A 144179-nucleotide genomic window follows, 5' to 3' on the forward strand; every position below is an offset into this window, starting at 1 on the left:
TCTAATATTATGATGCCTACTGGTGCTTGAGTTAGGCGCCGGTAGGCACCATCCTGACACTTCTACTTACTCTGGCCCAATCTATAGGCTTCACTGTTTTTACATATGCCGATGGCATTCAACTGCTCCACCCCTAAATCCTACATCACCTGATGAAATAACTGAAATCAATCAAAAACTTAATAAAATCAGTTCCTGGCTCCGGCATAACAAATTCTCATTGAACATCCTTAAAACTACCAGTGTCCTTTTCTCACTCTCCCCAGATGAACAACCATGTTTACCCATTTGCACTGATTCTTCCCCAATTCAAATGGACAGCAAAGTCAAACTTCTTGGGGTCATCCTTGACAAGGACCTCACCTTCCATCAACAAATTAGTGCAGTTATACAGAAATATTTTCATAAGCTTAGGTTCACCCGCTCTATCTCATCTTTTCTTGACCCCCCCCCCCCATCAATATCCTGATTCACTCTCTTGTAATTTCAACCACAGACTACTGTAATGCTCTTTAACAAGGTATAACCCAGAAAGAAATCCGTCGCTTACAACTATTGCAAAATACTGCTGTTAAATTAATCTATCATGCAAAAAAATTTGACCATGTTATTCCTCTCCTCCGTACAGCACATTGGTTACCCATCACTCATCGCCTTACCTATAAAATACTCCTCCTCACCTTTAAAACAAAAACCTCTAATCAACCGGCGTTTATAGATAAATTATTGATCGCATACTCATCATCCAGGGCTCTCTGATCTAACAATCAAAACCTACTTTCCATTCCATCAATATACAAACTTTTATGATACCACTCGCAAATCCATTTTTTCAGTCACCGCCCCCTCTTTGTGGAATGCCCTTCCATTAGATTTTTGGTTTGAGAACTCTCTTGAAAAATTTAAAGCTAAACTTAAAACTTTTCTCTTTAAAGATGCCTATACTCTTTAGTACCAGCTCTCACTTCTCAAACCCTCAACTATCGTGAAGCTTTAGCTTCTTCCAAAGCGATCCCCACCCTAATGTATCACCACTCCCCATTTACCTCCCTCTTTTATTAATTTTATTTCAATGTATTTAAAAACTTCCCCTTCCCAACTTCCCTTTTGTTCCATGTACGTCAATGTGAATCCGTTTAGTATTTTTCATATTTGATAAGATATTGCTTTTATTCCCCTTTTTATCTCTTTTTTAACCTCATTATATTAAACACCGTTTAGACACTTGTTTTGATAGATGGTGTATCAAAAATAAAGAAACTTGAAACAACTGTGCCGAGTGGCTTCTAGGAGACAGAATCAGCCCCTAAGTGCTATGCAGTCCATAGGTATACAATGGGCTGCGAGAGTGAGTGCTAACTCCATCAGTGCAGTTTAATAGAAGGACCCCTACATGAGTTAGTCTGAGGCACTGTCTCTCAAACTTTTTTTTTTTTTTTAGCTCTGAGCAAAAGTTTTTCACGGCGCATTATAATTGAAATTATAAAATTGTAAAACTAACAAAAAATTAAATGAGTTATTTATTTAAAGTTCTTTAATCTAATCTAATCCTTAGGTTTGTATACCGCATTATCTCCACATTCGTAGAGCTCGACGCGGTTTACAGTAGGTTTACTTTAAGCTAAGTATGGGTAATTGTAACAACGGTAAAACTAAAGTAGATAGAATTGCTAATCAATGTGATGGATGTGCTTGTTTTGAGTTCAAATTAACATGTGGCTCAATAGTTGACAAGCAAACATACATTTCATCATCCACCATCTGCAGTCATTCTCTTTATTTCAATTTCATTTGTCATATTGAAAATCCAAGTTCACAAAGATAAGATCCAAACGGTAACAAAGCCTTGATTGCTTTGTTGATCAAGTTAGGATAACTACTACATAAAAAAATAAAATTAAAACGAAAATTACTTGTCAGTTTTCAAGGACCAATCACATCAAAGAATGATGCTTATCTGGGCGGTTGTATCCTTACGCACACAGATGCTCAATAACATTGACAAACTCTTGCATACATGATGTACATGTCATTTGTTCTAGTGTATGAAGGGAATTTTAAAAAATAAAGTAAAATTCTGGAATCTCTTTGTGGCACACAGTTTGAGAGATACTAAGGTGCAGTCAACCACTTTCTCATTTGTACTGCAGACCAGAATATTTTTGGATGTTCTTGAAAAGACTGCAGCTCAATTGGTGCTGATGCTTCTCCACTGTTACAATTACCCATATATAGCTTAAAGAACTTTAAACAAATAACTGAAGGATAGGGGGATTGAGAGATACAGATAAGGGTAGATAAGAGTATGGAAAGAGTATAGATAAAAACAAGGGGGCTATAGGGCTAAATCAAGATAACAGGACACGTCATGGACCTGATGGGCCGCCACGGATGCGGACTGCTGGGCACGATGGACCTCTGGTCTGACCCAGCGGAGGCAAATTCTTATGTTCTTATGTAACTCTAATTTAATTTTTTGTTGGTTTTGCAATTTTATAATTTCAATTATAATAGTCCATAAAAAATATTTGCTCCGTTTAGTGTACCAGAGCTTTTTAAAATAAGAAACTATAGACATTGCGCTACAAAATACAAAAAAAACCTTACATATCACGATCTTTGCATCTATATTAAACTAAATAAAAAGCACTATCCCACTTGAAAAAAAACCCAAGTCCAGATCGTAAAGTACACAAAAACACAGAAAATATCAGGAAAATAAAACAACATATAAATCTAAATTAATAAATTTAAATATGCACATTTTTTTCTTTTACAAAATATCTCGGTCTCCTTCAGTTTAGAATCAGAAGGGTAATGTGCCGTGTCGTAACAATATTTGGGGATGGCACATTTCTTGCATGCGCAAGATTATCCCATTCATCACGTTTCTGAACCTGAAGGATCAACCAGCGTTAGCTAAGAACGCGTTTGCCATGCCGCATCATCAACTTTTTAGTTACAGTGACCAGTTACAGTGACCAATAGTGTATCCTGCTATCGCACTTGATAAGCGGACCATCTTAGTGCAGCTTTTATTCCATGAGCTGGAGATTTTTCCCAAGGTTTCCTAAAATCTTTCATCAATTTAGCTTATTACATATGTAAATTTATTTAGGGCGCTAGGGAGCCGGGAATGCGTCAGGAAGAAAATTCTCGCGCGATTACGCCATCTTTGATCAGCGTACGTTCTGCACGTGCTAAAAAAGGCCCTCCCCCGGTCCATCGTGAGATCCAAGCCTCTCTTTTGGAATATCTCCCGTTTTCTGCCATATTTCCACCCAATGAAGTGGCTTGATTTTGTCTCGGGTCGACGGAAGTAGTTAAACCGGAACGAGGCTAGGAACGCCTGGGGCATGAGTGTATGCATGGTGGGAAGCTGAGGTTCTGTAGGCTGGTTTCGTGGAGGGGAGCAAAGCAAAAGCCTGAGAAGAGGGAGTCTGAAGTCCAGAGCCAAGACACAGGATGCAGCACGACGATGTGAGTGTGTCCCTGTCTTTTTCTTATGAGTTGGAGATGGGGAAGGAATGAGGGAATATCACCTTGGAGATACACATACGGGTGTCTTCTGGTTGTGTGCCATTGTCCATCATTTGGGTTTATACAAGCTTTTTAAAAAACGGTCAAGTAGATTGAGATCGCCACCTTTTCTGGGAGTAAGGAGGGAATAAATGTCGACCTTGAATTCTACAACGTGCTCCCAAGTAATGCATACTAAACACGGTTGGAGACAGCATGTTGGGGTCAGTGGATCTTAGGTCTCACCTAGTATATACTGTATGTTAAAATTAGGCATGCTTTATTAAAAACAATAATGCTGTCCTTTAATTTGTAAACAGTAATACATATTCTTTAATTTGTATTCTTTTTCAAATTGTATTGCTAACTAAGAAAAACATCCACAGACTCCAACGGATTCAGAATGCCGCGGCCAAGCTCATCTTCGCTAAAAGTATATTTGACCATGTCTCCCTGCTCCTGGCCTAGCTCCACTGGCTTCCGATAATCGCCAGGGTCCACTATAAATGCACCTGTTTAACTTTCAAAATCCTATATGGTATCCTCCCTCCCTTTATCCCTCTTTCTTGGAATTCCTCAAACCCTAATATCACCAGATCCTCCCACAAATTAAAACTATCCTTCCCCTCGCTAAAAGGCATTTCCCACACAGGAAAGCTCTCTCCACTTCAAAATCACAGAGCTTTGGAACAACCTTACCTCCCCTCTTCGGAACTTGAGCTCTCTCCAAGTTTTCCGCAAACATCTGAAAACCTGGCTTTTCTCAAAAAATGTAAGTCTCCCTCCAACTTAGGAATCAAGGAAACTCTTATATCTTGGCATCCCAAATCCTCTAAATTTTCTTCACACTTCTACCTCTAACCCTCTGTTGTAGTTCCTTCCTATTTCTCCTACTGTAAACCGCGTCGAGCTCTACGAACGTGGAGATGATGCGGTATACAAACCTAAGGATTAGATTAGATTATCTTTTCATTCTTTAATTTGTTTAGGGCTGCATGTGGATTAATTTTTAAAAAAATTGTGATTGCATGCTTATTTTTTTCGACTGCAACTGGAAATGGAACTTGTTCAAAGAGATGTGTTGGGGAAAAGTAAATAAATAGCATACCTTTAATCACAATTAATTGAAATGCAGCCCTAGTTATAATCTTGTTTGATACAGTTTCTAAGAATTGGGCTAATTAGTATGGTTTGGTTATTCTAAAGGATGTTACGAGTGGGGTGCTTTTTTCTTCCAGTTGCCGATTTCTGTTTTTTTTTTTCTCTTTTAGGTGATTTGGGATATTATTGGGAACAAACAGTTCTGCTCTTGTAAAATAAAGTAAGTGTTGTATTTTAATTTTTAAAGCCCTGTATATTTAACAAGCACATGTAACCCAGCTGGTGTGTAAATTATTAAAGCGGAACATTTTATACTATTGTAAGCAGAATTAATAAAACTTGTTAGTGATGGCATGTTTCATTTCATCTTTTATTTCAGGACAAAGACTCAGAACTTTTGCCGGAATGAGTATAACTTGACTGGTCAGTGTAACCGCTCTTCTTGTCCTCTGGCAAACAGTCAATATGCTACTATCAAAGAGGAGAAAGGTAGGAGCAATGGGGAGCCCAAAATAAGCCTTTAGAAATTTAAAACTGCATTCTGTATTGCCACTGTTGTAAAAGCCAGCCCTGCTTCTTGGAAAGCCAGAGTACCTTAAGTCTGTTCTCTAGCCCTCTAAGGCTAAGTATCTGAAGGCTTTTAGACTAATAAACCTATATAGTTTGGTGTGAATACTAGTCAGAAAGAATGATACTCTTTCTTTTTTAGGACTGTGCTTCCTTTATATGAAGACCATAGAGAGAGCTGCTTTCCCATCACGCATGTGGGAAAGGGTGAGTTGTTTTTATTTTCTCTTAAATAAACATAACCATACATATCCTGTCTCTCTGTATAGTGAGTGGCTTTTGATTTCTCTTTATAACTTTGTAATAGATTAACAGGGAACTTCTAAAACCAGCACATACAGAGAAGAGCGACAAAAATGGTTAAGGGACTGGAGGAGTTGCCGTACAATGAGAGGCTAGAGAAACTGGGCCTCTTCTCCCTTGAAAAGAGTAGACTGAGAGGGGACATGATCGAAACATTCAAGATATTGAAGGGAATAGACTTAGTAGAGAAAGAGAGATTGTTCACCCTCTCCAAGGTGGAGAGTAACATACATAGTAACATAGTAGATGACGGCAGATAAAGACCCAAATGGTCCATCCAGTCTGCCCAACCTGATTCAATTAAAAATTTTTTTTTTTACATTTTTTCTTCTTAACTATTTCTGGGCAAGAATCCAAAGCTCTACCCAGTACTGTGCTTGGGTTCCAACTACCGAAATCTCTTGTCAAAACCTACTCTAGCCCATCTAGCCTGACCCTTACTTCCCATGTTCTCTTATGCCTTACCCCTGTTTCTTGCCCACCTTACTCATGGCCCCTTATATTGTACCTGTCTCCTGCTACCTACATTATTGTACCTGTATTCGCTGATTGCACCTTTTCGCTGATTGTATCTGTATTCGCTGATTGTCTAGCCCTTCTTTGTTGTAAACCGCCTCGAACTAATACGGCTTTGGCGGTATATAAGAAATAAAATTATTATTATTATCTACACCCTCCCAGCCATTGAAGCCCTCTCCAGCCTATCCTCCCCCAAACGGCCTAATGCAGAGAACGAGAGGCACTCTTTAAAGTTAAAAGGGGATAGATTCCGTACAAACGTAAGGAAGTTCTTCACCCAGAGAGTGGTAGAAATCTGGAACGCTCTTCCAGAAGCTGTTATAGGTGAAAGCACCCTCCAGGGATTCAAGAAAAGGTTAGAGAAGTTCCTGCTGAACCAGAACATACGCAGGTAAGGCTAGACTCAAATAAGGCACTGGTCTTTGACCTAAGGGCCGCCGCGTGAGCGAACTGTGGGGCACGATGGACCATTGGTCTAACCCAGCAGCAGCAATTCTTATGTTCTAAGAACACCATTAGAAACAGCAAAAAATGGCGAGGTTGAAGTGCCTACCGACACCTAAATTAAAAGACGTCAGAATCGCACCTTTATCCCAGGACAAGCAGGCAGCATATTCTTGACTGATGGGTGACGGCACCAACGGAGCCCCGGTACGGACAATTTTAGAGTGATTGCACTCTAAGAACTTGGAAAGTTCTAGCAGGCCGCACATCGCACGCGCGAGTGCCTTCCCGCCCGACGCGCGCGGTCCCCAGTTTCTTAGTTTCCACGGAGCTAAGAAGACGCACTTTTCAACGGCTGTTGAAAACTTTTTTCTCTTTCGCCTTCCCGCTCGCGTAAACTCGTTGGGAAATATTGTTTCCCTCATTTTATTTTCTTTTCTTTGTTAAAAAAAAACAAACAAAACTTAATTCGTTTTTCTTTCATTTTTTCGGTTTCGCCCCAGCGGGGCCTGTTGCTACCATCGAGGCCTCGGCCTTCGATTTGGCTGAAGCCGTTTTTACCTTCATGCCCCCTCAACCCGGGTTTAAGAAGTGCCAGCGGTGCGCTCGACCAATTTCACTCACAGACCCGCACAACTGGTGTCTACAGTGTCTTGGTCCTGACCATCGAGCGTCCACCTGCACCCGCTGTGCCACTCTTAAAAAGAGAACTTTAAAAAATCGCCAAATCCAACAGCGATTATTGTTTGGTACCGAGATGTCGGATTCGGCGGCACCAGTCCCCACTTAGACCCCGACGCAGTCGGCACCTGCCTCGTCGACACCGCGCCGGCGTCGCACCCATCAGGTAAGCCGGCTAAGAAGCCTTCCCCGCTGGAGCGCCCTCTGGTCTCAGTGGCAGCGAGCCCAATCCTGCCGACCTCGAGGCGCCCGCGGAAGCGCTCCGCTCCGATTGAGGTAAGCCCCTCGATATCGGGTTCCTCTTCGGAGTGTAGAGCGGCACCCAAGGTACCGCAGAAGAAAAAAGCGGTACCGGTGCCTTCACTGGACGAGCGCATTGCCGCCGTCCTGCAGGTACAGCTCAAAGAACAACTACAGCAGCTGCTACCTGCTCTTCTGACACCGAGCCTTCCAGTCCCGGTCCGGTCTGAGCCTCCGGTACCGGCAGTGGAGCAGCCTCCTTTGTTGGCATCCACCTTGTCGGTACCGATGCATACTACTTCCTCGGTATCTATGCCGGTCTTAGCGCCGGAACCGAGATCCTTACACCAGGCTGTTCAAACTTTGGCGCCGACACAGCCTATAACATCTCCCGGTGCCGTTTCACAGAGGTCTGGGAAGTCAATGCATAAAACTCGACACCTAGAACCCTCCACACCGGAATCCCGGGACCGCAGTTTTCAAGTACGGGACCCTGATCTGTGGGGCGATTCGGAGGACCCTCTTCTCTCAGAGGGAGAGTGTTCATCAGGGGAAGAGGATCCTTCTGTTTTAGATCCGTCCTCTAAACCTGATGCAACTTCTTTTACCTCTTTTCTCAAAGAGATGTGTGACTCTCTCTCTATTCCCTTGGAGGCTGAATCCAAAAAATCCAAGGCATTTCTCGATGCTCTGGACTTTGACCAGCCTCCAAGGGAATTTCTCAAACTGCCTCTCCATGACATATATTAAGAGAGACATTTTACAAAAATCTAGAGACACCCTTGACCATCCCAGGAGCTCCCCGCAAACTGGAATCCTTATATAAGGTCATACCTATTCCAGGCTTTGACAAGCCGCAACTCCCCCATGAGTCTTTACTGGTGGAATCTACTTTAAAGAAATCCACGGGGGCTAGTGTATACGCTTCTGTCCCTCCTGGCAGAGAAGGTAAGGCCATGGATAAGTTTAGCAAGAGGTTGTATCAAAATGCGATGCTAGCAAATAGATTTGGGAACTATGCTTTCCATTTTTCTTTTTACCTTAAGCATCTCATTCAGACTTTGTCATCTTTTGAGAAATACCTCCCTGACCGTAAAAGATCCGCCTTTCGCCAAACTTCTTCATTGCTCTTACAACTGCGCAAGTTCATGGTCAGATCAATCTATGACACCTTTGAGCTGACCTCTAGGGCCACGGCTATGTCGGTGGCTATGCGGCGACTGGCCTGGCTCAGAGTTTCAGAACTCGATGTCAATCATCAAGATCGACTGGCCAATGCACCTTGTTTGGGGGATGAGCTGTTTGGAGAATCCATGGACTCCACTACTCAGAAACTCTCAGCTCATGAGACTCGATGGGACACTCTCCTTAAGACAAAGAAGAAGACCCCACCTACTAGGCCTTTTCGCCAGCAATCGGCCTATCAACGTAGATTTGTGGCTCGTCCTTTACCTCAGGCCCAGCAACAACCCAGGCGTCAGAGGCAAGCTGCTAGACCAGCACAGCAGCAACAGCAGGTGAAACCTCCCCCTTCACATAAATCAACTCAACCCTTTTGACTTGGTTCTCCAGGACATAGCCAGTCTCCCTCCTTCTGCCCATCTTCCGCAGCCCATAGGAGGACGCCTTACTCATTTCATAAGCCGTTGGGAAATCATCACCTCGGATCAGTGGGTCCTCAACATCATCCGCCACGGCTATTCTCTCAATTTCCAGACTCTTCCTGCCCAAAGTCTGCCAAGAGAGTCTGCTTTGAACACTCCTCAGTCTTCCCTCCTTCTTCAAGAGGTTCAATCCCTCCTTCTTCTGAACGCCATAGAGGAAGTTTCTCTAGATCAAAAGGGGCAGGGATTTTACTCCTGTTACTTTCTAGTCCCCAAGAAAACAGGAGATCTCAGACCCATCCTAGATCTTCGCAATCTCAACAAATACTTGGTCAAAGAGAAATTCAAGATGCTTTCTCTGGCTACTCTTTATCCTCTTCTCAATCAAGGCGACTGGCTATGTTCCCTAGATCTCAAAGAAGCATACACTCACATACCAGTCAATCTGGCCTCCAGACAGTACCTCCGCTTCATGATCAACCATTGTCATTACCAATACAAGGTGCTACCCTTCGGTCTTGCCTCCTCTCCAAGAGTGTTCATCAAATGTCTGATTGTGGTGGCCGCCTTTCTACGTTCCCACCACCTTCAGGTGTTTCCTTACCTGGACGATTGGTTGATAAAGGCCAATTCTTCTCAGATAGTACTCCAGGCCACCAACCAGACCATCCTGTTTCTACAACTTCTGGGGTTCGAGATCAATCTATCCAAATCTCATATTTTCCCCACTCAGAGACTTCAATTCATTGGAGCGGTGCTGGACACAGTCCTCATGAGAGCATTTCTGCCGTCCAACCGTCTTCACACTCTCCAATCTCTGTGTCAGCAGGTGCTTCATCAATGCTCCATCTCTGCCAAGCAAATGATGATACTCTTGGGTCACATGGCCTCCACAGTTCATGTCACACCCTTCGCACGTCTCCACATGCGCACTCCTCAATGGACCCTAGCGACCCAGTGGTCCCAAGCGACGGATCCTTGCTCACGACACATATCTGTGACATCATCTCTTCGTCAGTCTCTACAATGGTGGTTGATATCCTCAAATCTCTCCAGAGGTCTTTTGTTCCATCTACCTCCTCATCAACTTGTCATCACCATCGACGCCTCCCCTTATGCCTGGGGAGCTCATTTGAACGAATTCCAAACTCAAGGACTTTGGACAGCCCAGGAAATGAAACATCACATCAACTTCCTGGAACTCAGAGCGATGTTTTATGCCCTCAAGGCCTTCCAACATCTTCTCTTTCCTCAGGTCCTCCTGCTGTGCACAGACAATCAAGCTGCGATGTACTACATCAACAAGCAGGGTGGGACAGGCTCTCGCCTCTTGTGCCAGGAAGCCCAGAAGATTTGGGCTTGGGCCACAGATCACCATCTATTCCTGAAAGCTATCTACATTCAGGGAGCACAGAATTCCTTAGCGGACAAGCTCAGCAGAATTCTCCAGCCTCACGAGTGGACACTCGATCCTTTTACTCTACAGTCCATCTTCGCTCAGTGGGGCACTGCTCAGATAGACCTCTTTGCAGCTCCTCACAATCATCAGCTGCCCCACTTCTGCTCCAGACTCTACTCTCCTCACCGTCTGGCAGCAGATGCATTTCTCCTGAATTGGTCCAATCTCTTCCTGTATGCTTTCCCTCCTCTGCCTCTCATGCTCCGGACCTTGTTCAAGCTCAAGAGGGAACAGGCCACCATGATTCTGATTGCGCCACGGTGGCCCAAGCAACATTGGTTCTCCCTTCTACTTCAACTCAGTTCCAGGGAACCTATTCTACTTCCACAATTTCCTTCTCTGCTTACGCAGCATCAGGAGACCCTTCTGCATCCCAACCTCCAGTCTCTGCACCTGACAGCCTGGTATCTCTCGGGCTGACTTCGAATGATACTCTTTTGTCTCAGTCCGTTCGTTCTGTTCTGGATGCCTCCAGGAAACCTGCCACTCTGCAATGTTACCATCAGAAGTGGACCCGGTTTTCTTCCTGGTGTCTTCTTCATCATCATAATCCTACGTCCCTTGCTGTGGAGACCTTGTTGGATTACCTTCTTTCTTTGTCTGACTCTGGTCTCAAGTCTACTTCCATCAGTGCTATTGCTGCTTTTCATGAGCCAGTCCATGAGAAACTCCTTTCAGCTCATCCCTTGGTCTCCAGATTCATGTGAGGTCTTTTCAATGTGAAACCACCTCTTAAAGCACCTCCTGTGATCTGGGATCTTAATGTGGTTCTCTCAGCCTTAATGAAGCCTCCGTTTGAACCTTTGGCCACAGCTTCTTTCAAATTTCTCACTTGGAAGGTTCTCTTCCTGATTGCTCTCACCTCTGCCAGGAGGGTCAGTGAGCTCCATGCACTAGTAGCAGACCCACCTTTTACCGTCTTTCATCATGACAAGGTGGTTCTGCGTACACATCCAAAGTTTCTCCCTAAGGTTGTCTCTGAATTCCATCTCAACCAATCCATTGTTCTGCCTGTCTTCTTTCCGAAACCTCACTCTCATTCTGGAGAACAGGCTCTGCATACTTTGGACTGTAAGCGGGCTTTAGCTTACTATTTAGACCGTACTAAGCCCCACAGATCATTCCCTCAACTCTTTCTGTCCTTTGATCCGAATAAATTGGGACATCCTGTTTCTAAACGTACGCTGTCCAATTGGCTCGCAGCGTGCATTTCTTTCTGTTATGCTCAGACCGGACTGACACTGGAAGGTTCTGTCACAGCCCATAGAGTTCGAGCCATGGCAGCATCTGTGGCTTTCCTCCGTTCCACACCTATTGAGGAAATCTGCAAGGCTGCTACTTGGTCCTCAGTTCATACTTTTACATCTCACTATTGTCTGGACGCATTCTCCAGACGGGATGGTCACTTCGGCCAATCTGTTTTGGAAAATTTGTTTTCCTAATGGCCAACCTTCCCACCATCCCTCTTTTTGTTAGCTTGGAGGTCACCCATCAGTCAAGAATATGCTGCCTGCTTGTCCTGGGATAAAGCACAGTTACTTACCATAACAGGTGTTATCCAGGGACAGCAGGCAGATATTCTTGCGTCCCACCCACCTCCCCGGGTTGGCTTCTTAGCTGGCTTATCCTAACTGGGGACTGCGCGCCTCCGTCGGGCGGGAAGGCACTCGCGCGTGCGCGGTGCGGCCTGCTAGAACTTTCCAAGTTCTTAGAGTGCAATCACTCTAAAATTGTCCGTACCGGGGCTCCGTCGGTGCCGTCACCCATCAGTCAAGAATATCTGCCTGCTGTCCCTGGATAACACCTGTTACGGTAAGTAACTGTGCTATATGGACTCTTTAGGCCACCGAATGCCAAAATAGGAGTGGCTAATGCAGGAAGTGGCATTAGGCAGCCTAAATCACCTATGTAGGTGCAATCCACACAAAGATAGGCGCTTGAAATATAGGCCCAAAAAACCCTGGCCTACATTTCCAGTGCCTGTCTTTGCCAGGGATCCTGAAAATAATCCACATCAACTCCCCCCCTCCAAAGAGAGCCCTTCCCGCTGAGCCTGACACCCTCCACACCTCTTCCACTCTTTCCTGCCGGCAGGCCTTCCTCTTCCAGGTGCATTCTAGCCCAGGCACTTTTTGGAGGGGCCTTAGATGCCTGGGCCAATCAGAATCTTAGACCCCTCCCAGTGCATCCCAGGGTGTACCGGGAAAGGGAAGGCCCGCCATTTTGAAGAGGCGGGCCTGCTGGCAGGAGGGAGTGGGCATCCCTCCTGATGTTTTTCCATCCAAAGGTGTAAGGAGGGTGTAGAAGGGTTTGTGAGGATGTTGGGCTCAGCCAGAGAGGGCTCTTTTTGGAGGGGGGGAGATCAGTAGGTGAGTATGAGGGAAAGGAATTGTGGATCTCCGTGCTGGTTTAGCTAGTCATGGCAGGGGAATCCCCAATCAGCTGAGCTAGCAGAACTCCCCAAAGCCACAGTTTCAGGGAGTCTTGCCAGCACAGCTGATCAGGGATTCCCCTGCCGCTATTAGCTGATGGCAAGCTGTGGACTATTTTCAGGATCCCCAGCAAAGATAGGCACCGGAAACGTAGGCCAGAGTTTTCCAGGCCTACATTTCTAGTGTCTATATTTGTGTGAATAGCGCCTTCGTAGGCGCTTGAGGCATGATTCTCTAACCAGAGCTGTCACATGATTGACATACGATCGGCAGCCACTTTTAAGCCAACATGGGCATCGGTTAGAGAATCCGGGCGTTAGTGTACACAGCTCAAAAACATGTGAGAGATTCTGTAGAGTACTTCTGAAAAACATACAATCTGTTTGGCAGAAGTGAACAAAAGTGGCGCAGTGGTTAAAGCTACAGCCTCAGCACCCTGAGGTTGTGGGTTCAAGCCCACGCTGCTCCTTGTGACCCTGGGCAAGTCACTTAATCCCCCCATTGCCCCAGGTACGTTAGATAGATTGTGAGCCCACCGGGACAGAAAGGGAAAAATGCTTGAGTACCTGAATAAGTTTATGTAAACCGTTTTGAGCTCCCCTGGGAGAACGGTATAGAAAATTGAATAAATAAATAAAAATGTTGATCTATGTGATACAGAACATTTGATGTGCATATACTGGATTTCTGGGTTTCATCTGTTGCAGGTGTGTTCTTTAGAATGAATAAGTCGGTTCCAATTTTAAAGACATAATGAATATAGAAACCTGGTGTTGAAATAAAGTCCCTTGAGGTCTGCAACATGGAGGAGCACAGCACAGGCTGTAAATCTGGAAGTCTGTACAGTTTAATGCCAACTCAGGCAAAAATCAATGTTTGAAACTTGAAAGCAAATGCTGTATCTAAAGTTTGTCACCCTCTTTTAGGTCCAGTTGAGCAAGAACTATGAAAAGGCTCTGGAGCAGATAGATGAAAACCTCATTTACTGGCCACGCTTTATTCGTCACAAATGCAAGCAGAGGTTCACCAAGATTACACAGTACCTGATCAGAATTCGCAAACTCACTCTCAAGCGACAGTAAGTGAAGATTGTGGATTGCAATGTTTTCCCTGTAGTTAGATTCATTAATTTTTATTGTTGATAATTTTAGTATGTTTTATTTGGTTATAATTTTTTATATATATGTATAGTTTATTGTACGATTTTATCAAATAGCACTGCTTAGGTTCACAGAGGTGTAAACAGTTTATAAATGCTATATTTAAGTTAAATCTACAATAAAATGGAAGTATATCACAGTTGGTGATAGTAGCTAAAAATTGCTAATTTAGTATATGAATGTTACTCAAAAGCCCCTCATTTTTGTACAATCCTTCTGGAGGCTCTGTGAGGTCATCTGTGCTGACACTTCCCTTGAAGCTCAGTTTGTTTCTGCAGCTTTGCTGAGAACTTCTAGTTTCTTCTGCTCGTGATTTTATTTCTCAATTCCTAGTCTTTTGTTTTTGTCGGTGCCGCAGGTATTGCCCAGGTGCTGTGGATTCACTCTGAGAGTGTTCCTTCGGCGGGAGATCACAGACTTTTCCGTAAAGATTGTCTGCTTCTGGAGGGTGCTCTGTAAGCTTAAACTACAGTAAGCCCTCTAGACAGCCTGCAGATTGGATCTCAAAAGCCCCTCATTTAGGCCTAAAAATAAATGGTATCAGTGTGCTAAGATTATAGAATACTAGCACTTACATGCATGTGGCATGGTCCACTAAGTAGTACGGGAGATCACAGACTTTTCCGTAAAGATTGTCTGCTTCTGGAGGGTGCTCTGTAAGCTTAAACTACAGTAAGCCCTCTAGACAGCCTGCAGATTGGATCTCAAAAGCCCCTCATTTAGGCCTAAAAATAAATGGTATCAGTGTGCTAAGATTATAGAATACTAGCATTTACATGCATGTGGCATGGTCCACTAAGTAGTACTGTATGCTCTTGTTGTTGCATGCTAAGTTTATACATGTATAAGTTGCACACCTAAGTGTGCTTTGAGCCAAGTGCAGCACAACAAAGAAAAATGGGGAGACCCAATGATCCACAGTGAAAACAATCCACCGATGAAAACAAAAACTGTGGATACAGATGTTCTGGAGATAATTTATTAAACACTGACATATAAAACCATGAAAATTCAATTAAAAAAGTACAATGATAAAAAAATACTGTGATAGAAATCCAACCGGACCCTACATGGTCCGTGTTTCGGCATACACGCCTTCCTCAGGAGTCCAATAGTTTGCAAACACATATAAAGAATTGGACTGAAAACAGTCTATTGTCTTTAAACCTGTGAGCAAAGAACACCGCAGACAAGCTGAAGTAGCAAAAAAATGCAAAGTGCAACATTTTACACCTTCACATTTATGCCCAGCTTATAAAAACATGGTGTGAAAGTGCCTAAATGTTGGTGTACATTTGCAAACTTGCACTCTGTTCTGTAAAAGAATCTGATCATCCATATGCCATTATAGAATTTGAGCTTGGTGACCTTTTTATAGAATTGCCTCCAAAACATATATTTCATACGTTGTGTTAATCCTAAATTGAAGAGCCCTTTTCCAAAACTTAGTCTGTCCAGCAGCAGGTTTGAGAATAACAGATTGTGTTCAATATTCTATGCAATATTCACTCAGTCCAAAAACCACTAAGGCAGTGTTCTTCAATGCAAGGCTCAGGAACCAGTGGCGGCCCCCAGAGACTTCTGAAGGTGGCCCTCATTATCAGTCTAGCTTTTTTTTTTTCTCTCTGCCTTTCTAACCAGGTTCATGACAGAAAGAGATAAGTGGATGGGAGGAAGAAGCTCATACTGGAAGGGCAAGGAATTTCTCAGTAGTTGGAAAGAATTCATTTGGAAATGCCCAACTCCTTAAGGATATACCCAATAAACTGTTTGAAGGCAGGATGATGGGGTGAATGTTGTCATCATCTTGCAAGGAAAAATATTTGGCGGCTCTCCATCAGCTTATTGGCTTCAAAGTGGCCCTGACTTAGAAATTAGTGAAGACCACACACTAAGGGGCTCATTTTCAAAAGACAAACGTGTCCAAAAAAACAGCACAAAGTGGCACGTGGACGTTTTATTTGCCAAAACATCCAAATCCTCATTTTTAAAACCTATTTTCTAGACTGTTTTCTATGCCAATTGTCATTAGTTTGTCTAAATTCCAAGGGTGTGTATTAAGAGGTGTGTTTTGGGCGGGACTAGGGTGGGCTTATGATCTGTACATTTTGCAGCAATAATCAAACATTTTCCAAAACGTCCAGGGCAGTTTGGACGTTTGGGACTAGACCTGTTTTAATAGCAAATAAGTACCAACAAGGTGTCCAAACTGAGCAGATGACCACTAAACGGATGAAGGCTTAACCCCATACACTCCCCTGGTGGTCACTGACCCCCCCCCCAAAAAAAAAAAAAAAAAAAGAAAAAAAGATGTGATTGAAACAGTATTTCCAATTCAATAGGTGAGACATTCTAGACAAGTGGGTTGTATCCCAATGGTTGCGTGTCATATTCAGAGGGAATCCACTCTGGATTTTTTCTATGACTCTCCTGTACGTCACTGGGAGTTATAGCACCACCTTCAGGTTTTTTTTCCTTCTGCACACATGCCTGAAGGAGTGTTTCTGTTCTGCTCTCCCTTTTTCTTATTTTATTTTTATGTTTTTGTCCCTTTTCGGGATTTCTTTGTGCTCCAAGTATTTCTTCAGCTCTAGACACAGACAGGACAATTACCTGTTGGCCAGCCTGCATTCGTTTCTTTAGAGGTCGGGACCGTCCCTGCTTTTATCTCACCCTCTATTAAGTAGGGGTTCAAGTGCAGACTATTGGGTGTCCTTTGGGGGCTCAGCGGTGTCTCACAGGGCTCCAGCTGTGTTTACCTCCACCCATCCAAGTAGCACGTCCGTTGGTTCACAGGGGTGTAGGTAAGGTCAGGCACCACATTTGACAGAGCCCAAAGATCAGCGTAGAGAAGGCATTCCCAGCATGAGGCTTGTTTTTCTGTTTCAGAAATGGTCATGTTCGTTACTGGATTTTCGTTTGTGTTCCACAAAGTGTCCAGATTTGGATAGCATATCGAAAATGCCCCTTTCACATCACTTTCTATCCCATCGCCTCATAGTATAGACTTTTCTTTATCTACTGTCCAACCTGCTTTATCTAATTTCAGTCCACCAAATTGGTTGGAATCGTCTAAATGCAGATTGAATAATTAATTCTTCTATAGCAATTATAGACCCCCCTTTCCTATGTCCGTTTTCTCTACTTGATATTTGGATGCACTTCTGAAATTGTCTAAACCTGAACTTAGATGTCATATCAAAAATGCCGCCAAGTAATTTAAATACCATGAATATAAAGACAACACAAGGGGAATCCACACCTATAGAAACCCCAGTGGATAAAGTAGTGGATATGAATTTGTCTTCATTTCTGGAAAATTCCCTTGAGGTTGTCACTCAAAGAACTACCATGTTGTTGACCCTAGCCTTGGAGAGTGATAGGGAATTTATTCTTCGTATGTATTTTCGTCATATAAATGATAAGTTTTTGGGCTCTAATGTTCAAGTTTTTCCAGATTTAGCTCAGAGGACCCAGAGACGTAGGAAGGAGTTCTTGTCCCTGAGGTCAAGAACCCTGGCTCTGGGGGCTACATTTCTTGTTAAATTTCCTGCAAAGTGTTATGTATCTTTTCAAGATAAGAATTTTCTTTTTTTTGAGCCCAAACAACTTTTGGAATTTATTGGATCAAAAGAGAAATTGGTAACCATGTCTATAATGCATGACCTGCCAGCTGGCTGTAATTTGGGAATCTAATGCCGTGACCTTGATTAGTTGATTTGTTACTACTATTTAGAAGTTTATTTCTTTTCTTGGACTAAATAAGACATTATTATTTTCTTTACAAGTTTTATTGAATATCATTACTGGATCTCTTGCAGTGTATAAAAGTAATGCTTGTATTTAAAATGGAAAATCTTATAAATAAATAAATAAAAATACCATGAACTTAGTTTTGGAACAGGAATAAGCTACACTAGATGACTCTTGATGAACAAAATTAAAATTGCATAACTTAAAACTGACAAAAATAGACCGAGTGAGTTTTGGAAAAATGTGCTTCAGTTTCCTCAATCCTGTTTATCGTGTGTCTTCAAATACTCCTTCCCAGAAGGCAAACGGGGGCCCTTTCCAGCATGAAAGCTGTCATAATAGTGACAGCTTTTTTTCTTGTCCTTCCAGGCTTAAACATTAGTCTTTGTGCCACAGCTCTAGTGACTTCACCTTAGGTTGAGGATCACCTATTTGTTGCCTCGTATTTTTCTTTTTAGGAGAAAACTGGTTCCTTTAAGCAGAAAGGTGGAACGGAGAGAAAAGCGGAGGGAGGTAAGCTAAAATTCATAGAGACCCACATACAATATAGCTCCAATTAATTTGTTTATATCTTTCACATAATCAACTTAGCAGAATTTAAAAAGGATTTGGATTAGAGAATGATACTGGGACAAATTTGTCCCCATCCAGTCGAGTTTTGACACTGTCCCTGTCCCTGTCCCATTCCTATAAGCTCTGCCTTAACCACACAAGCCTCAAACACTTATGATTTTAAAGTGTTTGAGGCTTGTGCAGATAATGACAGAGCTTGCAGGAATGGGGCAGGGACAGGAAAAGAACTCGCTCGGATGGAAAAATTAGTTCCGGCGGGGATGGGGAAAATTTTGTCCCCGTGTCATTCTCTAGTTTAGATAATTTCTTAAAAGTCCATAAGCTGTTATAAGATGGGCTTGAGAAAATCCACTACTTATTTCTAGAATAAGCAGCATAAAACATGTTTTACGCTTTTAGGATCTTGCAAGGTACTTGTGACTTGAATTGACCATTGCTGGAAACAGGATACTGGGCTTGATAGACCTTTGGTCAGTCCCAGTATGGCAAAGCTTCTGTTCTTTTGTTCATTGTGCTTCATGTAAATGTAGCTGGGAAGCTTCTCCTGCACTTCTGAAGTGGTCGATGTACTCAGCCTCACAGGAGCTCAGGTTTGAGACTGAGTATGCAAGATGCAGTGGAGGGGAGGCAGCCTTCCAGCTTGGCAAAATGATCATATTCAGCATGTTGTGGAGAGAGAACTCTCTCAAGCAGATAACTGGTATTTTGAGCAACAATATTGCCTTTCTTATAAGATTAATACTGATTGTTTCTTGCTTGCAGGAAAAGGCTCTTGTTGCAGCTCAGCTGGATAATGCAATAGAGAAAGAACTGCTGGAGAGACTGAAACAAGGAGCGGTAAGAACTGTATTAAGGAGACCGTGATCGTAGCGGTATTCAGAATGTTCCCACTGATCTTTTCCTCAAAGGATGATCTATTTTCATATGCACTATGTGCAACCAAAACCCTTTTATAATTTGCTCATGCATTCTAATAAATTTATGTACAAGGTTTTGGTTTTTTTGCTGTCATATTTTTAGTTGTATATTTTGCTTGCTGATCTATTTATTCCCAGCTTTGTAGATGCTGCTTTGGTGTACTATTTTTTTGATGTGGGGGGTGGAGGTGGGCTGTGAAGGTTGTTAATGTTCATCTTTGTCTCTGCTGATTATGTTTGAAGAGCACAGAGCCTGCTGCTAGCTCTAGTGTGAGTAGAAACTAAAGGGTTAAGCTCCTTTGCACCTTTGTATATTTTGCTTAACATTTGTGATATTTATAATTCCTTCTTTAGTATGGAGATATTTATAACTTCCCCATCCATGCCTTTGACAAAGCCCTGCAACAGCAAGATCAGGAGAGTGAAACAGACTCCTCAGAAGCTGAAGAGGAGAATGATGTAAGTATGTTTTAATTCTTTTCCTCTCCATTGCATTTCCCTATCCCCCAAATACATTAAAAAATAATTAAACTTTAGCTTTTTTTTTGTGCCTAGTACCATATAGTTTCGTTATAAGGAAAGAAGATTGCCTCCCAGGTTCCCTCCAGGCAGCTGGAGGAGCTTGGTACCTCTTACTTCGATTTGTGACATAGACACGAGACAACAGATAAAGATCATATGGCTTATCCAGTCTGCCTGGCTTCTCCCAAAAGTTGACACCAGCTGTTAACCTGTACAATCCCTTCCTCTCCCTCAGTGATCCTCTGTATTTGTCCAGTGCGTTCTTGAATTCAGATACTGTCCTCCACTACTTCCACTGGAGAGATGTTACATACCTGCCTCCAGTTATGTAAATATTTCCTTAGATTACTCCAGAGTCTACCATCTTTTTAACCTCATTCTGTGCCTCCTTGTTTCAAAGCTTCCTTTCAGTTGCAAGGCCTGTCTCGTGTTCCTTTATACCAGTGTTCTCAAACCCTTTGCAGGGCCACATTTTAGATTTGTAGGTACATGAAGGGCCTCAGAAAAAATAGTTAATGTCTTATTAAAGAAATGACAATTTTGCATGAGGTAAAACTCTTTATAGTTTATAAATCTTTCCTTTTGGCTAAGTCTTAATAATAATAAGGAGAAATTAGGTTCTTACCTGCTAATTTACTTTCTTTTAGCTTCTCCAGACCAGTAGAGGTTAATCTTTACGAATGGGTATATATCCAATCATGACCAGCAGGTGGAGACTGAAAACAAAACTGTGGGACAGTATATAATATACTCCCTTCTCTATTTACATCAGTCTGCCGAATAGCCAAGCAGAACTAAGAACTGGAAAACAGAAAGAAAACAATACTCCGAACAGGAGTAACAAATAACATACCCAAATGCTGTTGGAAAATGCAGAGGAGAAATACCAGAAGGAAAATGTCCCCACAGCTCGCCAGCTAAGCCAGCCGAGCCACAGCCGCTGTTCTTTAATTCTCCCCGGCCCTAGAAAAATACTAGAACACGCAGCAAAAAACAAAAACTGCCCGCGAAACAGCCCCAACAACAACAACAACAGACAGGGTGGGGACCTCTACTGGTCTGGAGAAGCTAAAAGAAAGTAAATTAGCAGGTAAGAACCTAATTTCTCCTTCTTTAGCACTCTCCAGACCAGTAGAGGTTAATCTTTACGAATGGGACGTACCAAAGCAGTCCCTCACACGTGCGGGACCCCCGAAGGGCTGACACCAGAACACACACACCGAACACCGCGGTCTGACGCGCCAGAACATCTACCCAAAAGAGACCGACAAAGGAATACAAGGAAGACCAAACCGCAGCCTTACAAATGTCCACTGGAGGCACGAGCGACGACTCAGCCCAAGAAGCCGCCTGACCCCGAGTAGAATGAGCTTTGAGAAACTCCGGAACGGGCTGCTGCCCCAGAAGAGAAGCGGAAGCAATAGTCTCCTTGATCTAGCATGCAATAGTAGCTCTAGAAGCGCCAGCCCCCCTAAGAGGACCAGTCAGAAGGACAAAGAGATGATTTTATTTCCTGATCTCCTGGGTCCGTTGCACATAAGAGCGAAGGACCCGACCAACATCCAACTTGCTCAGCTGTCTTTGCTCAGAAGAGCCCCCCCAACTACCCAAGACCGGGAGGACCACAGATTGATTGACATGAAAAGGAAAAACTACTTTCGGCAGAAAAGGAAGGAACAGGCCTCAAGACAACCTGCTCCCTAGAAAACTCCAAGAAGGGAGCCCTACAAGAGAAAACCTGTAGCTCAGAAACACGCCTAGCGGAAGAAATGTCCACCAAAAAGACCGTCTTCAGAGTAAGGTCCTTCAAAGAGCAGCCGCCCAACGGTTCGAAGGGCGGGTGCATCAGAATAGAGAGAACCAGACTGAGATTCCAAGAGGGAATAGAGGACCGCACAGGAGGCCTGAACACCTTGGCCGCCCGCAAAAAGCGAATCACATCAGGAATGGCTGTCAAACGCTGACCCGTCACAAACCCCCGAAAGGGTGACAAGGCCACAAGCTGAACCCGGAGAGAAGCCGAAGCCAGGCCTCTATCCAGGCCATCTTGCAAGAACTCTAGGATGTTAGGCACAGAAACGCGAAGAGAGACCACTCCCCGCACCTGGCACCACCCATCAAAGAAGTGCCAAATCCACACAGAAGCCTGAGAGGTAGAAAGCCTCCAGGACCCCAAGAGTGTAGAAATCACCCTATCTGAATACCTCTTCTTACCAAGGCGACCCCTTTCAAAAGCCAAGCCGTAAGACAGAAGGGAGACGGGTCGAACATGGGAATGGAACCCTGCGTCAGAAGGTCGTCCAAGGGAGGCAGAGGAAGAGGATCCGCCACCAGAGTGTCACCAGATCTGCATATCACGGATGTCGAGGCCATCTGGAGCCACCAGAACCACCAGACCCGGATGGCGAACAATGCGGAGAAGAGCTCTGCCCACTAATGGCCACGGAGGGAACATGCACAACAGCCCCTCTGTTGGCCATGGTTGAACCAGAGCATCCAGACCCTCGGCCAGTCCATCCCTGCGACGACTGAAGAAGCGGAACCCCTCGGCATTGCCACTCATGGCCGTCAGGTCCATCAGGGACTGACCCCAAGCCTGCATTATCAACTGAAAAGCCACAGGGCTGAGACACCACTCTCTGTGATCTAAGATGTGACTGAGGAAGTTCGCCTGAACATTCTCCACCCCGGCCATGTGAGAGGCCGAGAGGTCCAGAAGGCGTGACTCCGCCCCAAAGCATGAGCCGAGCCGCCTCCTCCGCCACCTGAGCGCTCTTGGTGCCTCAACGATTGACATAAGCCACCGCTGTGGCATTGTCAGACCGGACTCTGACCGACTTGCCCATCAAGAGGGAGCAGAAGGCTAACAGCGCCAGAGGGACGGCTCTGGTCTCCAACATGTTGATCGACCAGGACGCCTCCTCCATGGACCAGGTGCCCTGAGCTGAGTGACCTAGACACTGAGCCCCCCCAACCGAGGAGACTGGCATCCGTGAGAAGCACCGTCCACTGCGATAGATCCAGACTCATCTTCTAGACTAGATGAGAGGTCTGGAGCCACCAAAGAAGACTGCAGCGCGCCAAGCCTCGCAGAGGGACAGGGACCTCCAAACTGAGCGTCTGGGATGACCATCTACAGAGCAGAGCATACTGAAGAGACACATGTGGGCCCGCGCCCACCTCACAACATCCAGGAACGCTGCCATCGACCCCAAGACTTGGAGGAAATCCTGCGCCCGAGGACACCGGGACGCCAAAAGAAGGCGAATCTGAGATTGCAATTTGCTTACCCGGGCCTCTGGAAGGAAGACCTTCCCCAAGGAGGTGTCGAACAGAACCCCAAGGTACTCCAGATGCTGAGCGGGGACCAACCGACTCTTGGAAAGGTTGACCACCCAGCCCAGTGACCGGAGAAACTCAACCACCTGAGCCGTAACTCGGGCGCTCTCCTGCAACGACTTCGCCCGAAACAACCAGTCATCCCAGAAGGGGTGCACCAGAATGCCCTCTGACTGCAATGCCGCCGTGACGACCACCATCAACTTGGCGAACGTCCGGGGAGTCGTGGCCAGGCCCAAGGGAAGCACACCGAACTGATAGTGCAGACCCAATATCGCAAAGCAAAGAAAGAGCTGAGGAGAGGCCCGAATGGAAACAGGCAAGTAGGCTTCTGCCAGAGCGAGAGAAGTCAGGAACTCCCCCGGCTGAACCGCCAGAAGGACAGACTGCAGTGTGTCCATGCGAATAAAAGGGAATTCTGAGAGTCCTGTTGACCTCAGTTTAAACCAAGGATGGGCCGAAAGGTCCCCTCCCTTTAGGGCCCCATAAAGGAAATGGCGTACCAGCCGATACCGCACTCCTGAGGGGACACTGGACAACTGCTTTGAGATCTAGCAAGCGCTGAAGGGTCTGGCGAAAGGCTAGCGTCTCCCATGCCACCTGACATGGAGAGGCTAGATATGATCCGGCAGAGAGCGGGCAAAATTCAAATACATAACTGTCCCGCACCACCACCAGGACCCACTGATCGGATGTGATCTTGGCCCACTTGGGAAACAAGTTGCGAAGCCGGGCCCCCACGGGAACCAAAGGGGGCGCCGGCAAAGAGACATCGCGCAGGACGGGCAGCAGGGGAACCGGGGGGGAACTCCCAGCCCCCCGACGGGCCCCCTGAAAAGACTGCATGCGCTAAGCCAACCGACCCCGGGGAAAAACCGGAAGCCTGGAAAGAAGCAGTCCCATGCCCCAGGCGAAACTTGCGAAATTCCCGCAGATGCCCCCGGGCAATGCCAACCCGAGATGCCGGGCGGGCACGGTCCTCAGGCAGACGGGGCACCTCAGAGTCCGTCAGAGTCTGAACCACCGGATCTAAGTCCTCTCTAAACAAAAAACAACCCCCGAAAGGGAAATTTGGGGAAGTTCAGTTTTGGACGCGGCAACCGCCGACCAAGCGCGAAGCCACAAGGTACAGCGTGCGGCCACCAAAAGTCCCAGACTTAGCAGCACCAAGACACAAAGAACAACCGAGAGGAACAAGGCAGTCATCTCAAACTTCACCACCTCCTGATCCACTAAGGACCAGTCATCAGACTCACGATCCAGGACATGCTCAGACCACCGAAACACGGTGCGAGCCACCAGCCCCACACAAATAGCCGCCTGGACCCCCAAGGCAGAGACATCAAAATTATACTTAAGAAGTGTCTCTAACGTACGCTCCTCAGAAACCCTAAGAGCAGAACCGTCCATAACAGGCACGGTATGCCGCTTAGGAAGTGCCGAGACCACCGCGTCCCCCATTGGCGAAATTAAGGTAGCCCTATCCCCCTCCGGGATGGGATACCCATGAGCCAAGGCGCACACCAAACGAAACGGCGCCCGTAGGCCACTGCACCAACACAAAATCCCAAAAATCCTGACGCACAGGAAAAGAGCGGGAAATAGAACAGACCCCCTGAAGCAGAGGGGCCCCCATACGTGGGGTCTCCGGTGGCGCAACTTCAAAAATGCAGCACCAAGGAGACCTGCTACATCAGGTCTAAAAGCGCATCCCTCTGAATAAAAAGCGCACCACGGACGCATCTGCTCTGGAAGACGGGAAACCCGCCACCCCGCTGCCAGCGGGCGTCCCCTCTAGAGGATCCTGGAAGCCTGCCAAAGCAGCCAGGTCCTCAACCATGCCAACACGCTCCTCCGACCACCAATTCGCAATCCAAGCCCCCCCCCCCGCGGGCGCTTGGATGAGGGAGGAGGAAGAGGGGACGCCAAACGAAAAGAGGGAGGCAAAGCCATAGGGGGCGCAGAGGGAAACCCCCCCCGAAACCCCCCAAGTGCACGTGGGACCCCCAATTGTCTGCACAAAGAAAGAAATTAAATTGGGGCAAAAAACCCCTGGGGGTCCCCAGGGACTCCCTGCCCCAGCAGGGGTCCCTGCTGAAACCTGCCCCTGTGTTTGCAATACAGGGGGAAGGTCACCTGAGGTTGCAGACAAAATGGAGGGGCCAGACAGAGAAAATGGCGAAGTTCCCGCAAAAAATGCTCCCTCCATGGCCTGTAGCGGCTGAGAAGGCTGAACAGTCCCAGCCGCTAAAACAGGCAAGTCGGCATCAGCTGAGAGGGAATCCTTCGGGGAATCCCTCCGTGGGCGGTTGGGGAAGACCGGGCTTCCCCACTGCTCCCAGCCGACTCGCGAGGCACCATCGACGGGGAGCTCTGGACGCCTGCAGCCGCTGCCGACGGAGCTCCACCACCTCACCGGGCCAAACTACCGATTTCAGTCCGGCTGCGAGTGCCTTCCGGCTGGACCTAATTGTGTCCCACTCCCCCGGAGAAGGGCACAATTGCTCCAGACGCGACCTAGCTAGAAACAAAGTGCCGGTTAGAAGAAAAAATACAGTAAAAAACATTAAACTGACAGGGAAGCAACCCTGCAGACTGGCACTACCTCAGGATTTTTTTTTTTTTTTTTTTTACAGAACAGACTCCACAGGCTCTCGAAGCAATATGCCTTGCTTGATTTAGGGGGCAAGGCTTACTGCTGAGGCTCCTCTAAAAAAATGTGGGGAGGTGGAGGAAGTGGGGGGAGGGACCCCGCTCGAGACCCGCCGGGTTTGACACCCCCGAGGTCGGACGGACCCCCAAACAGGGCCCGCTCAAGCTCTGTCCGGCCAAAAACAGGGACTAGAAACCCCCTAAACAAATTCCAACAGCCCTACCAAGGGAGATGGGTACAGATCACTCAACACCTGCTGGAGACTGAAAGAAGACTGATGTAAATAGAGAAGGGAGTATATTATATACTGTCCCACAGTTTTGTTTTCAGTCTCCACCTGCTGGTCATGATTGGATATATACCCATTCGTAAAGATTAACCTCTACTGGTCTGGAGAGTGCTAAAGAATGTAATTTATAGCTAAAGAGACATGATCAAGAAACTGTTTTATTTTACTTTTGTGATTATGATAAACATACCGAGGGTCTCAAAATAGTACCTAGTAAGCCGTGAGTTTGAGACCACTGCTTTATACCAAAGGACATATTTAAATGTTTTGGGCTTTTTTCATATCTCCCCAATAACATCTTTTTTCCAAAGTACACACATTGAGATTTTAAGTCTGTTCCTATATGCTTAGTGATGATGGCATTGTATTAACTGCACCCTGGACCAATACCGTACTCCAAATGAGATCTCGTCAACATTCAGAATCTTAGTGCAATCCCTCGTCCTAAGTCAACTTGACTACTGCAACATAGCCTATTTAGTAATCTCCCAAAAGAATATACGACGTCTTCAAATGATGCAAAATGCTGCGATTAGACTTATCTTCGGGCTGAAGAAATTCGATCACGTGACACCTTATTACCGACAATTGCACTGGCTGCCGACGGAAGCACGTGTAAAGTTTAAATTCGCCTGCCTCTGCTTCAAAGTACTTTATGGACTAGCCCCCAAATACATAACTGACCTTTTCTCCTTTTCCACCAACAAACATAAGAGAAGCACACATTCAAACTTTGTTTCCCCTCCAATTAAAGGCTGCAAACTGAAAAACACCATGATCACCTTCTCTCACACCAAGCAGCCCTATGGGGGGTAAAGACCTAGATCAACTGCTTTCGCCCACTACCTACGAGGAATTTAGGAAGCGCCTAAAAACACACCTGTTCCTGAAATACCTAAACAACTGACCTGCTCTTCCCTTTCTCCTCAATAACGGTCCTCCCGACCTCTTACCCTTTTCCTCTCTCCCCTCTTTAGTCCGCATAGAACTCTTGGTTCTGTGATATATACAAATTGTTATTATTATCATATCGTAATTTTCGCAGTACTTTCAGAATTGCACATAGAACTCTTGGTTCTGTGACATATATAAATTGTTATTATCGTAATTTTTGCTGTACTTTTTGAATTGCATGGCCTTCTCCTAACAGGCCTACTTGGAAATTTCTTCCAATCTGTATACCTTATACTCTCGCTCAGCAAACTGTATATCTATAATTCTGCTTCCTAAATGTTTCTGCACTCTGTATTTCCTCTGACTATCTGTATATTGTAACTCGCTGAATGTCCAGTTCTCTTGATTGTAAACCGCCTAGAAGTCGCAAGATTGTGGCGGTATAGAAGAATAAAGTTGTTATTATTATTATACTATATATTACCTCCCTTTTCTTATTGGCCATTCTTCTACCAAGGAATGGCCAAGTATCTTTCTGATGTTTGCTGTTACATTATTAACCTGTTTGGCCATTTCAACAGCCTGCTCTTCTTTGATGCACTGAACTTCACCCCTCACCATGTACTGCTCTTTTAGCTTTTTGAAGCCCAAATGTCTAATAATATTTTTAATCCTTTAAAAATAATCTTAGCTGCCACACTCAAGATCATTCCTTAAGCTTTGCTAGATTGCCCGTCAGTACTTTCCAGGGTAGCTAGTCTTGTACATTTTAGTTTTGTCCACAAAAAAGCAAAGTTTTTTACCAATAGCTCTTAAGAATATTGCTAATAAAATGAATCAAGGATTACTGGTAACGCCTTTTCAGTGGTACTGAGTCTGAATTTTGCTGGATTGACATTTCAGCCCTCTTGCTGTGGCAAAGGCTTGCTGAAATCTATACTACAATTAGCACTATCCCCTAATCCAACTCTCTGATCACCTAGTCAAAGAAATTAATCAAATTTGATGAGACTTATTCTAGTAAAGCCATGCTGCTGTGGATCCTTCAATCCATTGGATTCTAGAAACTTTACTATCCACTTTTAGCAGCAATTTCCATTAATTTACCTACTACTAAGGTGAAAGTAGCTGTCCTGTAGGTTCCTACTTCCCTTGTTCCTTTCATCTTTGTAGGATCACATCTACCTGTCTCCATTTTTCCAGGATGACTCCCATCAATAAAGAAATACTGAAAAGGTCAGACAGCAAGACCCTGAGAATATCCCTAATACCCTTAGATAATATCCCATCTGGCTTCCTTACTACTTTGCCCAAAAAAAGCAGAAACTGTGGAATCCAATGTTGACGTGATGTTTGAGTTAAATAAAAACTACTATAAGAAGCAGCTGACCCAAAAGGGTTGGCGGCGGTCCCAACACGGTCCGTGTTTCAGCTAACACAGGCCTTTTTCAAGAGTCCTAGAAATATGACATGAGTATAAATTGTTGGTGTAGGGTGCAAGGAGATAGGAGACATTAGAGTATCGTACTACCATCGTGATTTGAATGATATAAAGAAAGTAGAGTGACTAATTATCCTTTTGGGTCAGCTGCTCCTTATAGTGGATACTTGTGTTTAATTTAATTCAGTAAACATCACGGCAAGAACGTTGGATTCCACAGTTTCTGCCTTTTTAGGGGGAACCCCTTTTATCACTGGAATATTTGGGCTTTTGTTGTTTGCTTTCCTTACTTTGCCTACTTTTAGTTTACCTAGCTTCTCATAAAGTGTTTTCTGGAAATTGTTTGTCTTCCTCACTTTGAGAAAGTATTTGAAGAGCTCGTAAGCAATCTAGTACACATTTCACCTTTTTTTAAACTTGAAATATATGATTTTAATTTAGAAAAAGAAACACAGCCAACAACTGCATACAGCAAAGCAAGAATTACAATACATGAGCATAGAGAAAACGATAATGCATCTGTCACAAATGCAGTAAACAATTGAATAATTGCTCAGAACACCCCCTCCCCCTCAAAGCTCACAAACCAGAGCTCACCAAGAGAAACACACATCTCACTCATCAAAAAAAAAGAAGAAATAGAGCATACTCCCATCCCCTTCAAAGTACACACCATGATTCAGGTTTCCACCAGATACGGTCAGAGTTATGCAGATTGCCCTGCTTAATAGCTGTAAGCTTATACATAGTATATCAATGATGCAGCTTATCTACCACATATGCCAATCAGTTGGGTCTGGCCTCTTCCAACTGGCAGCCAGGACTAGCCTCACTGCTATAAAAAACAATTTACAAAAACTCACTTCCTCAGGAGGTAAATTAGGATCTAATCTACAAAGGAGGGCCACCTCCCACGATGCCTGGACTTCTCTCTGCAAAATCTGGGACAACAACCTAAATCAAGATGCCCATTAACCCAGAACCCGTGGGTTATCCCACCACATATGAATATAGGTCCCCAATAACCAATAGCCCCTCCAACACATCCCTGCACCTCCCTTCCCCATCTTTGCAAATAGCACAGGCTTATATTACCAGTGCAGAAGCACTGTATAGCCATTTTCTACAAGAGGGGCTGCCAAACCCATAGATGTTACCTGAGACCATATCCCCCTCCAATCCAGCCCAGGGACCCATATCCCAAATCCTGCTCCCAAGCCTTCACATAAGGTAATGGGACCCCACACCTGGCATTGAGACACCGATAAATAACTGAGATGGCTCCCTTTTGAAGTACAGGGCCCACCACCTGTGCAAACAGGGTCTTACCAACTCCCTAAGGTCTGAGGATTGCATATGTTTAACTTGTAAGTAAGGAAACAGGTCTCGAGGCAGCAGCTGATATTTATCTTGGAGTTCAGGAAAAGGCCTAATCAATCCCCTAACATCCCAGAACTGCCCCACACAGACCAAACCCCTTGCCTCTGACTCAGCAAAAAAAAAAAATCCCTTTCCCTACTGGGATCAAACTCGGTGTTATGATGCAGAGGGGAGCCATTTTACTTTAAGTGGTTGATCCCTCACAATGACAGAGTACAAAAACCATATCAGAGATGCTAACCAGAGGGCAGGCAAGTCAGTGTATGTGCAGTTGTATTTCTTTCTGTAATTGTGTACCTTGTGCTATAACAATTTTCATGTCTTGACCTTCTTAGGAGTCTGGACAGAGAGAATTTGTAGAAGATGATGAAGTCGAGGAAAGTGACAGCAGTGATTTTGAGGTAACTTATTATCAACTTAGAAATAAGAGTGCTGAAAGATTTTGTTTGGCAGATTGTTTGAGAACAAGGCCACAGAGTATTTTTGTCCCCACCCCTCACCTGGATCCTTTAGAAAAGTAAAGGTGGCAGTAAAGCATGTGATAAACTGAAGAGGCCTGCCCATGCCTTCTCCTAGGAGATCACTCACGTACTGCCAAAGGTACTATATATGTTATTTCTATACCATCTTCTTTGGACACAGCCTCAAACAATTTACAAGACAAAATATAAGATATTAGCAATACATCAGATATAATAGTTTTATGTCACAGGCAGTTACTATTAAAGCACTCCAGCCACTGAATGCACCAACTCTCTGAAAACATCTTCTTAGCAATTGCATGACAGAAACCCAAGACAAGTCAAATGGGCAGGAAAGTGTTTCTCTGTTATTCACATCTACTAGCCTCTCATTCTACCCCCTCCAATGCATGCTCTTCCTATTCTATTCTCCAGCCTAAAGGTTAGGGATATTGCAAAAAAGACTAAAGAGGGAAGACTATTGTACCTTGTGTATAAAGGACACATGCTTAACGGCACTGTGACGACGTAGACTGGGTGTACAAGTTCTCAATTCATTTTCTTATTTTACTAAATCATGTGCACTAAGGGATCCAGCAGATAGATTTCCTTAGGCAGTGTGGAGCTGGAGAATAGCATGGTCTGTTCTGAAGAGTTGCAAAGAGATGGTGCCACCAGCGTCCCCCATCACACCTCCGTTGTCCATGGGTATGGGCGATATACAAATATTCTTCTATATTCTTGCTCTTTGTGCATTCTCTGCTTTAGCCTAGCATGTTTTGGCCTTTTTGAGATACCTAGCTCTGACTACATTAATACTGTTGCACTGTTGATGCTTTGATTAGGTGAACTAGATGGAGATTTGAGCTATGGCACTCATAAGGTGAAAACTGATTCCATAGGAGAGGGAATTGATGCACTATTAAGTACTAACTCTCCTGCTGGTCATGAGGATCAACCAAGCTGAGAGAGGTGCTGCTGAATTAGGGCCACCAGGGTATAGAAAGCCTATGAGAGAGCGAGAGAGACCTATGGGGAAAAGGCCAGACAGATGAATTCTGTATGGAAAAGGAAAAAACCTACATAAGATGATAGGGATAAGCAGGAGCAGGATGAGGGAAACTTACACATCAAATGGGGTGGTCTAAGAAATGAGAGGCTGGGAGAATGAGTCTAGCTAAGATGGAAAGAATAGGTTGAAGGGAGGGGGTACTGGGAGAGGAGCATGAAGTAAGAGGATCCAGGGTGACAAGTGAGAGATTGGAGCTAGGGGAGCCTGAACTGGGGAGGGAATGAAGGGCAAAAGAAAGCAGATGATCAGGTTAGACCAGAGGGTGGATAATGGGAGATGTGGAAGGGAGTGATTTGGGATGAAAAGACGGGCAGAGATAGAAGAGAAAAGAGAGATCAAAGTCAGAGGAAAGATGCAAGCAAGAGCAGAAAAAAACATGAAACCCTGAAACAAATGGCACAAGGCAGAAAAAAAGCTAAAAAACCAGTGTAATCAGAAATTTAAAATGTCCAACCAATAAACATTTATTTTTAAATTTACTGATTTGGAATATGTCAAATTTGGGAATGAACATCTCTGATATTTTTATTTTCTGCAAGAGGAAATGTATTTCCCCCTCCTTCTTTCTTTCTCTAGTGTTAAATATGCATCCTAATTCAGCCTTGCTTTTTTTTTTTTTAATAACCTCTTTGCCTTTCTGAAGGATTGCAATAATGAAAACAGAGCTAGCAGTTATCCCACACAGTGGAGTAAAAAAATAAGGCTAAATTGATCTGACTTCTGGGGGAGTTTAATGCCAAAATCTTTGAAAATTGTGTAGTATTAAAAAAAAATAAAAAATTCTGTATTATTATTTGTAATTTATTTATTTTGCATAAAGATTTTCTCCATCATAAAGGTGCTGCAGCTCTGCCCCTGGCACCTCCCACTAAAGCTCTTTTTTAGCCTTGCTCAGCCTTCCCCCCCAAATACTTACACCCATAGTGCTCTCTGAACTCTTGTCCTCTAACACACTCTGATCTCTGAAGGATCAACCCTATAACTGAATCCTTCTGGCTCGGGCTGGTGTTGTAAATGGTGATTGTCATAGGATAAATCCTGGCAATTGCAGCCACTTTAGCTCTTTGGATAACCTTTGACCCTACCCTCATACCAGGCCAGACTTGCCTCTGGCAATCTGCAGGCTGTAATTCAGTATTTTGGCCAACATTTTGTGTACAGAAGTTTGGAAGAAGCAGAAACATATAGCAGATGCTGCTCTGTTCTCTCAGGTAGGCCTGGATTTTGGTAGGGGGGACAGTTTGTTGAGAGAGAGAGGAACTGTGCGTAGGATTTATGCTCCAGCCCTGAGCAAGTTTCATTTGGTATCTCTGCAAGACTGATGTGTGACTTTTATGTTCTGTTTACATTTGACTGTCTAATCTCTTCCTGCAGGATATGAATAAGATGGAAGACAGCAGTGATGAGGAGCTAGATGGCAAATCCTCTGAGGAAGAATCTGTAGAAGAGGAATCTGAGAATAAAGTGCAAGCAGCACATGTTCCTTCTAAAGCAAAATCAAAAGGCAAAGCCCCACTGAAAGGACAGATTAGGAGAAAGCGAGCCTTTGTGGAAATAGAATATGAACAGGAGACCGAACCAGCAGTCAAAGCAAAAACTACATGAGTTACCCAGAACATGCATCATTTGACTGTGCCTGACATTTGAAGCAAGGACTACGCTCAGTGACTGAGTCACTCCCTTCTGTTTCAGATAGAAGAAATAAATTCTATTTTTATTAAATCTTGAGTTTGGCCTTGGTTGTGTTATTGACAAAATCAAGCTGGAAAGCCTGCAGTTACTAGCTGTGACAGCTCTTTAGCTTTCTGCCAAACTGAACTCATTGATGGCTGGTGTCAGCTGTAAGTGCAGTCTTAAAGCTTTATTTTTTTCTATTATATCCAGAGTTGAACTTGTTTGTAATGATTACAAAAAACTAGTTACTACAGATTTGGAAATAATGTTCAAAACAGACCCAAAAGGTCACTCAAAATATAGTGGTCATGTACTATAATGTTTTTAATACATCAAGTGGGACTACCTCTTTTATATGTTATGCCAAATCAAAAATTTTAAGCCTTCGCATATTGGAACATATGAGTAACATCTGCTATGGTGCAATGAATGTTGCTTTACTTGGAGAACTTATAACCACACTGAAAAGAATCTGAAGTTTGAGTTACAGTTTCCCTTAAAAGTGGAAGGAATATTTCACAATTTTCACAGAACAGTACAGTGGTGCCTCACACAACGAACTTAATTCGTTCCAGGAGCAAGTTTGTTATGCGAAAAGTTCGTTATGTGAAACGCGTTTTCCCATAACAATACATGTTAAAAAAAATAATTCGTTCTGTAGCATAAAATATGCTAAGGTGACATAAAAAAAGATACATTTTTGGTTACTATTTTTATTTAGATACATCTAAAAACATAATTGTTTTTTAAAACAACACACATTTTTTAAATTTAAAGACAGACTAAGTAGAGTCTAATTTTACAGTGAGAGAGGGCAGAGTCTCAGCGGCAAAAACTGGGACTTAACTGTTCATTTATTTTTTTTTTCTACCGTGTTTCCCCGATGATAAGGCAGGGCCATCAAATAAGACAGCCCCCCCTTTTTAGAAAAAAATGTAAAATAAGGCACCCCCCCCCGCAAATAAGCCACCCACCGATACCTGCGCTTACCCGAATCGGGTGGTACGGTGGGTGACTCCGTGTGGTCCCTGGCACCCCCGACACGATCGGGGCAAGAGGGAGCTCAAGCCCTCTTGCCCCCCCGACTCCCCAACACGATCGGGGCAAAAGGGAGCTCAAGCCCTCTTGCCCCCCCGACTCCCCGACACGATCGGGGCAAAAGGGAGCCCAAGCCCTCTTGCCCCGCCGATTCCCCAACTCCCCGACAATATCGGGCCAGGAGGGAGCCCAAGTCCTCCTGGCCACGGCGACCCCCTAACCCCACCCTGCACTACATTACGGGCAGGAGGGATCCCAGGCCCTCCTGCCCTCGACGCAAACCCCCCCTCCCCCCAACGACCGCCCCCCCCAAGAACCTCCGACCGCCCCCCCAGCCGACCCCCACGACACCCCCAACCCCCTTCCCCGTACCTTTCTGTAGTTGGCCGGACAGACGGGAGCCAAACCCGCCTGTCCGGCAGGCAGCCAACGACGGAATGAGGCCGGATTGGCCCATCCGTCCCAAAGCTCCGCCTACTGGTGGGGCCTAAGGCGCCTGGGCCAATCAGAATAGGCCCGGGAGCCTTAGGTCCCTCCTGGGGGCAGGGCCTGAGGCACATGGGCCCAACCCGACCATGTGCCTCAGGCCCTGCCCCCAGGAGGGACCTAAGGCTCCCGGGCCTATTCTGATTGGCCCAGGCGCCTTAGGCCCCACCAGTAGGCGGAGCTTTGGGACGGATGGGCCAATCCGGCCTCATTCCGTTGTTGGCTGCCTGCCGGACAGGCGGGTTTGGCTCCCGTCTGTCCGGCCAACTACAGAAAGGTACGGGGAAGGGGGTTGGGGGTATCGTGGGGGTCGGCCAGGGGGGTCGCGGGTCGGCTGGGGGGGCGGTCGTTGGGGGGAGGGGGGGTTTGCGTCGAGGGCAGGAGGGCCTGGGATCCCTCCTGCCCGTAATGTAGTGCAGGGTGGGGTTAGGGGGTCGCCGTGGCCAGGAGGACTTGGGCTCCCTCCTGGCCCGATATTGTCGGGGAGTTGGGGAATCGGCGGGGCAAGAGGGCTTGGGCTCCTTTTTGCCCCGATCGTGTCGGGGAGTCGGGGGGGCAAGAGGGAGCCAGGTGGAGAGAGGGCAGTTAAGTGCAGTGCCTGCGCGGAAGGATGCAGCTCGGGCGACTTCGTTGTGTGAAACGAAGTTCGTTGTAGGGAGCAAGACATAAAGTTCGTTGTGCGCAGCGTTCGCTGTGCGAGGCGTTCGTTATGCGAGGCACCACTGTAGATTTATAAGTGGCAAACTGTAGCTCCCTTGGACTGAATAGGGAGATTGAAAGGAAGGTTTTTTTTATTGCAACTGTTCATGTTCCACCTTCTCACTCTCTGAGCTCCCTCAATATTCCTGAGATGGATCCCATCCGGTCCCATTGCTTTGTCCACCTTCAATTTTTCAAGTTGTTCATAAACACTTTCTTCCATGAATGGCATGGTATCTACTCCATTCTCATGTGTAACTCTGCCAGACAATCTCAGTCCTTCTCCAGGATCTTCTTCCGTGAGCGCAGAAGTATTTGTTTAACATGTCTGAAAATTTAAAAGGAAAAGAGCTTCCCTTCTCCTTTTTTGAATGGAGTGATAATATATATTTACTATGCAAAAAGCAAGCTGAATATCTTCAAATTTATAACCACACAAGATGATATTCACACAATCGTGCTATCAGAAATCAAGTGCTCAACTTATTTCAGTAATGAAAACGGTATAGACCTCAGTGTTTCCCAAGATAAATCTTGTAAAACAATCTGTGTCAGTAATAATACTAACATAGAAAATACATCCTTGGTCTAGTCATTTACCGTTCCTTCTTATTTCCAAATTTTTAATAATATAGTTTTCAAAATTTTGTAGAAAAGTGAGCACTTATCTTATTTTCTTCTGATGGCTCAAAATCACCGCAGCTGCAGTTTTAGCGGTGTATGTAAATACCGCTAAAACTGCAGCTGCGGTGATTTTGAGCCATCAGAAGAAAATAAGATAAGTGCTCACTTTTCTACAAAATTTTGAAAACTATATTATTAAAAATTTGGAAATAAGAAGGAACGGTAAATGACTAGACCAAGGATGTATTTTCTATGTTAGTATTATTACTGACACAGATTGTTTTACAAGATTTATCTTGGGAAACACTGAGGTCTATACCGTTTTCATTACTGAAATAAGTTGAGCACTTGATTTCTGATAGCACGATTGTGTGAATATCATCTTGTGTGGTTATAAAAGTGATAATATATATGCCATTGTTACTCTTTTTGAGTATTGTTATATTGCTTCCATGAAGTGGCCTCCTGTAAAACATGACTCATATCCAAGGCTAAAAATTATGATGTCTACTGATGGCTTTTTCAGCTAATTATATTCATTATGTTTTTGATGATCTACACTTTGTGTTGGTATATAGCATGGGTCTCAAAGTCCCTCGATGGCCGCAATCCAGTCGGGTTTTTAGGATTTCCCCAATGAATATGCATGAGATCTATGTGCCTGCTCTGCTTTCAGCTCATATTCATTGGGAAAATCCTGAAAACCCGACTGGATTGCGGCCCTCAAGGAGGGACTTTGAGATCCCTGGTATATAGTGTATGATTATATTTTAAGAGACTTTTTAGGTCCTTTTATGAACAAATTGTCATAGGTGAAATACAAAAGTTTTTATGGCTGTAATAATATTTATCTTCTGCAATACATTAAAAAAATTATTTCCCCTACTATTGTTGTTTAACTGTTTCTCTTTTACTCATCTGTGGCCCTAGAAAATAACTATAGCACCAGAAAAATGTCATGATAGTTTTTTTTTTTTTTTATACCTGCTGTTTCAGGGTACATTTTTCTTTTCCATTTAAAAAGGGCTCAAAATGATTTGTTATGTAAATGATGGTAGATAATCTATACTGGGTTGACAGGCTGGATCATTTAAGTCTTAGTAATATACATATAAAATTTGCAAATGTGGGCAAGAGGGGAGCTGGAGTTGGGTTAGATCAGTGTATCGCGATGGGATTCCAGGTGTGCCACAAGACACCAGCGAGGAAGAGAGGTGCCGGCACTGGCTAACTGCTTGCAGGATGTTCCTCTTATGGCAAGAGGCACATCCTGTATGCAGTCAGCCAGCGCGGTGCCTCTCCTCCAGCACCCCACCACTGGCATAGTAATAGCAGGCTCTGCGCTTATGATCACTGCAAAGATGTCTGTGCATTTCTGGTTGCCCTCCAGCCGTGGCACTGAGTTTAGTGTGCCATGGTTTCAGGAAGTTTGTGGGACACTGGGTTAGATCAAGAGAAAGATAGCAGCCCTTCTTATATCTGGCCCAAGCATGACCAAAATCCATTTGTGTTTACATCAAAATGGGAAAAACATCATATGCCATTTTGTAAGGGCTGTAATGCAGCTCTGTGAACAATTACCCTATAACCTGTTACACGGCACAGTAGAACCTGCCTGCTATTCCAGAGTGGGAACCTGCATTAATATGGGTAAGTGACAGATTTTATTTTTCTGACACATTCTTCAAAACCACTGCTCTTCCTCTTATGTGAGCAGAGAAGTTCATAAATCTAAAGCACAGCACAAGGGCCAAAGGCAAAGAATTCAACTTTTATATTAAAAATATATATATTTATTTAAATAACGGTAACACAGCAAAATGAATTGTCAGTTCTCTTGTTGAACCCTTTCTATACATTCTAGCACGTTGCTGTTGGTGCTGCTGTTGTAAACTCCTGCCAGCAGGACCTATAAGAGGGGGAAAAAAACATTTAGTCCAGTGGTCTCGAACTCAAAACCTTTGCAGGGCCACATTTTAGATTTTTAGAAACTTGGAGGGCCTCAGAAAAACACAGTTAATCTCTCATTAAAGAAATGACAATTTTGCAGAGGTAAAACTCTTTATCGTTTATAAATATTTCCTTTTGGCTAAGTCTTAATAATAATATTGTCATTTATAAATATTTCCTTTTGGCTAAGTCTTAATAATAATATTGTCATTTATAGCTAAAGAGACATATGATCAAGAAACTGTTTTATTTTACTTTTGTGATTATCATAAACATACTGAGGGCCTCAAAATAGTACCTGGCAGGCCGCATGTGGCCCTCAGGCCACGAGTTTGAGACCACTGCTTTAGTCCATTATTTTGTGTGTGACAATAAAAAGCCAGTATCCTACAACTGTAGATTTTACAAGCCAATTAGTTCTCTGTAGAGAAACAGGGCAACTGTAGGCACTTATATCTTTCACTTACACTTGTAATGTCTTTCAGCTGATGTATTTTTTTGTTTTAACTAGTGTAGCTATACCGAGATTGCAACCTTGGGGGAGACTGGTTGATCAGCACTCAGTATACTTTTCCCACTGATCCATTAAGTCACAGCCCTCCTCCCTCCCTTCTCTTCAGCCGTTTTCACAGCATTTCACCACAGACCGTCATACCTTTTAGTTTCACCCTCAGTTTCTTCATGGTGACTTGTTTCTAAACAAATAAAACAAGCTCTTCAGCATTAACCCCTTTGGAGCCAGTTTGAGCTCTACAAAGGGCAGCACAAATTTCTTTACTGCCTGCTGAATCCTCAGGAGCTGTTTTTCTCTGGGCCAAGCAGTACAGGATAAAGCACAGTTCTCTTAATGGGACGATTTGATATAAACCACCTTCTCCCCCCTTCAGGGAGCGAGTCAAAATAGCTTCCGCAAGCCCACATAAAGGAAAAAAAAAAGAGCAGCAAAAGCACAATTTTCACAGAGGCTTGACTTCCTCAGGAAAAAAAAATCTAGGATCAGCAAAAAAAAAAAACCATGGCATGAGAAAGGCTGCTCCTTCGTCTTCTCAACTAGAGGTAAGAAATGAGCATTAGTGTATTATTTCCTCATCTCGCTCAAGCACATCTCCAAAACAGACAAAGTGCATAGAACCCCCGTCAGGTCTGTCTCTGCTTTCTCCTTGAGTTGAGACTTCAACCAGACCAGTCAGAATTGTTTATGCTCCTCTCTTGCTTTGTGCAAGACATGGCTGTCCAACTTGAGGGGCAGGGAACGTCATCCACAGATTTTGTCTCCTTACCCATTTTAGATTGTTACCAGACAACATCATAAGGACAAGATAGCCATACTGGGTCAGACCAATGGTCCATCCAGCCCAGTGTTCTGTCTCCACAGTGGTCAATTTAGGTCACAAGTACCTGGCAGAAACCCAAATAGTAGCAATATTCCATACTATCAATCTCAGGGCAAGCAGTGGCTTCCCTCATGTCTTTCTTAGTAGCAGACTGGATTTTTCCTCCAGGATGTCCAAACCTCTTTTTAAATCCAGCCACGCTAACCACTTATCACATTCTCTTCAATTACACAAACATAAAAATCTCAAAACTCCAATAGTCTTAATTGTTGAGCAGTGATAAGCAATCTCCTCCAAGGGGGGAATCCCTGTGCAACTGCATTAGTATGAAAAAGAGACAACTACTATTCTCATTCATCATTGATATGATTTCTCCCATTGCCCTTTTGTTTTTAACCTTAATTGTATTTCCCCCTACTATCCTTTTGTTTTCATGTAAGTTATGTTTTGCCTATAACAAGTACACTAGTTGTGCCCCTTTTTAATTTGTAATTGTTATACGCTTAGAATTATGATTAATGTTTCATCAAATTTTAATAAACTTGAAACTTGGAAGAGGGTTCCGAGGCATCTGGGCAGCTTTGGAGGATGTCACTATAAAGTGTGGCTGCATTTCCCTGATGCCTATGGAAAACCCCTCTCCAAAAGGTAAGCAACTTCATTTTCTGCATATGCAAATGGTCTTTGTCTCTTCCTCCCTCCATCCCGTGCAACATACTCCTACTTAAGGCCAGAACATAAGAATACCCAAACCAATGGTCCATCAAGCCCAGTAGCCCGTTCGCAAGGTGGCCAATCCAGGTCACTAGTACCTGGCCAAAACCCAAGGTGTAGCAATATTTCATGGCTTCCCCATGTTTTTCTCAATAACAGACTATGGACTTTTCCTCCAGGAGCTTGTCCAAACCTTTCTTAAAACCAACTACGCTATCCGCTCCTACCACATCCTCTGGCAATGCGTTCCAATGCTTATCTATTCTCTGAGTGAAAAAAAAATTCCTCCAATTGGTTTTAAAAGTATTTCCCTGTAACTTCATCGAGTGTCCCCTAGTCTTTGTAATTTTTGATGGAGTGAAAAATCGATCCACTTGTACCCATTCTACTCCACTCAGGATTTTGTAGACTTCAATCATATCTCCCCTCAGCCGTCTCTTCCAAGCTGAAGAGCCCTAACCAGCACTTAGTAACAGGCCCTGAAAACAGCTGTTGTTCCCAATACAACAAACAGTACAATGATGGCTCGCACTAGCCTGAATCAAGCAAAGGCTCACATAAAGGCATATAAACTAGCAGTGATGAAGAGTGAGGTGATATGAGATGTCTGTCTGTGCTTTACCTTCAAGATCTCCCGCTTACCTTTACCTGTTGCTGGCAGCAACGATCTAACAGGAGAAGGCACTGGGTAGCCTCTTTTAGCAGAGCTGCCTTGACTGGCTCTGGAGTAAGACTGCGGTCTGTCGAGACGTCATAAATCAGCCTCAGGAGAGATTTCAGTAGGATATCAAGCCTGCAGGACATTCTGGCACCAAAAGAACATATGCCATTTTACAGCAAGGATGACAGATTACCATCCAGACACAGCCTCACTACCTTAATGTTTCTTAAAATTACATATTCTCAAATATTTAAGGTATCCCTTATCTGAGTAAACTGTTGATAAAGTACTGCCTATTGATGTCTGCACAAGAAAACACATACTGACGCTCAGAAGCCATCCCATACATGCAATGGTTTGGAAAGAAATGTTTTCTGCAGACAAGCAGGAAAGAGGTAGGCACAGTGGCCCCAATTCTATAAATCTGAGGTGCCCATTATAGAATCAGGCTCAGCATCCTAACATTTAGAATTCTCTAATTAATGCCAGGGTTAGGCATTGATATCAGAGCACATCTGGAATCTGTTCGGGGCACACAGTTTGAGAGACACTGGTGTAGGCGCTTTGGCTAGGCACCTACTTTTTTATATACTCAAGTTTTTCGAATTAGGTACCTAACTTTCAATTGAGATCAATCAGAGCCTATTCTAAGGTGTTGAGTGCCAAAATCGGCACCTATTAAGCCTATTTATCAAGTTAGGCACTGATATCAACACCTAACTTTAGGCAAACTTTATAGAATCAAGGCCAGTGTGACTATATTCCCCTGCTGTTTAAAGAGAACCCCTCTTGCAGGTAAGCAGTTTTGCTCTATTGCATTACATAAATTGATCCCAGAGCAACCTCCCTCTCAAGCAGGCAGCATTACTCTCCAGGGCCACAAACTAATGTAACTTGTACTTCCTGCCCAAATTTCCAAATAATACTCGAGGAGGGTTACAGTATTTGAGTTCAGGAACAAAAACCCCCGCTCCCAAAAAGTGAACAGTCTGAGATAATGGGTGATAAAGTGACTCGCCCAAGGTTGTAAAGAGTATTGTTGGGGGGAAATAGGATTTCTTTTTTTTTTTTTTGAAAATATTTTTATTGAAGGATCAATGCATACGAGAAGATACAAAGTGTGACCAAACGAGAAAGACATCAAGTACAATATTCAAGGGTTCATGTAAAGAACAGACAAAAATAAACAAATCCCCAACATATCATCTCCCATGCAGATCCAATTTTTGAATGAAACCCTCCCCCCCACCCCTGTGCACCCCTGATCTCTTAACCAGCACTAAAAGGAACTCCAATAATCCAGATAGGTCCTAGATTTCCAGCTCGCAACCCCCCGATTTCTTCCTTGGTTCTCAGCCCACTGTTCTAACATAAAAGGAACTTGCATTTGAAATATGATTTTAGTGAACTGAAAAATGCTTTATTAATCTGAATAAGATTCTAGTGTTAGGCATGATATTATCAATGTGCATCATTCCACAGCTTGTGTTTTAAAAATACCTTGGCCAGGCCTGCTGGATGGTGCACTGAAGCACTTCCAATATTGCGAGTCTGGCTGCCTCCTCTGGCCCATCGTATACTTCCAGGTACTGCACAATCACTCGTGTGAGCCTCTTTAGGTGGCCTGCAACTTTGATATCTAGCCTGTTAATAAGGAAAGTCAGATTCAGGCCCAACATGCTGTAAATATTCACAAATAAAGCACCTGGATGTGAATCAGAGCTTAAATAACCCTGAAAGGTAAATATTAAAAATCCTGTTTTTCTTTACTTCCTCTCATCATCCACATGCTTTTGTAACATTTTAAAATAGAGTGGATCACAAGCAAATAGTTCTTTCCCTGCAGCTGTATTTCCAGTTAAGAAATGTGCTATCAGCATAATTATTTTCATGGTGCATATTAACAACTGGAACTGGCACAAATAACATTTTAGAGCACACTGAGAGGGATTGATTTGAAACAACAGTGCTAGGGAAATATTATACCCAAGTTACAATTAGATCTTGTACTCTACAGACCAATAAGATTTCTTAATCCTCAATAGTCCTAGAATCAACTCTCTCATTGGACTAACAGCCCCTTACCTATTTACCAATGCAGTCAGGTTTCTTGCATATACCCGGCGCAGGAGGATCCTAGACTCCATCTCCATGTGCGTGAGTATGAGCTGTATTAAGTCGTCACAGCAGTTAGACTGCCTGGGCTCTCCTGACACCAAAGTCTCTTTCTCCAGAACAGGAAGAAGGTCCAGGAGGCACAATAGCACAGCCTGATGCAGGGAAAGCAGTCTCCATCAAAATATAATCTGCATACTCACACACAGAACTAGCAGCAAGCCTGGACTCAGACCTAAGCATGATTACTCTACTAAGATGACACGGTACTATACTGTGAGTTACAATACTGAGAATACTGACAAGATCTAGTGGACGCAGATGACAGTCTTCAGCTATCTGGGAAATACAATGTATTGTACAACTTTTTAACTCTTCAATTATATCTTACCTTTTCATTGGTAGCTCAATAAGTACTATGGGATAATATAAAAATACAGATTCCAACATTTTTCTAAGTGCTATTTCCCATTTCCAGTCAGAGGCATGGTTAGCCTGTCCAAAGAAAACTCCAATTCTCCTCCTCCCCAAAATCTTAAGTTACACTATTTAAAAAAGGGGAAGGACCTGTAGTCAGCGGAGTGTTGTTTTTTGAAACACGGATTGCAGCAGTCAAAAAAATTTCTGGATTTTCAGCAGCACTAAAAAAGCAACAGGGCAGCCAATCCACAAGATGCAATGAGGTAAGAAAAGAAGCAGCTCTATTACTTAGAATTGAGCAGAGGTTCATTTTTAAGTTTGACACATTAGGTCCTGGAGGACTGAATATGGATATGGATCTCGTATCAGTATTTCGTTAACCTTCTTTCTTTTATTATATCAGAAAGGTAGTTTGAGATTTTCCTTTGCATTTTATGGAGTTTTCTCACATCAAGTAGCACTATGGGGTAAAGATCTAGAACAATTACTCGTGCCTAATACTTATAGGGAATTCAGGAAACGCCTAAAAGCACATCTGTTCCTGAAATATTTAGGAAACCAACCTATGCAATCTTAATAATAACAACTTTATTCTTGTATATCGCAATACCATGGAAGTTCAATGCGGTTAACAGATGAAGAGACTGTACATTTATAGAGATGTTACATGACAGAGATGAGGCATAAAAGATAAAGGAGTTACAAAACAGGGCATTTAGTTAAACTAAGCGATCAGACTTGTTAGGCCATTAAGTAGCTTGACAAGATCGGAGGAGTCGGGGAGTCCAAGGGCATATCGAAGGTCGGTGTAGGGAGCGAGGAAGAAAGGGTGGCGAGGAGTCAGAGGAATTTGTTAAAGAGATAGGTTTTGATTGATTTCCTGAACATTTGGTAGGAAGGGGAATTAGAAATGAGGGCGGTTAGGCATTTGTTCCATTTGCCCACTTGGAATGCTAGGGATCTGTGAAGGAATCTCTTGTGGAGGCAGCCCTTTAGGGATGGAAAGGTAAACTGGCAAGCGTTTTGTGTGCGAGAGGAGCCTGCAATTTCAAGGTGCTCAGATAGGTAAATTGGGGAAGAGCCTGTTAAGGTTTTAAAGCAGAGGCAGGCGAATTTGAAGATGAACCTTGCCTCTACTGGCAACCAGTGAAGTTTTTTGTAGTAAGGGCTTACGTGGTCATGTTTTTTGAGATCGTAGATGAGGCAAACGGCTGCATTTTGGACTATTCTCAAGCGTTTGATGGTACTTTTATAGGATCCCAGGTATATGATGTTACAATAGTCTAGGGTGCTTAAGATTAGTGATTGGACCAGCAGTTGAAAGGAGAGGTGGTTGAAGTAGCATTTAATGGTGCGAAGTTTCCAGAGGGTGCATCTTAGTCCTCAACAAACAATCCCTAGAACTGTTAATCACTAAGTCTTTACTTTATTTATTCCACTAAATCTGTAACATCTTTAATCATTGTAAACCACATAGAACTTCACGGTCCTGCGGTATATAAATTGTTATTATTATTATTAATTACTTTATTTTTAGGAGGTGGAATAATGATTTAGTTTCGTTTCAGCTTTCTACCAGCCTTTTTTATTTGTTTTTGTGCATGCACTAACTAACTCCACCATTTTTTTATTAGACTAGATAGAATCCTGTTTTTAATGAGAGCTTGATCTTATGATTAGTTTTTTTACCAAATACCTGTTGCTCTCTATAAGACTGAAATGCATTGCGTGATAGAGGTCACTCTGAATCAGTGCAACAAGGGAACTGCATATTAATATAGTATTTTTGAAAGAATCAACATTTTTCAATACTTGTGTGCACTTTTAATCCTATTTTTAATGAGGGTTTGCTCCTTTTTTCAGTTTATATTTTAAATTCTTATGCAAAGTGTCTGTTGCCTTAGTATTTAAATGCATTGTGGGACAAAGTTCACTTGTAATTAGTGTAACAAGGAACTAACTGCATGCTGCTGCTGCTCCTGTTGCAGCTAATACTACACCAAATAATACACCAAACGACATCTCTAAACTCGCAGGCCACCGCAAATATAACCTGAAATACCACCACATTCTCTGACAACAAAGATACACCCACCTGCTAGGAAAGCTATGTTACCTCCATGTTATATCTACTCTGTAAACGTTGCAATTTAATCCACAGAATGCTAGGAATGATAAAGAAGGGGATCACGATTTTATAGGCAATATAGCACAGTTACTTACCGTAACAGGTGTTATCCAGGGACAGCAGGCAGATATTCCCACACATGGGTGACGTCACCGACGGAGCCCCGCAGCGGACAGCCTCGAAAGCATCTTGCTTGAAGATCTCGAGCTTTCGATTGCTGCATCGCGCATGCGCGCGTGCCTTCCCGCCCAAACTAGGGGGCGCATCTCCTGAGAGGATCCTCAGTTCAGATACCAAGCTAAGAAGCCAACCAGGGGAGGTGGGAGGGTTGTGGGAATATCTGCCTGCTGTCCCTGGATAACACCTGTTACGGTAAGTAACTGTGCTTTATCCCAGGACAAGCAGGCAGCATATTCCCACACATGGGTGACCTCCAAGCTAAATCAAAAGGGAGGAGGGAAGTTGGCAATTTAAGAAAAAAGATTCTGTAACACAGATTGGCCAAAATGGCCATCCCTCCTGGATAAAGTATCCAGACAATAATGAGAAGTAAAAGTGTGAACCGAGGACCAAGTGGCAGCTTTACAAATTTCCTCAATAGGAGTTGATCTGAGGAAAGCAACCGAAGCCGCCATAGCCCTGACTTTATGGCCCGTTACTCGACTCTGTAGAGGAAGACCAGCCTGAGCATAACAGAAAGAAATACACGCAGCCAACCAGTTGGAGATAGTACGCTTCGAAACGGGATGACCCAATCTATTTGGATCAAAAGAAATAAAAAGTTGAGGAGAACTTCTGTGAGGTTGAGTACGTTGAAGATAGAAAGCCAACGTACGTTTACAATCCAAAGTATGCAAAGCCGCCTCACCAGGGTGAGAATGTGGCTTAGGAAAAAATACGGGTAGAACAATAGATTGATTGATATGAAAATCAGACACTACCTTAGGTAAGAATTACCTTAGGTACGGAGACACTACCTTAGGTACGGAGCACCACCTTGTCATGGTGAAAAACAGTAAAAGGTGGATCCGAAACCAAAGCTTGTAACTCACTAACTCGACGAGCTGAAGTGAGAGCAATCAAGAAAACAGTTTTCCAAGTAAGATATCGAAAATGAGCCAAGTCAATAGGTTCAAAAGGAGGTTTCATCAGTTGAGCCAAGACCACATTAAGATCCCATACCACAGGGGGAGGTTTGATCGGTGGATGGAGATTAAAAAGACCTTTCATAAAACGAGAAACTAGAGGATGTGCCGAGAGTGATTTCCCCTCTAAAGGCTGATGAAAAGCAGCAATTGCACTAAGATGAACTCTAATAGATGTGGATTGGAGACCCGACTGGGATAGATGAAGTAAATAATCCAAAACAGAAGCCAAAGAAGAAGAAGTTGGCTGAAGATTATGAGTGGAACACCAAGAAGAAAATCTGGTCCACTTTTGACTATAACATTGACGAGTGGACGGTTTTCTGGAAGCCAGAAAAACATCCTGAACAGACTGAGAAAATTCAGCAGAATCCATCAGGTGGAAAGGAACCATGCTGTCAAATGAAGAGACTGCAGGTTTGGATGAAGTAAGGATCCCTGACTCTGAGTGAGCAGAGAAGGAAAAACTGGCAGAAGAAGAGGTTCCTTGATGCTGAGTTGCAGAAGAAGAGAGAACCAATGTTGTCGGGGCCACCGAGGAGCTATGAGAATCATTGTGGCATGATCCGACTTCAACTTGACAAGAGTTTTGAGAATCAGAGGAAAAGGAGGAAAGGCGTAAAGGAACTGATTCCTCCAGTCTAGTAGAAACGCATCCGCCTCGAGACGAAGAGGGGAGAAGATGCGGGAACAAAACAGAGGAAGTTTGAAGTTGTTGGGTGACGCAAAAAGATCCACCCGAGGAGTCCCCCATCGGTTGAATACTTGACGAAGTGTGGGGGAGTTGATCGTCCATTCGTGAGGTTGAAGCAGACGACTCAATTTGTCTGCAAGGCAATTCTGAATACCCTGAATATAAACGGCTCGAAGAAAGATGTTGTGTGAAATCGCCCAATGCCACAACTTCAGAGCTTCCTGACACAGAGGATGGGAACCCGTTCCCCCCTGTTTGTTGACATAATACATTGCTACTTGATTGTCCGTCCGAACAAGGACTACTTGGTCGTGAAGGATGTGAAGAAAAGCTTTGAGAGCCAGAAATATCGCTCTGAGTTCCAACAGATTGATATGACATCGACGATCTGTGGCCGTCCATAATCCTTGCGTACGGAGACCATCTACGTGGGCTCCCCATGCGTACTCGGACGAATCTGTTGTGAGAACTTTCTGATGAGGAAGATGGTGAAACAGCAAACCTCTGGAAAGATTTGAAGAGAGCATCCACCAGCGGAGAGACTTCTTTAAAGAAGGCGTCACCGTTATATGGCGAGAAGGTGGATCTAGAGCTTGCTGCCATTGGGATGCCAGAGTCCACTGAGGGATGCGAAGATGTAGTCTTGCTAAAGGAGTCACATGTACTGTAGATGCCATGTGACCGAGAAGGACCATCATTTGACGCGCTCTGATAGTTGATAGGGAAGTTACATGATGACAAAGGTTTAAGAGAGTATTCTGTCGATTGAGAGGAAGAAAAGCTCTCATGCGTATGGAATCCAACACCGCCCCAATAAATTGAATCGATTGAGTTGGAACTAACTGAGATTTTGGGAAGTTGATATGAAACCCCAGACTTTGAAGAAAAGAAATAGTCTGAAGGGTCGCTTGCGTAACCCCTGAAAGAGAAGGGGCTTTTATAAGCCAATCGTCGAGGTAAGGAAAAACTTGCAATCCCTGGGCTCGAAGAGCCGCGGCTACCACAACCAGACACTTGGTGAAGACCCGAGGAGAGGTTGCTAGGCCAAATGGAAGAACCTTGTATTGAAGGTGAAGGTTCCCCACCTTGAACCTGAGATATTTGCGAAAATTTGGATGAATAGGAATGTGAGTATAAGCCTCTTTGAGATCCAGTGAGCACATCCAATCCCCTTGATCCATGAGGGAGTACAGGATCGGGAGAGAAAGCATGCAAAATTTTTCTTTGACTAGAAATTTGTTGAGAGCTCGTAGATCCAGAATGGGTCGCAAATCCCCCGTCTTCTTTGGAACCAGGAAATATCTGGAATAAAACCCCTGGTTGCGTTCGGGAGGAGGAATTTCTTCCACTGCTCGAAGGTGAAGAAGAGCTCGAGCCTCCCGAAGAAGAAGAGGGAGTTGCGAGGAACTGGAAAGACACTCTCTTGGAGGGTGATCTGGAGGCACCTGAAGCAGGCGCAGAGAGTATCCCTCTCGGATGATCGTAAGGACCCAAAGGTCCGATGTAATGGTTTCCCAGACAGATGAAAAAAGGGAAAGACGACCTCCGATTGGTAGGGAGGAATTTGGATGCAAAGAGGTTGGAATGCTCATCACTGGACCGTCAAAAAGACGGAGCTGTTTTGGTTGGAGCAGGTGTCTGAGGCTTTTGAGGACGTTGTTGTTGTGGCCGTCTAGGTGGAGGCCTAGAAAAAGCCGGTGTGGACTTCATGGGGTAACGACGAGCTGGAGGTCTGTAAGCTCTAGTCAGAGAAGGTTTTGGTTTCGGACGAATCAGAGAGGCGAAGGAACGCTCATGCTCAGAAAGCCTTTTAGTAGCTGCTTCAATAGAGTCATCAAAGAGCTCAGAACCTTGACACGGCAGGTTTGCTAAACGATCTTGTAAGTTGGGATCCATATCTACAATCCTGAGCCATGCAAGACGTCTCATAGCCACTGCAAATGCCGAGACTCTGGAGGATAGCTCAAAAGCATCGTAAGATGCTTGCAACATGAATAGACGTAACTGAGACAGAGATTGAATAATGTTTTTATATTCAGAAAGGCGTTCTTTGGGCCAGTCTGGGCAAAAAGATGACAACTGCTTCAAAAAATGATTAAAATATGAAGTAAAGACATAGTTATAATTCAAAATTCTATTTGTCATCATAGAATTTTGATAAAGTCTGCGCCCAAACTTGTCCATAGTTCGCCCTTCGCGTCCTGGTGGAACTGTTGCAGACACCTTAGATGGGTGAGCCTTCTTCAGGGAAGATTCCACCACTAGGGATTGATGAGAAAGTTGAGATTTCTCAAACCCTTTACATGGAACAGTACGATACCTAGACTCCAGCTTCGATGGAATAGCTGTCACAGAATAAGGAGTCTCCATGTTACGTAGAAACGTCTGCTTCAGCACCGGTGTCATGGGTAGACGCAAAGTCTCCTTAGGAGGATGAGAAAGTTCCATATCCGCCAGGTATTCAGGCGTGTATTTTGAATCAGAATGTAAATCAATATTAAGAGCCTGTCCCATGTCGAAGACAAATTTAGCAAAAGAAGCAGACTTCGAGGTCGAGGCTTCCTCAGGAGAAAGAGAACGAGAACGATGTGTCACTGAAAAAGATGGAGAAGCCTCGCGTGAATACTGAGATAGGGGCTCAGATTCAAGATGTAAAGTGATGGAAGATGTTCCACTGCCTGTCAGAGGAGGAGTGGCTGAATGTTTCCGCTTAAGGCTCCGAGTCGGAGAAGTGCGCGGAGTACGAGGTTTAGTAAGAGGAGATTTTTCTCGAGACAAATGCCTCGAAGGTGGTGTCCTCGACCTCGAATGCCTCGACGATATTGAAGAGGCAATGGTAGTATGAGCTTTAGAAGTAATATCAGAATGCTTCGAGCTCTTTGTAGAGGTAAGCTTCGAAGATCGAGACCTGTGCTTGGATCGAGGTAATGCTTGTTTAGCTCCATGTTCAGACGAGGAGTCTGACGAGGAAACCCTGGATCGAGACCTGCGACGAGGAGATCGCCGAGAGGGTGCCGATTTATGCTCAGGCTGGTGTTGCGCAGACAGAGTCGAGACCGGTACCAACTGAGCCACTATTGAGGAAATTTGCGTAGTCAGAATTGACTTCAGCATATCCTCAAACATGGGGACGGAGACCAAAGGACTCGGAGTCACAGGAGGTCTCGTGCGTTCCAAGGAGGGCGACCTCGATCGAGAGTATTCCCTGGACTTGGAAGCACGTTTTGAAGGTCTGGAAGACGGAGTCAAACCTGGGGCCCCAGGCTGAATGGAGGTAGACTCTGTCGGCTTCTTAGAGATGGTACCTGAAAAGGAAGCAGGAGACTTACCCCCCAATCCAGGCTTCGAGGACATCGTCGAGGCCTTCGAGGCCGAGGACCCGGAGGTCTTCGAGGCCGAGGCCTGTCGAGGAGGCGAGGTCGAGGTTTTAGTACTCGAGGTTGGACCCGGAGTCGAGGATTTTACAGATGCCTCGACCGAGGCCACAGCTTTTTCAGGCTCCATACGAGGAAAAAGCTCCAAAAATCTGTCGCAGCGGCGTTTAAAAGCACGAGGTTGAAGAGTGAGGCAGCGAATACAATCTTCGGGGCGATGAGTCGACCCGAGACAGATCATACACCGACTATGTGGATCAGTGATGGAAATAGTTCTACCGCACTGATAACACCTTTTAAACCCGGTAACAGGCCGGGACATAGATAGGACAAAGTCCGTGTCGAGAACGGAGAAGAGAGGCCTAGGCCTCAATCTTCCAACCCGACGCTAAAGAAAAACAAAAAGATGTATCTTTTTTTTTTTTTTTTTTATAGAAATAAAATATAAGTAGAAATAGAATTAGAATTACGAACACAGCGACCGAAAACAATAAAGAGTACTCAGCCGCGGTGAAGAGAAGGCACAACGCTACGGGAACCAAGTCGACAAGTCTTCTCGGCTCCGCGGAAAACGTTGAACTGAGGATCCTCTCAGGAGATGCGCCCCCTAGTTTGGGCGGGAAGGCACGCGCGCATGCGCGATGCAGCAATCGAAAGCTCGAGATCTTCAAGCAAGATGCTTTCGAGGCTGTCCGCTGCGGGGCTCCGTCGGTGACGTCACCCATGTGTGGGAATATGCTGCCTGCTTGTCCTGGGATAACGGGATGTTTTAGCCCCTTTACTGGTACGGTTATTAATGGAGTGCGTGCGGGTAATCTGCTGCCTCCATCTATGGGAGAGGCGGGTATCTCTGTACTACTTAAACCGGGGAGGGATCCCTCTGGGTGTGGTACATATTGCCCCATCTCACTATTAAATACTGATGCAAAAATTTTGGCCAAGGTCTTAGCCCTCTGGTTTGGGATGATTTTGCCCAAACTGATATATATGGACCAATCGGGCTTTATCCAGCGGCAACAGGTTAGTGACAATATCAGACAGACTTTACATCTTCTTTGGGCTGCACAGCGGGCTCCGGATAAGGTGGCTCTTATAACTATTGATGCTGAATAGGCTTTCGACCAAGTGGGATTGGAATTTTTATGGCAGGTGATGGAGCGGATGGGGTTGGGAGCTTCCTTTTTAACCTGGGTACGAGCGTTTTATCGGGCCCCGCGGGCAACTATTAGGGTTAATGGGGGATATATAGCCTTTTTTCCGATTGAAAGGGGCACGCGCCAGGGTTGTCCTCTCTCCCCACTCTTGTTCGCCTTGTCGATTGAGCCCCTGGCAATTCGTATTCGGGAACACTTGGAGCTGAGAGGGGTTTGGGTTGGAGATCAAGAATATCGTATTGCCTTGTTTGCAGATGATGTGTTCTTGTACATGTGGGATCCAGAATTTTCCCTACCTATTTTGATAGAACTTTTGGGGGAATATGGATAGGTGTCTGGGTTTACTGTTAATAAGGATAAATCCGAGTTGTTGGGAGTCACTTTGAATGCAGATGATGTCACTCATTTATCGGGGATGTTTCCATTTCGGTGTGCCTCGAGGGCGATTAAATATTTAGGAATTCATATCTCGAGCGATCTGTCTTGGCTGTATGCTTTGAATTATGCTCCTATTGTGAGGCAGGTTCGGGGAGACCTTCAGCGGTGGAATGGGTTGTGGTTATCCTGGTGGGGACGTATAACTGTTATTAAAATGAATGTTCTGCCCCATTTACTGTTTTTATTTCAAACGTTACCCATTCCAGTTCCTACCTTAGTGTTTAAACAAATTCATGCCTTATTTTTTAAGTTTAAATGGCAGGGGAAACCGTCCCGACTGTCTCGCCAGTGCATGTGGGCGCCTCGATCCTGTGGGAGGCGAGCACTCCCTAATTTATTTTGGTATTTTCGGGCGGTGTAGTTGAGACTTTTGTTAAGATTGGGATATAGCTGAGGCAAAGATTGTAGGCAAAGAATGGAGCGACAAATAGTGGGAACCCATGCTTTACGGTTTTGGCTCTGGTCTTCCTCATCGGAAAGGGTGATATTCGGGGGTCAGAGCAATCCTTTTCTAAAGCATCTTTTGCATTTATGGTGTGAGACAAGGAGGAGATGGGGTGCTGGGTTGGTATCTTCCCTTCTGGGGGCACTATGTGATGAACCTCAGTTCCCTGCGGTCAGAAAGTTCTGTCTTTTTGCGCTTGGGGCGACTTGGGCTTCAGACTTTACGGGATGTTTTGCATAAGGGGATCCTGGTGTCCTTTGAAACATTTCAAACTAGTTGTGCCTTGCCCCAGGGGGATTTTCTAGCTTACTCACAGACTAGACATTTTATTCATTCTCAGGGATGAACGGGGGCGGGGGGGGGGGGGAGAACGGGACGGGACTTCTCACTCCTCCGCACCTTTAGAAAATTTGTGGATCAAGCTTAGGAGTTTGCCTAGGCCCATTTCGGTTCTGTACCAATATTTTAGGGGTTCTGCTCCCTTCCACCCTCGATATAAAGCAGCGTGGGAACAGGATTTGGGATGTTCCTTTTCAGAACAGGAATGGACCCAGCTTTGTACAGAGGTGGGAAAGGCCTCATCCTGTATTCTTATCTAGGAATATGCTTATAAGGTGTTTACTAGGTGGTATTATATGTCAGCTAGGTAGCTTAAAATGTATCCTGGGACTTCTGCACTGTGGTGGAGGTGTGGGGTGGCTTTGGGCACCATTCTTCATGTTTGGTGGGACTGTACTCCTTTGCAGCTTTTTTGGAGACGGGTGGTAGGCTGTATATCACAACTATTACAACTGGTGATCCCTTTGGCACCACCAGAATGTTTATTGGGTTTACATAGTGTATGTGATTATTTTTGGCAAAGTAAACTCCGCTGCTGGGGACTGGCGGCTGCTAAATGTTTAATTGCTAGCCACTGGAAGCAGATGGAGCCCCCTACTATTTTGGACTGGTCTCTGAAGTTCCACACTATGTGTGAAATGGAGCTTTTGTTTGCTAAATGACACGGATATTATTTCTCTTCTGTTCGGACCTGGATTGTAATTATGGACAAGGTGGACACTTTGCTTTAAGTTTACTGGGGGGGAGGGGGGAACCAGGGGGACTGGTTCGGTGGAGACGACTTCCTGAAGAAACAACAGGGGGCTGTCAATTGTGGGCTGTTTCAGTTTATTGCATTGGGGTGGGTGGTGTGGAGTTCAGTTGGAGAGGATATCCATTTCTTTGTATTGTAGTTTGTAATTGGTCTTTTGTGATTTGTAATTGAGACATTATTATGTTTGCTACTATGTCTGGAGTTTGCTTGAGAGTTGATATCCACATTTTCTGCTTGTACTACTTTTCAAAATTCTAATAAAATATTGCAAATTAAAAAAAAAAAAAAAGAAGGGGATCACGAACAGATCAGAGAAGGTTATCATGCCGCTGTACCGGGCCAAGGTGTGCCCTCACCTGGAGTACTGCATCCAGCACTGGTTGCCGTACATGAAGCAGGACACGGTACGACTCAAAAGGGTCCAGAGAAGAGCGACTAAAATGGTTAAGGGGTTTGGGGAGTTGCCGTACAATGAGAGATTGGAGAAACTGGGCCTATTCTCACTTGAAAAGAGGAGACCGAGAGGAGACATGATCGAAACATTCAAAATACTGAAGGAAATAGACTTAGTAGATAAAGACAGACTGTTCACCCTCTCCAATGTAGGGAGAATGAGCAGGCACTCTCTAAAGTTGAAAGGGGATAGATTCCGTACAAACGGAAGGAAGTTCTTCTTCACTCAGAGAGTGGTAAAAAACTGGAACGCTCTTCCGGAGTCTGTCATAGGGGAAAACACCCTCCAGGGATTCAAGACAAAGTTAGACAAGTTCCTGCTGAACCAGAACGTATGCAGGTAGGGCTAGTCTCAGTTAGGGCGCTGGTCTTTGACCAAGGGCCGCCGTGTGAGCGGACCACTGGTCTGACTCAAAAGCGGCAATTCTTATGTTCACCCTATGCCTACTAAGTCTGTATGTTATGTCTTTACTGTAAATGCTGTAATCTAAACCCCCTTGGCTATACTATAAATGTGTAAAGTCTGTATTTCTCACTAAAGTTTGCCCATACTATGAATGCACTCCTGTAAACTGTTCTGGGCTCCTTTGGGAGGATGGGCTAAATAAATGAATAAATAAATAAATAAAGTTTGGTCAATGAGTACATTACTTTTGTCTTTGATCTTCTGCAAAAGCTTACCACCCCCCCCCCTCTTTATGAAGCCTCATTAGGCTTTTTTAAATCGCTGGCCACAGTGGTAAAAACTCCGACGCTCATAGGAATTCTATGAGGATCGGAGTTTTTATCGCTGCGGCTGGCAACAAAAAAGCTTAACACAGCTTCATAAAAAGGTGTGTGTGTGTTAGTGTTTCTGCTTACTATGGTGTGTTTAATAAAGCACTCACCTTTTCCACTGTCTTAGCTAGACAGAGTATTTTTAATTTTGTTTTTAGTGAGGGTTTGCTGCACCCACCCTCGCCCAGTCTTCTTCTGGGATAATACGACCCTCAAAGCTAAAGATCAAGCGTGCAGCCTTGGAGTCACCCTAGATGCAGACCTATCGCTAAAAGTCTTGTCTCACAGGTAGTATCAACCTCCTTCTACTACCTGCACCAACTATGGAAAATTTGTCCATACTTCTCAGAAGGAGAATTCACCCAACTGCTCTACGCCTATGTCTTATCACGCTTGGACTACTGCAACACGCTGCTTGTTGGACTATCTGCAACAAACCTACAAAGATTGCAATGTGTACAAAATGCCGCAGTTCGCCTTTTGAAGAACCTGTCTATTCATGACCCTGTCGCTCCAGCTCTGGCTGCTGTACACTGGCTACCCCTTCCAGAAACGTTGCATCTTTAAAGCTCTTACACTAGCTTTCAAATTCTTCAACAGAAATAGAGGTTAGGGGTGTGTTCAAGAGTCAGGTAAAAAGGTGGGTTTTTATAGCTTTCCTGATGTAGGCCAGTCAGTGATCTGATGGTTGGCAGGACTGTGTTCCATAATTTGGGTAGGAAGTGTGAGTAGGAGTGTTTGCGGGCACTTTCCAGAAGGAGAGTTTGTGTTGGTGGGGTGGACAATCTTCTCTCTGCTTGTGATTGCAGGGGTCGGTTGGGAATGTAGATTGCTAGTTTTTGGCCATATAGGATGGGACCATTCTACCCCAGCATATTTATCCTGCCTCACTGAATGTGCCCTCCACTTGACTAACAGGTGAAAATAAGGGCTCCTTTCACTAAAGTGCATTAGCATTTTTAGCACACACATGAAAATTACCACGTGCGGTACACTTCTAGAATAACGCCAGCCCAATGCTGGGGTTAAGGTCTAGCGCGCGCTATTCCACGCGTTAAGGCCCTAACACACCTTTGTAAAAGGAGCCCTAAGTCTCTAGTCGCACACTAGGCAAGCTCTTATCTCCCTACTACGTGTACCTATACCAAAAATACCTAAAATTGTCCTATACTTCTAATATATTGTATTTCTAACTGCTATACTAACAGAGCCTATCGTTTACCATACTACTGTGCTCAGCCCCCCAAATCATGTATTCATTTCTACAAGCCAGTTCATAAGTATGTACTGTTGCTGTCCACACAATTCATAAGAATTTTCTCTCTGTTGCTGTTCTCCCTTAATGTGTTGTTCTGTATATCATATATGTGAATCTGCATCCTTGTTGCCCATCGTTTGCCATGCTACCGTGCTCAGTACCCAAAACATGTACATAGGAATTTCTACTACAGCTCTTCAACCTTTTAATCTATTATTCTATATATCTGCAATATGTGAAGTTGTAACCTGTTGCTAAACCTTCTACTGTGTATGTAAACTTGTAACCAGTTCTGGGCTCTTTTGGGAGGATGGGCTAGAAATCCGACTAAATAAATAAATTAAATATATGAAAGTTTTGGGAGGTGAGTGCTTTATTTTCTTTTTTTTTTTGTAGGATCGCAGAAATTTTAGGAAGTGAGCGCACTATTTCTGTTTTTACTTTGGCACTTTTATAGTAGAACTGCATGTTATTGTTGCTGCTATGCAAAAATTTGGGAAATTAGTGCATATTTTTAGCAAGAGTGTTCTTATATTTATTGTTATTCAAAACAGACAAAAAAGAGAACTTATCTGGTTAGCAACAACATGTAGTCTGCTATCTGGATAACACAGAGCAGCCTTTTATCTGTCTTAAATCATCTGGCTAGCAGACTACATATTGCCACCATTATCTGGATAAGTTCCAGAAGCATCTGCTGAGGTGGCCTCTAAGGATATTCAGAGGAACTATTTGGATAATGCTGCTGAATATTCCATTCAGTGACTGTTATTCAGATAAGTGCTTTTTAATATTAACCTATCAGTTTGCAACTTGTCATCTGTAATGAGTACTAGCTGTGGCTGGATGACACGGCATGCGTAGACATCTGAAAACAGGGCAGAAAGAGCTAATGATATAGCAAAAGAAGCTGAGTAAATAAGGGGGGAAAAAAAGGCAATGACCCTAAATGCAGCTGAATGATGATCAGAAATCAGAGTCCACAAACCACACACCTGTATGAGATCCGCTTCAGGAGTGTACAAGTGGTGGTAAAGGGCATGGTACACAACGTGTGCCCTGTTATACTGGCACAACTCAGCTGCTGGCTGCAAAGAGAGAAGATACAACTCATTTTAACATGCCCTCAGAAAGGATCCACACCTGTTTTTGTATTATATTTTAACTCAAACTGCTATTAAACATGTACATAGCATTGGACAGATAAAGAGTCCCTGCTTCATGGAGCTTGTAATCTAGTTTAGATGGACAGTGAGAACACCAATTAAAAGGAAAGTGTGCTGAAACTAATAATCAAGAAGAGTTTTGGTAATGATTTATCTCTGTAGTTTATTTATTGGAATTTATTAACTGCTTTTATGAAAAGATTCACCCAAAGCAGTGTACGACAATTTAACATAAAACTTACAATCTTATTAGCAGCATAATAATAGCAAAATAACAGCATATAAGCATAATCAATGAGGTAAACTTGGAAATGGCAAATGGAAACCTAGTAATAGGACTAATCGAAAACAGTGTCAGAAATATACATATTTAACAACACAGTAGAGCAATCATATAACAGAAATATGATAAAATGTCAGTACAAATTGATAGTCGTGATCTGCTGTGAACCGTGGAATATAAATATTTTACATAAATAAATAGACTCCATAATATAAGGCATAAAAGAACATTCAAATAATAGATATAATATGATGTCTGCAAAACACACATTAGAATATTCAAACAACAGATATGGAGCTAATGCTGTTCCTAAAATATTGAAACATCCTACTAAGTAGTCAAGGGAGCCACTTAATCCCAAATCCAATAACTTTCTCGCTATTAAGTTCAAAATTCAAAAGTGTGCCACTCGATCATTGAAAGTTTCATTTGCATCAAACTCCTTTGAAATAATAAATCATAAAGGGAGAGCCTCAGATCCCCATGCGTAAAAGTTGATTGCTTCTGCACTGGAAAGGGAGAAGGTCTTCACCGGCTCATCCCCCTCCTACCAACAGTCAGACACTTCTAATGGATCAAACTTTCTCAAAAATTGTGTCAAAATTACTTAGCTGTGGGTGGAGCAATTGACTTAATATTCTTGACACAATTTTTGAGAAAGTTTGATCCATTAGAAGTGTCTGACTGTTGGTAGGAGGGGGATGAGACGGTGAAGACCATTTCCCTTTCCAGTGCGGAAGCAATCAACTTTTACACACGTGGATCTGAGGCTCTCCCTTTATGATTTACTAGCTGATGCCCCGGCGTTACACGGGTATTTAATTATAGCAATAAATAACACTGTAAATGGATTCAAATAAAGATACTTTATAGTGGTGAATGAAATTATTTTTTTACAGCTTTATAAAAAGTACAATATTCAAATTATAATGTGAAATATTTGACAAAATGAATACAATACAACTAACACAAAACTTGATTATAAACAACATTTTTAGTTTCAACTCCAGGAGAAAGAACATATAAATTATTGGGTGAACCCACACTTGAGCAAGCAACATAGAGTTGACCATGGGAAAAACAGGGGGATCTTAAATCCACTCCACAGTATTTAATAGTCTGTCCCTGTGATTTGTTGATTGTGATAGAGAATGCAAGTCTCAATGGAATTTGCAAGCTCTTAAACTGAAAAGGAAGATGTGTTGCAAGTTTCGGTCAAATCGGGCAAGCCGTTTTTGCGTTGGCAGCTTTTTACAATTTTTCCATGGACATGAATGGGTGAAATCAGATTTTCTGTTTGTAGCTCCGCCCACGTGTGCAGGTGGGCCGCGAGACCCCCAGAACATATCACCCCAGGTAGTGAGGGATCTGCATACCAAGTTAAGTTCAAATCGGGCAAGCCGTTTTTGCGTTGGCAGATTTTTACATTTTTGCCATTGACATGAATGGGTGAAATCTGATTTTCTGTTTGTAGCTCCGCCCACGTGTGCAGGAGGGCCGCGAGACCCCCAGAACATATCACCCCAGGTAGTGAGGGATCTGCATACCAAGTTTCGTTCAAATCGGACATGACGTTTTTGCATTGGCAGCTTTTTACATTTTTGCCATTGACATGAATGGGTGAAATCTGATTTTCAGTTTGTAGCTCCGCCCACGTGTGCAGGTGGGCAGCGAGACCCCCAGAACATATCACCCCAGGTAGTGAGGGATCTGCATACCAAGTTTCGTTCAAATCGGGCAAGCCGTTTTTGCGTTGGCAGCTTTTTACATTTTTTGCCATTGACATGAATGGGTGAAATCTGATTTTCTGTTTGTAGCTCCGCCCACGTGTGCAGGTGGGCCGCGAGACCCCCAGAACATATCACCCCAGGTAGTGATGGATCAGCATACCAAGTTTCGTTCAAATCGGGCAAGCCGTTTTTGCGTTGGCAGCTTTTTACATTTTTGCCATTGACATGAATGGGTGAAATCTGTTTTTCTGTTTGTAGCTCCGCCCACGTGTGCAGGTGGGCAGCGAGACCCCCAGAACATATCACCCCAGGTAGTGAGGGATCTGCATACCAAGTTTCGTTCAAATCGGGCAAGCCGTTTTTGCGTTGGCAGCTTTTTACATTTTTTCCATTGACATGAATGGGTGAAATCTGATTTTCTGTTTGTAGCTCCGCCCACGTGTACAGGTGGGCCGCGAGACCCCCAGAACATATCATCCCAGGTAGTGAGGGATCTGCATACCAAGTTTCGTTCAAATCGGTCAAGCCGTTTTTGCGTGATCGACACACATACATACCTCCGATTTTATATATATAGACTATTTCAAAGGAGTTTGATGCAAATGAAACTTTCAATGATCGAGTGGCACACTTTTGAATTTTGAACTTGGATTTAGTATTGTTTTTTCTCGTTCCTGTATATAGGGTATTTCAAGTCACTTAATCCCCCCCATTGCCCCAGGTACGTTAGATAGATTGTGAGCTCGCCGGGACAGAGAGGGAAAACTGCTTGAGTACCTGAATAAATTCATGTAAAAAATTCTGAGCTTCCTTGGGAGAACAGTATAGAAAATTGAATAAATAAATAATAGCTAAACCATAGGCAACTTATATGTACAGCTAAATAAGATGGGGCTGGTCTAAGAGCGTGTGGCAAGGTATCCAGATGTAGAACGAGTAAATATTTCCCAAAAGGTATTTTAAAATCAGGTACTTGTCTGCTTGCATTAGACACCCTTAATCTCTGTTTTGCTTGGGTTCTGGCAGAGTTGGGGGGTTTGCCCATTCCTGAGTAAAAGCTAGGGGAGGGAATAATTTCAAAGACACTAAAGACGAGACAATTGACAGTAAAAGACGTACAGATACAAAAGGAAAATAAAAAGGTGATGGTACGATTACAATATATATCTGGGATAAAAAGGGGAAGGAAAATCACAAATGACTGGAGGGTAGGAAGGCAGTTCCAGCGAAGAGAGTGAGGTTAGGGAAGATGAAGAATTAAAAGCAGTTATTTGAGGCAGTAATGTATACCAGTCTGCTACAAAACAAGTGGTTTCTAAGCTTCCCTGGAAATTATAAATAACAAATAAGAATTTGGACTACAACATTACTTCTACAAAAGGCAAATAGTGGTGTGAATAATCTGGGTTAAGCTTCTGGCCTTTTTGAGGACACACAATGATATATGTCTTATGTGAAAATGTATAACATATTTACCCTTTGTCACCCTGAGCCTAGTGAAACACCTACAAACTACTCCAGCCAGCATCATAGGGGATCACTGTCTTCAGTCAAATTGTAAGCATAAAGTCAGACACCCATCCTAGCATGGACTTTTTATTTTTTCCATTTTCTATACCGTTCTTCCAGGGGAGCTCAGAATGGTTTACATGCATTTATTCAGGTACTCAAGCAGTTTTCCCTCTCTGTCCTAGCGGGCTCACAATCTATCTAACGTACCTGGGGCAATGGGGGGATTAAGCGACTTGCCCAGGGTCACAAGGAGGAGCATGGGTTTGAACCCACAACATCAGGGTGCTGAGGCTGTAGCTTTAACCACTGTGCCAAACTCTCCCCTTTGGTTTTATAGTAAACATACCAAGTCAATGTATGCATATTTGGTGTTATCACCTTGGATAAAGACAGAATATAAATTGCTAATAAAATAAATAAAATCCATGAATGGGAGTAGAAGCAACACCACCCATTATGTTACTTAACTACACAGAAATTTTTTTTAAAAAAGTTTTTGGTCCAAATTAATTAAACCTGTTTACAACGTACGAGGTTGGACCAGAATTTTGCATGGAATGCTATGAAGAAGTCTCTATAAAATTTTATGGTATTTTGTTTGCTGATCTTTATTTATACATGTTAGCAATATGGGAAGCTACACACATTACGCTAAATACACAGGAATCTCAAATAGCTTCACTCACCACATTCAGAACAATATGGTGAAGGCAGCTCACCCCCAGAATTTTATTTTCATTTCTATAGTCATCAGATAGAAGCAGAGCGGGTGCCATAACACTGTCCAAGTGATCACTCAGCCATGGTCGGGTGACCTGCTGCAGTGTCCATGAGAACACTTCCTTAGTGGCAGGATTCTTGTCCCATATATCTCTAGAACAGAGACAACAAAAAAAATAGGTTTGCTTTCCTTAGTCCATGCCTAGAAAGCAGTTCTCAACCAGCAGGTTTAGGAACGAGCTACATAAATAGCAGAAGAGCCTTCATTTCATGCTAAGGCCAGACACATTGGGGCTCATTTTCAAAGAACTTAGGGCTCCTTTTACTAAGCCGTGTTAACGTTTTTAGCGCATGCTAAACCCATGCTACCCTGCTAGAACTAACGCCAGCTCAATGCTGGCGTTAAGGTCTAGCGCGGGCGGCAATTTAGCGCACGCTATTCCACGTGTTAAAGCCCTAATGTGGCTTAGTAAAAGGAGCCCTTAGACTTAGGGCTCCTTTTACAAAGGTGCGCTAGGGTTTTTAGCGCACACACAAAATTACCGCGTGCTATAGCGCATGGTAGCCGAAAATCTACCCAAAAATCTACCACCTCCTAAAAAGGAGGCAGTAGTGGCTAGTGTGCTCGGGAATTTAACACTCGCTATTGCGCGCGTTAAGTCCCTAGCGCACCTTTGTAAAAGGAGCCCTTAGACTCCATAGGTTGCAGGTTTAAATGCTTTGAAAATACGCTTCATTATCCATTCTACAGTACACTCTAGTAAAGTCTGACATGTCGGGCACCTTGCGGGTCATCCAGTGCAGAGCTCCCACAAAACTGGCAAAGTCCAGCAAGCCTCTCCTCCTTTCCCTCCACTCACTTGCTCAAGTCGGGTTTCAGGACCCCCATCACCGCTCGGAAGATGCCCCCGGGGCCCCCCAGGAGCTCCGCCTCGGACTCGCACCCCGAGGCTCGCAGCAGGGCATCCATCACCTCCTTCTGGCGGTGGGTCCTAGCGAAGACGTACACCGGGGCGGCGATGCAACGCAGCAGCGCCCGGCGGGGGGCAGGGAGAGGCGATCCCCGGTCCGCTTGGCCTTCCCTACGGGTCCCACCCCCGCTCTCCTCCGAGGGCTCCTGCCTTTCCCCCGGGGCCCTCGCCCCACTCTCCTCCTCCCCTGGAAGCCAGCCCTCTCCCTTCCCTAGAAAGTGCAGCAGCTGCAGGAGGGTGGCGCCGGCCTCAGCAATGCCGGCCCTCGGGTCTCGGAGCAGAGTTCGCACCAGCTCCCCACATAGCTCCGGACCCCGGGGCTGGGAGAGAAGGCGCAAGATCTGGGAAGCTCCCGGGCTCCCCTCCATCATCGTTTCCGGAGGCGCAGGTCCCAGCCCCATCTATGTCCGGCAGGGAACCAGCAACTATACTATTCCGGCGCATAGAGTGCAAACCACCTTCCGGTTTACGGAATTGTGGGGGCTGTAGTCTCCGCTTGTGCCCGTTACAATGCTGAGCTTTTAAATCTAAGGGAATCCAAATCTAGGAGAGAAATCGTGAACCTGGAATCTTAACCTAGTGCATTAAAGGACCTGCAGCACTGGTTTCAATGGGTGTGATTGGAATTTAACAAACCACACCACTTTGGGGTTTAACTTCAAATTCAAGACTGGAACTGGGTAACTTAACCAGTCTGCTTTTGAATTTCTATGCCAATGCAATGTGGGATGTATAGTGGCTTAGTGGTTAGAACAACTGGCGATTCTAAGTTCAATTCCCACTGCAGCTCCTTGTGACTCTAAGCAAGTCACCTTTGTTGCCCCAGGTACAAAATAGGTATACAAACTGCCTTGATTGTGTAAATCACACAGAAAAAGCTGTGTACAAACCCCACATCTATTGAAATTCATGTTGTAAGTTCCATAATGCACCATGATAGGTTAGTCAGAAAGCTATAATTGGTCTAAAATTTTTGCAACTGGGTTTTCTCTTGAAGAGCACAGCATCTGATGTGATGTATCAAATACACAAATATCCCAAAACCAAATATCTAAGCAAGAACATAACTTTGTCTCACTTATGCCTCTAACCATGTACCTTCTCTCGCTTACATTCCCAACTTCCTTGTAGGTAAACCTCTATTCATTTGTGTCTGGGACCACCCTCTAGAAAGTCTGGTATTAACTGTAACCTGAATCGATGCAAAACACTTGTAGCATTGATTAACTAGCGTTTTCTTATACCTTCTCCCTTACATATGTTACCCTTTGTATAAAGACCTCAATTTCTCTTTCCATCATATATTAAACACTAGTAACTGTAACAAACATCAGTGAATGTATCAAGTATGTAACTCTGTAACCTGTTCCATGCTCTTCTGGGAGGATGCTCTATAAAACCAAATAAATAAAGAGATGTTTATGATTGCTATTTTTAATTTAATAGATATAAATACACACACACACACAAAACTAAGGGCTCCTTTTACTAAGCTGCGATAGAATTACTATGTGCGCTAGATGCTAACGCTAGCATTGAGCTGGCGTTAGGACTAGCCGTGTAGCGCAGGTTTAGTGCACGCTAAAATTCTACGCGCGCTAAAATTGCTATCGCAGCTTAGTAAAAGGAGCCCTAAGTATCAAGTTGGTTATCATATAATAAGCAGTTTGTTAGACTGGGAGAACAGTACAGTACACAAATAAGATTTCTAACATTAGGAGTTTTGGCCTCTGTGGTCGACTCTATAGTGCCATCAATTTTACAGATTGTGACAAAATCATTAGAGGTAGGATGTGTTCCTCCCATTTTGAAAAGGACTGTTATTCGCCTGTTGTTAAAGAACCGAAAGCATGGAATGGAGCTGGATCATTTTTGCCCAGTTTCTTAGTTAAATTTTATGGCCGAAGTATTAGAAAAGATTGTGCTATAACAGCTGCATGAATTTCTGGAACGTCATCAGATGCTGGATAGCTCTCAATTTGGTTTCAGACCCAAGCATTCTACTGAATTACTACTTTTGTCTGTGGTTGATACAGTACGTCTGGGTTTGGATCGTGGAGTTTCTTATTTCATGATAATGCTGGATGTTTCGGCAGCGTTTGGTACTGTTAATCATCGTATTCTGCTGGCTAGGTTACATGCATTGGGAATAGGGTGGTGGTATTAGACTGGTTCCACTCTTTTCTTGATAATAGATCATTCTGTGTGGAAACCAAACAGATAAAGTCCAGTTGGTCATCTACTGAGGTGTGGGGTCCCACAGGGATCAGCGTTGTCCACAATGTTATACTAAAGTCACAAGCAGTTCAGTCACTGAGTCAGCAAAAAGTTACTACTAAGAGGTCCAAAGGGTTATCAGATTGCCCCCCAAGCAGCATGAAAAAGAGACCGAAACGCGTTGGCGGCTGAGGGGATCTGAATATAATGGCTGAAAGCTAAGTACATTTAAGTACATAAAAGGGAATAGCATTGAAAATGAAGAGAAATAGAGAATTAATATCAACAAAAATATAAAATATAAAAAGATATATAAGAATATTATAAGAATATTTATTAGAGGTGCCTTTTGGGTAATATGAGGAAGCAACCCTCTTAAGCTATGCTACTTGGGGGGCAATCTGATAACCCTTTGGACCTCTTAGTAATAACTTTTTGCTGACTCAGTGACTGAACTGCTTGTGACTTTAGTTGTTATTGTTAAGAAAAAAGAATCAATTACAAGATGGCTCAAACACAATGTTATACAACATATATCTGTTACCTCTATGTAAGATGCTAAGGGACTTTTTAAGCTTTTATCTTTACGCTGACATAGAAACATAGAAACATAGAAATAGACGGCAGATAAGGGCCACGGCCCATCAAGTCTGCCCACTCCAATGACCCTCCCTATCTATCTTTGCGGATAGATCCCACATGTTTGTCCCATTTGGCCTTAAAATCTGGCATGCTTCTGGCCTCAATAACCTGAAGTGGAAGACTATTCCAGCGATCAACCACCCTTTCGGTGAAGAAGAACTTCCTAGTGTCACCGTGCAGTTTCCTGCCCCTGATTTTCCACTGATGCCCCCTTGTTGCCGCGGGACCCTTGAAAAAGAAGATATCCTCTTCCACCTCGATGCGACCTGTGAGGTACTTGAATGTCTCGATCATATCTCCCCTCTCTCTACGTTCCTCTAGTGAGTAGAGCTGCAACTTCCCTAACCGCTCCTCGTATGGGAGCTCCTTGAGTCCCGAGACCATCCTGGTGGCCATTCTCTGGACCGATTCCAGTCTCAGCACATCCTTGTGGTAATGCGGCTTGCAAAATTGCACACAGTACTCCAGGTGCGGTCTCACCTGAAGGGACACGTATCAGAACTTTAGTAAGTGTCCTTAGGCATATGTTGTTTAAAGATGCAAAGGTAGGCCCTGTTTATCTTTCCCTTCTTTGAAGATGGTATAAGGACATCTATGTTTGTCTTTCTTTCTTTGACATGAATGTTTAAACAGAGTTGTAGTGAAGTGAATTCAATTGTTTTGTTAAGCCGTATTTACAGACAGCTTTAGTTAAGAAGCTCTGCTGGTCAAGGCTTTTTCTTACCTTTTGGACTTCAATCTCTAGATAGGAAAAATGCTGATGTGTTTAAAGTTTCATGTGACCTTACGTCACATGCTGACACATGCTGGCAAACCTGATTCGTATAAATATGTGAAACTCATAATAAAAGACGGACATATTTGAAAGATGGTTTCTGGTCTTTAAGATGTGTCCCCAGGTACCTGACTTACATATGACAGAGACAGAGAAAGTATGGGGCAGGAATTGGGACCTGAATCCTTTTCAGTTGGGGGCTTGTCCGCGATGGGCAGATGATATCACCGGTATTTTGTGAGTATTTCTGAATTTTTTCTGTTCTTTAATACTCACTGGGTAGTGGTGACCTGTACCCAACCCCTTATTTTAAGTTCAAGCTTTGGGTTCTATTATGGAGTTTTTTTGGGAAAAATCTCGGGGTACTTTCGGTAAACGCCCCTCATATATATAAGCAGCTGCCATTCTTTCGGAAAGAATGAAATTATTTATAGAACCCCCCTGCCCACTCTGTCATTTGTAAGGTTAACACTTTTATAGAGTATAAGATTTTATTGTCTCTTATTACTGTACCTCGCTTATAAGGTAAGATAAGCGAATATTTTGCATTGTTATATTGGCTTTGTAATGAGTAATAAGGCACTTAGGTTACTCCTAGACAAATGAGACTTGTACGGCTGTGTGTGTGTATGACATTTTTCCTTCAGCTCCCATCTTTCTGTGTCACCAATGTTTAATACTGAGGTAGGACAGGCTGTTATGTGGAATGAATTGAATGCGCTGTTTGAATCAGTCTAAGATCTTTCCCTTGTAGTTAAAAAAAGAAAAAAGAAAAAGAAAAAATTCCGTTTTAGAGGTTTTCTTTCTTGTGCAGAGCAAAGCTAATCTGTTCTTTGCTTTCATTATCAGGGTCTGTGCATGAATGTTTTTGTCCCTTCCCCCAAACTTCTCTGTTTGGGCTTCCACTGACCCCCTATAGTGCTTCTTTGAAGTTACTCATTCTTGGTTTTATAAAGCAGTAAGGTGAGATTCCACTGCTTGTCTCTTGACTTTTCTCCGGCATTATCAAAACCACCATCTCTTCTTATAATACGCCCATCGCTCTTGTTGCCAAAGCTGATGGCATTCCCTGTTTCGTCCTAGATTTTCGGGCTGTTAATGTTTTGGTAATTCTCATTGCCCTTATGTTTCTTCCACCATTCCACCGGCAGCCAATGATTTTTTTCTGTCATTTTCCTAAAGAATGCTTTATTTTTAGTCCCTTTGGTGAGGCTGCCTTCACCTTTAAGCAACAGTATACCTAGTGTGGAATGTCCTTCGGGCTATTCTACAAGTCATGCACTGCCCTTCATGGTCATATTCTCATTTTGTACAACTTTTTGTGTTCCATAATTCAGGAGACCTGTCCGATTGATAGTTTGTACCTTTTATAATGATTGTCTGTGTGTGGTCACAAGGTGTCATGAAATAAACTGCACTGGTGTACATCTGAAGTGAAATACCTGGGTTTTGTCCTGTCTCATGGTCAGAGGAAAATCTGCACTTTCTGCACTGCTGCTATTCTGGATCTGCCCCGCCCAGCTACCAAGAAAGACATGCTTACTTTTCTTGCTATGATTGGTCACTGCCGCCAATGGATCTCTGCTTGTTCCTTCTATGACCAGATTTTGAGACAGACCCTGGTTTCTGAAATGACTGCTCTTATCAGATGGACTTATGAAATGTTGGACATTTAAGATGTGCTTTGGTTTCTAGCTCAAGTTTGGGTTTCCCTGCTTATGCCCACATGTTTTATCTCTTTGTTTGGGACTATTGTAACACCATGAAGGGAGAACATGGCGGTAAGTTACGCTCTGTTGCCTTTTTTTATAGTCACTCCTGTTCAAGAAAGCCCTGGCTGCTTGTGCTATTGTGGTAGAGATGGTTACTTCTCTGATCCTAGGTCACCCCATTACCCTTCATACTTTTCACGATGTTCAAGCCCTTCTTTTAAATAGGCTTTTGGGTCTCACGGGTGAACAGGATTCTCTTCCTCTCTTTTTTCACAGCTTCAGTCCTTTGTTACCACCCCCTCCTCTGAATTTGATGCCTGGCGTTTGGCAGGTGCCCAAAGCCGCCCTTTTGGACAGACTTTGGTGCAAAGAGGGGAAACCCTGGATACCAGCTGCTAGCTCTCCCTTATTCATTGCCCAATATCATGGTATTGGTTATCGTAGTGCTCGCTCGACATTTTAACTTCTTGCTAGTGATATTTTCATTCTTGACCTTTTGCTCCTTGATACAGAGATATATAGCTCAATAATTACAACTGGCATGGTTGTGAATTGAAAATAAATTGGGAAATACAATTCCTTTCTATTGTTTTAGCTGAAATTAGGATGTTGCTAATTTAAAATGTTTTTTCCGGATTTATACATAGCCATCCCAGATCAGTTTTGGCACAGATATTTCTAATGTTTTCCACGGGTCCTCTTTATCACTGCAGAGATAGAGACGCTCCAAAGAGACATTAGCTTTATGCCTTTTTTCAAATATGAGATGGTTATGATATACATTATTTGTTGTTTTGGTTTTTTTATATCAATGTGTTTATTTGCAGAGTTAAATTCAGCCCTGCACACTTGACAGATGAAGAAATAGCTCCACGCTTAAAACTTTATGTTTTGTCTGTGTCATGTCTACTTGTTTTAGTTTAGTGGGTACCCCAGGATACATAATATTGGCCATTTCTAGAGCTCTTTTTCCACTTCTTACTAGCCTAACTGCGCAATGTTCTTTTACTTTTAGCTTTTATATTCTGAATATAGTTTAGTTAAGGGTTATATGTTTAAGAAAAAAGTTTTACTTTATACAGCATTTATTTCGTGGTGTTCCCTACATATGATCCATTCAGTATACATTTCTGAATACATTCAGTACACCAGTATGGTCTCTCTGAAGTGCATAATAGTTATATGCAGCACACAAAAACATATCTTTTTGGCTTGTTCAATTAAGAACCTTAAGTAACTGAGTATTGTCTCTCTTTTGCAATAGCTATGCTAAGTAAATGAATTGGTATTGTGCATGTTGCCACATTCAGTACAGGCAACATGGTTTCTCTTGTTTTCTATCTCTTATTTGGATCACATTGGAGTACAGCTGCTGAATGATATTTGGAATGCTTTTCAAGCATTTCTTTTCAAGTATCTCTTTCTGTATGCACAGACATCTGGCTGCTCTCCCTTTGAGATTCTCACGGGATGACCTTTCCTCGCCCCATGGGTAGATTTTCCCTTGATACAGGAGGAATACGTCCAAAAGCTAATTGAAATATTAGGGCTTGTTCAAAGAAACGTGTCTTGCACTTCTCCTTTCTCTCCACAGATTCCTACCCATTTTTTCCAGCCTGGTGATTATCCAGCAGCTTTCCAAGGATCGGAAGCAGACGGATTTCCCCTTTGGCCTTCCCACTACTGTGATCGCTGTGACCAGGCCCGCTGCACTCACTGAGGAGTTTCCTGTTTGGATCCACGCAAGTCGCTTGAAGAGGGTTAACCTAAAACCCCAGAAGCAAGTCTTCCCTGCGCAGATTTCACCTCCTCCAGTGGAACAACATGATGATCTCATTGCAGCATTCTACCAACTTTATCATTCTCTTACTGGCACCGCTGCTGCTAGTTTTTCTCCCTGTATGGATCATTTCTAACTGGGTCTACAGGGATGATGTGTTCTGGGTCCACGACACTTTCTGCCCATACCCATCTGTAAATGGCACTCCTACTGTAAACAGCACCCCCGACACCTCTTTGCGAACACGACGTTAAGCTGGACTACTCCCTCGCAAAGGCTGTCCTTCAATTGGAATCCAGAAAAGACCGATAGTATGCTACCCTTTGGTATAATTCCAGCAGTGTGCAAGTTGCCACCTTCTCCTTTGAGTATTGTGACATTGTGGACTGTTCATCAATTGATATCCCAAAGCTGTGCCATTGGTCCTCAGAGATTCCTAAAACTAAGGACATATATGTATATGTTACTGACTCACGTTGAGGGGTTAAGTGTGCATTCTGGGGAGTGGTAGGGTGGAATATTGATACTGACTGGGCTTATAAACTAGAAAATACCCTGAAAAACAGTGGACCAAAATGGTAAATCACTGCTTACTTGTATGACCCTTCATAAGGTTGGACACTGTTATAGGAAAAGTGTTCCTGCACAAATTATTAAGCTTTCTCTTACTATTGACAACCCTAGACCTACTGATGAAGGTATGTACATTATGGACATGAGGTTTAAGGGTGGGTCTAGCTATCATCAGTTTTCTTACGGGATCTATCTACCTCCACTCATCCTCTCCTGCCATTTTGTGGGGGCCCCAAAAAATACTAACCCACTGGCCCCTACATTCAATAAACTTACTGACATGATGGCTATTGCCAATCCCACTTTTGAAGATATTGTGGCTGTTGAGGTAGGGTTTTCAGAACGTAACCTTTGGTTAGAATGGATGAAATTCACTGCTGATCAACATAATAAGAGTAATTGTTACATATGTGCTCAAGCTAGACCCCATCTAGGAACCGTACATCTGGACCTCCCTCCTGGTATCCAACCATGCCTTTCTGGGTTATTTACCAGTATCTCCTCTAATTTTACCTATCCTCTTTGTGCACTGTAGTGTTCTAAATACCCTTTGTTGCCAGGACAACAAAAGCTTGATATTGCCGTTACCATCTATAAGGGCAATTACATATGTCATGTTTCTAATCTGACACAGGGTAGTTTTGTAGGTAATTTACCCCCAGGTTATTGTTCTGTCTTGGCTCATAGGTATGCCCTATTGTTGCTGCATCAGATTTGATATTTACTGGCTTTATGGAGACTTTTGGCTCCCTGTTAAGCTACCCAGCCAGTGGATAGGCCAGTGCACTTTAGTTAAGGTTACTATGCTTCTGCATATTCTTTCTGAAAGGCATCCTTCCTATTCACATGGTTTTTCCTTTTATTTGTCTTGATATAAATCTGATCACATGTATACATAGATGTTATAGGGGTCCCAAGAGGGGTCCCAGATGAATTTAAGGCCCGAGCTCAGGTTAAGGCTGGGTTTGAGTTCCTTATTCCCTTTATTACTATTAATAAGAATGTTGATCGGATTAGTTAAAATTATTATAATCAGCAACGCTTTGTGAACTATTCTAGGAACGCCTTGCAAAGTATTACTGATCAATTAGGCTCCACTTCTCAGATGGTTCTCAAAATCATATGGCCCTAGATATGATTCTAACTGAGAATTCTGTTAAATTCTCCTCAGTACTTTAAGCTGTTGTACTTTTCTTTCTGACAATATAGGTCCTCCTATGGACATTCAGAAATTAGCAGACCTCTTTGCTGAGTTCAAATGTAACTCTGATTTATCTAATTCTTGGGATCAGCATTTTAGTTGAATGCATAATCTCTTATTATTTGCACTCTTGTCTTGACTGCTCATGTACTGTGTTATTCGTATTACAGCTCCTAAAAGACCCCTCCTTGAGAGACATATCTAGGGTATCACTCCCTTCCAGCTCATGCTGTGTATTTGTGACGTCATTTACATGACGTAAGAGGGGATTTGAAGGGACACGTATCAGAACTTTAGTAAGTGTCCTTAGGCATATGTTGTTTAAAGATGCAAAGGTAGGCCCTGTTTATCTTTCCCTTCTTTGAAGATGGTATAAGGACATCTATGTTTGTCTTTCTTTCTTTGACATGAATGTTTAAACAGAGTTGTAGTGAAGTGAATTCAATTGTTTTGTTAAGCCGTATTTACAGACAGCTTTAGTTAAGAAGCTCTGCTGGTCAAGGCTTTTTCTTACCTTTTGGACTTCAATCTCTAGATAGGAAAAATGCTGATGTGTTTAAAGTTTCATGTGACCTTACGTCACATGCTGACACATGCTGGCAAACCTGATTCGTATAAATATGTGAAACTCATAATAAAAGACGGACATATTTGAAAGATGGTTTCTGGTCTTTAAGATGTGTCCCCAGGTACCTGACTTACATATGACAGAGACAGAGAAAGTATGGGGCAGGAATTGGGACCTGAATCCTTTTCATCACCATGGATCTATACAGTGGCATAATGACTTCAGGTTTACGGCTGACGAAACTCCTGCATATGCAACCTATGATTTGCCTTGCTTTGGATGAAGCTTGCTCAACTTGATTTGCAGACTTCATGTCTTCCCTGACAATCACCCCTAAGTCTCTTTCTGCTTCAGTTTTTGTCAAGATCTCGCCATTTAGGGTGTAAATCTTGCATGGATTTCGGCTTCCCAGGTGCATGACTTTGCATTTTTTGGCATTGAAACTGAGTTGCCAGGACCTAGACCAGTGCTCCAGTAGAAGTAGGTCATGCATCATATCATCTGCCATTGAATTATTGTCTGTTGTGCTCTTGTTCACTACATTGCTTAGCTTGGCATCATCAGCGAATAATGTTATTCTTCCTCGGAGCCCTTCTGTCAAGTCTCTTATGTAGATGTTGAACAAGATCGGGCCCAGGACGGAGCCCTGTGGCACTCCACTTATCACCTCTGACATTTCGGAGGGGGTGCCATTCACCACTACCCTCTGAAGCCTACCTCCAAGCCAGTTCCCAACCCAATTTGTCAATGTGTCGCCCAAACCTAAAGAACTCATCTTGCTTAGCAACCTGCGGTGTGGTACGCTATCAAATGCTTTGCTGAAATCCAGGTAGACGATGTCCAGGGACTCACCAGCATCCAGCTTCCTCGTCACCCAGTCAAAGAAGCTGATCAGGTTGGATTGGCAGGATCTCCCCTTAGTAAATCCATGTTGGCGGGGATCCCGTAGTTTCTCCTCGTCCATGATTCTATCCAATTGGTGTTTGATTAGGGTTTCCATTAGTTTGCTCACTATCGATGTGAGACTCACTGGTCTGTAATTTGCCATCTCCATCTTGGAGCCTTTCTTGTGGAGTGGGATGACGTTAGCTGTCTTCCAGTCCATCGGGACGTTACCTGTACTAAGGGAGAGATTGAAGAGCGCGGATAGCGGTTCCGCTAGGACATCACCCAACTCCCTGAGCACCCTAGGGTGTAGGTTGTCAGGCCCCATTGCCTTGTTGACCTGACGATATTCAATTTTTGATTCCGATTCATCACTCCATGCCTGAGGCCTTGACTGAGCTCCATAAGTCTTTTCAGGTTATTCAGAATTGGATGTGCACAAATCAGCTGGAGTTGAATGTCTTTAAGACTGAGATTATGGGGTCCTTTTATCAAGGTGCGGTAGGGGTTTAACGTGAGGAATACCACGCGTTAAACCGCTTGCCGCGCTAGTCACTAACGCCTCCATTGACAAGGCATTCGTTTTTTGGCTACCCGTGGGGGTTAGCGCGTGATGAAATGTCCGACGCGCTAATCCCGCTAGCGCGGCTTGATAAAAGGAGCCCTTAATGAAATAAGATAACACTCTTTTCACCTACAGTGGCAAAATGACGCTCAGCATTTAGGAAATTGGTTGGTTGAACTGAGAACCTTTCAGCACCCTTGTAGTATTTTATAAATTCAAGTAGGTAAGTGCTTGACTTCATGAAATAATAAATCTCCAAAAACAAGGCATGTTATTCTAGTTGAAGAGGATGATAACAATAACAAGCAATGCTTCCTCAGATAATATCTTACAGTGTATACTGGATTATCAGAGTTTATATATTTGAGGTCTATCCACCCAGTTCATCATCCATCCAATACACTGAAAATCCTTTTACATTTATGAATACATTTCAAAGATTTTAAATATTTCTTTTTTAATTTTATGTTTTTTAACTTAATTATTGGTTAAGTCAGCAGGGAACACTTGTCCATCGTGAGTCATGTTTCATTGTTTGGCTGTATCAAGGATCATCCCCATTAAGATGCCAACATTGACAAAATGCAGTCTCATGGACAACTTGGCCAGTAATTAATATGAGTAAATAAAATGTTTTAAAAAGAAATATATAAAAGCTTTGGCAGGACACGGTACTACTTGAAAGGGTCCAGAGAAGAGCGACTAAGATGGTGAAGGGGCTGGAGGAGCTGCCATACAGCGAAAGATTAGAGAAACTGGACCTCTTATCCCTCGAACAGAGGAGATTAAGAGGGGACATGATCGAAACATTCAAGGTACTGAAGGGGATAGACTTAGTAGATAAAGACAAGTTGTTCACCCTCTCCAAGGTAGGGAGAACGAGAGGGCACTCTCTAAAGTTTAAAGGGGATAGATTCCGTACAAATGTAAGGAAGTTCTTCTTCACCCAGAGAGTGCTAGAACGCTCTTTCAGAGGCTGTTATAGGGGAAAACATCCTCCAAGGATTCAAGACAAAGTTAGACAAGTTTCTGCTGAACAAGAACGTGCGCTGGTAGGGCTAGTCTCAGTTAGGGTGCTGGTCTTAGACCAGAGGGCCGCCGCGTGAGCAGACTGCTGGCATGATGGACCACTGGTCTGACTCAGCAGTAGCAATTCTTATGTTCTTATTTATTAATAAATGTAAAAGAGTTTTAAGTGTTTGCACTAATGGTGAACTGGGTAGATAGTTTCAAGTTTTATTGGACTTTGATTAATTGCTTATTTAGTTTTACTAAGCGAGGTACAAAAATTAATAAAATATAAGCATATATTTTTACACACAATTAAAAAATTTTAAATAATGGGGTAGACAATTAGACATACAGACTAACTAATACAAAAGGGGAGAGGGGATAGAACTACAATTAAGTATTTTTTTAAAGATAGACTTCAGAGCAAGTATATGAACTCTGAGGATCACCACTGATGATATTATTTGAGGGTGTATGGTTTGTTATTGACTTTATAAAAAAGGCATAAAAAGCACATGTGAAAACATGCATTAACTAAGCCAGACTTCATAAAATTATCCTCTGTATGCCTCATGCCTACCAATGCCAACGCTGCTCTCTCTGAAAAAAAAAAATTCTGGCTATACTACTGCAAAGTAACCTGCCTTGAGCTTCATTTGGAAATAACAAGCAATCAAATCTGAAATCTGGGGACGTGACCTTGCAGTTTATAGGTAGATTGGGACCACTAGGGAGCAGCATTAGCCACAGTACTGAAATTGGCACCTCAGAAGCTAATGAAGGACTGCAGTTTGTAGCTTATTAAAAGGATAGGTTCCATTAAAAATTGCCTTAAATGCAGGGCAGGATTAATTTGTCGAGGGCCCCCAGGCACACAAGTACACTGGGCCCCCTGCCCCGCCACACCCCATCATGCGCCCAGGCGGAAACAGGAAGCTGCGTCAGAGGGAAGCTTTGGGCAAGCAGCACCGCTTGCACAATTACAGTTCCCGTTGCCTTTCTTACCTGCGTTGCTTGCTTGTCTTACTTTCCGTCAATATGGGGGTGCGTTACCGATCGGGGGCGCCCACGTTGCCGATCCAGGGGGGGGGAGGGCCCGCGTTGCCTATCGATGCTGGAAGGGCCCATCGCCGTTTGGAAAAAACAATGTTGATACCTTCCTTCATCGGACCCCCTGACCATTTTGGGCCCTAGGCACGTGCCTACTTGGCCTATTGGTTAATCCTGCCCTGCTTAAATGTTCAGATGTAGATTACAATCCTGCCTCCTTCAGTCCTTGCGCTTGCTTGAAAAAAGCCACATAATCTTCCTGAGAATCTGTTTATCTGTTTAAAATATTTCCTGAACCACTTTCCCAGTAAAACTGTCCAACATGGTAAGTCAACTACCCAGCTTAAATAAAGCATAAAACCAAAATAAAATACACAGGCCCAGATGCTCTAAAATCGCCGTTAAAATCCTGTGGGTCGCTGTGGTGCCGGTAAATTGTCCAATTTGAAAATGCGAATGGATGCCGTAATCCCATCTGATCAGTTGAAGAAGAAAGTGACTGACACATACACAGAATAGCTATGTTGCAGGGATGAATGAGTGTCACTCACAGGTATGCCTTTTTGTAGTGCATCATTGGCACCCGTCATAAGAAGGGAGGAGCAGAGAACTAACAACAAAGCATGCACTGCTTCATCACCCCCCCCCCCCGCCCCACATCACAATCGGCAGCCCCCAGACCAGCCGGAATAACATAATATAAAATCAATTTCTAGACCACATGACCAAAAAAGTTCTATGCGGTTCACAAGAGATTAGTTAAATAAAACAGCAGGAAGGAATAAAATTAATATGGAATGCTAAAAACTTTATGAACAGATAAGTTTTAAGTTGACTTCTGAAATGAAGATAGGAATTGGAAGTCCAGAGTAAACATCTAAGATCTTTGTCATGTGTTGCTGCCTGAAAAGAAAGTGTTTGCTTGTGATACTTTTTAAATTTCCAACCCTTAACTGACGGGAATACAAAAAGAGCATGCGTTCTTCGTGGATTCTTCTGTGTAGCAGTGGGGAAAAGATCTATTAAGTAGGATCACCCCTATCACCTACACTATTCAGTATATACATAGCTTCCCTCAGCTACTACCTGGATAATCTTGGCATAATTTCATACAGCTACGCAGTTGACATCACTATTTTCCTACCCTTCGACCAACCAGAATCCATCATGACAAGCACAATACACAAAACCCTCGAATCAGTTGCAATTTGGATGACAGAGCACAAAATAAAACTTAACCCTGACAAAACAAATTTCATCCTACTAGAAAAAAAACAAAACTCCAACATTAACTAATCTTGTAATAAATTTGTTCTCATACCCGATATATACACTAAAATTGCTTGGAATCACAATTGACAGAGGCTGCACCATGCAACCCCATATGTATCTGACTTCTTTCTATGCCCCTCTTCCCTGTCCATCCAGCCTGTTCTTCCTCTCTCCTTTTTACATCATTCATGGATGGAGCTTGTCCGACAGCAACTTTATAATAAATACACCCCAGTTTAAAGATGATGCATGCTTCTAACGGCAACCAGTGCATCTCTCTATAAAAATGAGTTACCTGGCAAACTTCTTTAATCCGTATAGGTCTAACTGCAGCATTTTGAATAATTCACAATCTTAGAGTATTTTTCTTGAGACCTGCGAGATATACGATGTTACGTACAATAGTCCAGCCTTTAATGGACAAACATGAGGCACGCCTTTAACATAAGCGCATGAGATGTGCCTTTAACACATGCGCATGAGACATGCACTTTAAACACACATATATTATATGGTCCCCAATCCTATAAAATATAGTTTTATGAACTTCCACATGCAATCAGCAGCCCAGACCTGCCAGTATACGCTTCTAATGCACACATTTCATTGCTACTAGCACCTCCTGACCGGTCACTAATTTTAGATCGTTAAAGGCTAACACTTTATTTTGTGCATCATTTGGGTATTGATCAGAATGCTCATTTTAATACTGATGAGCTTGTTGTAATCCATTTATATACGATTATCAAAGGCTGCTATAAACAATTGAAAAGACCGTGATTAGCCATTTTGGGCATCGGTAGCTGAAATATTTCAACATTTAGCATCGATCATTAGAGGCACGGTGAGTTCTGAGCTATGGGCCAGAGAATATAATTTGGCTAAAATAGTCCTTAGGGTATGTGTGGGGTAGGAGTTTGCACTGCGTTCCACTGGCTCCCAAGGCCAGGTGAAAAGGTACTAATTAGTACAGCTAATACAAATACTTAAAGGCACAGAATACTATCATTGATGCATGCAACCGCACTTTTTTCAGAAAATACAGGAAATGCAATTGTCTACGGGACTTATTTTCAAAAAGAAAAACATCCGAAAAGTGGCATAAAGGGACAGATGGGCTTGTTTTCTCGCCAAACTTTAAATTCACTATTTTTGAAACCTATTTCTATGGTGATTGTCTGAAGTGCATTTAAATCTGAAGGGGTCATGGTTTGGGTAGGGGGGGGGCTTATGATTTGGAAGTTTTCTGCAATTATCAAATATTTTAGAAAATGTCCAGGGCACAATTTGGGCATTTGGGGCTAGACCTGTTTTAACAACGAATAAATGCCAAAAGATGCCCAAACTGACAAGATAACAACTGGAGGGATGAAGGCATGACTCCTCCCACATTCTCCCATTGGTCACTGACTCCCTCCCACCTCCCAAAAATGTGAATGAAACAGTATGGGCCGGTGCGGTATATGCTCCAATGCTCATGGAATTCCTATGAGCGTCGGAGCAGTTACCTTACTGGCCTGCGCTAAAAACCTCTAGTGCAGCTTGATAAAATGGGGGGAGGAAATATGTTAATTGTGACAAACCCAGCACCAGCACTGGTCCAGTCCCTGATAGGATCAAGTGCAGAAGAGCTGACCAGATTGATTCTGGCGCTCAACTTGAGGCTGACCTCCCTTGCCCCCTTAATCAAAGAGATAGTGAGCTGGAACAGAGGCAAACAGATTGGCAACAGCAGCCTCTGGGCTTTAGAACAGCTAAGGAAGCCACGAGGAAGGTAACTGCAATAGAAAAACCTAGACAGAGAAAAGCTGCTGTAGAGCCAAAACCCATCCCCCGCTACTGACTGAAGGGGATTGGCTCTGGTCTGTTTAAAAGCAGGCAGAGACAAACAGGAGGGGGAGGAGCGAGTGACGAGGGCGAGTCACTCCCACAGCCCAAGGCAGGAGAGGAGCTGTGGAACAGGGCAGCAGAGGAAAACGTGCTGGATTATCCCATGCAGGATTTGGAGGAAGTCTTAACCCCTTCAAACTATCCAGTGCCAGACCAGGTAGAAGGCATGGAGATAGAAATAGCTGGCCCTAGGGTAGAAGGCCAGTTAGAAGGTATGGAATTCTGAATGAAAGAATGCAGCAACAGGGAAACTGTTTGTGCTTTGTGTTTTCTTTTTGCATATCGTTTTTTTTTTCTCTCTCTGCTGCCCAAGTTAAACCTGAAAAAGGGGATATATATTGAGCTGTATAAGCATGAGAAGTTGGAGAATAATACTTGCCTGAAGTCTGAATCAAGTAATGCATTCAAAGACAAGTTTGTGAACCAGATGCAGGCTGAACTGTTTAAAGTGCAGTTGGAACTGTAGGAAAGTTGCTGTGACTCCCGTTGCAGGGAGCTAATTAGATTAACCGTCTCAGCTGTGTGATTTGTGCCTGCACGTAGGAGCTGTGAGAAAAGCTGAACTGCTAACAGGGTGTGCTGTGACGATTTTTGCCTACTGAGTTCTTATCTGCTTGAAAATGTACTGTAAGTTTGATTTTTGCCAATTTACTATTTTTGTTCAATGACCTGCAAAGTGATATTGTTTTGCTGTTGCATATCTTTTGACCTGGAGGTCAGAATAAACCACTTTATGTTTCCCTAAAGAACTCGTTTGCTTGGTGATATAGTGAAACCTTGTACTTACCCTATATCTCGAGGGGCCTAGACCGTTGTCTGGGGCCGCCTAAAAATCCTGAAGGTACCCCTAGTTGAAGGGGACGCGCCCGAATCTGTGTGTTTGTCACACGCCAGCCCTGGACTGCAAGGGGGTTCTTGACAGTTTGGTATCAGGAGTGCGGTCTGTTACCTCTTCAGGTGAAGATTGGGGAGTGCAAAGGTGGAAAATTTTTTTTTTGTTTGTTTTTACTCTCTACTATTGTTTGGTTCATCGGAACCAGGATTATAAATGCTGGTGAATGAAAGCGGCTTGAACATTCCAAGGATATCGGTTCCAGCGTCCGGAGTTTGGCGGCTGCAGGAAGGGTGGATAGCAGACCGGGGGTCAAGGCCATCGTCCTGAGCTGGCGAGGAACAAAAGGGGGACCAATAGGTCTCTGAAGAAGGGTGGTGCACCCTGTAATGAGCACGCAGGCGATGATGCATCAGTACCTCTGGTAAGCATATACAACAGAGGGGCTGGTGAAGATAGTGTCGGGGAGAAAGAACTGTGTGGTATCGCACTTGGAGTGTGTGTTTTTTCATTTTTTTTACAGAGTCAGCATGGAGCCGGTGGCGTTAGCAGTGGTTGCGGGAGAACGTCAGAGGCAGAATGAGGACTTAAAGAAGGTCCTGGAGACTAGCCACGGACTATGGCAGGCAAGCCAGAAGGCTAGTGAACGTCATCACAGTGACTTTATGCGAGCCATGGAGCAGCAGTCTCAATTAATGGCGCAGCTATTGAAGCCTACGACTGGTGGACAGATGCATATACCGGTATTGGGGACTGGGGGTAATCTACCGGTGGTGGGGCAAAACTCTCTAGGTTTATTGAATTTGAACAAAATAACACCACAGGATGCCCCAGATGATTTTTTAAACTCTTTTGAGAGGGTTGCTGCTGCAGCAGGTTGGCCTCCAGAGCAGTGGGCGGTTCGCCTTCTGCCATGTTTGGCTGGCGAGACCCTTGCGGCTTTTCAGACCATTGCTGCGGATCAGGCCAGTAGTTACCCAGCTGTGAAAGCGCATATCCTGGATTTTCTGGGATATACAAGAGAGTATTATAGGCAAACCTTTCGTGCTCTCCAGTTAAGGGTAAAAGAAAGACCTAAGGCGCTGTTACAACGCCTAACGAAAGCTGCAGAAAGGTGGTTACAGCCTTTCTTGGCAGACCCACGAGCTATGTTTGCTGAGTTAGTCAGGGAACAATTCCTAGAGGCTCTGCCCCAGAACATAAAGGGGTGGATCCAGAATCAGGGATGCCAGGATCTGACACAGTCACTATCTGTGGCAGAAGCCTATCTGGATGCCCAGGGACTTCCCAAGAAACCAGGCCCAAGTTATAGACCCCAGACACAGTTCCAGAGGGACACTACACTTCAGGCTCCTACTAATAATAACATGCCACCCAGGAACCCTCAGAATCATGTACAGAAACCCTTTAACCCAGCTCCCATCTTTTGCTTCAGGTGTGGGGGAAAAGGACACCGTCAAAGGGAATGCAGGGAAAGAAGGGATTTTACTATTGCATGTGGGGTAAAGAGAGCTAGTCACGGAGAATATTTTCAGAAAGTACAAGTGGCTGGTAGGACAGTGTCTGCCCTGATTGATACGGGGGCAGAACAGAGCGTTATGGCACAGAAATTATGGCATCAAATTAGGGGTGCCAGCCCCAGTGATAAAGGGTTGGATACAGTGAAGGTGTGGTGTGTGCATGGTGATATGAGGGAGTATCCCCGTCAGCAGGTGAACTTGAGAGTTGGGGGAGAAATGATTGAGCTAAAGGTAGCCGTTGCTCAGAATATACCTCATTCCTTGATCCTGGGTCAGGATTGGCTCAGAACCAAGGTTAGGGGTGATTACAAGACCCCTACCGGATGCAGGAGGGGGGAAGAGACCCAGATTAAGGGTAGACTGATATTGGGAGCATGGTCTAAGCAATATCAGTTCCAATCCAGGAGGGCCAGAAGAGCAGGGGACTGGCGAGCTAGAAATGGTGGAAAAGAATGGCAGCCCACAATCAGATGGGTACCCTTATCTGAAAAAGCAAAGGCCCCTACACGAGCATATGGGAAGGCTGCAGGGTACGATCTTTATGCCGCACAGGAACAACTGATTCCCGCCAATGGGAGAGCCCTGGTTAATACTGATTTACAGTTGTCTCCGCCACCAGGCTCGTATTTAAGGATTGCGCCCCGCTCAGGTTTAGCATGGAAAGCTTCGGTAGATGTAGCAGCAGGAGTTATCGACCCTGATTTTCGGGGTAATGTAGCGGTCCTATTGGTAAATCACGGGTCTGTACCATTCCAGGTACAGCCTGGAGATTGCATTGCCCAGATAGTGTGTGAACGTATATGGGCGGCAAGACTGGAGAGATGGGTTTACTTCCCTGAGACTAAGAGGGGTATGAAAGGCTTTGGGTCATCGGGGAACACACAGCCTAGTACACACGAACGATTGACTGACCAGGATAAGATACCTACACAAGTGGAAAGTAAGGGGACAGAAACCATCCAAATACAGAATTCGGAAACACATACTCCGGCAACCTTCCCGGTTCCTGGGGACTCACACAAGGGGGAACACAGTGAGGGGGCCGAATGGAGGAAGGAGATGGAGGAATTACAAGCACAGATAAGAGCTCTGACAAAGGATAAAGAGGATCAGGGTAAAGAGATAAAGCAGGAACTTGAAGAACAAAATCAACAAAATATAGGGTCCTTTAATAAAGCTCTAGAGGACTTGACCAAGCAACTTTCTCAAGTGGGAGAGCAGGTCGCAGGAAATCAGCAACAGCAGAGTGAGTTAAAAAAGCTTATGGAAGGTTTGGCAGGAAAATGGAAAGACAAGGAGGGTGAAACATGTAAATGGGTAAAGCAAAATCAAATATTTGAAACCCAGCTAGGCCAGTATAAATCTCAGTTGAACAGAGTGGAAGAGGTGTTGGGTGACTTACAGGCTCAACTGGAACAGACAAAGGAGGGTGGTATGGAAGAAATATCAGAGGCTGTAGCAGCCTTAGCCCACAGGGTATTCAGTCTAGAAGGGTTGGAGTGCACAAAGGGCTTAGATGATTGTGAGTCAAACAAAGTCCCAGTGTTACGGTGGCCTGATGACTTCTGTGATACAAGCCCTAGTCCGAGCCCTTCTGATAAAAGAAACAAAAATAGGAAACGCCATTGAATTTATTTAGGCTGTCACATATTCCTGTGAATATAGGGACTCCTCAGGGTACAAGTGAGGGTCATCCTTTAAGGGTGGGGGAATGTGACAAACCCAGCACCAGCACTGGTCCAGTCCCTGATAGGATCAAGTGCAGAAGAGCTGACCAGATTGATTCTGGCGCTCAACTTGAGGCTGACCTCCCTTGCCCCCTTAATCAAAGAGATAGTGAGCTGGAACAGAGGCAAACAGATTGGCAACAGCAGCCTCTGGGCTTTAGAACAGCTAAGGAAGCCACGAGGAAGGTAACTGCAATAGAAAAACCTAGACAGAGAAAAGCTGCTGTAGAGCCAAAACCCATCCCCCGCTACTGACTGAAGGGGATTGGCTCTGGTCTGTTTAAAAGCAGGCAGAGACAAACAGGAGGGGGAGGAGCGAGTGACGAGGGCGAGTCACTCCCACAGCCCAAGGCAGGAGAGGAGCTGTGGAACAGGGCAGCAGAGGAAAACGTGCTGGATTATCCCATGCAGGATTTGGAGGAAGTCTTAACCCCTTCAAACTATCCAGTGCCAGACCAGGTAGAAGGCATGGAGATAGAAATAGCTGGCCCTAGGGTAGAAGGCCAGTTAGAAGGTATGGAATTCTGAAGGAAAGAATGCAGCAACAGGGAAACTGTTTGTGCTTTGTGTTTTCTTTTTGCATATCGTTTTTTTTTTCTCTCTCTGCTGCCCAAGTTAAACCTGAAAAAGGGGATATATATTGAGCTGTATAAGCATGAGAAGTTGGAGAATAATACTTGCCTGAAGTCTGAATCAAGTAATGCATTCAAAGACAAGTTTGTGAACCAGATGCAGGCTGAACTGTTTAAAGTGCAGTTGGAACTGTAGGAAAGTTGCTGTGACTCCCGTTGCAGGGAGCTAATTAGATTAACCGTCTCAGCTGTGTGATTTGTGCCTGCACGTAGGAGCTGTGAGAAAAGCTGAACTGCTAACAGGGTGTGCTGTGACGATTTTTGCCTACTGAGTTCTTATCTGCTTGAAAATGTACTGTAAGTTTGATTTTTGCCAATTTACTATTTTTGTTCAATGACCTGCAAAGTGATATTGTTTTGCTGTTGCATATCTTTTGACCTGGAGGTCAGAATAAACCACTTTATGTTTCCCTAAAGAACTCGTTTGCTTGGTGATATAGTGAAACCTTGTACTTACCCTATATCTCGAGGGGCCTAGACCGTTGTCTGGGGCCGCCTAAAAATCCTGAAGGTACCCCTAGTTGAAGGGGACGCGCCCGAATCTGTGTGTTTGTCACACGCCAGCCCTGGACTGCAAGGGGGTTCTTGACATAATTAGCTGCTACTTGGCCAGTGATTGGCTATAATTGGTGTTGGTACTAATTGGCACTAAATTATAGTTATATACATAACTGCCAGTAGTCAGTATTTTATAAATTGCATGCAATAAGGGGCAAATTCTATAAAGGACGCCTAAAAGTTAGACATCATTTAGACATCCAGGAGCACAACGCTGAGCATGATTCTATTATGCTTAGATGCAAAATAGAGAATCGCACTTGACGGCATCCAGTGAATTTAAACATGTCTATATAGTTAGACGTCCTTTATAGAATCGCCTTTTAGGCATTGCATAGCCATCCTGATAATGTCTATAACGTTATTGCATTATGATGTCTTTAGAACAGCAATTATATGCTGTTTTTTAACATTAAAATTGAATGCAGTAAAATGGCATCACTATTATATTTATTTACCACTTATATCTCAAGTGGTATTTATATTTGGCTACTATATCATATTTCCCTTCTGTCCTGGTGGGCTCAAACTCTTATCTAGTGTAACTGGTGCAATGACGGGATTGAACCCATAACCTCAGGGTGCTGAGGCTGTAGCTCTAACCACACACTCAGCTTATATCTTCTTGATTCAGAAGCAGTCATTTCTCTAGGATAAATATCAAACATTTACCTTCAACACTTGTCCAGTTCCTCTGCTATTCCCCCCCCCAAAAAAAAAAAAAAAAACCCAACAAAAAAACAACTCCTATGGCTTCTGTGTTCCTCAATCAAAGCATATGAAAAAAAATAAATAAATATATATATATATATATATTGCATACTAAACTTTCTGGGGGTTTTTTTGCATAAAGAGGACTCCTCTTTGATAATAATGGAAAAAGATGTAAACAGGCAGATTAGAACTGATGGTGTGATTGTTTAGTTTTTTTCCATAAGGCTCTGTCTGTCTGCCTGAAGGTTTGTCTAGCAAGAAGCCTTTGTTCCCTGCGGTTGGCACTGTGGAGCTGGTTTGTTGCAGATGAAGATAAATCTGATGATGATGAGAGTTATAAAATTGTTACTTAGCTAGAGTCAGGTTGCTGCCTTTTCCTCTGAAAACCTCTCTAATAATTCTGCATCAGTTAAATAACAACCTGATGAAGGGCACAGAACTCACAAAATATCATCAATATTAAGTTAGTCCAATAAAAAGGTCTCCTAGAGAACTAATTTGTCAATCTTTACAGATACCAGTGCAAACACAGGAATTATTAGTAGTGAAAGATTGGAGAGAATCGTGATCTGTAACCTCTAGTTCTGCTACCAACTCTTATGTAGCCATCTCAGCTGAATGTGGGCATACGTGTCATATAATAATTCTCTTTTTAGCATTGGTAAATAAGAGAGGATGAAGAACAGGAAATTAACCCTCATAAAATTCAGAAAATAAAAACGTGTCTGTGCTGAGCATCTGTTGCTTATTCCTGTCTCATCCTAAAATTGGTTAATGACTGAAGGTCTTATGAGACCAAATACAAGAAAATCCTTCCTGTGAGCACAGCTCAGCTGCCATCAGCCCTGTGAATCTTGACAATGAAGCCAATGAATTGTGCCCCCCCCCCAGCAATATAAGGTATGACTCAAAAGGCCCCTGGCCGTGCCCTTCAATTGCAAACCACCAAATGAGGTTCCTACTCCCACTTTATACTGAGCCACTGGAATCAACTTCTCCCACAGATCAGATCCCTTAAAGGACTTCTCAACTTTAGAAAAGCAATAAAAACATACCTCTTCACCTAACTCCCCTGTCTAAGGTCAATAGATTACAAAGAAATATTCATGTATATTGGTACTAGATCCTCGGTATGTGTCACATAGGATAAAAACTTATATTGATAAATCTAGCACTGTAACTGTGTCAAATTTATCTTGTAAACTGTATTTATGTATATCGGTATTAGATTCCTACTGTGTTGAATTAGGATAAAACTTTTATTAAAAAAAACTTGTACTAGATTTTGACAAATTGTAACCTGTTAACTATATATTATGTATGTTAACCTATAACCCGTTCCGAGCTCTTTGGTGACAAAGGGATAGAAATTGAAATCAATCAATCAATCAATCAATAAATATTGCTAGCAGCATCTCCAAGTTTCTTTATTCTTTGATATACCGTTTATCAAACAGGTATCTAAATGGTTTACAATAGAAAGATTTAAAAAAGAAAATTAAAAAGAAAACATATCTAAAATTGGTGGTTCGGTATAAGATGGGTTGGGGAGGGCATCATTGGGAACTCCACTAACTTGGAACATGAGGATGTTACTGGCCAGACTTTATGGTAGATATCCTGCAAACAGGATGGTTGGATAGGCTGGAGTGAGCTTGGACGGCAACTTCAGCATTTGGAACCTAGAACAATACCAGGTGGACTTTACAGTCTATGACCCAGAAATATCAAAGAAGAGACAAGTTAAATTAATCATGTATTTTTAATGGGTATAACTAATGGGCAGACTGGATTGACCATTAAGGTCTTTATCTGCCGTCATTTACTATATTACTATGTTACCTGGCAGAAACCCAAAGAGTAGCAACATTCCAGAGCTGAGTTTGTGATGTCATAATGTCTCATTCCACCAATGCCTAAGAGCCAACCTCAGCAGTGATGTCACAATGGCTTGATTAGATGGCAACTTCAACAGTTGGAACCTAGGACAATACCAGACTTTACAGTCTACGGCCCAGAAATATCAAAGAAGAGACAAGTGAATCTAATCATGTATTTTTTAATGGATATAACTTATGGACAGACTGGATGGACCGTTCAGGTCTTTATCTACTGTCATGTACTATGTTATTATATTCAAGACTGTTACCTAGTTTGACTGGACAATTGTGACTGATGAACAATATTCAACACTTTAAGAAACTTTTAAAAACTTTGTTTGTAGAAGCTTTTTTAAAATAAAGAGAATTCTTTTTAAGGAAATTGGAGATATAGATTGAATATTTCTCTGCACACTTCTCCCTCGTTCACAGATTCAGTACTCGCAACTTCGATTATTTGCAGTTTCTATCTTACTGGCTCCACCCCTCCGAATGACATCATCCTGGAGTGCCAAGAAAAAGTTTGGCGCTTTTCAGCAATTGCTTCAGCGTAATTGGTCAAACAGCAGAGAGAAATTTTCAGCACTTCAGCTTTAATACAGTACGGTACTTGACTTGTACAGCTAAAGTGTACAGTACAATACAAGAGCAACCAAAAAAACACTGTGGAGTGACGATGTTCCTGAAATGGACTTTATTGAAGATATAAAAGTTACTGTGCCCTTAAATCCTAGAACCCACCGTTCTAGGATTTAAGGGCAAGTTAGATGCACATCTCCTTGAAAGACGCAAAGAAGGATACAGATGACTAAGTTTTCGCTAGGTCACACCTGGCTGGGCCTCCGCGTGAGCGGATCACCGGATTTGATGGACCTAGGGTCTGATCCGGAGATGTCAGTTCTTATGTTCTTATAACTTGTTCTTTTAAAAACAATCAGGGATATCAACAATAAGTTTTATTTGCAATTTCACGGTATTCGCAAGGGATTTAACCAAAATACCATGAGTAAGATAGAAAAAAAGTTATTCACTTTTTTTGGAGTATTTGTGAGCTGGCTTTGCCCCTAATCCCTGCAAATATGGAGAGAAAAGTGTACTGGTATTGTCTAATATTACAGGACTAGTCTTTAAGCCCATTACATTAACAGGTGCTGCCTGTCTATCTTTCTGTTTGTCTTTCTCTGTCTCTCTCCCTGGCCCCCTGCCTGCCTATTTCTCTCTGTTGCGCCATGCCTGCCTGTCTCTCTGTGGCCCCCTTCTGTCTCCCTGCCCTCGAGCAAACCAAGATTGCTGCCTGCCCCCCCAGCACACCCCTCCCCCCAAAGCAGCCTCCTCTCCCTCTTCCCCTCCACTTCCTTGTGCAGCAGTAGGAGCCGGACGCCTCGCAGCAGGCCTCGTCCAGGCCGAAGGACACCCTCCTGCCTTTGCTCTCGGCGCTGCTCAAACCGCTGCACACGCCGCAAGCTGACGCACGCTGCATGCACGCTGCACGCGACGTAAATCGAACACAGCCACGGAGTCACACAACACGGCGGCAGGGATCACGGAATCGTAAGTGTGCATACGCGCTTAGGGTTTTATTATAGAGGATATGTTATTATATCATATATGTGTATTTTGTAACCTGCTTAGGTTTTAGACAGGATATAAGTTTGTTAAATAAATGAATAAATCATTTTGAATACCGACCCCAGTAAGTATACCTGCAAATTGGGCAGACAATTTTGTAGCAGCCTGTTGCCAAACATAAAGCTTTGTAAGATGCCAGCAAGGATGTAATACAGACCTTCAGTTTCAAGCTAAACATCACAGTGATTCCAGCATCTGGACTGGTTTCTATGACCTGTCAGTCCTAGGTGGGTTTCCATATCATTACATCCTGCACCTTCTGAATAACAGCTAATGTCAATATTTGATCTGGAGCTTTATTGTGGAGAGGCGAATAGATCCAGGCACAAGGAAAAGGTCAGTGCCCAGCCGCAAAAAAAAAAGCAAACGCTGTTCTTATTGAAACGGAGAAACAGCTGCTGAAATGATGTGGAGCTCTGATGTCAACAGTAAGAACCTATTCATCCTATGAGGAGTTTTCTCTGGCGAGAATGTTCCCCCAGATGAACACTCACACGAAGAGGAAGAGGACAGGGTTAATTTTCCTCCCAAATTCCAAAACCAAAGCTATTTCAAGAAAGGAACAATGCAAACCCCTCCCCCCCCACAAAAAAAACAACAAAACCCCCCACCAAAGGAGCCTTTTTACTAAGCTCTGGCAAAAAGTGGGTTTTCCCGTGTGCTAAGACCATTTTTACCACAGCCATAAAAATGGCCTTTTTGCATTAATGGCCACGAGCTAATATTAAATATGACCCCACAGAAAGAAAGCACTGCCATTCGAACAACCCCAGTAAAACCACAAAATCAATATGAGCATAATGTATATACACCAAAGCGCTACCTTTCTTGTGTTCATTTGGAGGAGAAAGACCTCAGTAGTGGCTTAAGCTCCTAACATAGGGAAGGGAGTGACCTAGTGGTTAGAGCTGCTGCCCCAGTACCCTGAGGTTGTAAGTTCAATCCCAGTCTGCTCCTAGTGTTTCTGAGCAAGTCATTTAACCTCCGTTGTCCCAGGTACCACTGCAAGCCTGCCAGGACAGATAGGAAAAATACTTAAGAGTACCTGATTACTATTCAATGAATTGTAAATCACTTTGGGTGACTCTCTTCATGATAAGGAAGTTAATAAAGCCCAATAAATCTAGAGAACCAGCCCACCTTACAACAGTTCAATCACTGGCCAAAAAAATCTTCATTTTATAATTATATTGAATTTATATTTATTTACTCTCTAAAGTTAAGGGCTCCTTTTACGAAGGTGTGCTAGGGGCTTAACGCGAACTAGCCGCTATCGCCTCCTTTTGAGCAGATGGTAGATTTTCAGTTAGCGTGCACTAATCCGGTGTGTGCGATAAAAACGCTAGCACACCTTCGTAAAAGGAGCCCTAAGTGTAGAATTGTGGCATGAGCTAATGTGGCTCAAAAAATCGGCAAAAATATGAGGAGAGGAGGAGACCTCTGCTCATATATTGACGAAAGAAGGAAAAAAAATGAATGAAAAAAATATAATAATAATAATGAAAATAAAAGTAAAAAGTATGAGAATGAAAAACAAAAAAACCACTAAAGAAACTGTGAAAGTGAAGCCTATAAGAAAGAAAACTTTAGAGACTTCAGTATCAGGGAACTGTAATAGAATAAAATGCTTTATAACAGTATCCCCCGGGCAGAACAATTCGTGATGGCTATTGAAGCTCAAGTGGATTCGCCTGATACATCATATTGTCTCTTGAGTGATCGAAATGTGCTTCAAAAAAAACCTTAAACGCTTAATAAATGAAGAAATGTGTGACAATTTACAACTTGTTCATTTCCCTCTTTCAAAAAATCCTCAAAGTTCAAAAAGGTATAATGAAGAAAGAGTGCCAACAACATATGACCATAAATATCATGAAAATTCAATTAAAAAAAATCCAACTTATCTGAATTCAAAGAAGCTGGAATTGTCCATAATGTACTTTCGACAACTACAAGAACGAGAGGGCATTCGGAAAAATTAAGAGAGGCCAGATTCAGAACCAATGCTAGGAAGTTCTTCTTTACCCAAAGGGTGGTGGACACCTGGAATGCGCTTCCGGAGGGTGTGATAGGTCAGAATATGGTATTGGGGTTCAAGAAAGGATTCGATGATTTCCTGAAGGAAAAGGGGATAGAGGGATATAGATAGAGGATTACTATACAGGTCCTAGACCTGATGGGCCACCGCGTGAGCGGACTGCTGGGCGTGATGGACCTCTGGTCTGACCCAGCAGAGGCATTGCTTAGGTGCTTAAGCTCTGTTTCGCTGTCTTCTTCAGGAGCCAACTTCCTCTGATCAAAATCTTTCAGAGAAAACATTTTACACTCTGAGGTGGATCAGTCTATTCCAAAATGAAACGTAAGAGATAAATACTCAAAGAGATTTTATTATCTCTGCAGCCCGCACATTTTCTCTTTGAGTATTTATCTATTACGTTTCATTTTGGAATAGACTTATCCACCTCAGATTGTAAAATGTTTTCTGAAAGATTTTGATCAGAGGAAGTTTGGCTTACCTTAGCTAGTGATGGAAATTTGAGATCCTAAATTTATTCTCCAAAACTACATTCCAAAATTTGTGTCCTATTTTCATCCGCACTTAGGAGTCTAAGGGCCTCTTTTACAAAGTCGCAGTAGCATTGCTGCCATGGTATATGCACTGAAGTCCATGGGAATTGCACGGGCTTCAATGCATTTGCTGTGGCTTTGTAAAAGGTGACCTAAGATTTCAGCTGAAAATTTCATTTTAATTTATGAGCTTAAATGTTATCTGCCCAATATTCAAAAGGATGTAACAGGATGTAGACAGGGAGAGGAAACTGCCTTGTTAAATCCATCCTAGCCATCTAAGTATTTCTATTTAGCAGGACTTAACCAGATAGTGTCACTGAGTATCTCCACAGACCACCCCTGCTGTATCTGGTTTGTGCCAGGGTGATCCATGGGTGGAGCTTGGTAGAAACCAAGATCTACAGGTCCATAGGGCTTGGGAGGAGCCAGGATCTAACGGGGTAGCAGCCAGTTAAGTAAGTGACTAAAGTTAGGAAGCAAAAAAAAAACGCTTTCCTAATTTTAGCTACCGAGCCAACTGGGCACTAGTCTGAATATTCACTGGTGTCTGGTTTACTAGCTGGAATGGCATTGGGGTTTCCTGATCCCCCTTGTTCCGATCCCCCCCCTGTCCCAGTATAGCAATTTTTATGTTCTTAATATCAATGGATAACTCCACACAGGTTATTTAATCACTCAGGAGACTCTCCTGCCTACTTTAAATACTGACCCTCTTGAGTATAATGGTATGCACTTAGCCCTGGTAAATTTTCAAAGAGGCCAATTTATGAGCATAACTCTCAAAATTTGAAGCATTAATCCTTTAAATATTGGATCCTAAAATCCCAGGCCTTTTCCTGTCTTATGCCTCTCTCATCTGCACAGGCTGTACCAAAGTTTGGATGTTCAGTTATAAAACCATTAATTATAGCTCTGATTTTTTTAACTGATAAGTGTTTTTATTAGCATTTCTCATCCATAATCCATTTACTGTGCATTTTGTGGAACTGAAATATCATTGGTTTTAGCTACCAGGAGTGATTTACAGTATATTTCAAGAATAGCTGGATTTTTTTGTAGCTGGATCCATAGAAGAAGGGTCTTGCATGGTACTTGAAGCTCATGTAGATACAACAAATGCTATCACAACTTGTAAAGAATCCAGACCCTGGCACTGGTAGAATTATGTGCTCTGGTAATAATTATAACCTTTAATAAGAGCTAAGATGGTCCCTGATTCTGAGGTTGTGCCTTCTGCTCTGTGAACATGGCTCCATTAGAAACAGGAAAGAGACATCACCAGCAGCTACTCTTTGCTCTCTAACTCCTCGTCACTGCCATCTGAGAGTGGGAACTCCCGCAGGGTTTTTTGCACGGTGTAACATTTTGTTTGCATCTGACACGCCTCACTTAAAATTGCCTGTAGACAAAAAAAAAAAAATGAAATGAAATCAGATCATGGGATCAGCAAAGCAATCGTTTTGTAAGCACTGCAAGCAGATCAAGTACCATCTCAGGTGCAGTTTTCAGCTCCTATAATTTCCCTCAGCTTGGATGGAGAGACTGAGATAAATGAAGAGAAAATGAATCATAAGAAAGGGAACCCAATGATGCCACCCTTGTTTCCAGGTGAATGATCAAACTCTCTGTCCATTGTAGATTGAGCTGGGGCTTCCATTTTAAAAATAGGTGGTAATTAAGATAACCAGTAATAGGCTTGAAATCTATTTGATTTGCTCTGCTGTTCACAAATTTCAAAAGCTCCTGGTGTGTCTGTCCAAGTTTCTGAAAGCACTGACCATTTTCTCTTCCTTAGCAGGGGGACTTCGCAGAAAGATGCAGAGAGGTGTATAGGTGATGTTTATGATGCCAATAATAACCATTAGCCAGGGAAACCCAATGGCTTTCACAATGACACCTCCCACGGAAGGACCTGTGAGAAAAGAAAGCAGATACAAGAATGATCATTCGATCTTCAGTGACTTATACTAGAGTGATAGACCAAAGCTTAAATATGAATTTTCCCACATGGAACTAGGAATCTTGGTCCACTTCATCCATCACATACCTTGGAAAGGAGCCCTAATAGAATATTTGGGCCTCTTACAAAGATCCTGTTCTTTCATGGTAGCTGTGTTACTGGATCATTCAAAACCTCAAACCTTATGCCAGTTTCTGCTCTTTCATGGTAATATATAGGAATAAAACAAAGGAAATAAGGTAATACCTTTTTCTTGGACTAACTCAATGCATTTTATGATTAGCTTTCCAAGAATGTAAGACCTTTGAAATTAAAATGATGAAATAATTTGATACCTACCAGACAGGACTTAGGACTAGATTCACTAAGCCCACCGATCAAGTCCCGACCACTTAGCGACTCCTTTTGCAACCCCGACCCGATTCACTAACCTTCCTCCTGATCCGTTTCCGATTTGCACATGCACATGAGGGGAAGGGCATCCAAAAGTAGGAAGGCAGCGATTCACAAAACAATTTCAGGAACACCAACAGGGCTGCACGATCTAAAAACAAGCGACTGCTGAGGATCAGTCGCTTGTTCAAAAACCCTGCTCTCTGCCCCGATTCTGCTTCTCCTGCCCCGATTCTGCTTCTCCTGCCTCCTGTCCCGACTCCATGGTTTTAACCCACGGTGCAGCCCCACTTTCAACCAGCGGGTTAAAACCACAGGCTTGCAAAAGTTTCCAGTTCTAAAAAAAAAAAAAAAAAGTTTCCAGCTCTTCCTTCACGGTGAGCAAGCGCAGACCATCTACAGGTAAAGAAGATGGTCTGCGCATGCTCAAGGATCGCTCTCCAGCGATCCATGTGGTCGGGGGGGGGGGAGGGGGGAGAACGTGCTGTCAATCACCCTCATGTGCATCGCCCTCATTTGTGAATCAGTCGGCCTGCCTTGGATCGGCCAGGATCTGGTAGGTTAGTGAATCTAGGCCGTAATAAAGACATGGCTTCCTTTCACAAAACAAAGAAATGTAAACTGCTTTGACACCTCTCTGTCTCCTACTTACCTACCCACCCTTCCCTCTTCCTGTGAAACTATCACTGAAATGCTTTCATGTTCCCCTTATATACACTGATATTTGTCAACATTTTCTTATTTCTGATCTGAAGAAGAAGGGTTTACCTTCAAAAGCTACTTCAAACGCTAATCATAAAATGCACTCTTAGTCCAATAAGAAAGGTATTACTTTATTTCCATTATGTTTTTGTGTTATTTCTATATATTACTTTGAAAAGTGGACTAACATTGCCACTACACCGCTTCACTGCTCTTTCATGCTAAATATGTTCCAGGATCAGTGAACCTTTCTACACTGTTTCTTCTCTTTTATGGTAAATAGAATAACCAAAATTGTCTGAGTAAAACTGGAAAAAAAATATTCTAGACTTCTACCACCCAATATTCAGCACTATTTAACCAACCAGGCTGCTGAAAATGGGATATTTTGGCATTCCGAAGCTGTGCTTGGAGACAACGGGACAGGGTACCTACAAACAGGATGGACCCGTTAGTTATAACTGAGCAAGAAGTACTGCCGTAATTGTCTCTGTTATATTCTACCTGAAGTTAAAAGAGTTCAGCTTACTATGGCTATGTCAAAGGGGTAGCCCTTGGTGGGGCAGAGGTAGGGAGCACTCTTACCAATAGCAAATCCCATGCAGAAAGCCACGTCTGCAATGGCATACACGCTTCCATAGACGGATGCATGGCGCAGGTCTACAAGATAACCCATAACGGGCATTATAGCGGAGTCCACCATCCCTGTTCACAAAGCAAACACACATTGGTAAAAAAAGTGATGGCAGGAACCCAGAAGCATGCAGGGCTGTTTGTACCGAGAACTCCACCTGAAACAGCGAGGCATTCACTGGCATAGCGAAGGTGGGAGGTGCCTGGGGCGGTGCCCCCCAACACCTTTGCCCTCTTCTTAGCCCCCCCGGCCATGCAAGCCACTTTTCTTCCCCCGTACCTGTTTATCTTCCCCAGTGCGAGCAGCATCTCCCACGCCAGCATTGGCTCTCCCTTTGACGTCACTTCCTAGTCGCGGGACCTGGAAGTTATGCCGGTGGGGAGCACTACGACTGGAACTGCTTCTCGCGTGAAGAGCATGAGGTACGGTAGGGGGGAAGTGAAGGTGCATACACAGCAGGGGAGGAGTGGGAAGGAGCGGGGAGCGAGGAGCAGAGAGGAGGAGAGGTGCCGGCGCCCCCACCAAGACGGCACCCGGGGCAGTCCATCCCCCCTTACTATGCCACTGGAGACATCAGAGGACATTCCTGTAGGTGCCATGAGAAATCTCTTCCATTTGTGTCTCCATTTAAAGAAAACTTCTCACCCTACCTCCTTTCTTTTTTTTTTTTTTTTTAAAGTGGTGAAATGAGTTTGATTCTAGGACTTTGTGGCATAGGATAACATGAACTCTCTTCTTATTCCTGCACCCAGAGGCTGCACGTTGCACTCAGAGGAGAGTAAGCAGCAGAACACCTTGAAAGGTACCAGGAGCTGTCCAAAGTTAAGATATTTATTGTGGTTTATCGTTTATTAAAACTTACTACGAAGCTCATTTTCCAAAAAGAAAAATGTGTAAAAAGTGGCATAAAGGGGCAGATAGACGTTTTTCTCGTCAAATCCTTCCAATTTATCATTTTCAAAACCTATTTTCTAGACTGATTTCTATGCTATTCATCTAAATCTCAAGAGGGTGGGGGGTGGGGGTGTTAGAGACGTGGTCTTGGCGGGACTAGGGCAGGTTTATGACTTGAATGTTTTTATGCCATAAACAAACATTTTAGTATATGTCCAGGGCACAATTTGGATGTCTGGGGCTAAACCTGTTGTAACAATACATGTGTCAAAAAGGTGCCCAAACTGACCAGATGATCACTGGAGGGATGAGAAAGCATGATCCCCCCCTCCCCACACACTCATGCCTCTAGTGGTCACTGACCCTCCTCCACCCCCAAAGATGTAAATGAAACAGTACATACTTGGCTGTATGATAGCTTCAGATGTTATGGCCAGTCCTAGTAGAGCAGCAAGCAGGATTCCTGGAGTAGTCTAGTGGATGGTGTAGCCAACCATAGAGATGGAGATTCAGGCCCATACTTAACGTGACCATTTATCTTTTTTTCCATAAAATGGGACATCTACTTCCTGTTTCTGGTTGCAACTTCCTGTTTTGGTTTTTAGCGCAGGGAGCTGTGCTGAATGCCCCGCGCTTCTCCCGATGCTCATAGGAACTCTATGAGCATCAGGAGCTGCTGATGCTTTGCTGATTGCTCAGCATCAGCAAAGAGTAGCTGCTGGTGATGTCTCTTTCCTGTTTCTAATGGAGCCATGTTCACAGAGCAGAAGGCACAACCTCAGAATCAGGGACCATCTTAGCTCTTATGCACTAAAAACCACTATCACGGTTTAGTAAAAGGGGGCCATAGTGCAAAATATAGACAGCAGATATAAATTCTCAAAACAGACATATTTTGATCACTAAATTGAAAATAAAATCATTTTTCCTACCTTTGTTGTCTGGTGAGTCTCTGGTTGCACTTCCTTCTGACTGTGCATCCTTTCTTTCTGTCTTTTCTTTCTCTCTCCCTGCCCCCTTTCTTTCTTTCTCTCTCCCTGCCCCCTCCCAAGCCGTCGCCACTGCCAATTTCTCCAAGCCACCTCTGCCGACGCAGCAACAGGCCAGATGCATGCAACAACTGCACAAGCCTTCCCTCCCCCCCAACCCCAACGTCAATTCTGACATCGGAGAGGAAGTTCCGGGCCAGCCAGGTAGCGATTAGCTGGCTCAGAACTTCCTCTCCAATGTAAGAATTGTCGTGGAGGGGGAGGGGGTAAGGCTTGTGCAGTCGCTGTATGCACCTGATCTGTTGCTGCATCGCGTTGGGGAAGCAGGGAGAAATCCCGGGCTCCGTGATTGACTTGCGTTGACTTTGACGTTTTGGGCACCCCTGCGCTAAAAAACAGGACATTTTGGCGTCCTGAAGCTGTGCTTGTGGACAACAGGACAGGCTAACTAAAAACGGGCTGGTCCGTTCAAAACATGATGTATGGTCACGTTATCCATACTCCACTCTAACCACTACCCTTGTAATGGAGCATGTGAGCTTTCCAAATCTCATCTTAATCCCATTGTACCCACATATAGGTGTTACCTGCAGGCATAAGGGCTATTGGTATGTTGTACAGTTAGGTACAGTGGGTTTTGAGTGGGTTTTGGAAAGCTCACCATACAATATAAAAGCTACAGTGTGATGTGTATCCCTTTTAGGTGAGGTTCACTGCAGTGCCCCTAGGGTGCCCCACTGTTCTGCTATTGAAAAAACATGATCACATTACTGAGGCATTCATCAATTCTCATTGGCTTCCAATCCAGGAAAGAATACAATTTAAATTCTACTGTATACTATTTAAAACTATAAATGGAGACAGCCCAACCTACCTAAACAACCGCCTCATCCAAACCACCTCTACCAGGCATAGAAAAACACACACCCCATTCACATACCCCTCCAATCAAAGAAGTAAAAAGGAAAAAACTATACAACGGACTACTGGCCACTCAGGCAGCAAAGATAGACAACCAAGTCTCCAACCTATTGACAACAACCCAGACTACAAGATGTTCAGAAAGGAAATAAAAACTATACTCTTCAAGAAATCCCTTAATAAAGCTTAATACCATGATAAAGCTTAACCCCCCTCTTACCATCCCCTCCCTAACCCCAGATCCTACTTTTCCCTCTCTTGGAAACCTTCTCTGATCTAACGTTATAACCCTTCTTCCATAACTCTTTTTGTAATCCGCTTTGAACCGAAAGGTAATGGCGGAATAGAAATATGTAATGTAATGTTTGTGTGGCTGGTCTACTAAGAATGCTGTCCCCTTCTATATACCAATGGCTTGTTCTGTGCATTTTTGTTTTGGAAATGTTTATTTAAAAAATGGTTTAGCACAAATAAATCCATTTTCAAAAAAAACCCCCCAAAAGCCCCAAAATAGATGTTCTGCAGTTTTGAAAATGGGCATGTTTTGTACTGGATTTTTGTGCATGTTCCACAAAACATCTAAACTCAGATTTAGACGTCATCGAAAATGTTCCTAAGCAGTATACAATCAAATTGATCAATATGCACCTAGTTTATTAGAAAAGGTCCTCACTCTCAGTAGTCTATAGATAGTGTCAATAAATCACCATCCCTAGGGACCCAATCTCCAACATTGAGCTCCCGATCCTCAGAGACAACACACTGGGGTCAAGGCAATCATTTCCCCAATGATTAACTTGTCACTTCGTCACTTGATCTAATCTTATATTATAAATACTTATAAGTATTTTAAATTTTAAAATTTCCTATTGTAAATAGTTTCATAAATAGTGTTATAGACACCAAATTTTCAATTATACTTAGCTTAATTTGTGGTCAGTTTTGGGATAGCTCTGTGTCAACAAATTTCACTGTCTTGAAAAAACGTTGCAGTGAAACATGTTGACACAGAGCTATCCCAAAAATGACCACAAATTAAGCTAAGTATAATTGAAAATTTGGTGTCTATAACACTATTTATGAAACTATTTACAATAGGAAATTTTAAAATTTAAAATATTTATAAGTATTTATAATATAAGATTAGATCCTGTGACGAAGTGACAAGTTAATCATTGGGGAAATGATTGCCTTGACCCCAGTGTGTTGTCTCTGAGGATCGGGAGCTCAATGTTGGAGATTGGGTCCCTAGGGATGGTGATTTATTGACATGACCTAAGTAGCATACAATCACTATATAAAATAAAATATTAAAAGAGAAGAACACAAACATTTTAAATAGGAATGATAAACAATAAATGAAGCCCACAACACTAATTGCTCATAGTGCCACAGGCTGTCCAACCACTCAAGTAATTCCTGTCTCCGAGACCTCAAAGGCAAGATGGCAAAAATTCATCTTAAGTAAGATTTTTTAACTTTGGAAAAAAGTGTTCATTGCATATATAAGCAGGGAGATCATTCCAGAGCTTGGAAGAAAAAGAAGGCTGAATGCCTAGTGGATTTAAGGTGGGCCTTCCTAGGCTTTGGAAGCCCAAGCCGTTGGAAGTCTAAGAAATGTAAGTGATGGGAAGGTATGAATGGAATAGTTAGAATCGATAGATATGAAGGGATGCCCAGGAAATAGGCTATATGGGTAATGGAACTGGCATGGGAATTAAATTAAATTGAAATTACACTTGTGTTCTGCAGGATTTCACTTTGAATGCAGATCACACATGAGTTGACCAGAATGACTCAGCAGTTTTAATGTGCATTATTGTGTTGATCTTGTTATGCCAAAGAATTGCAGCGTTCTCGTTTGGGTGCTGCTGTCATCTGCAGACGTCAGCAAAATTTCCCCAGGCAGCAGCAATGACTTCTAGCTTTATCTGCTGCCCATGGAACTTACCTATGGCAAAGCCCAGGCCACCGTTTGGGGCAATGAGTCCATAAATATCCCGAGCAAGAGGAACCTGAAGAAAAAAAAAAGAGAGAGAATTTAGCTCAGTCAAAGTTGACCCCTGTTTTCCTTTGTCCCATGTCTCTTTGATAAATCAGCCTGTCCCAGGCCATTCCATAAGCAGTTTCTATTTGGCTTTATTTTCCTTAGTGACCTTAGCAGACACTTTGCAGTGACTTTTCCTGTAATCTGTACTAAGTATATTGCACTTTGTTACGTTTTGCAGCTGTACAATTCAGGTACAAGGCACTGGTTACTGGTACACTTCATTGATTTCATTAGGCTGCAACTCAATGATTATATATTTAGGGGGTGATTTTAGACCTGGCAACATCTATACATGCAGCTGGTGTAGATGTGACTCCCCCCTCCCCTGTATTTTAGAAAAGCAAACTAGTCATTTGTGTCCTTTCTAAAATCATTGTTTATATGTCTGCCCCAGGACTGTCCCAAGTCAGAAATGTGCCCTGTGCAACACACCCCTTAAAGCTCCTATCCCACCCATTGTGTCACAGCCAAGCAAGGAAGGCAATAGACAAAACACGATTTTTGAGATTCTCCTCCCTTGCACCCTGTGCGACCGCATTGCCCACATATAAGATCCTACATAAGAATAGACATACTGGGTCAGATCAATGGTCCATCTAGCTCCGTATCCATCTAGCCAATCCAGGTAGAATCCCAAATAGTAGCAACATTCCATGCTACCTATCCCAAGGTAAGTGGTGGCTTCCCCTCATGTCTGTCTCAATAGCAGACTATGGACTTTTCCTCCAGGCCCTTGTCTAAACCTTTTTTAAACCCATGTGCGTTAACCGTTGTTACCACATCCTCTGGCAACAAGTTCCAGAGCTTAGCTATTCTTTGAGTGAAAAAATATTTCCTCCTATTAGTTTTAAAAGTATTTCCCTTTAACTTTGAGTGTCCTCTAATCTTTGTAATATTTGATAGAGTAAAAAGCCGATTCGCTTGTACCCATTCTATGGCAGCCAGGATTTTGCAGACCTTAATCATTTCTCCCCCTAAGCCATCTCTTTACCAAGCTGAAGAGCCCTAACCTCTTTAGCCTTCCTTATAATGAGAGGAGTTCCATTCCCTTTATCGTCTTGGTCATTCTTCTTTGGACCTTTTCTAATTCCGCTATATCTTTTTTGAGATACGCAACCAGAATTGAAAGTAATACTTAAGGTGAGGTCACACAATGGAGTGACCCATTATTTGAATAAATTGCCTATTGCCTATGTGCAGCTTATTTTTGTTGTAGTCTGCAGCTTGCCATGGAGGAGAAAAGAGAGGAGAGGTACCCATCCTATTGGGGGAGGGGGCATTGGAGCAATGTCACATGGATTGGGGGGAGGGAGGGGTAAAGGAGGAATCCAAATTGGAAGGAAGGTAGGAAAAAAAGGAAGTCCAGGGAAGGAAAGGTAAAAAAAGAGGGGAGAGAGAGATGACAGATCACAGGGTGAGGGAGGGAGGGAGGGAGGGAAGGGAAGCAGAGGAGAGAGATTCTAAACCACAGGTTTGTGCATATAACTCAGTTGGGGGGGTGCAGGAAGAGGGTAGGGCCATGTGTCCTCTTTTTTGTCCTTATAAATATGGTAACCCTACACTTTCCAGGGATTTTAAGAGCTAGTCTGGCTTTTTACATTACCCCTGTGTCTTCTGGAAATTGCTGGAAACCAAAGCTACTCTTCTGTTCCCCTGGAAACCCAGGTGCAGGCAGCTCAGTGCACACACACACACAGGTCAGAAGTTCACTTCACACTCCTTTTGTAGAACACAGCACTGATAATTTTTAAAGTGCTTTTTACACCACCATTTACTTGCAGTCATAGAGAATATATGCCCTATACCAGTGGTTCCCAACCCTGTCCTGGAGGACCACCAGGCCAGTCGGCTTTTCAGGATAGCCCTAATGAATATGCATGAGAGAGATCTGCATATAATGGAGGTGTCAGGCATGCAAATCTGCTCCATGCATATTCATTAGGGCTATCCTGAAAACCCGACTGGCCTAGTGGTCCTCCAGGACAGGGTTGGGAGCCACTGCACTATATCATACTTCCAGTGAATAATATTCAGCCAGGTTCACAGATGTAAAACAAGGGAAAGATGTGATTAGAGAAAAGAAACTTATATGAACTCAAGCCTTAGCCCTGTGAAGGAAGGAAGGGGTCCTCGAATGTATCCCGGCCAAGAGAGGTCCACTGGAGTAATCTCACCCTAAGCCACTTGGGAGCCCCTTCACAAGACCTCCAGACTAAGGAAGAAAAGAAAGGGAGTTCTTGGCAACAAGGACTCTTATGGGTAACCCTTGGGGGCACCAACCTTACCATTGTGGCCAAGGGCACCAACCTTACTATTGTAGCCAGAGCGTGGCCAAGGGCACAATTCTTACTATAGTGACCAGAGGTGACTGGAACTTGAAAGTGACCACCAAGTGATCAGAGGTGACCGGAGACCAGAAGTGATCACAGAGTGATCCGAGGTGACCAGAGACTAGAAGTGACCAGAGATCGGAGGTGACCGGAGGCTGGAAGTGACCCTAAAGTGGCTGGAGGCGACCAAAAACAGGAAGGGCCCCAGGAGGGAACCCAAAGCAACAGGAAGAATCACCCAAAAAGAAGACTGAATCAATTGACCATCTGCAATCACAAACCTGCACACACAAGGAAAACTGCAAAACCCCCACAATGCAATTCCTTACTCCAATATAACAAATCCAAAAAAAAGATAATAACAGCGTTGGAATGTGGAAAAAGAAATATGAAATGCAATAAACAAATTATAAGGTGAGTGAGAGCCCTCAGTTTTCTGTGCTTATATAAAGAACACTGCTCTTTTAAACCTCTCGGTGGAAGTATGGTCATGGAAACATCAATGGGCCTCTCATATCATGAATGTGCTAAAAAAAAACCAAAACTTATAAATTAAACACACATTCAGTGCAATCCAGTCCAAAACGCTGTAAAATCAAGATCAAGTGAGCTTTTGCTCTTCTGCTCCAAGGGAGGTTTCTGTCCTTTCTGAGCTTGCCTTAGGACACCTGCATTACAGTTTGACAGTCAAACTCCCCACCTACCACTGTCCCCAGAATTAGTGCGTAAATGATCCAACGCTTGGTGAATTCTGAATTTTACAGCGCTTTGGACTGGATTGCTGATTGGGCAGTAGGTTGGAGGTAAAGCATTAAAGAGGTACGGGGAAATAGGCTTACCAGACGTCCAGATTTTCCCCAAACACGTCCTCCTTTTGAGGACATGTCCGGGGGTCTGGACGGCTTTTCAAAACCCAACACTTTGTCCGGGTTTTGAAAAGCTTCCAAGTAGTCGCCGTTGGGCAGACAGCAGGGGGCAGGGCTGGGGCGTAACGGAGCGGGGATGGATGGAACTGGGCGGGCCTGGGGGGCAGGTTACCATTTGGAAAATCTGGTAACCCTACGGGGAAGGGAAGGCACGCATGCGGCAGGAGGGGGCATGGAAGGAGTGGGGGTGCAGAGAAGAGGGTGGGGGCACCACTGCCCCAGGTGCCTCCAACCCTCGCTATGCCACTGGGGAGAGTGTAAGTGAAGGAGTCTGGCACTGGTTTTCCTAAGTGTTGAACTAAGTTTTCTCTTTAATAAAATGCTGAATTATGTTTAGCTGCAGACCTAACTTATCTCATGTTCTAGCCTGCCTGCACTGGGTGTTTTAGCTTGGGCATTCTAGCTTCTTATGGCTATCTCAGCATACACGATATTGTATTCCGCCCTCCTGGACATGTAACAGAAAGACTGCAGAGCTTAGATAAGTGACCTGCTAATGTGACCTGCTAGTGACCTGCTAATGTGAGCTTAGGACCAATGATTGTTAAGAAAAGTAACACGTGAAAAGTTTTTTCTAGAATTCAGTTGCATAGCCAAAAGAATGTATAAATAGCTCTGGGACTTCTGAAGCCAGCTTGGGGCTCAGGGGTCCGCATATGCTGAATAAACATTTGTGCTTTCTTCAAGTCTCTAAGTTTTGTGGCTGCCCAAAGTGACCTTTCATAAGATCTTCCTTCTCAATAGTTTAGTATGGGGTTTCTCCTCTAGAAGGGGAGGGAAGAGATTAGACTAGAAATTCAAAAAAAATATGATCATGTTACACCGCTTCTACAAGCCGCACATTGGTTACCAATCACACATAGAATAATTTTTAAAATTCAACAATCACAAGCTCCGATATTTCTGGATCGTCTCTTGATACCGTATTCTCCATTTAGGGCAATTCGATCAACACAACAACATTTACTGACTATTCCTTCTTTAAAAGTAATAGGGACCAGGAGATCTACCATTTTCTCGGTTACAGCACCCCAGCTTTGGAACAATTTACCATTATACTTACACAATGAACCTTCTTTAGAAAAATTCAAGCGTTCCTTAAAAAGTTTCCTGTATAAGCACGCATTTGAAACATAGACAGCATAACTTACCAATCACTAAAGCTTTTAGACCTTAATCAGACCCACGAGTAGGTCACAAATTTATCCTTTTTTTTCTATGATTATTTCTGCCTTTATATCTCCTTTTTTTTAATGTGTTCTCACCATATGTGTTCTTCCCTAAATGTTTCTTCTCTTTCTTTAAAGATTGTAGTTCATCCCTCTTGCCTTCTGTACCAGTTATGTATTAGAATGTATATAATGTGTATTCAATTGTATAAAAAGTTTTGTTTTGTCCTCCTTTTTTAAAAAATGTTATACGCATTGAAGTATATGATATTGCATAGATAACAAACCTTAATAAAACTTGAAGCTTGAAATTCTCTGTGTTTGCAGGGTGTACAGGCTATATTGTGACTAGACAATAGGATTCATTATTAACGTTGAGCTTGTGGTTTGAACAAATGTTTCTCGTCACAATAATAAAATATTGTTCAAACCTACAAAAGTATACATAGGTTCATATCCTATTATATGTGTGTATGGTAGTGAGTTTTGTACACCTGGTTTTCTATATGAAAAATTCTCTTACATCATCCTTACAATCTCTCTTCCTCTTTGCCTGACCCGTCTGCCTCCCCATCTCTCTTTCTGCTAATCTGTAACCTGTTTCTTTCTTTCCGCTGGCCTCTCCCATTGTGTCTCTCTTTCTTTATACTACCTATCTCTGTACACCCAGAGTCATGTTTGTTTGAGGGTTCAGGCTTTGCTGTTGCTGCACTTACACACAGGAGGCTGATTCCCACCAAGGCCATTCCAATCATGGAGCAGAGCCACCTGTAGTAATGGAGCAAACACAGGAAATGTCAGGCCTGGAATAGCAGCAGTGCACAGGGTATGAAATGGGAAAATGGTTTCTCTAAGCTGTTGACTCTTATTACTACATATACTGTACATTACAACAACTTTTGTGTTGTCCACATAAAAGTGTGACTGTTCACAGTGGCGTACCTAAGGTATATGACATCCAGAGATGATCATTCTTTAACCCACCCTCATATATAAAGGGATCGGAGCTGCACCCGGAGCGGTCCATCTCCCCCTACCCCCTTGGTATGCTACTGTCTGAGGAAGGGGATTTTGGTCTCCAAAAGTTAGTCAAAAATGTATTAAAATTAATCCAATAAAAAGATTACCTTATTTCCATTTTCTATTTATAAATGTTTATCAATATAGCTACAATGCTACTTTATTCTAAAGCAACAACAACAAAAAAAATTTTTTGCCTACCTTTTGTCATCTCTGGTTTCTCATCTTTCCTCATCTTTCTTCATTCTCCATTCCATCCAACGTCAGCCAACTTTCTGTCCCTTCTATTTTTCTCTTTCTGTTTCCACTCCCTTCCCCATGCTCTGGCATCTCTTTCTTCTTCTTTCCTTCCCTCCTTCCCACCCTAACTCACTTCATGGTCTGGCATCTGCTTCCCTTCCCCCATGCCCTGGGATCTCTCTCCTACTTCCATTTCTCACTCTCACTCCATGCCCTGGTGTATCCTTTCCTTCTTTTTCCTCCCTTCCTTCCTTCCGGATGGTCTGGCATTTCAATCTCCTTCCCTTCCCTCCCCCATGCCCTGGCATCTCTCTCCTCTCCTTCCCTTTCATCTCTCCCTCCCCATCCATACTCTGGCATCTCCTCTCCTTCCTTCCCCTCCCTTCCCTATGGCCTGGCATCTGTATCCTTCCCTTCCCTTCCCTCCCCTTCCCATGCCCTAGCATCTCTCTTCTCTCCTTCTCTTCTATCTCTCCCTATCCCTTCCCCATCCATACTCTGGCATCTCCTCTCCTTCCTTCCCCTCCCTTCCCTATGGCCTGGCATCTGTATCCTTCCCTTCCCTTCCCTCCCCTTCCCATGCCCTAGCATCTCTCTTCTCTCCTTCTCTTCTATCTCTCCCTATCCCTTCCCCTCCATGCTTTGGCATCTCCTCTTTTTTCTCCACTATATGCAGGATTTCTCCCTCTCACCTCTTTTTACCTCTTTGTTGCATAAGAACTTCTCCTCCACCCCATGTCCAACAATTTTTCCTCTCTTCTATCTCCCCACATGTGCAACACCTTTCCATCCCTCCCTTAGTCCCTTCCCCCTGTATAGCAGCTTTCCATCCCTCCCTCCCCTCCCCCTATGCAGCACCTCCTGACCAACCCCACCCCCCACCATGAGATTTGACATACCTTTGAGCTTCCCACAGCAGCAGCAGTGGTGGTGGCTGTCCGTTAAACGCAACGCTGTAAAAGGACTGTTTGCGGACTGCTCCACCAGGGCTTCTCTCTGCCAAGTCATCAGTGATGCCATCAGTGATGCGGCAGAGGGAAGGTCCCGACAGGGTAGGCCACAAGCATCCCCCTGCCCCCCTCTTGGAATGCCACTGGCTATTCAGAAACTGCCACTGAGCTGCTGGCAGTGAGGTACTGTGAACAACTTGAAAATGACAAAGAGATTCGGATGGGCTGGAATGGGTTTCAACTGCAACTACAGTAGTTGGATAGTTTGTCAGTAAATCCAGCATCAGGCACACTTCTATTGTCCATCCCAAAAATGGCAAATATGGGTCAGGATAAAGTATGTGTATTTTATATCACATTTATTCCTAGGATAAGCAGCTTAAAATATGTTTCACTATTCTGGGATCTTGCCAGGTCCTTCTGGATTGGCCACTGTTGGAAACAGGATACTAGGCTTGATGGACCTTCGGTTTGTCCCAGTAGGGCAACTCCTACGTTCTTATGTTATGTTCTTATGCTATGAGCGCAGGTGCTGCATATCTCTATGGGGGAGGGGAAGACATCTTAAGGATGAAATTAGAGAATGAAATGTTAATTAGCAATATGGTTTTGGGATTGTTGGTTTAACCATGTGTTGATAATGAATGTGACAGTACCGAAGTCATTATAATAAAACCATTATTCGGACTACTGGCATTGGTAGAGTGACATTCTGGCATCATATATAACGGCCTGTATGTGATAAGCATGGTGACAAATACCTGATTGCCCTGGTTGTGATGCCAATGTTCAATTATAAAGTAATGTTAGACTGCACAGAGTGGAGGGTGGGGCTCTGGCCATCTTGTGAGGTAGACTGACTAGGTTTAGCAAATGATGCCCAAATTTGTGAGCCAAAAAATGAAAGAAATCCACGCAACTAATCCAGAGCCCTAAATTATAGATTACTGCATGGTATTAGAGAAGAAACTTTGAAGACTGCCCAGAACTAAAAGATCCTGCAAGAAATGCGCAGATCTAAGGACCCCACAAACAGAACAAAAAACTCCCACCAGAAATGTTTAGAACTACCAAACACACCAGCTGCCAGAGCAGTGCTGCTTTCATAGCAAAACGAAAGAAAAAGCCTCAGTTATATAGGTGGGGTAACTCTCACCACCATCCATTCATCATAGGCAGAAGAAAACTTTCATCGCTATATATATTTATGCAAAATATATTTACGTTTAGTTTCAAAACAAAGCGTTTCTAATCTGCGCACAAAAAAGCAGCACATGAAGTTATAATAATAATAATAACTTTATTTTTGTATACCGCATTACCATGGAAGTTCTATGCGGTTAACAGATGAAGAGACTGTACATTACAGCGAAGTTACACTTTTTTTTTTTTTTTTTGGCATAGCTACATTTACATTTTCGGCGACGCTACATTTACGGTGAAGTTCTTTTTCTGGTCGGTTACATAAGAACATAAGAACATAAGCAATGCCTCCGCTGGGTCAGACCTGAGGTCCATCATGCCCAGCAGTCCGCTCACGCGGCGGCCCAACAGGTCCAGGACCTGTGCAGTAAACCTCTATCTATACCCTTCCATCCCCTTTTCCAGCAGGAAATTGTCCAATCCTTTCTTAAACCCAAGTACTGTACTCTGCCCTATAACGTCCTCTGGAAGTGCATTCCAGGTATCCACCACACGTTGGGTAAAGAAGAACTTCCTAGCATTCGTTTTGAATCTGTCCCCTTTCAACTTTTCCGAATGTCCTCTTGTTTTTTTTATTTTCTGAAAGTTTGAAGAATCTGTCCTTCTCTACTCTCTCTATGCCCTTCATGATCTTATGTCTCTATCTTATCCCCTCTAAGTCTCCTCTTCTCCAGGGAAAAGAGACCCAGTTTCTCCAATCTCTCAGCGTATAAGAGGTTTTCCATCCCTTTTATCAAACGTGTCGCTCTCCTCTGAACCCTCTCGAGTAACACCATATCCTTCTTAAGGTACGGCGACCAATATTGGACGCAGTATTCCAGATGCGGGCGCACCATCGCCCGATACAATGGCAGGATAACTTCTACCGTCCTTGTTGTAATACCCTTCTTGATTATGCCTATGTTACAATTGCAGAGAAGTTACATTTGCTGTAAGTTGCATATATACAGCGGAGTTCATACAGTAGTGTTACATACGGCGGTGATATATACTGCGGAGTTCGATAAAGCAGAGCAGAGGCATTTAGTAAGGGAGGTAACGAAGAAGGGGTGATTAGTTGGATAGGGTGATCCATTTTGTTAAGCCATTTGGTGGCTGACAGGATTGGAGGAGTCGAGAGTCTGACGTAAGTCAAGGTCCGAGGAGGAGGCAAGGAAGAGGGGGGGAAGTTATCTGTCACAAGCCAGCCTACGATCATTTCGTAGCCTAGATGCTACTACCTCAGGGCCATCCTTGTGCAAATAGCACCATAACAGTTCAATGTGCAAATCCTCTGTGTCCCACTCTGTGCCTATGATGGATGGATGGTGGTGAAGGTTACCCCCACCTATATAACTGAGGCTTTTTCTTTCATTTTGCTATGAAAGCAGCACTGCTCTGGCAGCTGGAATATTTGGTAGTTCTAAACATTTCTGGTGGGAGCTTTTTGTTCTGTTTGTATGGTACTATTACTCCCCCCCCCCCCCGCCTCTTTTTTTTCAATATTATTGTAGATCTAAAGACTTCCATTTTTGGAGTCAGAAATTGATCCTAAAAAATGAATTGTTAGGAAGCTTTCTCTTCCCACAACCAGGAAGGGTGCTATCCCTGCTATTATTCTATTGTGCACATTTGGTAACAGGAGGAGGGGGGCACTCAGATACACTTACCTGCCCATTTTGTGAGCCAGAACCCCAAAAAGGTTGGTGCCAATGAGGTAGGCGATACTTGCTGGCAGAAAGCCCATTCCTGAAAATGATGGATACAGAACCTCAGATCAGACACCTCCTGGGATTTTGACCCTGCCTCTGGCTTGGAATTCAGCTGCTATTCAGATGAAGGACCCTTATTACACACCCAATCAAGCGCATATTCATTTTTTAGATATAGTGATACATTATTTTGCAGAATTTGTTTTTTCTACAGATTTATATAGCAAAAGTACAGATCGTAACTCTTTGTTACATTGCACCAGTGGTCTCAAACTCGTGGCCCGGGGGCCACATGTGGCCCACCAGGTACTATTTTGAAGCCCTCGGCATGTTTATGATAATCACAAAAGTAAAATAAAACAGTTTCTTGATCATATCTCTCTTTAGCTATAAATTACAATATTATTATTAAGACCTAGCCAAAAGGAAAGATCTATAAATTATAAAGAGTTTTATCTTATGCAAAATTGTCATTTCTTTAATAAGACATTAACTATTTTTTTCTGAGGCCCTTCAAGTACCTACAAATCCAAAATGTGGCCCTGCAAAGGATTTGAGTTTGAGACCGCTGCATTACACCATCCTAAAGCACTGAGAGACAATATTCCCACTGGCCAATTTTTATGAATACAGAGAATATGCTTTACTATTTGAGATTATAAGCAGCGTGCTTATAGTTTACAACATCGTTTTGCCAAGAGGGGATATCGTCATTTAGTTATTAGAAGAGCTTATAAAAGCGCTTTGCATACACATAAAGAATGGTTTCAAAGTGATTATCGAGTTAACAGAAGAGCAGCAGAGAACTCACTAGTATATTATTACTCTTCGCATTCATACCAGGTACGAACTTTGATCACAAAATATTGGCATGCACTGGGAGTACATGATCCGTTGCAGAATGCCTTTACGTTTGCTTTCACTCGCAGTAAGAATCTGGGTGAATTATTGATGGCCCTGAAGCGTGAATTGGAATGCAACCCTGGCCACTATAAATGCCAAAGCTGTTCTTTTTGGGTTTACGCGATTGAAACTCAATACATTTAAAAAAAAACAAAACCACGTGGTGAACAGATGTTTTATTTACGTCAACACACTGATTGCACTTCAGTTGGAGTAATGTATTATATTATCTGTCCTTGTGGACTGTATTATATAGGACAAACTCTGAGATAGATTAAAATGTGCATTGCAGAACATCTCAGCACAATAAGAACTAAAAGAATGGAATCTCCTTTGATCACTGGATACAACATGATCATCAGTTGCATTTTGTGGTTCTGTTTAAATTTCAACATGAAGGTGGTGACATATCACGAGCTCTACTATAATAGAGAACATAAGAACAGCCTTTCTGGGTCAGATCAATGGTCCATCAAGCCCAGTAGCCTGTTCTCTCGGTGGCCAATCCAGGTCACTAGTACCTGGCCAATGCCCAAACAGTAGCAACATTCCATGCTACCGATCCAGGGCAAGCAGTGGCTTCCCCCATGTCTTTCTCAATAAGACTATGGACTTTTCCTCCAGGAATTGTCCAAATCCTTCTTAAAACCAGCGACGCTATCCACTCTTACCACAACCTCTGGCAATTCCTCCTATTGGTTTTGAAAGTATTTCCCTGTAACTTAATTGAGTGTCCCCTAGTCTTTGTAATTTTTGATGAAGTGAAAAATCGATCCACTTGTACCCATTCTACTTGAAGTAATGCCACTTATTTTACCTCATTGGAATGACTACGAGACAGCATTGTATTTTCCAAAACAGACAATATTTTTATTGTTAGTATAAAAACTTACAAAATTACAGCAGCAAAGACATAGCAGAAGAAATATTATATTGTCAGTTCAGAATATGCAATGGAGAGTAGAACTTATACTGATATGCTGAACAGGGGGCTAGCACATCCCCGCTGGCATACACAAGTGAATCTCTCTGGTTTTACCTGTGATGCATGGATTTTTATATAGAGAAATTCTTTCTTTGTTCCAAAAAGCACATCCCCGAACTCTGGTCATGTACCTCCCTATTGGTACAAAAATGTATACCTAACTATTCCCCCCCAGTCCACGCCTCTCTCACCCCCCCCCCCCCAGAAGGGAGGCCCAAGCAGAAACAGAGGGCACTTCATGCACTTTCTTCCTCCATGTCTGGAATCCTTATCACCCTGCAGATCCTGATTTGTGGTTTTACAACACTGTACATCTTCATGATGGTGTCTTTGTAGACAATCTTATGCAGGAAGTTGAAACAAAGTTGCAAGGGTGACATTCCAGCACCCCAGCCGTGCCTGGTTCCCATGGCTTGCTTCAGAGACAGGCAGCAAATGTCCAGCCTGTGGTTTAAAAGTTCTGTCTTGGTACTAGGCCCCCATGTCTCTGCTCCCCCTTCATCCTGCAGGGGTTGTTGCTTGCTATAGGTGTTTTATGGCTTTTCAGGGTGCCTTGCATATGTTAAGTACTCTTCTTGCATATATCATACAGCACTGATAACAGCTCAGCACAAATGAACAATGGCCACAGAACCTTGGAGAAGTATCCTCCCAGCAGGGAATGGAGACAAGAACTTTGTAGCAAAAGGCAGCAGGGTTAGCATTTCAAAGGATACATATGTTCACTGATAGCAAGGTACAGGCCGTTCCATCTGGGTAGCTTGTAAAGGAAGGCTGTTTTTAAGGCTGTGGGAAGATTTATATTAAAGTGTCTGTAATGTCCAGCATACACAAGTTAGTCCAATATGTCCAGGTTATACATCTCATACTCCACTCAGGATTTTGTAGACTTCAACCATATCTGCCTTCATCTGTCTCTTTTTCAAGCTGAAGAGCCCTAACCTTTTTAGTCTTTCCTCATACAAGAGGAGTTCCATGCCCTCTATCATCTTAGTCGGTCTTCTTTGAACCTTTTCTAGTGCCGCTATATCTTTCTTGAGATATGGAGACCAGAATTGAATGCAGTACTCTAGGTGAGGTCACATCATGGAGCGATACAGAGGCATTATAACATTCTTAGTCTTGTTAACCATCCTTTTCTTAATAATTCCTAGCATCTTGTTTGCTTTTTTGCCTACCACCACAAATTGGGCGGAAGGTTTCATCATATTGTCTACAATGACACCCAGATCCTTTTCTTGGGCACAGCATTCACTTATGACATTTTTTAATGAACTTTGATTTTGGTGACCACCACGAATAATTTTGGTGACCACCACGAATACAGCGCAATTTCAACTTGTATCCCGCCATTGATGAGAACAAAGATATTATCACATCAACTCACAGATAAGTGGCTTTTTTAATTTATTGCAATTGCTGTTTATGAACTGAGTTTGTTTCTCACTCTTTGGAAACTTCATACCATTAAACAATACTTCGATTTCTTCTCCTTTCAACTGCTGGTTCAATCCCTGATCTTAAGTACTTTAGACTACTGCAATATTATATATTTGGGATCTCTCAAAAAAACCATCAAACGACTCAGTCGTCCAAAATGCTGCAGTCCATCTCATTTATGGCCCCAAGTAATCAGACCATGTTACAAAAAAACTATATTACAAAAAAACTACACTGGCTGCCATGGGAGCAAGGATCATTTTTAAGTTTGCTTGCCTTTGCTTCAAAACCTTGACAGGCTCATTCCCAATCTAACTGTCTCACCAATTTGAATTCCCAGGCACAACTAATACACACAGTACCTACTTGTTCGCTTTTCCATCCCTAAAGGGCTGCACCTACAAGAGATACCTTGAAAGAACACTATCATTCCAAGCAGGCAAATGGAACATATGTTTAACCAACTTCATCTCAAATGCACTTTCGTACCAAATGTTTAGAAAGTCAATAAAAACCTATCTTTTGACAAATTTCTCTGACCCCACTTCAACCTGATGTACTTCCAATGCACTTCCAGATAAACCTGACTAAACTTAACATGCCAATGTAAATTCAAAAGTTCTCTGTAATGTCGCTGTTTGTATACAGTCTCTTCCTTTGTAAACCGCTTAGAACTGTTTACGGTTTGGCAGTATATAAAAATAAAGTTATTATTGTTATTTTGGTCTGTTCGTTAGTCGATATGCTATAAGAGGGAAAACAGTGCTGCGATGATGGGTCCCTTGATCATTGGTCTATTTGTCTGACTGGTGGGTAGGAGTTCTGAGTGTACTATTATATTATTACACATATTAAATATAATTTTTGTTGTTTTTGAATATATATATATATATATAAATATATGGTGCTATTAATGGAATTAGTTCAATGAGAGTGCTCAAATAGTTATTGTTCTCCTATTTTGTATGAATCACTTAATTTGTAAACACATGTACAATCTCATACATAAGTGTGCAAATCATATACATCTCTATGGGACTCATTACCAAAGCCACGTATACACACAAAGTAGCATAGAAACCTACCCTACCAGCACATATAAATGTGCACTTATGAAATGCATGCATGTACACTGTGGTTTAAATGGTTTATGTTTTAAATGTATTTAATATATAGCCCTTCCTCAGGTAATAATACAAAAAGGGCCATATTCTATGTATGGCAACGAGGCCTACCCCTAGCTTAGGCAGTCTGGTATTCCTTAGCCCTCAGGGAGACATCATGCAATGAAGCAGGTATAACTAAAAAGGTCCTGGAGGAAGACTTTGGGCAGGGACTAATATCCCACTCTTGAGGAACTTGTTTGATTCATGGGTCTACTTAAGTTTTTCTGGGAACCAAGAAATTGTTCTCAGCAACTCAACAGCAGCAGTAGGAGGAATATGGGCCAAGAATGCAGCAGGAGGAATATGGGAGTAGATGCTCTCTCTACGAGGAGGTGCTGAAAAGTTCTCAGCTCAACCAAGAAGAGAATGACGTGGATATGGTTCAATCAATGATCTGAAACAATGTCAGAACACAGAATTTCATTTCTGCAAATTGGCACATAGGGGTCCTTTTACTAAGGTGCGCTAACTGATTTAGCGCTCACTAAAGATTAGCGTGCACACAATGCTAAAACGCCCATTATCTTCTATGGGTGCCTTAACATTTAGCGCACGCTAGTCTTTAGCACGCGCTAAATTGATCAGTGCATGCTAAATCGGTTAGCGTGCTCTAAATCGGTTAGCGCGCCTTAAAAGGACTTCTTAATGAAATAAGATAACACTCTTTTCAGCCACAGTGGCAAAATAATACTCAGAATTTAGGAAGTTGGTTGGTAGGGCTGAGAACTTTTCAGCACCCCCTCGTATATGTCCTGAATGTAGAAAGTATGATTGAACAGCTATGAATAAAGATCTGTTGCTGAATTTGTAAAGAAGGAATGTATTCTCTTCAAATTTATACATTTACCTTGTGGGGGGGGAAAATGTAAACTGCCAAGATGGTAAATATTATATCACATAGAAAATAAACTTGGACAGGGAAGGAGCTGGTGAGATTGAGAGATGCTGTACATACAGGACTTTTGGCAATTTCAAAGCAGATACCAATTGTCCATGCTGCGAATTATGCCTTGTTCCCATGGCTGGCCTGGCACAGAAATTTTTCAAAAGAAAACCCAAGTAGGTTTTAAAATTTGTCCTGTAGTTACATTCAAAGGGTAATTTTCAGAGTAGGATGCTGCTGGCAGGTCAGTGGATACTTTGTACCCAACAACATGCAACCTGATTTCTTAAAGTAAACACACCACACCAAAACCAATCAATAAAACACTTCTGAAGCTCATGTATGGATAATCATTGTAGAAACACCCTAAAGCTGTACTAAAGCTCATGTATAGTAACACCATTACTGAAGCTCATGCATCGTAACACCTTCATAGAAGCTCATGTAAACCGCATGAATTGATTACCCAGTCATTAGTAGCAGTATAGAAGATCACAACAAACTGCCTATGGGGTTTTGCCTTTGAAAATTCAATATGCCACAGTGTTGAGTTTTAAACCATATCTTTTGCAATGTGTACAGTATAGATTAAACAATCTATGAGGAATTCAAAATAAAATATCTGCATATATTTTGGAACAAACCCTCTGCCCTCTTTCCCTGCAGAGGAGGGAATGAAAAAAAAAAAAAGATTTTAATTTGAAAATTATCCTCTCCATTTAGACATGCAATATACATGTAGCATAATTATAAACACACATGTGTCCAGGGTGTGGGGATACTTTTAATTTGAGTGCAATTGTTGGATATGTAGGAAAGGGGGGATGATATGTGTTTTTATCATAAATATAATTTGATAGAATTTAAGTGCTGTTAAAGTATAAAATGTCTGTATAATATGTTGCACTTATTTTTGGCTTTAAAATGAAGAAAGATATTTTTTTTTAAAAAACAAACAAACCCCAAAAACACACACACATGCTGCACATTCCCTTTCCAGGGGCCATTACTAATGGATGTGCTGTAACCTCAGCAAAAGGACAGTATTAATCACATACAAGAACAAGCTTATTTAGGCAACAGTCTGGGCCCACTTAGGTCATTGTGTATATTGATCCTGTTACAATGGATTTAGCTGCTGCTTGTGGCTCCTGGGCTACTCTTCAGCGTCTGCTTCACGGTCACCTCCAGCCCTCTACTAACCGTCTTAACCAAATTCAGTTTGTTTATTGAGGAGGCAGGAAATGTTCTTTCCTCATCAGTGACTATTTAACAAATATCCCTCTTTCCATTTCCCTAAACTGGTCTTTATTTAGCATCAGCTGTTCCTGTTGGAGCTAGAGGTGGGTGAAAGAGGATCTAACATTGTGGATCTCTGACATACGATGTTCTGTAAAACGGCTTTGCTTGGTTTTGTCACACAGATGCTTGCAGTGGGGTTGGGTAGGGTTACCATAGGGCTCCAGAAAAAGGAGGACGGATTGCTTTCAATGGAAGTAAAACCCAGATATCTCAATCCGTCCTCCTTTTTCTGGAGCCATATGGTAACCCTAGGGTTGGGGGGAGGGGTTGCTAAAAGACATCTACAATACAGTGTTTTATATAGGACCTCCCCTGGACATGTTATTGGTACCTCATGCTACACACCTCAATCAATTCATGTCATTTCATATGAGGCTTTTCATACACTGTATCACTACTGGGTACTCATGCAGGCTGCTCCCCTTCCTTCATCTTTTAATAATAATAATTTATTTTTATATACCGCTATACCAGAAAAGGTTCGAAGCAGTTCACAACAAGATAAAATACATACAATCAATAAAATTGAAATGACATAATAAAACGATCAATTAAAATTGGAATATATCAATTAAAAATCAGTTAGAATTGAAATGCATCAGTTAAGAAACAAGAGTGAGTTAAACAGTTGTAATACTAGGATATAGACATTAGAGAATGACACGGGGAAAAAATATGTCCCCGTCACCGCCCCGTCCCCGGCTCACCGTCCCCTTCACCGCCCCATCACCACCATTCCCTTCACCGCCCCATCACCGTCACCGTCACCGCCATCCCCTTCACCGCCCCGTCACCATCACTGCCATCCCATTCACCGCCCCGTCACCGTCCCCGCAGCATCCATATAAGCCTCAGTACTGTGAAACACCATGAAGACAGAAGAGAGTCCTGCCACTACTACTACTGCACCGAGAATCTGTTTCAGTGCCTCTGACCTGTAGTAAAAACAGAACATAAAATAAATCAATTGATTTGTCCTCCCTTGCAATGACTTGTCCCCCATGTTCATCTATAGCTCGAATCAGGTCAATTGTGCACACTAAAAATGCCCACCTGAGCACATAATCATGCAGATGCTGCAGTACAATGAGCAACAGGAGGATCTGGAACGTGAGCGCAGGCAGGCAGTGATACAAAAACAGCAGACACCCGGCCAATTGCAGCGTTCTGCCATCTCCCTCCCTCCACCTCACCTTAGATGTAGAGTATGCCGGCTTTCTTTTTCGCCCAGCCGCATGCATTCAAAAAGCTGCGCATGTGCGGCTGCTCATTTGTTCAATATTCTCCTCTGACGCAACCGGAAACAGGAAGTTGAAGGAGAGGAGAAGATTGATCAACTCAAGCAGCCGCGCATGCATGGCTTTTTGAACGCGTGCGGCTGGGCGAAAAAGAAAGCCGGCATACTCTACATCAGTGTTTTTCAACCTTTTTACACCCGTGGACCGGCAGAAATAAAAGAATTATTTTGTGGACCGGCAAACTACTAGGACTAAAATTTAAAAACCCCATTTCCGCCCCATCTCCGCAAGCTCAGTCACCTCAGTAACTATAGAAAAATAGACAAATATAGTGCAAAATATAGACAGCAAATATAAATTCTCAAAACTGACACGTTTTGATCACTAAATTGAAAATAAAATCATTTTTCCTATCTTTGATGTCTGGTGATTGATTTCATGAGTCTCTGGTTACGTTTCCTTCTGTCTGTGTATCCTTTCTTTCATTTCTTTTTTTCTGCACTCAGGCCCAAGAATTGTCCCTTTCTATTCCTTCCCTCTTTCCTTCTCATGTCCTTAGTGCCCCTTCCTGTCTTTAGTGCCCCCAGTGCCTCCTTCCCATGTCTTTAGTGCTCCCAGTGCCTCCTTCCCATATCCTTAGTGCCCCTTCCTGTCTTTAGTGCCCCTAGTGCCTCATTCCTATGTCCCTCTCACTGCCTTCCACACTTTGTCCCACCCCACCCCCGAAGTCTGCCTGCCTGTCTACCTCTGTCCCTCCCTCCCTAGCCAAAGCCAGCCTGCTGCCTCCCTGCCGCTCAAAAAAAAAAAAAAAAGCCTCCTTCCTTTTCCCCTGCTCTTACCGCCATGCTGCAGCTGCTAAAGCCGACAGGAAGTCTTTCCGACGTCAATTCTGAAGTCGGAGAGGACGTTCTGGGCCAGCCAGGCAGCAATTGACTGGCCCAGAACGTCCTCTCCGACGTCAGAATTGACGTCGGAAAGACTTCCTGTCAGCTTTAGTAGCTGCAGCATGGCGGTAAGAGCAGGGGAAAAGGAAGGAGGCTTTTATTTTGTGCCTGTCCATCTTGCTGGCCCTGCTCTACATCAAAGGTGAGGTGGAGGGAGGGAGATGGCGGAACGCTGCGATCGGGCGGGTGGGGACATTGCGATCCTTGAATGCCTCACTGCGGAGACAAGTCCATTCACCGCTCCACAGGGTGGTGAATGGCCTTGCCCCGTCCCCGCAGAGACCACTATTTTTTCTTCCCCATTTCGGCGGGTTACTCGCGGCTACTTGCGGCTAGCCATGGGTAACAACCACCGTGTCATTCTCTAATAGACATGTCAAACAGACGGTCTTTAATGTTTTCCTAAAATCATAAATAAGAAGTGGCATCTGATATAGGTTTTCCTAGCCACATATTCTAGATGTCTCTCCTTGATAGGGTCACCATATGACTCCAGAAAAAGGAGGATGGATTGATACAACTGAAAGCAATGGAAGGAAGAAGGACAGTTAGAGACATCTGGGTTTTACTTCCATTAACAGCAATGGAAGTAAAACCCCAGATTTCTCAATTAGTCCTCTCTTTTCTGGAGCCATATGGTAATCCTACTCCTTGACATAGATATGGATACTATACTACAGTATATACCATACACCACCACTTCATTTCTTTCACTTCTCTGTATAATCAACATCATGCTCAACATTTTACGATTCTACTGCTCAACAGTCTGATCATCGGTGCTGGAGAGTAACATAGGACATACCCAGCTGCCAGTTTGGGGAGCACATGGTTTCCATCATCCAGATGGGTAGAGTGGGTTCCAGCATAGCTACCCCCATGTTGGCAAAGCAGAGGCACCCTTCAAGAAAAATGAAAACTAGTTAGATATAGATGGATAGCATCATTATTTGAATTCCTACAGCGCATGTAGTATTCATGGTGTCGGGGTTGGCCATAGCTCTGATAATCCCCAGTAATTTACGCCTTGTCTGATGACATCACACCTTTGTGATGTCCCTGAGTTTGGAAACCCTGAGAAAGTTGTCTCTGTGATGCCTGAATAATGTCTTTCTAAGAATGTTTGTCTATATATCTAGATGCCATTCTTGTGTGAGCTCCACTTTGCTCCACCAGCTATAGCTGTGGTGTCTAAGATGAGTCTCTCACCATAAGGTGTGTCATGGCATGTGACAGCCATCATTTCTGATTTATTAGCCATCTAGTGTAATGGAGACAGCATTCTCCTCTGCTGTTCATGAGTTCTCACCCTCTTGGTGCTCTGGTGCTCTAATATTCTCTCTCATTATTTTTTTTTTTTATCCTAAATTCCCTTTAATTTTCTAGATCTCACTCACCTTAAGCTGGTCTCAACAAAGACCATAAAACACACAGGATAAGCTCACCTGCAGCAATGAGGATGTATGGATCGCGTAGTAAGGTGAGGAGAGGTGTTCCTTTGATGCTCTGCTCAAAGCACAAAGAATAAAGAAGGGCTTAAGTGTTTAGGGCACTATGGAATAAGTCACAAATGCAAATCAGAATGCAACCTTTTCTGTCCTCACTATTATTCCTGAACCACAGATATTAATTTTAGTCCAAATCAAACTAGAGTAACATGTACAGTACAAAGTCAAGATTCTGATCTACCAGGTTCTATGTAGATCGACACCACCTCGTTTTGGTGCACTGTGGGAGATTTATAGACCTGGTTGAGATCTGAGGGAGCCATGAGCGATTAAGGAAAGAAGTGTATGATATGTACTTTCAAAACAAGAATGTTCTTGTATTGCTGGGATACATTTGTGGGCTTTAACTTACCTGGACCTCTAAGATTATGCATGAGTTGTGCTAACTTTAAGAAGTTACTAAAGACACAACTGTTTGTTGATGCCTATATGTAATGAGAATGAAATTTCTTTTTCAATCTTTGCCTTGACATACCATCACTGTATTAAAATGGGATAATAGAGATTGTCGTTTTTGGTTAATTTTATGAATGTTTGCTGCTGGAAGCCACTTAGATATTAAACGGTCTATAAATGTTTTAAATAAATAAATGTACCATGACCTCCTAGGGCAGTGTCTCGCAAACATTTTTCAGCTGCGGTACACTAAACTTGGGGATGCATCTAGAGGGATTCAAAGCATGTGTGGTATCATACAGTATCGATATCACACACGTGCATGATGTCATCACATCGATGGTCATGCATGCTCAGAGACCCTCCAGACACGGCTCTGAGCTCGGGGGCTTTCCAAACCTGGACAAACTGGACAAGCAGTGTCTCATTTCCGGCTCACCACACAATTGTTTCCCACGTACTCACCTTTATAGGACCCCCAGGGACCCCTGAAGAAGACTTTTCTGTCGAAACGCGGACCGTGTTGGGGTCCTGTATCCCTAGCGGACTAGGTCCTTTAAGGCTCTTATGTGGATGATTTACTTTTATGTGGATGATTTATTTTATGTGGATGATTTTAGTGTACCTTTGGAACTTTGATACTTTTCAAATAAAGTCCTTTTGGGAACATCTCAGGCAGCGAAAATTGACACCACCCATCACCAAACTGATGATCAAAACAACAGACATCAAGTGTTTCGGAAAGAAATCAAAAATTTCTTTTTCAAAAAACACGTCCTTACTTAATATTCCCCTCCCCAATCTCACATGCACTCTCCCCAGCAAATAACACACTAGTCATCGCCTTGAACCTCATTTACCAAAAATATCCAAACTCCTAAATAAGCACCTTCCTTAGGTATCCATTTAACCTTCTCCTAAATAAGCATCTCCCTTAGGTATCCACTTAACTGATTCCTTCAAAGTTAGGTACCTTTCTTCAGTTGCCTATATTGTTTTCCCCACTGAACCTTGTAACTACTTGAACCCTGTCAAGTTATTCTATCGATAAATCCAGATATCTTATACTTGTATTTCTATACCACAACATGTAATTTGCTTAAATCGTTGTAATGTAATTCTCTCGGTAATGTCCTGATCTCTTTTAATTGTAATCCGCTTAGAACCGCAAGGCACAGGCGGAATAGAAATCACAAATGTAATGTAGTGTAATGTAACATCGTCACTCCACAGAGTTTTTTGGGTTTTCTCTAGCATGGCAATCACCATTCCCTGTCCACGGAGATACTGAAACTACTGTCTCCTTCACAGATTTGTCCATTTAGCTTTCAGATTCTCTTTCTGCCTTGTCCTTCCCTTCAACTTCAGGACCCTCAAGAAAAGAATGCTACCCATGTCCACACACCACTGCCGATTACTGGACATTTGGGCTCACCTCTGGTGCGATCTTGGAAGGCTGAAGAATGCAGAGCTGTAATGCTGAGAGGAACCAAAAGGAATGTATCATTACCGAGTTGTTTCTAACAATGAATTTTTCAGACCATTAACTTTTTACTTTTCCCCTTTCAGTCTATGATATGTCTTCTAAAATTAGGTGCCAATAGCATGTGTAATTTATAGAAACACTAGTGATTGAAACATAGAAATATGATGGCTAGATCAAGGCCAAATCTAATAGCATCCACTATTTCCTCCTCTACCTATAGGCTAGGGGGCTCATAATAATAATAAAAAAAAGTCTAAAAAGTGGCCTAAATGGGTACTTGGACGATCAAAAAGCCTGATCATCCAAGTACCTATAACCAAGCTGGTTTTAGATGTATCTAATAACCAGCATTAGGGCCTTTCCCTGCCTTCTAAACACATAGAGACGAAAAGAGCATTTTTAGAGGAGGGGAAAGGGCTGGGAGGCGGATGTAGACATAGGCGTTACAGCAGGTATAACCAAAACTTTAGGCAGGTTGCCTAATTGGCATTTATACGTTTTGACTTAGACCAAGTCAAAACAGGTATAAGTGCCGATAAAGGTGCCACTGAGCTGATTGATGCAGCTCAGCGGCTCCAGTAACCTGCCTATCGCCTACTGCAACTATCGTTGCAGGAGAGATGGCTCATCTCTCCTGCTGCGATGGCGATCACCCCCCCAAACTGCGCCACTTTGGGGTGAGCATCGTGGCAGGGCATCTCCCTGCCGGCGATCCTCACCCCAAAGTGCCGCGGTTCGCGGGGGATGGGGTGATCAACCATCGTGGCAGGAGAGATGAGTCCAATCTCTCCTGCAGTGATCCACCCCTCCCCTGCGACTCGATCCGGCAGGGAGGAGCCCAAAACCTTCTTGCCCCAGTGAAACCCCCAATCCCCCACCCCCACTAAGATACGGACAGGAGGGATCCCAGTCCCTCCTGCCCTCGGCGTACCCCCTCCCATGATCGCCCCCTCCAAACCCCCGATCGGCCCTGTCAACTGGAATCGGCCCAGGTGCCTCAGCCCCACCTGTGGGCAGGGTTTGAGGTGCCTGGGCCAATCAGGCCGTAAAGCCTGCCATTCGATAGATGGTGGGTCTGCCGGATGGATGGGCTTGGGACCCGTCCGTCCATCCAACTTTTTTCAGGTATGGGGGGTGTCAAGGGTGGGGGGGGTGTTGAGGGGTCAGCAGGGGATGTTGTGGGTCGGCAGGTGGGGGGCCAATCGGGGTTCAGGGGGGGCGATTGTGGGGGGGGGGTCGCCGGGGCAGGAGGGCTTGGGCTCCCTCCTGCCTGGATCAGTGTCAGGCGGGGGGATCACCGGGGCAGGAGGGCTTGGGCTCCCTCCTGCTTGAATCAAGTCATGGGGGAAGGGTCACCAGGCAAGAGGGGTGAGCTCCCTTCTGCCCGATCTTGTAGGGGGGGTGATGCATCACGGCAGGAAAGTATTGGCTATTCTCCTTGCCGCGATAGCAATCCGAAATGCCGCGGTTGATGGCACTTCAGGATCGTTATCACTGCAGGGGAGATGAGCCATCTCTCCTGCCGCCATCGTTGCTGGGGGTGGGGGTGGGGATGGATTCTGTAACCGGTGTTCTTTTTTGACAGATACCGGTTACAGGAATCCAGCTTTTAGGTGAAGGACTGGCTCCTCCTTTGCCATAGAGCTGTACTCCTTTGCCATAGAGCTGTACTCACCCTGTGCGTCTGCTCAGAAGGAGAATTTTTTGATTCCGATACAAAAATTTTGATGCTTTTAACACAACATTGTTTTCCACATTCACTCTCGACATGTGATACATTGGTCATCCCGGACCCCTGTGGAAGGAGCGTTTCTCCGAAACACAGACCGTGTTGGGTCCTTATTCCATGTATATGAGAGGCAATTTTTAAGGATTACATTTTGTATGCTTTTTAAATAAAGATTTCTGCACCTTGTACATTCCATTCTGCAGTTTCTTTCCTGTTCTTTGTTTATGGTTATAGAAACATGATGGGAAATAAAGGGCCAAATTGGCCCATCCGTGTGCCCATCCACAGCATCCACTATCTACAGCTCTCCCTAAGAGATCCCATGTGCCTGTTCCAGGCTTTCTCGAATTCAGGACCATATCTTTGTCTCCACCATCTCTACTATTCCACTCATATACCGATATCCTGGGATGTTTCACGAGGTAATACTCTTTTGGGCTTATCAGAATAACAACTCTGAGGGTTTTTTTAGCCCTGTTGTGAGTTGTGAAAACTGAGGACCCTCCCCTAATATTTATACATATATATTCAAAAATCTTTTGAAATTTATTTTAAGTTTTCCCACTGGCTCTCCTATTCTAGAATCTGGTGAGAGATTTCTCTTGTAGATGATTTTGTCATCTTTTCCTGTTGGGTTTTTCTCTTGAGAAAAAAACCTGAAATCCCTAGACATTTGTGACAAGGTGAGAATTTTCCTTTGTGACTGAAAACTGGGCATTGTTCCATTCCAGAGGTGTGGGTAGCATTGGAGCCCCGGGATGGACTGGGGGGGAATGCATTTCCTTCTTCTCCTCCCGCTGATGCTGCAGGGTTAATCATACCTTTGCTGGCGGGGATGCCTAATCTCTGCCAGTGGACAAGAGCTGCTGCCCATATTTCCCCAGCAAGAAGCCAATGGCTTCCTCTCCAGCCGTTGTCATCTACACTTTTCGCAAATGTTCAGTTTGCGCATGATCTGAGCATTTGTGACGAGTGCATGACATGGGCAGCTGGAAAGGAGGTCACTGACTTTTCCTGTTTGAGCATCCCCACCGGCCTTTTCGATATCTACTCCAGTTGTGGAGGGGGCCCGAGTCAAAAGTGGGGAGGCCCAGGACCCCAAGGCCCCCACACCCCTGTGGCTATGCCACCACTGCAACTCTATTTTCTCATTGAAGAAGCATGCATTTCTGTATCATTTTCAGGAAGAGACTGTCCACTTGTGCTTTCTACAGTGGACACCTAATGAGAGTAGTTAGCGCCCTGTAGACAAACAGAGAGATTCCCCACTTACCTCCATTCAGGCAAGGACAAGAACGCCAGAATGAGGAAGGGAGCTGTTTTTCCAACTAACTCATACTATGACACTTCCAAAAGGAGCACCAGCTGCACGAAAATACTGAGCATTAGCTTAGGCATCCACATTATAACATTTAGGGCAGGGATCTCAAAATCCCTCCTTGAGGGCCGCAATCCAGTTGGGTTTTCAGGATTTCCCCAATGAATATGCATTGAAGCAGTGGATGCACATAGATCTCATGCAGATTCATTGGGGAAATCCTGAAAACCCGACTGGATTGCGGCCCTCAAGGAGGGACTTTGAGACCGCCTGAATTTAGGGGCTTATTTACTGGCTGCATTTAGGGTTACAGGCGTCCGGATTTCCCCGGACCTGTCCTCCTTTTGAGAACATGTCCGGGGGTCCAGACAGCTTTTCAAAACCCGGCACTTTGTCTGGGTTTTGAAAAGCCTTCTCAAATCGCGTCGGGCAAGGAGGGAGTCCACGCATGCGCAGATATCACGCGATGATGTCACGTGCAACATCATCAGTTGACATCCGCACATGCACGGCTGCCTGACGCGATTTGCGGACAAGAGAAGGCAGCGGAGAGTGGTGGACTAGAGCAGGCATATCGGGGCGGGGCTTAGGGTGAGACTGGGGGGCGGGATTAGGGTGGGGATGGGCGGAACTAGGCGGAACTGGGGGGGCGGGTCTAGGGGATCAGATTTTTTCAATTGGAAAATCTGGCCACCCTAGCTGCATTGGATGTTTAACATGAATTTTAGAGCTGGGTAAATGAGTAGGTCAAAACATTCATGAACATTAAATCCCATGTTAAGCATCTAATGTAGGATTTTATGACTGTGGCCACCTGGCTTGGTAGCCACCTGGGGCAAAACACACCCTTCCACCAGGCAATAGGGGGTATGTGGAGTGGTTCCCTGCCTCAGAGCAGGAAGTTGACATCAGAGAGGATGGGGGGCCGGAAGAACCGACAGCCATGTGCATGTGGATTGCGGCCCCAAGACCACTCCACACACCCCTAATTCACTGCACCTGGGGCAGACCGCTCCCACCATCCTGCCCATGATACACTAGAGTTTTATAATCATATGAAAAGGGGGGAGGGGCATGGAGTGCTCTGTGTGGTTAATGCATGCTAATTGTAAAACTGGCAGATAATGTCAGACAGTTACGGTTAATTCTCGGGTCGATATTCAAAGTGATTATACCTGCCAGAACTGGCCCTTAACCGGTTAAATCTCTTGTTTAACATAAGAACATAAGCAATGCCTCCGCTGGGTCAGACCCGAGGTCCATCGTGCTCAGCAGTCCTCTCACGCGGCGGCCCAACAGGTCCAGGACCTGTGCAGTAATCCTCTATTTATACCCCTCTATCCCCTTTTCCAGGAGGAAACTGTCCAATCCTTTCTTAAACCCCAGTACCGTACTCTGCCCTATTACGTCCTCTGGAAGCGCGTTCCAGGTGTCCACCATACGTTGGATAAAGAAGAACTTCCTAGCATTTGTTTTGAAACTGTCCCCTTTCAACTTTTCTGAATGCCCTTTTGTTCTTTTATTTTTTGAAAGTTTGAAGAATCTGTCCCTCTCTACTCTCTCTATGCCCTTCATGATCTTATAAGTCTCTATCATATCCCCTCTAAGTCTCCTCTTCTCCAGGGAAAAGAGACCCAGTTTCTCCAATCTCTCAGCGTATGAAGGTTTTCCATCCCTTTTATCAGACGTGTCGCTCTCCTCTGAACCCTCTCGAGTAACGCCATATCCTTCTTAAGGTACGGTGACCAATATTGGACACAGTATTCAGATGCGGGCACACCATCGCCCGATACAACGGCAGGATAACTTCTTTCGTCCTGGTTGTAATACCCTTCTTGATTATACCGAGCATTCTATTCACTTTCTTAGCGGCCGCTGCACACTGTGCCGTCGGCTTCATTGTCATGTCCACCATTACCCCCAAGTCCCTTTCTTGGGTACTCTAAGTCAATAGCTGTCCACTAAATTTCAGTGGCACTTAACTGGTTATCACTGTTGAAAATTTGCAGTTAGCACCTAAGTGAAAACTGGCTCTTTTGGGGATGTTCCAAGACTGGAGTCAGCGTTTAACTGGCCAGGTTAACCGCGCAAATGGGACCCCCATAAAAAGCTGTCCTATCTTTATGCAGTGACCCATAATCGGTTTAAGCCCAGAATATCAACTTAACCAGCTATGCTTTAGTTGGCTCTGCAAAAACCGGATATTCCGTGCTGAAGCCTGGACATGACTCAGCACTAAAAATCCAGGAATAACGCTGGCGGCAGTCAGTAAAACACTCACTGCCGTCGGCTAATATTTAGCCCTGCATTCTTTAGAGATATAGTTATCTGCTACTACGTTAGCAATTTGAATTGTGCATGTACATGGGCAGATGACTTCCCTCAATCACTCTCCCAAACTTTATCGGTAGAGGTTTTACACTTGAATTCTATATATGGCGCCCAAATTTGTGCATTGTGCCCAAGATGCATGCACAAATAAATTGAATTCATGGACTCTTAACAATCAATAATTGAGTATTAATAACCATTTAAGTTAAATGGCGCTCATTAAAACTTGCACGCACATCGACTGTGCATTGTTCTATAAAGCATGATGCTTAACTCCTATATCTGAAAAGGGGGCATGCCCATTGGCTTGGTCAGGGGCATTCTAAAAGGTTGCATATGGAGTTGTAGAATATTGCCCCCCGCTTGCCTAACTTGGGCAACCATACATTTACATCAGGTTTCAACAAAGCGTAAGACTGGTGCCTAGAGACAGGCATGGGAATTGGCACTATGCAGTGGCGTAGTAGGGGGAGGGGCGGGGGTGGTCCACCCCGTCGCCGGCACCCATCCTCCTCTCTGCCCCCTGTTCCTTCCCCACCCCCCCCCCTCAACTACTGCGTGCATGACCCTTCCCTTGTACCTCTTTAACGTTTGTGGCGCAAGCAGAAACCCCAACCTGCTGCTCACACCAGCATCGGCTCTTCCTCTAATGTCACTTCCTGGACTTGTGCCTAGGAAGTGCAGCAGGTTGGAGTTGCTGCTCGCACCACAAACGTTAAAGAGGTACAGGGGAAAGGAAGGGGTGTGTGCACACGGCAGGTGGGGGTGGAGAAGGAGTGGTTGGGGGTGGGGGGGGCAGAGAAGAGGGCAGGGCAGGGGCGCCACAACTCCGGAAGCCTCTCACCCTCGCTACGCCACTGGCACCATGTGCTGCTCTATAAAGAGCATGCACCCTTTATAAATCTTGGTGAGTAGACCTTCTGACTATTGCATATTACATTCATAGAGCATCAGGCTGTAATACCTAATTACCTAATGTTTTGATTGACCCTGCTGATGAATGTTATGTAAGTGATGTATAGAGTTTCAGTCTGGAGGATGGCCACACAAAACTCAAAGTCCTGGATTTCAAATGAACGGACTGTAGTACCATGGGAGAGTACCTGAAGAAAGAGCTGATTGGATGGGAAGACATAAGAGAAGTGGAAAAACAGTGGTCCAAGTTGAAAGGTGCAATAAAAAGAGCTACTGACTTTTATGTGAATAAAATAAATAAAAATAAGAGAAAAAGGAAACCGATATGGTTCTCCAAACTGGTGGCGGAAGAAATAAAGGCAAAAGAATCAGTGTTCGTGAAATATTAAAAAAAAACTCAAGAAGGCGTACAGAAAGGAATATTGGATGAAACTAAAAGAAGTTAAGAGAGAGATACGTCTGGTGAAAGTGCAAGCAGAAGAGCAAATGGCTATAAATATAAAAAAAGGGAGACAAAATTTTTTTCAGGGTATATTAGTGAAAGGAGAAAGACAAAAAAATGGAATTACGAGACCGAAAGAAGGTATGAACTGCTATATAGAGAGTGATGAGGACAAAACAAACATGTTAAACAAATACTTCGGTATTCACAGAAGACAAACATGGAGAAGGACTGCGACTGGCTAGCAAAGTTACACCTGAGAATGTAGTGGATACCACACCATTCATGGAAGAAAGTGTTTATGAACAACCTGAAAAACTGAAAGTGGACAAAACTATGGAATCGGTGCTGGGATCGATTCTGTTCAATATGTTTGTGAGCGACATTGCTGAAGGGTTAGAAGGTAAGGTTAGCCTTTTTGCGGATGATACCAAGATTTGTAACAGAGTGGACACCCCGGAGGGAGTGGAAAACATGAAGAAGGATCTGTAAAAGTTAGAAGAATAGTCTAATGTCTGGCAACTAAAATTCAATATGAAGTGCAGAGTGATGCATTTGGAGGGTAGAAATCCAAGGGAACCATATGTGCTGGGAGGTGTGAGACTGATAAGCACTGACAAAGAGAGAGAGACTTTGGGGTGATTGTGTCTGAGGATCTAAAGGTATCTAAACAGTGTGGTAAGGCAGTGGTTGTAGCCAGAAGGATGTTAGGCTGTACAGAAAGAGGAATAACCAGCAGAAGAAGGGAGGTGTTGATGCTCCTATTATAGATCATTGGTGAGGCCACACTTGGAGTATTGTGTTCAGTTTTGGAGGCCGTATTTGGTGAAGGATATAAAATGACTTGAAGCGGTACAGAGGATGGCGATGAAAATGGTAAGGGGTTTGTACAAAAAGAAGTACAGTATAATCTCGTTATAACAGACTTCAAGGGACCTGGAAAAACGGTCCATTATATCCAAAGTTGCATTTTTAAAAAACTTTATTTAGGGCAACTTGAAACAATGTACAATCAATGAACAGTCACTGCACAAGCCATATCAGCAACATGAAGAACAAAACTCAGCAAAACATTGGTATGGTACAAAATCATTGCAAACCAGAACACTGTATTGGAAAGAAAAATACTCTGTCATTCTTTTCTGGGCTGCATTTTGATGCTATATCACCGGCCTGCCATGTGCCTTGTAGGCAGAGCCTGTATGTCCATTATAGCCAAATGAAACTACAGCTAAAAGTGGCTCTGGGGACCAAATTGTTTGTCCGTTATATCCAAAAGTCCGTTATATGCGAGTCCACTATAGCCGATGATTTTCTGTATGTTTATAATGGCGCTCGGCCGAGACCAATGGACCTCGTCCGCTATAAGCGAGGTTCCATTATAAGCGAGTCCATTATAATGAGATTATACTGTATGAGAATAGACTGGAACACCTAAATATGTATACTCTGGAGGACATATAATACAGATGTTTAAATACTTGAAAGGTATTAATATACTGTAGAACCAAATCTTTTCCAGTGAAAAGAAAATGGTAAAACTAGAGGGCATAATTTGAGGTTGCAGGGAGGAAGACTCAGGAGCAATGTTAGGAAAATTTTTTCACAGAGAGCGTGGTAGATGCCTGGAATGCCCTTCTGAGGGAAGTGGTGGAGAGGACAACAGTGATGGAATTCAAAAAAGCGTGGAATAAACATAGAAGATCTCTAATTAGAAAACAAAGGATGCAAATTAAAGAGCTAAGGCCGGTACTGGACAGACTTGCATGGTCTGTGTCCCATATGTGATAATTTGGTGTAGGATGGACTGGGGAGGGCATCAATGGGAACTCCACTAACTTGAAACATGAGGATGTTACTGGCCAGGCTTTATGGTAGATATCCTGCAAACAGGATGTTTGGACAGGCTGGAGTGAGCTTGGATGGCAACTTCAGCATTTGGAACCTAGGACAATACCAGGTGGACTTTACAGTCTATGACCCAGAAATATCAAAGAAGAGACAAGTTAATTTAATCATGTATTTTTAATGGATATAACTAATGGCCAGACTGGATGGACCGTTCAGGATCTGCCATTATTTACTATGTTATTATGTTTGTGTAATACTTTTTATGTATATTCGCTCCCCTTAATGTAGGGTTCTTCTTGTTGTAATCCGCTCTGAATATGAATTGAAAAATAGTAGAATATAAGATTACTGATTAGAATAGATTAATTCTCCCCTTAGAGCAGGGGTGTCAAAGTCCCTCCTCGAGGGCCGCAATCCAGTCGGGTTTTCAGGATTTCCCCAATGAATATGCATGAGATCTATTTGCATGCACTGCTTTCATTGTATGCTAATAGATCTCATGCATATTCATTGGGGGAAATCCTGAAAACCCGACTGGATTGCGGCCCTCGAGGAGGGACTTTGACACCCCTGCCTTAGAGTGTAATTCTACAAGAAGATAGCTAGTTTTTAGAGTCCAGAATGTATTAAGTCACTTGTGTCAGTGTCCACAACAGAGAATGACATGGGGACAAATTTGTCCCCATTCTTGCAAGAAGTCAATTTCCCCATCCCATCCCCACAAGTTTTGTTGCTGTCCCTGCCCCATTTCTGTAAGTTCTGCCTTAACTTCACAAGCCTCAAACAGTTATGATTTTGAGGCTTGTGCAGATGAGGACAGAGCTTAGGCATTGGTGGAATGAGGCATTATGACATCACAGTCTGAGCTCTGGAATGTTGCTACTTATGATTTTAAAGTGTTTGAGGCTTGTGCAGATGAGGACAGAGCTTAGGCATTGGTGGAATGAGGCATTATGACATTACAGTCTGAGCTCTGGAATGTTGCTACTTATGATTTTAAAGTGTTTGAGGCTTATGCAGATGAGGACAGAGCTTGCAGGAATGGGGCAGGAACAGGAAAAGAACTCACCAGGACGGGATGGGACAATGAGTTCCCGCTGGGACGGGGAAAAATTTGTCCCCATGTCATTCTCTAGTCCACAACTATTACTGCAAAGGTTTTACACATAGGATGTAATTATATAAGAACACACTTTTAGGTGAAAGGAATGTGGTATTCTTATCAATTACATGGGTAAGCATCCACCAATATATTGGAAAGGTTGTACACTTACCCCCAAATTCTATGTATGATGCCTAAACTTGGGTGCATACATCGGTGCACATAGCCGATATACACATATAACTTAATTGATTAATAGGCCTAATCAGCATTAATAATTGGCAATCAACACCTCATAATTGACAAAATTGGAGTTAATTGAAAATTATGTGCACATCTTATTAGGTGCACTACTCAATATGCATTAAATTGAGTGTGTAAATCTGGAAAGGGGTATGTGGTTAGAAGGTGGTTTGTGGGCATTCTGTAAACAGCGACCAACTCAGAGCACTATTTATGGAATAGCACTTAGTGCTCATTTTTATGGTGCCCAATTTTAGGCACAATTTATTGAATGTAGTCCTAAAGGAAAGTAGATGCCTATGTTCTTTTATATATAGAAAGTGTCCAGTTATAGATTTACCCCATATGTGGATTGATTATCCTTATAGACTGCCTTGGTGCTATCTGGATAGGCCAGTCCATAAGTAGAGTTTGGACTGATCCAGAAGTTATCCTGCTCAGGGTGATTTTCATTTTCCAACGGCATAAATATCAAGATAAAGTTAGAACAGCAAAATGGCCGTCCTTACCTTATACTGTTTGCTATCTGGATAGTGGACTCAATATTGTCTCTATCCAGAGAGTGGTCTGAATATCTGGATTTAATTCAGCTGAGGAGGCTGGCAATTAAAAGAAACACGGACCACATCAGCTGAATATTGACCTGACAGTAGGTAAAACATGCAAACAAGAGTGATACATAAGGGAAACCTGAGAAGGAAGAGTAAAAGAAAATAGAGATTGTGGAGGGACAGGGATGACATGAGAAACACGAGGAGTAAGGAAAAATATGATAGAGGAAGAAGAAATGATTTACGATCAAACTTTGCTGGAATCTTTGCAAGCAAATTCCTACTTACCAAGAACTCCAAGTGCCAGTCCCCCTAGAGCTATTCCCATGGCATTGCCCCTTTCCAAATCATCGGTGTAAATACTCGCTAGCATCCCTAGGCCTAGAAAAAAAGATTTAAGGCTCTGAGCTTAATGAAAATGGTTCATTATGTTAGTAAAAGGGTTCAGATGGATGTCAACAAAGAAGAGAAAGAAGAAATCTCCACAGCACGTAAATGGACAAAACCAGTGAAAGTGGTCCAAGGAAAGAAGAGCTACCATAATCATCACAAATCAATGTTTATTGAGAAATGACCCAATTCAGCCAATTTTCAGTGTTCACCTGCATCAGAGGTCATCTAGTCCTCAATAACAAATCAGAAGGATAATTATGTGGAAATGAATAGTCGGGCTTTTCTATACAGTGATTTTGATCTGCACTTATTTCCGCATAATTGTCCTTCAACTATGTTATTGAGAATCAGATGTTCCCTGAAACAGGCGGTATGCCAAAACCTAGCCAAGTTGGGTCATTTCTCAATAATATGTAATGAACCTCTACTGTTACACTAGAAATATCAACATTTGGGTAATGTTAACATATAAATTAAAAGTGGAGTTTTTTTTAGAGACCAATGACTTTGCTACAGGACTTTAATGTACTGAAATATAGAGCAAATTGATTATCTGAAGTTTCTTTTTTCTCCTCTATTTTTGGGTTATTGAACTTTTTGAGTGATGCAGCATTTGGAACCTAGGACAAAACCAGACTTTACAGTCTACGGCCCAGAAATATCAAAGAAGAGACAAGTTAATCTAATCATGTATTTTTAAATGAGTACAACTTATGGGCAGACTGGATGGACCATTCAGGTCTTTACCTGCCGTCAATTACTATGTTACAGTGGTCTTTTGATTATAATTGTTTTCTTCTACTATAGTATGTTGTCATTTCTCAATAGACAAAGTAACACAGGAGAAACAAATCCATAATCACAATGTGTAGATACAAAGGAGTGGAGGAATCCAAATAAAGACTGGTGAGCTCCAGATATTCCGCAAACAGCCTTCCTTTATTTCTTAATATAACACCGAATCGACATGTACATGTTTCGGCCTAATGGCCTGCATAAGGAGTCTCAAAGGTTTGTGTGAAAGTAACCAGATTGAAATCCAATGTATACTTCAACAAGATACCGCTGTAGAAAAACCGCCACCATTAGTGTTTATCTTGTTGAAGTATACATTGGATTTCAATCTGGTTACTTTCACACAAACCTTTGAGACTCCTGATGCAGGCCTTTAGGCCGAAACATGTACATGTCAAGTCGGAAGGTTGTTTGCGGAATATCTGGAGCTCACCAGTCTTTATTTGGACTCCTCCACTCCTTTGCGTCTACACGTCATTTCTCAATAAACATTGATTGGTGATGATTTTGGCAACTCTTCTTTCCTCTAATCACCTTTGCTGGTTTTATCTGATTCAGATAGATGTGCCATAAATGAATGTGCTATGTTAATATAGTCCATATTACTACAGTCCCACCATATCGAAGCTTATTTATCTCCATTACATTTTGATTTCCAGTATGAACCCTGCCACATCTGGGCAGTCTAACCTACAAAGATATCATCACCTTGTTTCCTAATGTACTATATATACCAGAGCTATAAACCAGAAAAAGTGAACAAGAAAATTCAATGAGTCTTATTTCATGGGCATGAATGAATATGCAGAAGGAAATACCATGTTCTACTGTATATTGGTGACAACATCAGGGCTGTCTTTAGGTGACTCCCGGCTGGCAACATTTACCTGCCACAGTTGAGAAGGAAGAACCGAGTCCCTGAAGCGCCCGAGCCACAAACAGCAATGTGTAGGTGCTTGAGAAGGCAAACACTAGAGGCGAGACAGGGTAGAGAAATAGTGAAAGTTTATCACATTTGTGAGCTGAGGCTTCATTTAAAAAAAAACACAAAAACTAGAGAATGGGAACAGAGACCTAATTGTTCCTGTCTCCTGTCACACAAGTGTGTGTTGCAGTGGTTAGTGCTACAGCCCCCAGAACCCTGGAGTTGTCGTTTCAAATCCCGCACTGCTCCTTGTGACCTGGGCAAGTTACTTAATCGTAAACAAACTACAACCCACAAACCCAGGGGACCCACAATAATCAATTATCCAAACAACCCCTGTGGAATTTAAGGACCTCTCTAATACAAGGATTGCCCACAGCAAGAATAACTGAAATGGCTATGTCTGTTTAAGAAAGAGGAAAAAGCCTCAGACTCAAACTTGTCACTAGCATATTCAGCATGCAGGCAAGCAATAAAAAGGAGATACCTCATTGACATAAAAAACCTCCTTCTACCAGACACCATTAATGTGAAATACACTTAATAGTGCTTTGCTATATGCACAAATCTTGTGATTCAAATGATTTTGTTCACGCAAATGCTGCAACTGCTCGTGCTGTGATCTATGAAAACCAGTACTTCGAATAAAGAACTCAGTGCTGACAGTGTGCACAAATCAATGTTCAATTTTTTTTTTCAAAAGAGTACTTATCTTATTGCAACACTGGCTCGGGACTAGGAAGCAGGACTGCAAAATGAACACAGCGCAACCGCTCAAGATCCAATCGTTCAGGATCAGTCAAATCAGCCATAGCCGACGTTTCGCTGAAGCTGCGCCAGGGCGCTCTGGACTTCATTCGTACTCACTGGCATTTGCTCGGCATTCTTAAACAGACATAGCCCATTTGAGAGTTATTTATGCCGTGGGCAATCCTTGTATTAGAGAGGTCCTTAAATTCCACAGGGGTTGTTTGGATAATTGATCAAGTTACTTAATCCTCCAGTGCCCCAGGTACATTAGAGAGAGTGTGAGCCCGCCAGGACAGATAGGGAAAATGCTTGAGTACCTGAATAATTTGTAATCCGCATAGAATTTTAGGATATGTGGAATATAAATAAATAAATTCATGATAATGTGCCAGTTCTACTGGTCTGAGTCACATCATTAAGCTTTTTAGGATAGATTTACTGACGTGTACCAGCACATTAGCATGCACTGAGACATACCAACCCACAATATTAATGCAGGTCCCATGTCAAGCAATGGGACATATTAAAATAGTAAGCTAATAGCATTAGCATGTGCCTTTTAGTAATCTAGCTCTCTGTGGCCTATTGTTATAGAAACATAGAAATGTGACGGTAGATAGGCTATTTGGCCTATCCAGTATACCATTTACAATTTCTTCTTCTTCCACATCCTTGTACCATGCTTTCTTGAATTCACATACAGTCTTTGTCTGTTGTAGGGAACAAGAATAAACAGAGATTCTCCCAAGAGAGTTGTACACCCTTGATGCTTACATATAATTAGGGTTACCAGATTTTACTTTAGTAAAATCCGGACCCCTAGACCCCCCCCCCAGGCCCGCCCATTGTTACAGAATAGTGCATAGCCAGATCAGTGCCCAAATCATAATTAGTGCCAATTAAGTGCTTTTTAGCTTTAATAATTAAATCATTAGAGCACATTAATTATTTTGGGTGCTAATCTGGGATCTGCACCCATATTTGGGCGAACTTTATAGAATTCAGAGGACACTGTATTGTCTGTTTTACCACAGAGTGTGAGATTTCTAGTGTACATTCCTAGCACAGATAGCATAAGCTGAAAACCAGAAAGAAATACTCACTGATGGTGGAGAGAAACATGATGACAAAGCCAGCAAACATGGGGATGTGGTACCCGATCCTACACAAGAAAATTCAATGAGCCTTCAGAAGTCAGAGACAGACAGGGTTCCATCAGTCAGGTGTACAAATGTTGCATTTAGACAACAAAATTCTAATTCATCCAGTTCCCATTTATCATGACAAAAATTGCTGATACCTAGCTGTGTCTACACTAAATCCAATCGTAACTTCATTTTTAAAAATTGGTTAATTGGCATGGTAATTGATCCTCTGCTGTCCCAAGTTTCAAACGCTGATGTGCTTCGTCCTACCATGCCATGTACTGTCACACTTTATATTGCCCATCATATAAATCTCTACCTTACCAAGTCCCCTCCGATGGTATAATATATGACCTCCACTGTGCAAGATCCTTCTGTTCTATGTACTAGGTCTGACCATGTTATGTTTTGTCACACAATGCTTTACCACACTTTGACATACTGTCACCTTTTCTCTATCACTCTACTATACTAAACGTTGTAGCTTATTTATTTATTTATGTATTCAATTTTCTATACCGTTCTCCCAGGAGAGCTCAGAATGGTTTACATGAGTTTATTCAGGTACTCAAGCATTTTCCCTGTCTGTCATAAGAACATAAGCAGTGCCTCTGCTGGGTCAGACCAGAGGTCCATCATGCCCAGCAGTCCGCTCATGCGGCGGCCCTTCAGGTCCAGGACCTGCATATTAATCCTCTATCTATACCCTTCAATCCCCTTTTCCTTCAGGAAAACATCTAATCTTTTCTTGAAACCCAATACTGTACTCTGTCCTACCACACCCTCTGGAAGCGCATTCCAGGTGTCCACCACCCTCTGGGTGAAGAAGAACTTCCTAGCATTGGTTCTGAATCTGTCTCCTCTCAATTTATCTGAATGCCCTCTCGTTCTTGTAGTCTTCGAAAGTTTGATGAATCTGTCCCTCTCCACTTTCTCAATGCCCTTCATGACCTTGTAAGTCTCTATCATGTCTCCTCTAAGCCTCCGCTTTTCCAGGGAAAAGAGCCCTAGTTTCTCCAATCTTTCAGCCTATGAAAGGTTTCCCATACCTTTTATCAATCTCGTCGCTCATTTCTGAACCCTTTCGAGTATCGCCATATCCTTCTGAAGGTACGGCGACCAATATTGGACGCAGTACTCCACATGCGGGCGCACCATCGCCCGATACAATGGCAGGATAACTTCCTTTGTTCTGGTTGTAATACCCTTCTTGATAATACCTAGCATTCTGTTGTAGTCTCGTGAGACCACGGGAACTCAGCAGCACGGCTCTGCACGGGGCAGGAGTGTAGGAAGATCACTTCTGCCCCACATCACCGCTAGACCACCAGGTAAAGTCCAGGAGTGGGTCAGAGCCGGCCAAAAGTTATTCGCAATTTTTCTCTATTCGCGGGCCGGCTCTGCCTTTAGCCCCCGCAAATAGGGAGGGAGAAGAGTATTCAATTTTCTATACTGTTCTTCCAGGGGAGTTCAGAACAGTTTACGTGTTTGTCCTGGCAGGCTCACAATCTATCTAATGTACCCGGGGCAATGGGGGAGATTAAGTGACTTGCTCAGGTCACAAAGAGCAGTGTGGGTTTGAAACCATAACCTCAGGCTACTGAGGCTGTAGCTTTAACTACTGTACCACACTCTCCCCCATATTCGCCACACTATACTTGCTATACTATGTCTACCATGCTATGATTTTTCACACTATATCTACTACACAATGTTTGCCATTCCATGCTAGGTTCTATCATGATGCTAGGTTAGCCACGCATGTAATAAATACTATGTTTTGCAATGCTATATTTTGCCATACCATGCTCGTCATGCCATCTTTTTTCGGACAATGTCTGCCATTACTTTGCATCAATTACACTTTACTATGTATGTGAATTTGCAACTCGTTCTGAGCTCTTCTGGGAGGATGGGATAAAAAATCGAATTAATTCATTAAAAACTGATTTAAAAAAAAATAAAAAATTGATAATTGAAGTTACACGTGGATATATCTGCATGGCACCTAGTAATGCCTAAGTTGAGGCATCCCCTGACACCTAATGACGCCTACCTGAAAAGTAGGTGTGGTTAGGGGGCGGAGAATAGGCGTAATGGTAAATTAGGTCAGGTAAATCCTGGGCAAATATACCAGTGTCTACCTCTAGGCTTGCTTAGGCGCTTTTTATAGAATTTTGATCTTTACCAGTATTTTCATGCAAATAAGATGCCCACATTTATAAGAAAATAAGCAGTGCCTCTGCTGGGTCAGACCAGAGGTCCATCACGCCCAGCAGTCCACTCACGCGGCGGCCCATCAGGTCCAGGACCTGTATAGTAATCCTCTATCTATCCCCTTCTATCCCCTTTTCCTTCAGGAAATTATCTAATCCCTTCTTGAACCCCAAAACCGTACTCTGTCCTATCACACCTTCTGGAAGTGCATTCCAGGTGTTCACCACCCTTTGGGTGAAGAAGAACTTCCTAGCATTGGTTCTGAATCCGTCCCCTCTTAATTTTTCCGAATGCCCTCTCGTTCTTGTAGTTTTCGAACGTTTGAAGAATCTGTCCCTCTTCACTTTCTCCATGCCCTTCATGATCTTGTAAGTCTCTATCATGTCCCCACTAAGCCTCCGCTTCTCCAGGGAAAAGAGCCCCAGTTTCTCTACTCTTTCAGCATATGAAAGGTTTTCTATACCTTTTATCAATCATATTGCTCTTTTCTGAACCCTCTCGAGTATCGCCATATCTTTCTTAAGGTACGGCGACCAATATTGGACGCAGTACTCCAGATGCGGGCACACCATCGCCCGATACAACGGCAGGATAATTTCTTTTGTTCTGGTTGTAATACCTTTCTTGATAGTACCCAGCATTCTATTCGCCTTCTTAGAGGCCGCTGCGCACTGTGCTGACGGCTTCATTGTGTTGTCCACTATTACCCCCAAGTCCTTTTCTTGGGTACTCTCACCCATTAACAGCCCTCCCATCGTATAGCTGTACTTCGGGTTTCTGTCTCCTACATGCAAGACTTTACATTTCTCTACATTAAAACTTCATCTGCCATCTCGTCGCCCACTCTTCTAGTTTGTTCAGGTCCCTTTGTAAATCTTCACAGTACTCTTTAGTCCCAACTCCACTAAATAGTTTAAAAAATGATATAGCATGCCCATGTGTATAACTCACTATTGCTTAAGGTGGAACTTGACTTATCCATTCAGGGAACACATGGATATAACATATGGAGAAGCATTTTGATTTACACAACTGTTACTAGGGTAATTTGTATCCAGAATATGGCCTAATCCATTGTTCTTTGAATGATGCATGCAACAAGTAAAAAACAAAAACAACTTATATGACATGCCCATACATATAACCCACAGAGAGCAAACAATTTTGCAAAAGAAAAAAAAAAAAAAAGGCTTATAATGGGAACATTATGGAGCTGATTCTATAAACAGCACCCTAATCTCTGATGTCTAATGATGCCTAACTAACCCCCTTTTACAAAACTGTAGCATGGGGGTCCTTTTATCAAGATGCGGTAGGGGGTTTAATGCGCGTAATACCGCACGTTAAACCGCCTGCCGCGCTAGCCACTAACGCCTGCATTGAGCAGGCGTTCATTTTTTAGCCGGCCGCAGGGGTTAGTGCGTGATGACATGTCCGACGCGCTAACCCTGCTTGCGCGGCTTGATAAAAGGACCCTCATGGTTTTTAGCACCAGCCGTGGTGGTAACAGCTCCGGTTTTGTAAAAGGGGGGATCAAAATTTATGTGTAATTTATTTTTAATTGGTATGGTAGTTGACCACACCATTAAAAAACAATTAAAAAAAAAATACTTAATTAGTGTTGTACCTGGAATACCGTACGGCATCTTGCAATGCCTAAGTTGAGGTGCCTACTGGTGCCTAATGATGATACCTGAAAAGTAGGCATGGTTAGGGGTGGAGAATAGGTGTGGTTGACTTACGCATCATTAAGTGTCTGTGTTAGGCACCGGTAAATTAAGCCAGTAAAGCCCCGGCTAATATACCAACACTTACCACAAGGATGCCTAAGCACACTTAGGCACCACTAAGCGTGATTCTTTATGTAGCGCCTAGCGGATGATTGACAACCACGTCAACCAGTGCCAGTGGTATAGTAAAGGAGGGTCGGGTACTGTCTTGGTGAGGGCGCTGGCGCCCCTACTCCTCTCTGCCCCCCCCGCTCCTTCCCATTCCTCCCCCTACCACATGCACACCTTCACTTCTTCCCCACCGTACCTCCATCTCTTTGCCGGTGTGAGCATCAGCTTCAACCTGCTGCTCACACCAGCGTCGGCTTTCCCTCTGACATCACTTCCGGGTCCCACGCCTAGGAAGTGACGTCAGAGGGGGAGCTGACGCGAGCAGCAGGTTGGAGTTGCTGCTTTTGCCAGGGAAATTAAAAGAGGTACGGGTAGGAAAGGGGTTACGCGGGTGCAGCAGGGGGGATCGGGAAGGAGCAGGGGGCAGAGAAGAGGGTGGGGAGGGGCACCACCGCCCCGGGTACCTCTCGCCCTTGCTATACTACTGACCAGTGCCTACAAGTTAGGCACAAGTTATAATAGAATCAGGCCTTAAATGCATAAAAATATGGTATTTTATGTATTTGTTATGATTTATTTACTGCCTTTTTGAAGAACTTCGCTCAAGGTGGTATGATCTAAGTAGCCAACTTCAAAAGCTGTAGGGGACAATTCCGTAACAGAGGGTCCTTTAAAGGATTGAAGGTGGCGGTGCTTACTTCCCTTTAGAGAATCTTAAGACTTGTATTGGAGAGGTCTAGCAGGAGAAACCTTCTGATGGCTGACTATACCTGTTAGTCAGTGGACCCACAAATGGATTGACCAGGAGCTGAACCAGGGCTTTCGATGCGAACAGTAGTCCCACCCTCACATTCTCGTCAGTGAGAAACTCTTCACCATCCACGCAGTGCTTCCTGGGTGGCGGAGTACTGTTCAGAGCCCGTGTGGGCTCCGGTTCCCCACCGGAATCTCTGGCAGCGTCTTCTAGGATAGGGACTGTGGTGTTATTGTAATAAGAGAAGACGGAAGAGGAGGCATGAGGCGCTGAAACGGTGTGTAGCAGGGGCTCTCTGGAGCTGTTCCCATTTTGGTACTCGGTATCATATAGGAAAGTAGGCACTATCGGCACTGTGGGACAAAGAAAAAAAAAGTTTATTAGTCCCAAGGAGCACATCCTTACCTCTCTATGAGGCTGTGGTAAAAGCGGATAGCGTAGCTGGTTTTAAGAAAGGTTTGGACAAATTCCTGGAGGAAAAGTCCATAGTCTGTTATTAAGACATGGGGAAAGCCACTGCTTGCCCTGGATAGGTAATGAGGAATGTTGCTACTCCCTGGGTTTTGGCCAGATACTAGTGACCTGGATTGGCCACCATGAGAATGGGCTACTGGGCTTGATGGACCTTTGGTTTGACCCAGTATGGCTTTTCTTATGCTCCTACATGTGCCAAGTATAGGACAATCAAACTATTGTAACATCACTTATGAGGCTGGGTCTGAGGCACTGTGGAATGAGGCATTATGACATCACAATCTCAGCTCTGGAATGTTGCTCTCATTGGGGTTCTTTGAGATGCTGGAATGTTGATACTCTTTGGGTTTTGGCCAGATACTAGTGACCTGGATTGGCCACCGTGAGAACGGGCTACTGGGCTTGATGGACCTTTGGTCTTACCCAGTAAGGCTGTTCTTATGCTCTTACATGTTCTAAGTACAGGACAATCAACCCATTGTAACATCACTTATGAGGCTGGGTCTGAGGCACTGTGGAATGAGGCTTTATGACATCACAGTCTCAGTTCTGGAATGTTGCTCTCATTGGGGTTCCGGAATCTTGCTATTCTTTGAGATTCTGGAATGTTACTACTCTTTGGGTTTTGGCCAGGTATTAGTGACCTAGATTGGCCACCGTGAGAACGGGCTACTGGGCTTGATGGACCATTGTCTAACACAGTAAGGCTATTCTTATGTTCTTAAGAAGTTAGTAGGGATATGCATTTGAAACAGTGGCGTAGCCAGACAGTCAATTTTGAAAAGCCCTGAGCCCAAAGTGGTCGGGCACAAAGTTTTCTGTGTAGGAGTCTCTGTCTTTCCCTTCCTTCTCTGGGTAAGTCACATAACATTTCATTGCCTCAGGTACAAAATAAGTAGTTCTCTAAAATACATAAACCACTAGGATTGTAACCACACAGAAAAAGCATTATATTAAGTCCCATCCACTTTACCCTTACCCCAAAATAACCAGTTTTCAGTTTAAGGCTAACTAGTTATTTTCAGTGGTACTAACCAGTTAAGTGTTGCTGAAAATTAGCCCTGAACTGACAATTTAACTGACCAGGAGCTGTTTCTGGCCAATTAAATCACCCTTAAAGGGTTTTTTTTTTTCTTGTATCATCAATAGTGCATGCTCTTCTGAGACAGTACCCCATTCTTCACAAACAAGAGACCCCCAACATACCCACAACCGTAAGCAGCATATTGTCCAGTAATAGCGCTATAAAAACCACCACAAGCACCAGCCTCTGGGACTCCCTGCTCTCTCTCAGCCAGTTCCAGGGGGCACACTGCAGGCATCGTGTCATCTCCAGAGAGTGGGAGCTGCCCAGTCTTTCCTTCAGAGGAGGGAAGATGACAGCTGGCTTCAACTAGTCGTGGGCCAGCAAGGTGCTAATTTTCAGCTTGGTCTGAGAAAGGTTGGAAGGTGGTTCACTGCAGTCATTAAAATAATATTCTGAAAGAGCTGGTTCACTGCCTGAGCTGAAAAAAAAATATGATATAGGTTACAGATTTAATAGTCTTAATATACTGCCAAACTGCCAAGGCAAACACAGTGGTTTACAATTGAGATAAAAAGGCTGCTTTGCTGACCTCATTGGAATAACTACAAGACGGCATTGTATCTTCCAAAACAGACAATATTTGTTTATTGGTAGTATAAAAAGTTACAATATTACAGCAGCCAAGGCATAGCACAAAAAAATATATAAAGTATTGTCAGTTCAGAATATACAATGGAGAGAAGAATTTGCACTCATATGCTTAGCAGGGGGCTAGCAGTTCCCCGTAGCATAAGTAAGAGAATCTTTCTCTGGCTTTTCTTAGACTGCACGTGTTTTTTATACTGAGAAATTCTTCCTTTGTTCCAAAAAAGGCCATCCCCCGAATTCTAGTTATGTACTTCCCTATTGGTACATAAAAATAATGTACAGCTAACTCTTCCTTATCGTCCACACCTCTCTCTCACCTCCACACACCCCCCCCCCCCAGTAAAAGGGGGGCCTTACAGAAACAGAGAACTGTTGCTGAACTCTCATCTTTCAGCACGGAGACCTGCATCTACTAATTAGAGGTTTTACAATTCTATGCATATTCGAGTTGGTGTCCTTGTAAGATGAAAAGTTGGTAACGAGATGGCCTTTCCACAATCCAGCTGTCCGGTTCCCATAGCTTGGTTCAGAGACAGAGAGTCCATGGTTTGGTACCAAGATCTTTCATCTTGTTACACCCACATGAGCAGAGCTCCTTGCTCATTATAAATGGTTTATGGCTTTTTAGGGTGTCTGGCATATGAAGTCATACAGCAGTGATAAGAGTCCAGCAGGGCCTTGAAGAGATAGACTCCCAGCAGGGAATGAAAACAAGAACATCATTGCTGGCATTGCAAAGACTGCAGCTGTAGCAAGGTACACAGGCTGGGCCTGGCTATGGGAAAATATGTCTGTAGTTTCCAGCATACACAAGTGAAAATCTAGGTCTGTAGAGTCCAGTAGAATCATCCAGATGTCCAGGATATACATGTCACAATCAACAAATACATTAATTAAAATCAGAAAAGAACTCCTTTCTACAATAGTACAGCCCCATAAAAAGTCCCCATACTTAAAACTAAAATAAAACAATAAATCCCATACATCACAGCCTCCCCTTCCCCATGCACCGACCTTCCAGTAACGAGAAACCACAGGCTTGATGAAAAACGTCAGCCTTCAATCATTTTTCTACGACGGGACACAGAATGCTTCTCCTGCAAGTCCCCTGGCAGAGTATTCCACAAGATAGGGGCCAAATAGAAAACCACACCCCCTACATATTATTTCTGGTTGCATATTCTGAACTGTTGGAACCCAAAGTAACAAAGCCAAACTCAACCGCAAAGCCTGTGATGGCACATAAGGTGCAATACATTCACTCAATATAAGAACATAAGAATTGCTGCTGATGGGTCAGGCCAGTGGTCCATTGTGCCCAGCAGTCCGCTGCCACAGTGGCCCCTAGGTCAAGGACCCCTTAAGTTTGTATACCACATCATCTCTATAAAGATAGGGCACAGACAGGTAACCCCTTTTGAAATGGGCAATAGAGGTGTATTTACCTGTCATGCTTTTGCCCCACCCAAAATATACTTGGACCATGCCCCCTTTCCATTTGCATACACATAGGCTTGAGTAGAGAATGACATCGGGGACACATTTTCCCCCTTCTCCACGGGAACTCATTTTACCATACCATCCCGGCAAGTTATTTTCCTGTTGCTGCCCCATTCTTGCAAGCTCTGTCCTCGTCTGCATAAGCCTCAAACATTTTAAAATCATAAGTGTTCGAGGCATGTGCGCTTAAGGCAGAGCTTACAGGAATAGTGACAGTGACAAAACTCGTGGGGACGGAACAGGGAAATTGAGTTCCTGTGGGGACGGGGACAAATTTGTCCCTGTGTCATTCTCTAGGCTTGAGTTGTGCATATCCCGGTTT

At 43.3% G+C, this 144179-nt stretch overlaps 3 protein-coding genes and 1 non-coding gene across 6 annotated transcripts in view; 1 reads left to right on the forward strand and 3 right to left on the reverse strand.

The window, feature by feature from the left end:
• Nucleotides 1-2804: 2804 nt before the first annotated feature.
• LOC117363236 lies at nt 2805-2906 on the reverse strand. Its single transcript, XR_004540010.1, has one exon. It is a non-coding gene; the product is annotated as a small nucleolar RNA U13 (small nucleolar RNA).
• A 295-nt stretch (nt 2907-3201) lies between these two features.
• MAK16 (MAK16 homolog) lies at nt 3202-33051 on the forward strand. Of its 2 annotated transcripts, XM_033950197.1 has the most exons (10): nt 3302-3480; nt 4791-4840; nt 5000-5109; nt 5330-5394; nt 13796-13947; nt 18241-18295; nt 19118-19192; nt 19627-19731; nt 30126-30191; nt 32698-33051. In XM_033950197.1, exons 1-10 carry the CDS (start codon nt 3466-3468, stop codon nt 32926-32928), a joined length of 924 nt encoding a protein of 307 aa, XP_033806088.1. In that variant the 5' UTR covers nt 3302-3465; the 3' UTR covers nt 32929-33051. The 2 variants fall into 2 exon arrangements, with proteins under 2 accessions (XP_033806086.1, XP_033806088.1); XM_033950195.1 differs by lacking the exon at nt 4791-4840 and having other exon boundaries at nt 3202-3480.
• A 4568-nt stretch (nt 33052-37619) lies between these two features.
• On the reverse strand, nt 37620-62830 carry TTI2 (TELO2 interacting protein 2). 2 transcript variants are annotated; one of them, XM_033949893.1, is made up of 7 exons: nt 62269-62830; nt 61375-61561; nt 56993-57085; nt 42589-42773; nt 42004-42147; nt 40491-40647; nt 37620-37753 (listed from the first exon to the last, which is right to left on the reverse strand). In XM_033949893.1, the coding sequence occupies exons 1-7, from the start codon at nt 62778-62780 to the stop codon at nt 37673-37675; spliced, it is 1359 nt and encodes a 452-aa protein (XP_033805784.1). In that variant the 5' UTR covers nt 62781-62830; the 3' UTR covers nt 37620-37672. The 2 variants fall into 2 exon arrangements, with proteins under 2 accessions (XP_033805784.1, XP_033805783.1); XM_033949892.1 differs by having other exon boundaries at nt 40485-40647; nt 62269-62827.
• Nucleotides 62831-91620: 28790 nt separating this feature from the next.
• SLC18A1 (solute carrier family 18 member A1) overlaps nt 91621-144179 on the reverse strand; it is a 72169-nt gene continuing 19610 nt past the window's right edge. Inside the window, 16 exon segments of the mRNA XM_033949487.1 lie at nt 91621-91982; nt 92362-92495; nt 94224-94343; nt 99028-99091; nt 104268-104319; nt 108614-108692; nt 118322-118417; nt 118962-119022; nt 120856-120904; nt 123915-123973; nt 123975-124000; nt 131677-131769; nt 133464-133547; nt 135355-135413; nt 140225-140561; nt 141889-142187. Of these exon segments, the coding sequence (XP_033805378.1) occupies nt 91869-91982; nt 92362-92495; nt 94224-94343; nt 99028-99091; nt 104268-104319; nt 108614-108692; nt 118322-118417; nt 118962-119022; nt 120856-120904; nt 123915-123973; nt 123975-124000; nt 131677-131769; nt 133464-133547; nt 135355-135413; nt 140225-140561; nt 141889-142012 (1551 nt within the window). The 5' untranslated portion in view covers nt 142013-142187 and the 3' untranslated portion in view covers nt 91621-91868.

Source organism: Geotrypetes seraphini, chromosome 6 (assembly GCF_902459505.1).
Source record: "Geotrypetes seraphini chromosome 6, aGeoSer1.1, whole genome shotgun sequence".
Classification (NCBI taxonomy): Eukaryota; Metazoa; Chordata; class Amphibia; order Gymnophiona; family Dermophiidae; genus Geotrypetes; species Geotrypetes seraphini.

What these genes read in the sequence shown, in the direction of transcription:
- MAK16 (XM_033950195.1), top strand. Translation starts at nt 3,365, where the DNA reads ATGCATGGTGGGAAGCTGAGGTTCTGTAGGCTGGTTTCGTGGAGGGGA. An exon ending in CATCACGCATGTGGGAAAGG is followed by an intron (nt 5,395 to 13,795) that starts GTGAGTTGTTTT and finishes ACCCTCTTTTAG; the next exon opens with GTCCAGTTGAGCAAGAACTA. An exon ending in GGAGAGAAAAGCGGAGGGAG is followed by an intron (nt 18,296 to 19,117) that starts GTAAGCTAAAAT and finishes TCTTGCTTGCAG; the next exon opens with GAAAAGGCTCTTGTTGCAGC.
- TTI2 (XM_033949892.1), bottom strand. Translation starts at nt 62,780, where the DNA reads ATGGGGCTGGGACCTGCGCCTCCGGAAACGATGATGGAGGGGAGCCCG. An exon ending in CTGACTGCATTGGTAAATAG is followed by an intron (nt 42,148 to 42,588) that starts GTAAGGGGCTGT and finishes CCTTATTAACAG; the next exon opens with GCTAGATATCAAAGTTGCAG. An exon ending in ATCCAGCAGGCCTGGCCAAG is followed by an intron (nt 40,648 to 42,003) that starts GTATTTTTAAAA and finishes TTTTGGTGCCAG; the next exon opens with AATGTCCTGCAGGCTTGATA.